This window comes from Mauremys reevesii, linkage group 15, assembly GCF_016161935.1.
Source record: "Mauremys reevesii isolate NIE-2019 linkage group 15, ASM1616193v1, whole genome shotgun sequence".
Taxonomy (NCBI): Eukaryota; Metazoa; Chordata; order Testudines; family Geoemydidae; genus Mauremys; species Mauremys reevesii.
This window is the reverse complement of record NC_052637.1, coordinates 1279527-1420293: the sequence shown is the minus strand read 5'-3', so window position 1 is coordinate 1420293 and position 140767 is coordinate 1279527. Positions and strand designations below refer to the sequence as shown.

The following is a 140767-nucleotide window of genomic DNA, read 5'->3' as shown; positions in this document are numbered from 1 at the left end:
GAGGTAATATCTTTTCCTCCAGTGGCCCTCGACCTTTTCAGATGACCGTACCCCTTACAGGGGGCTGATTTGTCTGGCCTACCCCCAAGTTTCACCTCACTTAAAAACGACTTGCTCACAAAATCAGACCTAAAAATACAAAAGCGTCAGAGCCACTACTATAGCACCGGCTTCTGCGGCTGGGATTAAAAGGGCTCAGGGCTCCCCGCAGCTCCGGCGGCAGGGCTGGGGCCGGGATTTAAAGGGCTCGGAGCTCCCCGCCACTGCGGACAGTCTAGAGCCCTTTAAATCCCACCCGCAGCTTCGGCAGCTGGGCTGGGGCCGGGATTTAAAGGGCTCAGAGCTCTCCGCAGCCACGGGAGCTCCAGGCCCTTTAAATCCCAGCCCCAGCCTGGCAAGGCTCGGGGCTCCCAGCAGCTGCGGGAGCCCTGAGCCCTTTAAATCCCAGCTGGAGTTGCAGTCGGGATTTAAAGAGCCTGGAGCTCCACGGCGGCTGGAGCCCTGAGCCCTTTAATTTGCCCATGAGCCCCTGGGGCTCCCAGCCACCTCTGCAGCTGGGAGGCCCTGGTTGATTTAAAGGCCCTGGAGCTCCCAGCCACAGCTGGTGCCCCAGGGCCTTTAAATCTTGAGAGGCCCCGCCTCTTCCAGATGAGGCCACACCCCCCTCAGGACTCCGGCAGTACCGGTAAGTCCTGTAAGTTACTTTCACCCCTGATCCTGACTTCACTAGTGCTTTTTATGGAGCCTGTTGTAAAACTAGGCAAATCTCTAGATGAGTTGCTGTACCCCCGGAAGACCTCTGCGTACCCCTGCTTGAGAACCACTGGTTTATTGGACCAAATGCTGTTGGCCAGAGAGAGAAGCTTTCGAGCTTCTGGAGAAAAGCTCTGCGTGAGCTCAGAAGCTTGTCTTTCTTGCCAGCAGAAGTTGGTCCAATAAAAGATATCACCTCACCCCTTTGGCCCTGTAGTATCCTAGGACCACCACGACTACACCACCGCTGCATACAGCTATAATCACATAAGAACGGCCACACTGGCTCAGGCCAAAGGTCTGTCCAGCCCAGTGTCCTGTCTTCCAACAGTGGCCAGTGCCAGGTGCCCCAGAGGGAACGAACAGAACAGGGAATCATCAAGTGATTCACACTAGACAGACAAATTCCCTCTCACCTTGTACTCCTGGGCAGCCTCTTGAATGGGAACCACCGTGTGAGCTCTGTGCTCCCGGGATCTGTCGCACACCACACAGATGGGGGTTTGATCCTCCTCGCAGAACAGTTTCAGAGCCTCCTGGTGTTTCCCGCACACCCCCTCCCCTCCCAGCTTGGCCGGTTGTTGCTCATCCTTCAGCTGTCGGATGATTAGGTCTACGAGAGTCCCCAGCTGTCTGTTGGCCCGGAAGTTCCCCTGGGGAAAGATCGCCATGCAGCAGGGGCAGAAGACATCTGTATCCGATCCCTCCCAGCACTGGGTGATGCAGGCTCGGCAGAAATTGTGCCCGCAGTCTAGAGTCACCGGATCATTAAAATACTCCAGGCAGATGGGACAAGAAGCTTCGTGCTCAAAAGTTTTTGCTGGATCGGCAGCAGCCATGACTCCGTCTGAGTGCCAGAGAGAATTTGTTTCATTTCCTTCTTCCCAGAAAAGGACTGAGCCTTTGTTAGCGACAGGGCGTTTCCCTGCCTGTAACATGTTGCTCAAGTTTTTTTGGGGGGGGAGGCGAGGGTGCTCCCAACAAAACTGCTTTGTCAGCCCTGCTGCCCTTCCTTGCCCTCAGGAGAAAGCATAGTCCTTTGGCAATCTGCCTTTCTGGCAAAACCCCCCCAAAAGGTGCTGGTGATTTGGGTTAAAATAGCAGTGAAGAGAAGGCAACTCAGCTTTTAACTCCGCTCAGCAGCTGGCGTGAAAGCCTGAAGGGGATCCTGGGGTGGAATTCGAGTGGTTCACCACAGTTAAAAGTGTCTTCGCTGCTGTTTCAACGAAGGCAGCAGTTCTCAAACTGGGGGTCAGGATCCCACAGGGGGTCGCGAGCCCCTTTGATTGGGGGCACCAGGGCTGGCTTAGACTTGCTGGGATCTGGGGCTGAAGCCAGGGCCGAAGCCAAAGTCTGAGGGCTTCAGCCCTGGCCAACGGGGCTCAGGTTTCAGGCTCCCCTGGAACAGAGCCCATGTCGCACCTCTCAGAGCATCGTGTGCTGCAGGGGGAGGTGTAGAGACCCTTCCCCATAGGTGCTGACTCCGTGGGTGCTCCAGGGCTGGAGCACCTTGGAAAAAAAATAGTGGGTGCTCAGCACCCACCAGCTGCCCTGCCAATCACCCTCACCCCACCCCCAAGCGCTTCTGGCCTGCTAGTGATCGGAGGCACTGGGGTGGAGGGGGCAGGAAGAGGTGGGGGAGGGGCTTGGAGGGAGAGGTGGAGTGGGGGCAGGACCTGGGGCAAAGCGGGGATCGAGCCCCCCCTGGAAACTCAGGAAGTCGGCACCTCTGCCCTTCCCCACATATTAAACCCGGCTTTTCAATAGGGATCTTGGATCTCCACACTCCTACCATGTTCTGCCTCCAACCCACCCTGGAGGGAATGGTGGAGGGGTTGGAGCAATGTCACATAATGAAATGACAGCCGGGTGGGGCAGAATTACCCCTGTAGACAAAGTTTTTGCCCCCACACAGACTCACAGAAAGGTCTGCAACCCCACAGAGCTGGCAGCTCTGGAATCTGCAGTCCTCAAAGCAGGGGAAATACCCCCTCAATGAGATTTCCCAGATGGCTTTCAAGGCTTTTTTTATTCAGTTATTCAAGACAAGGGGCTCTGGGAGTTTGAGAAACTAAATTCTACTTTATTATTTCAAAGCAAGAAATCAGGTAGAACATCTCTCCGAACCCAGCGCCCAGCCCAGCAAATTGCATCTTCTGGTCCCTGCAGCAGCAGCGCAACATTTCCGAGTTGGTAGAAAAGTGCAGAGAATCTGTGGGAGATGCCAGGATCCTGTCACCCCAACAAATGCTCCCAGCGCAGGAAATCCAGGCGCTCAGGTTGAACGGGAGCCAGAGGACAGGGAGTGTTTCCCTCCTTCCCATTCAAGCTGATGCTGTAGATGGGGAAGGGGTCACCAGATGGGTTTTCAGGATCCTCAGCTCAGTGATGGGGTTGGCCCCATCAGGGCTGGCCAAGCCGGTTGATGCCCCAAGATTCCTCCTCTACTCTGCACTGCCTTGTCCTCTTACAAATAGGGGATGACCCCTACCCCTCCGGCCTATCACTACGCTTGGAGTGTCGTTCATATCCCTTTAGAATTCAGGGATGGCTTCACCCAATGTTCATAGGACATTTCCTGTCTCTTTCTGCCCTCAGGGCAGTGAGTTAACAGTTCTCATCTCCCTATGCGCTCTCTCCCCCTCCTGACTGAATTTCCCATCACCGCAGGGATCAGGCAGTAACTTCCTTCCCCAGTTCAGTCATGCTTCTCACCCTGTGACTCTCACACTGGTCCAGCCGGGTTTGAGCAGAATCGTAGAATATCAGGGTTAGAAGGGACCTCAGGAGGTATCTAGTCCAACCCCCTGCTCAAAGCAGGACCAATCACCAACTAAATCATCCCAGCCAGGGCTTTGTCAAGCCTGACCTTAAAAACCTCTAAGGAAGGAGATTCCACCACCTCCCTAGGTAACCCATTCCAGTGCTTCACCACTGCTATCCCTCCCCCTATAATTCATAATTTTCCCACCACTCAAACACTAAAATCTGACGGCAAAGGGTGAGGGAAAGGCAAAGATAAAGTAAGACAGGATTATTCTGGCAAATGGTCATTCGTCTTGTGACATCTTCAAGATACCTGCTCTACGCCTTGTCCAACAAAATTAAAATCCAAGGATGTGACCAAACAACCTTCAGTTCCTGCCCTCCCCGTGCCAGAATATTGCCCGTCTGGTGTGCTGACTCCTACAATTTTCCTCCCGAACAAGAGAAATTACTGTAATTAAAAAAGGGTGAGTGTGGAGAAACATCTAGAATCGGAGGAAATTGTTATGCCAATATTCAATCATTGGCAGTAAAATGGCAAAGTTTGAAGAGATTTAATCTCCAGGTTCAAGAATGAAAGAGCAAGGAGTGATTTTAGATCAATATGTGATAATGTGAGAGGAAGTTGGAAAAATCAGAGGAGAGACGTCAACATCGGATAATGAGAGAAAAGGGGCAAACATCTGAGGGGATATTTAATCAATTATAGGTAATTAGGCACCAGTCCTGCAAAGATTTAGGGCAGGTCTACACTACAGCCAGGATCAAGACTCTGAGATCGATCCACCGGTGGTCGATTTAGCGGGTCTAGTAAAGACCTGTCAAATCAGCTGCAGATCGCTCTCCAGTCGACCCCTGTACTCTACCCCTGACCAGAAGCGTAAGGTAAGTCGATGGGAGATTTTCTCTCATTGACCCCCAGCAGGTTAGACCCTGCGATAACTCGACCTAAGGTACATTGGCTCCAGCTACGTTTTCACATTGCTGGAGTTGCGTAGCACAGGTCGACTTACCGCAGTAGTGTAGACGTATCCTTAGTCTTGTGCTTCATTTTATGCATAGTGAATAGTCCCCCTTGGGCGCAAGAGATTTCTCACTGTGAATAATTTTAAACCTGTCTTCCCATGATCGGGGGGCAATATGGTGGGAAATTAAGCAACGTTTTTAGGGGACTTTATTATCAGTCTTTGATAAATAGGGTTCAAACAAAGAATACGCTGAATATTTCATAACATAATAGAAAAGTGGGAAGATCTATATTCCACATCTATATTCCATATCTATATTCAATCAATGAACAGACAGTATTGATCTGCCCCGGCCTGCCTGTCACGCAATCAGCAGGAAGCCAGCAGTGATGTTGCTTTGAGAGGGGAAGGGGAAAGGGAGACAGAAAAGGACAGATGCATGGGCTGGACATTTTGTTGGCCGCTGGTGGGTGGGTTGGAGAGGGCTGGATTGGGCTGTGTAATTTCCATCTGGGATACATGTTGTGCCATTCCTCTCCTCCAGTCCATCCGCGCCCTCATGCTGGAAGAGAACAGCCCCTGTGTTCCCGCCGCATCGGCACTTCAGGGCTCTCTCCCCAACCCTACCCACTTGCTCTGCACTGCCCTATCTTATCTGGCATCCGAGACATTTTATCTCCATCCAAACAAAGAAACCGGTGCCGTGACGCAGGCTGGGGAGCCCCTCCAATCAGAGAGTGGGAGGTGCTAAAGCAAAATTTGAAAATTACAGGTCGCAATGACAAAACCTGAAGGGATTTGATATTAATATTGAATAATGGGAGAGGAAAAAGGGCACCATGTGAGGGGATTGTAGATCCATCCTTTATAAACAGAAGGGGAGCAGGAATGTGTGGAGATTTTGATACAATTATGTAATCATGAGAGAAAGTGGCAAAAGCTGAGGGGAATTTACATCAATACTCAATAAATAACTAGAAAACTGTACATCCCCTGGCCCTGCCAGGCCCAGGGGACCAGGGTGATGCAGGGGAAGAGGTGGGGAGCTGGAGCCAGATATTTCTGTGGCACTATGGAGGGGGTAGCAGTGGGGAGGGGGCAGCAGCTGGGTTGGGGGGAAATGGGATTGGACAATCTCAAGTCAATCTTTTCTTTTGTGTACCCATCTGTGCCCCTGCCCTGCCCTGTTGTTGGCAGAGCATTTATAGCCACAGTTTCACCCTATTTGTCGTCCTTTGGGGTGAAGGCAGCGGTGGGAAGGCAAGGAGTTAACGCCGTAGGATTGCTACAAAGGACGGAGCTTTTTCGCCACCTTGGATTCTGCTTAGAGAAAGAGCGACCCAGTCGCACATAGAGGATGGGGAATAACCCCAACTCCTTATCCTGCTTTGTCTGGAGCAAAAACCAGTCAGTTAAGAGCTGATTGATTTTCCTATTAACACGTGGGAGCCACTGTTTCATTAAATGGGGGAGTCTCCTTAAATATAGAGGCATCCGTTTGCTTCTCAGATGTCAGGGAGAAAGTTGATCGTGGAGGAGTTTAATTCCCATGGAGGGAGGGGGGTAATTAATTCATCAATCCTTAGCAATTAAGGCCAGAAGGGATCATAAAACTTCTCCAGCATGACCTGCTTTACAGCTCAGGCTGGAGAATTTCACTCACTGATCCCCAGACTGAGATCAATAACTTGGGTTTGACTGAAGTATATCTTGCAAAAAAGTTTATCTTCATAGTTTGAAGATAAACACAAAAATGCAGAGTCCACCACTCCCCTCAGTGGTTTGTTCCAATGCTTAATCACACTCCCTCTTACAAATTAGTGCTTTCTTTTTTCTCATTTGAATTTGTCCGGCTATAACTTCCACGTATGTTTTTTTGTTATGCCTTATTCATCTCCATTAAAGAGCCTTTTACTACCCCATGTTTTCTCCCTACATGCACTGAATCAACAGTCAGGGTCCCCCAAAATCACGAGATTGGGTTTAAAATCACGAGATTATGTAAGAATAAGAGCTTTGGGGATCTTTTTATTTGCCTTCTGCTTTTTGAGCCATTAGGTTGCACCGGGGTCACATTTTGAAGCTTTCTCTACAGCCACGAGGGCTAGAAGCTTATTTTTTCTTTAAGAATGAAGGCTGAAATCATCACTTGACTCCAGGAGCTGGGGCTTTAAGGAAAGCTATCATTATCACAAACCTCCAGGACAAAAGGCTCTACAGGGACGTCATGCAGGAAAATTATGAGACTGTGGTAAGGGATTCCCGCCCCTCGTTAATGCGGGGTCTGTGATGAACCCACTTTGATTTATGCCCAGATTCTTACCTAGTCATTTAGAGTTATGGGGCAATCGAAATGACTAGGTAAGTGCCAAACTGTAGTGTGAGAAAGACTTTTGTCTGCATATCTCAATGCCCATTGTGTCCTTTTGTGGATCTGGGCCAGGTCCCTTAGGCAGGAACCCAGCTCAGGGATTTGAATCACTTTAGAGTGGTGGCTCTCAACGTTTCCAGATGAATGTGCCCCTTTCAGGAGTCTGATGTGTCTTGCGTACCCCCAGGTTTCACCTCACTTAAAAAACTACTGGCTTACAAAATCAGACATAAAAATACCCAAGTGTCACAGCCACACTAGGACTGACAAATTGCTTCCTTTCTACCACATACTTATAAAAGAAATCACTTGGAATATAAAGATGGTACTTACATTTCAGTGTAGAGAGCAGTATAAGCAAGTCATTGTATGAAATTTTCGTTTGTACTGACTTCCCTAGTGCTTGTTATGTATTTGGTTGGAAAACTAGGCAAATCTCTAGCTGAGTTAGGGTGACCAGATGTCCCAATTTTATAGGGACAGTCCTGATTTTTGGTTTTTTTTTTTCTTATATAGGCTCCTATTACCCCCTACCCCTGTCCCAATTTCACACTTGCTGTCTGGTCACCCTAAGCTGAGTTGATGTACCCCCTGAAAGACCTCTGCGTGCCCCCAGGGGTACACGTACCCCTGCTTGAGAACCACCACTCTAGACTATTTGTTTTTTTTTTCTTTTTTAAATTAATGTATTTAAATCTGTAAATCTGTAGTTGGGTGGAGGGGATTCCCTGGGACTTCTAGTTCTCAATGCACGTGTTTCCCAGTCGTTAACCCATTGCATGGCAGCCACCCACCCTGTGTGGGGGAGATCATGGGAGAGGAAAGAAGAGGGGAAGGGGGTCTGCCTCTCCCAGAATTCACTTCCCGCTGCAGAGGACACGTGTCTCAGGGACACTGACTTTACGTGTGATTTGTGTTGCAGATCTCTGGAGTGAAAGGGCAGAGAGAGAGAGAAGCATTAGGACAGGGTTCCTGCCCGGTCACAGTTCTCTGTGTCATTGAGGGGGGTGGAGTATAGGGAGGGGGCGGTTTATTAGCTGTCCTATCCCTAGGGCTCTGGTTCTCGTTCAGACGGGGGAAGGCGGCGCCAATCTGTTTCTGCTTCTCTTCCTGGGTCAGATCCTCCATTGCGAGCTGGGAGCCCGGACTGAGCAGCGGGAGGGGGCAGAGACCGGCATTAACCCCCCCTCTGTGCCCAACCCAGGTGGGGACTTTCTCTGGTGGCTGGAACCGGGCTCTGCTGACCTCAGCTGGAGACTCCAGGTGATGAGAGAGAGAACTGGGGGTGGGGGGGCAGGAAAGTGACTCTGCACAAACAGGATCTGAGTTTGTTTGCAGCAATCAGGGGCGTCATTTTGGAGAAAAAAAATAGGAGGGGCCCCAAAGTCCTGTCAGCTGATGGAGCATTATGTGTGATTACAGAGGGGTAGCCGCGTTAGTCTGTAGCCACCAAAACAAATCGGTTAGTCTTTAAGGTGCCACCAGACTCCTCGTTGTATATGTGATTACAGTAGGACCTCAGAGTTACGAACTGACCTGTCAACCGCACGCCTCATTTGGAAGCGGAAATATGCCATCAAGCAGCAGCAGAGCCGAACAAAAAAAGCAAATACAATACAGTGCTGTGTTTAAACGTAAATTACTTTAAAAAAATGAAAGGAAAGGGTTTTTTTTAAAAAAAAAAGATCTGACAAGGTAAGGAAACTCTTTCTGGGCTTGTTTCGTTTAAATTAAGATGGTGAAAAGCAGCATTTTTCTTCTCCAGACTAACGTTTCAAAGCTGTATTCAGTCAATGTTCGGTTGTAAACTTTTTGAAAGAACAACCAGCGTTACGAACATTTCAGAGTTACGAACAACCTCCGTTCCCAGGGTGTTCGTAACTCTGAGGTTCTGCTGTGTATTACATCATGCAAAGTTGGGATGGGGAGAGGGTTAAATTACACTTCTGACAGCAGTGAGTCGCTTCTGTCCTTCTGCCTAGCATCTGCTCCAGGGTCCCAACTCAGGAGGAGAAATAGGTATGGGGTCAGGGGGGCCATGAACAGGTCCCAGTCTGTCTCTTTGTTCCTCGGAGGATGGGTTGTTAGGGAGAGAATGGATGAAACATAAGAGGTGTAGAGAAAAAGGAGTGAGTGGAGGAAGGGTGACAACAAAGGAGTTTCGTTGGAGGTTGTTATTTCTTTTAAAAATCTAATCCCTTTTGTGCCCATGCGATATTCCCCATTAAGTCCTTGGAGATGTGGAATACTCCTAGACTGATGGAGTTTAAGGGCAGAAAGGATTGCCAGATCATCCAGTCAGACCTGAACTGAAGTGAAGTGAGAGCCCAGCTGCGATATTGTGAACCTTGTTTTATTGTGTCGTTGTGAGCGTGTACTTGTGTTTTAAGACTTGAAGAGTGTGAAATGGGCTAAAAGTGCAATAAAGTAAAGTTTAACAAATGGGGAGTGGGGAGCGCCAAAGACGCACCTCGCCTGGGGCGCCATTGGGTCTAGGGCCGGCCCTGGTCTCAGGATTAGGACGAAGAAGGTCTAGGGTCCCAGGAGATGGAGAGGGTGAGAGCCATGATGGTGAAGCATTGCTCCAGTAGCCTCTCTCTGTTCTTCCATCTTTTCCTCCCAAAGCCTCTTTAAGCACCCCAAAAGGGAGTGATGGGTGGACTAGCCCATCCCCTTATTATTTTTCCACCAATAAGGCCTAATGTATGTTCATTTAGTTAATTAATTTCCAGTTCCACATCTTCTGTTTTCACCAAGCAGGATTTCAACACGGTCCTTAGTTATATCAGGAGGCCTTTTCTGTAGACTAATTCAGTCTGTCCTCCCTTTCGTACCTTTTTGCCGTCACCATTTATTATTATAGGTTATGGCGACATTCTGTGAACTTTCACATACTTTTTACAGTTGAGATCCCAATTTAGCATAAATCTGTGGGCCCAATTATCATAACAGCCCACCTCTCTCTTTTCTCTCTTTAATTATGAAATAATCATATAAAAATCTCTCACCTATTGACCTTTTTCGTTCTTGAATGATCAGATACTCTAGAAAATCCCTGCAGATTTGACCCTTTTTTCTTGGTCCAGTTATCAAATGATGGTATACAATTCCCTTAGATTTTCTCCTTTGTCTCTCCTTTATTGGATATTAATATCAAATCCTCTCCATTTTTGCCATTTGTCCCCCTGTAGTTCTCAAATATTGATAGACGCCCTTGCTCAGATTTGAGCGGGTTTCCCCACCCTTTTCTGACTGTACCAGCTTCGGGTTTAGGAGGGAAATGATTTCTCTGGCTCACTCCCCAGAAGGGATGTGGGAGACGGGGCCTAATTTAGAATCGTAGAATATCAGGGTTAGAAGGGACCTCATGAGGTCATCTAGTCCAACCCCCTGCTCAAAGCAGGACTAATCCCCAGACAGATTTTCACCCCAGATTCCTAAATGGCCCCCTCAAGGATTGAACTTACAACGCTGGGTTTAGCAGTCCAATGCTCAAACCACTGAGCTAATTTACCTCAAATGGATTTAATACCCCTTTTGTGTTTTGCCTCTTTTCGCTCATTCTCTGATATTAATTAAAACACCATCTCCTCAGACATTCTCAACTTCATCTCAATGGCATATTGATGTAAAACCGCTGCTTTCTACCCCTTTCTCCTTAATTTTTCTCCGCTCAGATCAAATCTCCTCACACTTTGCCACGTGCCCTCCAATTCTTGATTATTGATGTAAAAATCTCCTCAGAACTTGGATTCTCCCCACCTCTTTTTTGGCCAAGTTTGCCACTTGGCTGCCCCCGCCCTCCATCTCTGCTCCCCGTGTGTCTGTGAGTCCCAGAGATGCCACTGGTGACACACACACCAGTTAGCACTCGTGGGAGCTGATCTGGCTGTGAGAGCATGAAGGGCAGGCCACAGTGAAGGGGATACTAGCAGGACCTCCCGCCCAGCTAGAGGAGAAAGGAGACGGAAAGGGAGAGAGAGACTGAACAGGGCAGTGGAAACAATAAGTGGGGAGAGAGGTTCCCAGCTCCTAGGCCGGCCCAGATCTATTCCCTGCACCATCCCTGGGCAGATTGAGTTCCTGGGAGCGAGGCGAGGAGCAGAGGGAGGAAAAGCCAATTTCTGGCTCTGCCGAACCAGGACGCGCTTCCCCAGGGGGACATTGTCAGGATGGGAATCCGCCAAAGCAGCCTCTTTGATTTTGCTCTTTTCTAGCGGTTGGCTCAGCGACTCTGCTACTGGGAGCTGCTAAAAATGTCTTGGTGGGTTTAGCCCCAGTGAGAGGAGCCAGGTCTGCACTGGAATAAAGCGACCCAGTGTTTTCCCAGCCTGCCGGCGTATAGAGCCTCTGCCTGCAGGGAAAGAACCGAGAGGGAACTGGGGTGTGAAAAGGGCTCACGCGCCTTCTGAAATGTCCTGTTGCCCTGCTCATCCTGGCAGGCTGCGGAATCATGTCCACGTTTTGCTCGAGATTGTCCCATCCTCCCCGGGGATGAGGAAGGCAAATGACTGGCTCAGGCTGGGAATTTTCAGGAAGCTGCTGGAGGAGAGCAGGGGGAGTCTAGAGGGGCAGAGGCAGGAAATACACAGGGGGAGGAACTGCTGGGATGTGTTCAATCTGGGGCCTGATTTTTGTAACAAGCCGATGGGGGGAGGTAAATTCCCCCATTTGTGGAACAGGGAACAGCCCCACTGGACAAGGCTGGGAAAATGGACCAGACTCCCAAGGCTGGAGCCTGAACTCACTAGGCAGAGGCTGCTCTGAAATATGAAGGGGGCACCCAGCGGTGAGGCCCAGAGGAGAGGTCCCGTCCCCTCACCCCTCAGCTGCTGGGAATGGGGAGGGAGTTGGGATTCCTACCAGCCTCTGGCTAGTAGGTGTGTGATAACTGGGAAGGCCCCTGCCCTCCTCCATCAGCTGGGAAGGACAAAGAGCTCTCTCTTTCTCCCCACCCTGAAGCCTCCTGGCTGCTCTGAGCAGGGTGGGGGTGGGATTCTGCTACTCTGGCCCTCCCAGAGCTTCCATTTTATCAGCCTCCTCTGCTGTGACTAGCGGGATTGTGGCTGGGGCAGCAGGTGCTGAGTGGGGAACTTGTGTTGTTTCAGATCCCGGTGACCTTCGAGGAGGTGGCTGTGTGTTTCACCCAGGAGCAGGGGGCTCTGCTGGACCCCGCTCAGAGAGCCCTCTACAGGGACGTCATGCAGGAGAACTACGAGATGGTGACCTCGCTGGGTAAGGGATTCCTTCTTCCCTTGGTTATTGGAAACTGCCACAAACTGTGATGTGCCCTGTTGAGCATCTGCTCAGGTTCTTCCCTGCTTGCTTCAGTTTTGGGGGAGTGAGCTCCATCTTCCCTAGCTCCAGTGGGAGACAGAGTTGAATCTCCAAACCTGAGCTCGGGGAGACAGAAACATAACGGAGATGCGGCTTCATCCCCACAGCTTTCAAGGGGGGAGCAGCAGTGTATTGTCCTGTCTGTGTTACTTCTCACTCACACACAGAATCTTTGTTCGCATCCCATCCTGGGACTAGGTTCCATCTGTGAGGTGGGCTCTGGAGGTTTAGAAATAGGCAGAGGTTTAACTCCACAGCTGTATCTAAGCCAGGCAGTCCCCCAGAGTACACGGATCCTGGAAACTCCCACTGTGAGTACAAACCTTATTCTCCTCTCCCATACATAGAATCATAGGCCTGGAAGGGACCTCAAGAGGTCATCTAGTCCGGTCCCCTGCACTCATGGCAGAACTAAGTATTATCTAGACCATCCCCTCTCTCCCTCCCAGAGGCCCAGTGACTGCGTTTCCATCCATTCTCATTCCACGTTCTTGCCTGATTTCATGCCCCTGTGCAAGAATTCTCATTCCCAAACCTGACCCGATCTCCCGGCTGGGACAATGGGATGAGCCGTGGGTCCCAGATCTCCAGCCCTGCGAGGAAAGGGAGATCCCGAGAGGTCCCCGCACAGGGACGCAGTCTGGGAAACTGACGCTGAAACCATCTGGCGAATGAAGGAAAAAACTGGTACGCCCACTGATGCATCATGTGCGAGCTGCCCCAGTTCTGCCTCATCCCACACAGGGCAGGGCTGTCGCCAGCAGGTGTCCTATCCTGACTCAACGTTTCCCACCCATCCTGACTGACAGCTGGCAGGAACTCCCTCTCCGACTTTACGTCCCCGAGTGTTTGGAGGCAGAATCCAATTTCTTCCTTTTTTGCACTTTGCGCTCCAGGATCCGTTACAACTGGGTTATTTCTTTTTCCCAAACTCCAAAGAGCGGCTTTTTTATTTTTTTTATTTTTAGAAGAAGAAGGTGGCATGTGAGCCAATAAAATGTTGAGAATCGCTTTGGGCCTCTCCTCTCTCTGTCTCCAGACAGGAGCGTTTTCCATTACATTTTTTATTTTACTCCCTCTCCTCTCTGCCCCCCTTGGTCGGGAGAGGATTTCTGGAGAACAGAAGTCTGTATCAAACCAGTATTTGAGGAGAAAACACAGCAGTACAGCAAGCCCAACTAAGATCAAAACTGGTCCCGCTCATTGTCCAGCTGTGCGATATCAAGCCATCTCTCACTCTCTACAAGTGGCTTTTTAATGTGTCTCTTTGCAGCACATGATATTAAAACACCCTGTGATTTAATTATTAACCATTCTAAATTATTAACGAATCAGGACGCTTTTGCTATGTTATTAACCAATTAAGTTATCAACTTGTACAAAATTATTCATATATTTGCGGTGAAAATAATATCTTTATCTATCTATCTTATCTGTCTACCACACACCCCATCTATCTATCTATCTATCTATCCTGTCTGTCTACCACACACCTCATCTATCTGTCTGTCTGTCTGTCTATCCACCACACACACCCTCTATCTATCTATCCACCACACCTCCTCTATCTATTTGATCTATCCACTACACACCCTATCTATCTGTCTGTCTGTCCACTACACACACTATCTATCTATCTATCTATCTATCTATCTATCTATCTATCTATCTATCTATCTATCTATCTATCCTAAATACTTCCCCTGTCATACTGTTTAAATATGCATATATAGTACTATAGGAAATGAAACAATTGAGTTCACACTGCTTGGCTCTTTTGGGTAATGCTGATCGCTAATTTGGCTCCTGAACCACTGAGGTCCGAGTATCCGTGCTCTACAGCAATGTGGCAGGCAAGACTTAAGCTGTTTAATTCATCAGCAGGAGCTGGCTTTACAGAATCTCCAAGCCAGCTGTCCCTGGCTATTTGAAAAAGCCAACTCCAAAGTAGGGATGTGGCTGGAACATCGTAAGCTGCTTAGGGTAGAGATACAGCGGAAGAACCTGGCTTTTGGGAAGTAACAAACTTAGCTGTAGCAGGGGGATAGGTGTGCTCTGACTGGGGTGAAATATGGTGGCCAGGAGAGGACTTACTGATACCCCACCTATACAAGATAATATTTGTACATCCTGCCTGGACCTTTCAATGGCTTGAGTCCATCTACTTCTTTCTCTATTTCCAGAGGAGACCCTTACTGCTCTCCCAGGATCTTTCCCACCTCTATCAGATATTCCTGGTTCTACCCCAGTTGCTCAAGGAAAGTTTCACAAGTTGTATTTCTTCTAGGAAATCCTCAAATATTTGCTCTCAGGCAACTCCAGTTAATTTGTGTGACAGTGACCAGATGTGGAAAATGTCCCAGGGTGGTGCTACACCTCTGTACCCTACAAACGGTCCTGTTTTTGAATGAAATTCTAGAATCAGGAACTAGATCATCTTCTACACCACAGATGGAGCTCAGAGAAACCCCATGTAGTTCAGGGCAAATGGTTGTCTGAGGAAACTCGTAAGAACTTTCTGGAGATACAAGCAGTGAAGAAGGTGGTTCTCTCTCTCTCTACTTTTAAGTTTCCCTCTGGATTGGTTTGTCATTCATGTAAAAAGCAACACTAGGAACGCCATGGCATGCTGACTCTTCCAGGCATTGATAAGAAATTACATGTTAAAAATTCTGAATGAAGCAAGAAATATTCTCTTGCTCCTGGTACAGGATAGTCTTTGCTCTGAGGAGCTCAGTGAGAACACCAGGTATCTAATGATTAAAACAACCTGCATTTGACCCAAAAAGCCCACCCTACCGGTTAACTAGGGTTGCCAGTTTTGGTGGGGTGTATTCCTGGAGGTTTCATCTGTTGCGAATTATACCTGTAGGCCAAACTACCGTTCGTTTCTAGGCTGAGGCACAAAAACCAAAGATTTACAGAGTGTCCAAATAACAAAGTTTTATTGCATAAGGTTCAAACAACGTTCGAACGTGGTGTCCCCCTGCTAGTCAGGGAGAGACCCAGGCTACAGATTACATAGAAGTTATATACCTTTTAGGAGTGCATGCTACCCTCGTGAATCGGAAGCCTTAACCAATAAACAAGCCATTTTCTTATCTTTAGCCTATTACAGTTAATCACTGTCCTCGTGCTGGCTAGTGCACAGTCCAGCTGTTACCTTGCATGCTAGAATTTTTCCTTAATTATGTTGCTACAGCTGTGTTCCTATCCTCTTTCCTGTTCCTGACTTTATCTTTCTTTAATGCTGCCCTTGGGAGCCGTGTATGTGATGTGCTCGCCTTTAGTTAATGATGGATACAAAATAGGGGAACTTACAAAATGGAGTTGCTCATGCTAACTACCCTTAGCACATCACATGACATAATCTTTAATTAACAATGGAGGGAAGGGATAGCTCAGTGGTTTGAGCATTGGCCTGCTAAACCCAGGGTTGTGAGCCCAATCCTCAAGGGAGCCATTTGAGGATGGGTGGAGAGGAATCTGTCAGGGACAGTACTTGGTCCTGCTAGTGAAGGCAGGGGACTGGACTCGATGACCTTTCAAGGTCCCTTCCAGTTCTATGACATAGGTATATCTCCATATGTAAGAACTGTAACACCCACTGGAGTAAGAAAACCAATCTAAATACTGCCTAATTTAATAAGATTTAAGGTTTAGATCTGTGGTCTCCAACCTTTTTTGTCTGGCGGGCACCAGACAACGAGCCACGGAGGAGCATGGCGACGGATGAGCATCTGCCGAAATTCCGCCAACAAGCAGCAACTTCAATAGGCGTCGCCACCGAAATGCCACCGACAAGTAGCATCATCCAGAGATGTCGCTGCCGAAATGCCGCCGAAAATCAGCAGCATTTTGCCGGCAACGCCTCTGGATGACGCAGCTTGTCGGCGGCATTTTGGTGGATGCTCATCCACCGGCCAGTACACGGGGCACCATGGCGCCCGCGGGCACCGCGTTGGGGACCCCTGCTTTAGATTGTACATTTTTCTTTTATTTTCTTTGGTAACTTTATCCAATTTTTTATACCTACCATTTCTAATCACTTTAAACGCTCTCTCTAGTTAAGAAATCTGTTTTATACTTTTACTTAAAACAGCAGGGTTTGGTTGAGGTGCTTGGGAAATCTCAGCTCAGTTACAAAGGCTGGTAAATGTCCTCTCCACACTGAGGGAGGGGCAGCCTGGGTAATGACCTTACACTGGTCAGGTTTCTGACCAGGGCAGGATGGTGCAGCTCAGGGTACTATGGGAAGTAAGAGAGAAAAACAAGCCCTCTATTACGGTTTTCCTGTGGTTCAGTTTTCTTGATCTTTTAAATTTCCCTCTTGTTTGTGGAGATTGGTTTTAGTATTGGCTACTTACCTGCCGTAATGGATCATTGATCACCAGGTACCTAAGAAGGAGAAAGGTTAAAAATTATCTACCCATCCATCATTTTTCCTTCTCTGAAGTGGGCTCTGGTACTCCATGAGACCCGACACAAATTTTACAGTAAATTCCAGTTGAAGGGGAAATATCTCAATCCTTCTTTATTTCCCCATGGAAACCTCCAACAGAGAGGTGGAGAAAACTTACGATTCCCACCTTTGGGGATCTTGCTTTGCTGTAAACATTTCCATTTTTGTGTACCAAATAAATAAGTAGATGAAGTATCCTGCCTGGAGATGGCAAATTTTCTGTAAAGTTTATTCATCAGAACTTTACTCCTGGCGGAATTCTGCACCAAAAAAATAAAAAATTCTGCACACATTATTTTACAATTCTGCAAAATTCTGCATATTTTATCTGTCCAAATAACACCATATAATCATGCCCGTTTCAATTATTTTGGTAATTTATTTCAAAATGTCTCTCGGCAAGTACGTCTGTAACAGTAAAGACAAAAAAAAAAAGATTCTAGTAATTGTTTCTGACAAGTAGATTCCTTACCAGGCATACAGTAACTTCTCACTTAACGTTGTAGTTATGTTCTTGGAAAATGTGACTTTAAGCAAAACGATGTGAAGCTACTCAAATATACCCATAAGAATTAATGTAAATTGAGGGGGTTAGGTTCCAGGGAATTTTTTTTTGCCAGACAAAAGACATTATTACATATACAGTATAAGTTTTTAACAAGTTCTAATCAGAGGATTGTCCGGGGACCTGCTCATGAACTCCCTGAGCATCTCCTAAAGCAACTGTGTTGATATCAGGTGGGATATTTCCCAGGGAATGCCTTGCCGCTAAATGATGAACTAGCACTCGGCTGAGCCCTCAAGGGTTAACATGTTGTTAATGTAGCCTCACGCAACAAGGCAGCATAGAGGGAGGCAGGAGGGAAGAAACACAATAGACGCAGGGCAGCAGTTGTAAATGCTTCCTTGGGGAATCTGAATGTGATGATGAACCCACGCTATCCCTCTGGAGTGCACCACTCCCTCCTCCGGACAGCACATGCACGGCTGCACAGGCGCCAACTTTCCAAAGTACCGGGGGGGGGGGGGGAAGAGTGCTCAACCCCCAGCTCTGCCTCAGGCTTGCCCCCATTCCACCCCCTCCCCCAATGCGCTCCTCCCCCCTTTTCTCCCCAGAGCTTCCTGAATGGTAAAACAGCTGATTGCTGTGGGCAGGAGGCACAGGGAGGTAGGGGGGAGTTGCTGGTCCGCGGGGCCACCAAGAGGCGGGAGATGTTGTGGGGGTGGAGTGGGGGCTGCCAGTCCACCCTGGTTCCAAGCCCCCACGGCCAAACAACTTTATAAGGAAATATTGCGCAACGTTAAATGAGCATGTTCTCTAATAGGTCAGGGACAAAACAGAGTTAACCGGGACGTCATTAAGTGAGGAGTTACTATATTAATACAGAACTTTTTTCCCCCACAGAAAATACATTCTGCCCCAGAAGTTCTGCAATTCTGCCTTTTGCCCACCAGAGGCTGCTGTAGCACCACAGCAGCCGGAACGTCCATGCTGCTTGCCGGTCTGGCACCACAGCGGCCTCTGGTGGGCGAAAGGCTAAACCGCAGCCGTTCTTGGGCAGAAAAGTATTTTCTGTTGGGGGACAAAAATCTGCAGAAGATCTGAATTCTGCACATCCGCAAAGGTGCAGAATTCCCACAGGAGTAGAACTTATAGCGTGTCTTCTCAACTTTGGCATTTGTCTTGAGAGTTAGAGAGAGAAAATGTTCACAGAACACCTCCATCTTCTGGCACAACATTGTGACGCTAGAAAAAAAATATTTTATCTCCCTGCTCCTAAAATGAAGAGGAGAGACCCAGTGGTAATGGATCACTGAGCACCAGGGGCTCACCTCAGAGAAGGAAAACTTGCGGACAGGTAAGTAACTTTTATCTTTCTCAAAACTGCATCAGTTCTTGTGTTTTCTTTCTCCTCTTTACTGTTCCCCTTTCTTTCCCTTTGACTCTAGCACTGGGAGCGACTCTAGTCTGAATTCTCTCTGTATCCCAGCAGGTGAAGAGATGCTGAGTGAGCATGAAGAGGAGAATCTCCAGTAGGGAACCCTTAAGCAAGTGAAGCTGCATGGGACGTTGTCAGGAAGATCTAAATGGAACGTTTTCTGGAGAATTAACCACGGAAAATCTTGTGAGAGTTATTGCAGGTCAGAGGACAGCAGAGAAACCAATTGTGGAAGGAACTAATTAAATCCATTACTTGTGAGGAAGGGTGCAGAGACCTCAAGGAAACCACAACCCAGCAGACAATCCACACACAAGAGGGAAAAAGCACACGCACAACTCACAGCAAAAACATCAGTTTGAGATTGCACTTTATTAGACACTAGAAAACCCACACAAGAGAGAAACTATAAATGCTTTGAGTGTGGAAAACGATGTAGTGACAACTCGCACCTTATTAGACATCAAAGAATTCACACAGGAGAGACCCTATAACTGCATTGACTGGGAGTTGGTTTAGCGACAGAAGCACACTTTATTACGCATCAGAGAACCCCCACACAGGTCAGAAACCCTACAAATGAATTGATGGTGAGAAACATTTTTTCAGAGCTCACATCTTATTTCACATCACAGAATCCAGACAGGAGAGAAACCATATAAATGCCAGACCTGTGGGATACATTTCAATCGGAGGTCAAACCTTGTTTGATATCAGAGAGTCCATACAGGAGAGGTGCCCTATAAATACCTTGATGGTGGGAAAAATTTTAGTGACAACTCACAACTTATTACACATCAAAGTGCCCACATGGGCGAGAGACCCTATAAATGCTTTGACTGTGGGAAATGTTTCCTTCAGAGCGCACATCTTATTGCTCATCAGCGAACCCACACGGGAGAAATGCCCTATAAATGCCCTGACTGCGGGAAAAGCTTCAATCGAAGTTCAAACCTGGAGAGACACCAGATAGTCCACATACGAGAAAAAGCACATAAATGCCTCGACTCTGGGGAAAAGGTTAGCGATAAGTCACAACTTACTACACATCACAGAAGCCACTCAGAAGCGAAACCCTATGTATGCAAGGACTGTGGGAACAGTTTCATTCAGAGCTCAGATCTGATTGTGCATCAGAGAGTTCATACCGGAGAAACCCCCTATAAATGCCCCGACTGTGGGAAAAACTTCAGTCGAAGTTCAAATCTTACTAGACATCAGAGAACCCACACGGGGGAAAAAACCCATAAATGCCTGGACTGTGGGAAAAGTTTCATTCAGAGCTCAGATGTTATTGTGCATCAGAGAAGCCACACAGGGGAAACGCCCTTTAAATGCTCCGACTGTGGGAGATACTTCAGTCGGAGTTCCAACCTTGCTAGACATCAGAGAATCCACACAGGGGAAAGACCCCATACGTGCCTGGAGTGTGGGAATAGTTTCATTCAGAGCTCAGATCTTCTTGTGCATCAGAGAATCCACATGAAAGGGAAAAAACCATAAAAGCCACTTGTGAGCCAAATTTTAGTAACAAGTCACGTCTTAGCACACGCTGGAGAACCCATGTTGGAGAAAGTCCTTATTAATCCCTGGACTGTGGGAAAAGTTTCCATCAGAGTTCAGGTCTTATGTCACATCAAAGGATCCACATGGCAGAGCGACTGTGTACGTGCTCCGAACGCGTGAACTGTTTCATTCACAGCTCACAGCTTTGTATACAGCAGAGAGTCCATGCAGGAGAGAGACCCTATACATCAGTGGCTCTCAACCTTTCGAGACGACTGTACCCTTTTCCGGAGGCTGATTTGTCTGGCCTAGTCCTACCCCCAAGTTTCGCCTCACTTAAAAACAACTTGCTCACAAAATCAGACATAAAACCACAACAGGGTCAGAGCCACCGGTACTGAAAGGTGGCTGCCTTCCTCATTGTTACCCTGTCATTCTAAAATAGGTTGTCAGCCGTAGTTTGGGAAACACTGATATAGATGCAGGGGCGACTAGTAACTGTTGAGGGTGGGGGCACAATGGCAGCCCCCACCCTCCCTGCCACCACAGCCACGGTCAACTTCCTGGTGACGGCCCAGGCCCCCTTCAGCAACCCCCTCTGACCACAGCACCCTGGGCGGTCACCCATGTCACCCTCCTGGGGCAGCCTTGGGGAAAATGGCACTCTGGGGGAACTGGTATTTTGGTGTTCTGGCCCCCACGGCCTCCCCTGGCTCCCCACCCATCCCCTGTAGGCCCTGCTTCCTCCACCGGCTCCCCACCCATCCCCTCTAGGCCCTGCTTCCTCCTTCGGCCCCCCACCCATCCCCCCGGTCTCTGCTTCCTTCTTCGTCCCCCCATCTATCCCCCCATCACCCCTGGGCCCCACTGCCTCCCTGCCTCCCCACCCCATCCCCAGCACCCCAGGGCCCCACTGCCTCCCCCTATTGCCCCGACTGACTCCCCGAGCGCCCTTCTGCGCACCCCAGACAGGCTAGTTCAGACTCGTACCTGAGCAGGTAACGGCAGCTGCCGGCGAGGAAGGGACAGATTCAGCCAGCTTCCCCGCGCCCCCAATGCTGCCAGCCCCGTCTCGCTTCCCTGCTCTAGGTGACACCTAGTGGCGCTCGGGGGGAGCGCTCGCTGTTGCTGTCTTTCCCAGGCACCTCCCTCTCAGCTGCGCTCAACCCAACTCCCACCCTGGCATAAATCATGGAGTGGGAGGAGCATATGACCCGGTATGACCCCCCACCCAACACGTCACCTATGGATATAGCATATAGAGCAGTGTAAACAAGTAATTGTTTGTATGAAACTTTAGTTTGTCCTGACTTCGCTAGTGCTTCTCATGTAGCCTGTTGTGAAAGCAGACAACTATCTAGATGAGTTCACGTACCCCCTTGAAGACCTCTGCTGTCCCCTCCCACAAACCACTGCAATAAATGCCTCGATGGTGGGAAAAGTTTCAATCGCAGCTCACGCTTTATTAAACACCACACCGGCGAGAGAATGTGAGTGACAGGGAAGCTTCAACTGGGCTCTGACCGTATCAAGCGTGAACAAATGAACACAGGGAAGAGACCTCTTAGATCTTCTGAGCAGGGAGTATGAAGCTAACACCACGCGGGATGGTGTAGACTCCTCCTCCACAGTGGAAGGACATTCTCCCAGTGCCTCGATTAGAGCGGGCCATAGTTAAAAAAAACCCCAAACCATCCATTTTCTACTTCCCAAATCAGAGGCATTCGACTACCTAGCATCCAACTGCATGTCTCAGGGCACAGCGTCTTTCTCAAATTCCCTTCCTTTTTCTGCCAGCTGTAAAATGGAACTCTGTTGCTGGAGCCCCGAGCAGCAGTGTGCTGAGTTGAAACGCACTTTACTGAGCGGGGCGGGAGCTTTCATTTCTGTCTTTGGAATAATTAAAGTGGAATTCAGTTTCTTAAACATCCAGAGTCTTTTCTCTAGTATAATGACTAAAAAATGGGCTTTGGTGGACTCGGAGGCTGTCTAGGAAGCCTCTTTCAGGTGTTAATTCCCCAACCCTGGGCTCCAGATTCCTGAGCTTTTCAGACCCTTCCAGGAGTCTGTGACGGAAAAACCCTTGTGTCCAGGGGAAATCCTTTCTGGCCGGCATTCCTGTTCACCTGTCTCTTGCAGCGGGAGACAGTGAGTCTGTGAGAGCGCTGCTGCTTGTTTTGTTAAAGGCTGGTAGAGCAGTCTTGGAGAGAAACAGTGACCAGTTTTGCAAAATGCTCTGACCTTGGCTGATGTACAGTGCTATTTCAGAGCTAGGTATTATCCATTGCCCAAAAATCAAGCGCGAGGTGCACAGTAAGTGGGGGTCACACAAGCATTACAAACCCACACAAAGTGTTGTTAAAGTTACACACACCGTCCAGGCCGGGTGGGCTGAGGGAATGCAGAGGGGTCACCCAAAGCATCTTAGCTCAGCCTCATCCTACGCTCTCAGGCTTCCCCTAGAGTCGAAACACACTGTGCTCCTCTTACTGAGTCCGGTTTAAATCGGGAGAGATCCCACTGGAGTCACTTGGGCCCCAGTCCCCTCACTCCCGTGTAAATCCGGAGTGACCCCCCCCTTGGCGTCACATGGCGTTGATTCCCATTTCCCCCAGTGTAAATCAGGAGTAGCATTGGTGCCATGTAGGCTAATTGCCCCCTCTCTCCAGGGCTGCCCGGGGGGGGGGCAATTTGTCCCGGGCCCAGCAGGGGCCCCCCCGAGAATATAGTATTCTATAGGATTGCAACTTTTTTTTATGGAAGGGGCCCGTGAAATTGCTTTGCCCCAGGCCCCCTGAATCCTGTGGGCGGCCCTGCCTCTCTCAGCCTGCTACAAATCCAGAGTCAACCCATGGCAGACCCTGGAACAGTCTACAGCAGTGTGAAGCACTCGTAGGGGGAAAATCAGATGCTGATTTCTGAACGTAAGAACGGCCATACTAGGTCAGACCAAAGGTCCCTCAAGCCCAGTGTCCTGTCCTCTGACAGTGGCCAATGGCAGGTGCCCCAAAGGGAATGAACAGAACAGGGAATCATCAAGTGATCCATCCCCTGTCGCCCAATCCCAGCTTCTAGCAAACAGAGGCTAGGGACACCATCCCTGCCCATTCTGCTGCTGCTTGTCTAACCCACGCCCGCTCAGTAGGGCACTTTGCCCCCCGTGATTGGTGGCTGGGCCATACAGAGAGGCTGATGAGCACTGGATGATAGTCTCAGGGTGCATCGACACCGGAAAAAGAAAAACCACAGCAGCAAGTGTCAGCCCAGGTTCACTGATTTGGGATCACGCTCCAGGGCTGAAAATAGCCAGGGATATGTTCCTTCTCAGGCTGGGCCTGAGACTGACTCCTCTTAGAGCGGGAAGGTCTACACTGCTATTTTCAGCCCCGTAGCCTGAGTCAGTAGACCCGGGCTCGGATTCTCACCGCCGTGGGGTTTTCTTTGCAGTGTAGAGAGACCCTGGGGCGGGGTTGTTTACAGGCCAATGTAAGTCTGGGCTCATATTCGTGCCCAACCCCCACCCGCCTTCCATCTAGACACAAATTTGTCTGACTCAGGCCGGTAAGCCCTGGGGACCTGGGACCTAGGACCCGAAAAGGGGAGGGGGTGTCTGAGCCAAGTCCTGTTGGAACTCGGGGTTCACATTGCATCATTTTGCAGCGTGGACTTAGCTGGGGCCCAGGTCTTCAGAGTCCTGCTCGGAGAGTTCACCAGTGCTCTCCCACAATCCCCTGGGCTGCTTGGTGTTTGGCCCTGGTGTCGAGTGTCCCCCTTCCCCCCACCGTGTACCTGGTCTCCACTGAGCTGGGGTGGGGGGTCTGGGGGAACGTGTGTGTGCTGGTGCCTCCGGGTGCGGAGGGGGTGCTGCTGTGTTCAGGCTCCTGAATGCTCTGCTTAAAGAGACAGCGCTGACACACTCACATTCCTCCCAACACACACATATGCATGCACTCTCTGACACACACACACTCCCTCCTACACGCACAAACACATGCACACTGTCACGCGCACACACACTCTCCCAACACACACACAACACACACACTCTGTCACACATGCACACTCTCCCTCACCCACACACTCTCTCCCCCTCACACATACAATCCCTCTCCCTCAAACAAACACACACACACACACACACATACACTCTCTCTCTCAGACACTCTTCCAACACACACATACTCTCCCTCACACAGTCCCCCCAGCACACTCTCTCTTTCTCTCTCTCACACACACACACACACGTTATTGTTGTTATGGTTACTTCTTGGTACTTCCTGTCAAAATGTGCAAGGCACATATATTCTCTGTAATTTTATCCTTTACAGTTCATTAAGGATCACAGCGCTGTTAGTTTAGTTTTTTAACTGGTCTGTGCATTTCATAATTTTATTTCTCTCTTACACTTCAGTTTAATTATTAGAATTCAAGATCAGAAGGGACCATTATGATCATAGTCTCTGACTCTGCAAAGATGCAGGCCACATGGATCCACCCCACTCCTCTGAACCCTGCCTGCCCCATGCTTGCGAGGAAAGAAAAAAAAAAGAGCCAATCCATAGCCAATCTTTCCTGGAGAAAAATTCTTCCCCGACCCCAATATGGCGGTCTGAACAACCCCCCGAGCAAGCCGCAAGACTCCTCTCTGGAAAAATCAAAAAGGTTACATAGCACATATTGACCATAATGACTATTTGACTATATCATATCATCCATCCCCATCATAAATCTATCCATAAACTTATGTCTCTTCTTCGCCCTTCATCCCGGTCCTTCACTCCAGTATGTCCCTTGAGACTGTTCCAGTATTGCACTCCTGATGGTTTCAAACCTGTCTCCTATTTCTGACCTTTGAATTTCCTGACTGACAGTTCCACTCCGTCCCTCGTCACTGAACATTAGCCCAGCTTCTTGGTATTTATCCTGATATATTTAAAGATATATTTCATATATATAATAATCCTTTTTCATTCTCCTCTCATCCTTCTTTTGGTTAAGGAAAACAAAAACAAAAGGAGCTCCTCCATTCCTCTCATTCTGTAGTTCCATTCCTTTCTGTCTGTTCTAGTTTGCTTCTTTGTACCTGTTCTAGTTTGAATTCATCCTTCAACAACAATACCAAACTGCTCACCACAATCTTAATCTAATCTCACTAGCAGCTCCTTATCCCTACTAGAAATACCTCGCCCCTCCTATAACCCAAGACATGCGCCTTTAACTTAACGCATTATATTATTATTTTTTAATCACATTGCCACATCACATCAAGGTCCCCTCTCCTTCCTCTTCTCTCCTCCTCCTCCTCCTCCTCCTCCTCCCCTTTTAACTGTTAGAAACCAAGCTTATATTTACTAAAGTTGTTATACATAAACTTTATGCATGTTATTACACTTTACTTCATTCCATCCATCCTGTTCCAGTTAATAGGTCCCTCAAATCTCCCATCCATCTCTATCCGAATCCCCTCCGAACTTCTTCATCTCATCCCCCCCCCTCCTCACTCCTACAGCCCCCTCCCTCTAGCTGACCAAAGGTCAGCAAAAAATAGAATAAATAAAAATAGACCCAAAACTCTCGACCCAACCCTCCTCTTGACCTCCCTCCACCCAACCTACCTCCCCTTCTCAGCTCCCTTTAACTACTCCCTCTCAGCTCTTTCTCCCCCTCTTATCCACTTTTTTCTTTTCCACAGTAATTTTTCATGCATTATTTGTATCAAACTCAGTATCCTTACAGACATCGCCTTACTGATCAAAAAAATCCATCTGAGATCCAAACCCTTGTTCCAAAATCTAAAGAGACTAACTCTCTTGATCAAAGAAAAGTTGGTTTGTCTACCTTTCATCTCCACATGCCATCATGCTCGGCTCCATCTTCATTTTCTCTTCTCATTTTTTTTCTTTTAGGAGTGAGTTCTAAAAGACCTAACTTGTCCTGGCTGGAGTAATTCACCATATTGGGCTTCATCTCATATTCTCTTGCTCCTGATAAAAGATAGTCTTTGCTCAGACTCCCAGGCCCACGGTACCTCGGGCGTTTCCCCTGGAACCAGGGAGATTTTCCCTTCTGGAGCATGAATGTTCAGGAGAACGCATGGACTTCCTGCTCAAATCTAGACACTGCCCACAAACCTGGGCTTTTCTAGGGATCCAGATATCTGGATCTTCATGGTGCTCTTGACAGGACAAGAATCCTATTTTGTCTCACAATTAGGGAGATATAGGATCTCTCTTTCTAGACAGGTTCTTGATTGGGGCTGAGTGCTAGCTTAGGTCATTTCCTTTGCAGAATAGCACAATCCTTCATTCAGGTAATTTTGCCATATATCCCCTGTCTTCAGTGTATTCTCTTTCCTGACACTGGAAAGAGATGTGGTGATGCTTGTCTGAAATGTATTTGGACAAAGTGTTCTGCGGTCTCTCTCTTGGTTTTTCGTCATATCTTGAGGGAAGGAAGAAAGAAAAAGAAGCCCTCAAATAAGAGCTGTTTTTCCTGTTGGCTCAATTTTATTCACGTTTTAAGTTTCCCACTTCTTTGTGGAGATTGGTTTTAGTATTGGCTACTTCCCTGCTGTAATGGATCATAGATCACCAGGTACCTAAGAAGAAGGTAAAAATTATCTACCCATCCATCATTTTCCCTTCTCTGAAGTGGGCTCTGGTGCTCGATGGGAGGCCTCACGTAAATTTTGCATTAAATCCAGTTGAAGGGGAATTATCTCAAACCTTCTTTATTTGCCCTAAGAAGCCATCACAGAGAGATGGAGAAAACTTAGGATTCCCACCTATTGGGAATCTTGCTTTCCGTTAACCTTTATTTCCATTTTTTTTTGTATACCAAATGAATAAGTAGGAAAAGTGTCCTGCCTGGAGATGGCTAATCTTCTGTAAAGTTTATTCATCAGCACTTATAGCTTGTCTTCTCAGCTTGGGCAGTTGTCATGAGTGTTAGAAAGGCAAAATGTTCACAGAACATCTCGATCTTCTGGCACGACATTGGGATGCTAGAATCATTTATTTTAGTTGATCTCCATGTTCCTAAGATGAAGAGGAGTGACCCAGTGGTAATGGATCACTGAGAACCAGGGGCTCACTTCAGAGAAGGAAAACTTACAGATAGGTAACTAAACTTTCTCTTTCTCAAAACCCCTAGAGTTCTTGTGTTTTCTTTCTCCTCTTTGCTATTCCCCTTTCTTTCCGTTGACACTAGCATTGGGAATGACTCTAGTCTGAATTCTCTCTGTGTCTCAGCAGGTGAAGAGATGCTGAGTAAGAATGAAGAGGAGAATCTCCAGTAGGGAACCCCTAAGCAAGTGGAGCTGCATGGGACGTTATCAGGAAGATCTAAATGGAATGGTTCCTGGAGCGTTGACCAGGGAACATCCCATATGAGTCATTACAAGTCAGAGAGACATCAGAGAAACCAACTGTGAAAGGAAGTAATTAAATCCCTTATTTGTGGGGAAAAGTGCAAAGACCTCAAGGAAACCACAGCCCAGCAGAGAATCCGCACACACGAGTGGAAAAAAACACATGCACAACGCACAGCAGTGTGGGAAAAGATTTAGTGACAGCTCGCACCATATGGGACATCAAGGAATTCACAGAGGAGAGACCCTATAAATTCATTAACTCTGGGAGTTAGTTTAGCAACAGAAGCAAACCTTATTATGCATCGGAGAACCCCCACACAGGAGAGAAGCCATACAAATAACTTTACTGTGAGCCACTTTTTTCTTCAGCGCTCACATCTTATTTCACATCACAGAATCCACACAGGAGATAAACCATATAGGCCTGTGGGGAAAATTTCAATCGGAGGTCAAACCTAGTTTGATATCAGCAAGTCCATACAGGAGAGACACCCTATAAATGCACTGAGTGTGGGAAGGAATTTAGTGATAAGTCACGCCATATGGGACATCAGAGAACCCACACAGGACATAAACCCTATAAATACCTTGACGGTGGGAAAAGCTTTAGTGACAACTCACAACTTATTACACATCAAAGTGCACACATGGGGGAGAGTCCCTATAAGTGCCTCGACTGTGGGAAAATATTCCTTCAAAGCTACAATCTTCTCGTGCACCAGCGAATCCATACAGGGGAAACACCCTATAAATGTCCTGATTGTGGGAAAGGCTTCAATCGAAGTGCAAACCTTACTAGACACCAAAGAGTCCACGTAGGAGAAAAAGTGCCTACCAGCCTCGACTCTGGGGAAAAGGTTAGTGATAAGTCACAACTTACTACACATCACAGAAGCCACTCAGAAGCAAAACCCTATGTATGCAAGGACTGTGGGAACAGTTTCATTCAGAGCTCAGATCTGATTGTGCATCAGAGAGTTCATACCGGAGAAACACCCTATAAATGCCCCGACTGTGGGAAAAACTTCACTCGAAGTTCAACCCTCACTAGACATCAGAGAATCCACAGGGGGGTAAAAACTCATAAATGCCTGGACTGTGGGAAAAGTTTCATTCAGAACTCAGATCTGATTGTGCATCAGAGAAGCCATACAGGAGAAACACCCTATAAATGCCCCGACTGTGGGAAATATTTCACTCGAAGTTCCAACCTTACTAGACATCAGAGGATCCACACAGGGGAAAAACCCCATATGTGCCTGGAGTGTGGGAAAAGTTTCATTCAGAGCTCAGATCTTCTTGTGCATCAGAGAATCCACATGAGAGGGGGAAAAACGTAAAAGCCTCCACTTGTGAGCCAAATTTTAGTAACAAGTCACGTCTTACCACACACTGGAGAACCCATGTTGGAGAAAGTCCTTATTAATCCCCGGACTGTGGGAAAAGTTTCCATCAGAGGTCAGTTCATATTTCACATCAAAGGATCCACATGGCAGAGCAACTGTGTACGTACTCCGAATGTGTGAACTGTTTCATTCACAGCTCACAGCTTTGTATACATCAGATAGTCCATGCAGGAGAGAGACCCTATAAATCAGTGGTTCTTAACCTTTCCAGATTACTATACCCCTTTCAGGAGCCTGATTTGTCTAGTTTCACCTCACTTAAAAATGACTTGCTTACAACATCACACATAAAAACACATCCTCTCCCAAGGCCCCCTCCCCCCCGCCTGTGGGGTATGATTACACAGCAGTGTAGGTCTGAGCTCATATTCGTGCCAGCCCCCCCTTCCATCTATTCACAAATTTGCCTGACTTAGGCCAATAAACCCTTGGAACCTGGGCCCTAGGACCCGAAAAGGGGGGTGAGTGGATCGGAGCCCCAGTCCTGTTGGAACTCGGGGTTCATTTTGTAGCATGGACTTAGCTGGGGCCCGGGTCTTCAGGCTCGTGTTCTGAGAGTCCACTAGTGCTACCCCACAATCCCCTGGGCCGCTTGGTGTTTGGCCCTGCCGTTGTGTTCTGACCCCTGAGCTGCAAACAGAGAGATCCGTCCCCTGCGTTAGCTACGGCCGCCGGTAAGAGGACGGCCTTTGCCCAGTGCGCTGGTCATGGGACCAGCGTCAGCTTCTGATCAATCTGCGGTGTGAGGCGAGCCAGACATTGGAGTCAGTGAGAGCACTGGAAATGACCAGGTGTACCAGAAAATAGCGGGCAGCCTGGCAGAGTTGGGGATTAAACAGACCCATGACCAGCGCAGGGAGCCAGGGCTGGGCCGCTGTGTTCGGGCGGGGGGTGCCGTGCTGGTCCCTCCCTCCCACCCACCTGCCCTGCGGACAGCCAGCAGGCTTGGAAGCAGCCAGACAGGTGCAGCGGTGCCTGGAGAGAGCTGACAGACCAAGCTGCAGTGGGGGTGGCTGGTAACTCCTCCGAAGCGGGGGTGCCCCTCCTCCCCTGCTCCACTGGGTCTGCAGCTGCTGCTGCTCCTGCCACCCCCACTCCCACCCCCACGGAGCCACCTCAGCTCAGGACCTGGAGCCTGCCTCCTGTCTGCTGTACAGAGTGGGGGCAGGAGGCTTGGATCTCAGGGTGTTCCCCTCCCCACACCTGCGTACCCGGTATCCACTGAGCTGGCGGTCAGGGGGAGCATGTGTGTGCTGGTAACTCTGGGTGCACAGTGGGTGCTGCCAGTGCTGCTGTTCCGGCTCCTGAATGCTCTGCTTAAAGAGACAGCGTGCTGACACACTCACTTCAGCACACTCACACTTCCCCGATACACACACACACACACACAGTCTCACAGACACACAGTCTCTCAGACACTCTCCCAACACACACACACACACACTCTCTCATTCCCCCAACACTCTCTCACGCGCACACGCGCATATTATTATTGTTACTTCTTGGTACTTCAAGGCACATATATTCTTTGTAATTTTTTTCTTCCCAAGTTTGTTAAGGATCACAGTGCTGTTATTTTCAATTTTTAACTGGTCTGTGCATTTCATCATTTTATTTCTCTCTTATGCTTAAATTTAATTCTTTGAGTAGTGAGTTCTAAAACGCCTAACCTGTCCTGGCTGGAGTAATTCTCATTATTACTTTTATTACCATGTTGTGCTTTGTCATTCATTATTTAAAGTGGTCCGATCAAATAATAGTATCCTTCTGGAATGTAAATTTAGCTTGTAGTCACCTGAGCAGTGCCGGTTCAAAAAAAATTAGCTAAACCCATAATTGTAGATACTGTGCAGATGAAGGTCGCTTATTTTCAAATGGCATTTTTAGTTAGATCTGTAAAATAACTTCAAATTAATAGGAAAATAAATGCGGTTCCAAGTCTGATACTAATAGTAATGATGGAGTCAAATGTTAGTGAGTCATGTACGTGATTGTGATCGGTAAACATAAACGCCAAAATAATTAGAAAACTAAATTCCCGTTCTTAATAAAAGAGGGGGAAAGCCCTTACTCGCATATGTTAAAATGAAGTAAATAAGTTTTTAATGGAGTATAAAACAATTGACTAAAATAGAGTTGATAATGACAGTAACACAGTGTGTCTGTTAGAGAAAGCAAGCAGATTTTAAGCAGATTTTATTTATTTTTATTTCTCTCTCCTAAAGATAGTCTGGAAAGTATCACACTTGTGTTTCTGATACCTGTATTAAAGCTCCAGAACTGATCCCTCAAGGCTTGGGATTGGAAATATCTTGCAGTATTGTCTCCTGATTTTTCTAAACTTTCATATAAACTGAAAATGTGGCTTTAATTGGTGTTTGTATAATTTTCTTTCTTTCTTTATATAGAAATTAGATACAGTGCTCCTGTCAGATAATTCCTGAGGTGTTATCTGCAAAAAAAATCTAGTTTTCAGGTTAAAGTTGCACCTCCCACCAACATCTGAAATGGTACCCCGGGGAAGCCAGGAGTGGCCAGAGAGCTGCAGGATGGCAGTCAACCTGTGGAACTCTTTGCCAGAGGATGTTTTGAAGGCCAAGACTATAACAGGGTTAAAAAAAAGAACTAGATAAATTCATGGAGGATAGCTCCATCGATGGTTTTGAGCCAGGATGGGCAGGGATGGTGTCCCTGGCCTCTGTTTGACAGAAGCTGGGAATGGGCAACGGGATGGATCACTTGATGATCCCCTGTTCTGTTCATTCCCTCTGGGGCACCTGGCATTGGCCACTGTCGGAAGACAGGACACTGGGCTAGATGGACCTTTGGTCTTTCCCAGTATGGCCGCTCTTATGTTCTTATGAATAGTAAAGAGCTACAAAAGGATCAGGCTGAAAGGACCAGGCTGAGTATTATTATGAATCGTGTTCATTACAGCTTAAGGGCCCACTGAGAAAGGGTCTTGCTTGTGCTAGGCACTGTGCAAACAGAGGAGCAGATCACAGCCAAGAAGGAAGCCAGGGAACTAGTCCACGGACCTGTTCAGCCCTGAAGCCAGGCCGATCCCCATCACCATGGCCAATGTAAGAGCTAGTCTGCACTAGAAGTGCTACAGCAGTGCAGATGCACCAATGCAGCTGCGCCACCACAGCGCGTGTGGTGAAGACGCTCTATGCCGCCAGGAGACAGCTCTCCTCTCGGCATAATAAATCCACCCCCGCAAGCAGCATAAGCTGGAATGCATTTTGTCCAGACTTCAGATCAGGTTTGTGTCTCTTTTCTGCGCTGTTTCCAATTTTTCAACATCCTTTTTAACGTGCAGATACCAGAACTGTATCTGCTGTCTCAGTATTGGTCTCCCCAGTGCCAGTGACAGAGGTAAAATGACCTCCCCGCTCCTGGGTTTGTACATCCAAGGGTCACGTTAGCCCTTTTTGCCCCAGCATCACCCTGGGAGCTCCTGTTGAGTTGCTTGTCCATCATGATCCCTAAACCTTTTGCAGAGTTGCTGCTTTTCCAAGGGTATTTAGGGGCCTTGAAATGCAATGGCTAGAAACCCCAGTCTCCCCCTAAAATCCTACCATAAACAAACCTTAAGTAGTATTTTTTTTTTATTTTAGGCTGATATAATCCACCGCAGCCTTTGCCTTTGGCCTGAAGAAAGGGTGAAAAGCGGTGGAGAGAAGACATGGGGTTTTAGCTGGAATGCTCTGGGTCTCATGCAGGGCTAGGGTCTGAGACAGTACAAAGTGATTCATTTGGGGTCTGGCTACCCTTGAAATGCTACAGCTGCAGCCTCCCTGCCAAATACCCGCTCCAGCTTCCCCTGCTGCACCCTCCCTTCAGTTCCAGCTTCCCCCCCACCCCATCCCTCTCCTCCAGCAGTGTCCTGTTTTTCAGAACCTGAAATATAGTAACCCTGTGTAACCCCCTGACAAGCAGGCGTCCGTACAGCCCAGTAGCCAGGTGGCAGGACAGGGACAGTGCAGTGAACCTGGAATTCACCTGTAGGGAATGTAATTCACTCCCCTTCCCAGCTCCCTCTCTGGGTCCTACACAACCCCCTGGGGCAGCCTGACCCAGCACTGGGGGGGGGGGGGTCTTGCACAGAAGCCTGTCAGCGGGGGCGGAAAGGAGGAGCCCGCAGGATCCCTGGGAGGGGGAGAAGGGGGATTTCTATGGGGACCGGGGATTGTCCCCAAATCCGAAGGGGGCGCGGGGGTGGCGGGGTCCTGGCCCCCAAGGGAGCCTGTCTCAGTGCCCCGGGCGGTGGGGGGGATTCGCTAGAGGGCAGAGAGGAGGGATTTCGGGCGGGGCCCCCCGGCTGAGCGGGGTGTGGGGCGGGGGGGGTCCGTAGCTGCTGCTGCCCCCACAGGGCCCTGGATCGCGCTGGGAGGGGGCGGGCTGCGCTCGCTCTGCCTCTGTTTATCTTCCCGGGTCAGATCCTCCATTGTGCGCCGGGAGCCCGGGCTGAGCCGCTGCCGCTCCCCGGCGGGGTCCGTGCGGGGCGAGCCCGGCACTAACCCCCCTCCCCGCCCCGGGCTCTGCCCGCCCCCGCCCCGAGCCGGAGCCTGCAGGTGAGGGGGGAGCCCGGGGGAAGGGCCGGGCTCGGGCGGGAAAGTGACTCTGCACAAGCGGCCCCAGATCTCGCCGCCCCGGGCAGCTGCTCCCTGGCTGGGAAGCGCCCGGCGGAGGGACCGGAGCTGCGGCCCCAGCAGCGAGTCGCCGCCCGGGCTCTGCCCAGGATCTGCCCCCGGGGCCGGCGGGGGGTTCAGGCGCGGGGAGAGGTTGGGGGCATGGGCGGGCCCAGGGGGCGAGCGGCTTGGCGGGGGCATGGACGGGCCCGGGGGGGTTCCCCGTTGTGCCCCTGGGGCTGGGTTGTCAGTTAGGGGAGGGGTGAGAAAGGAGACTGAAATGGAGGGGAGAGGAGGAGTGGGGGGGGGGGTTACTGTTGATCTGCAAATGTAACCCCGCTACAAACCTCTGAGCCCCTCCCTCCCCTGAGACAGGCCCCTTCGTGCCCCAGCGATGGGTGAATCTCCCCAGCCCTGAACTGCTGCTGGGCCCTGTTTGCTCCATCAGAGACACCTGCTCTGAAACGGGGCAGGATCCTGGTCTGCTGAACAGCCCAGAGTGTGACCTGCTCACAGACTGTATCCTAATGCACATGTGCCAGGCAGCCTGAAGAACCTGCTGGTGGTGTAGTGTGGGGGGGTTATAGTGAGATCAGTCTGCTCAAATTTTGTTTCTCTTCTACATACATAGGCTTGGAAGGATGAGATTTTTGTTATAAATATTGGTAAATGTCAGTTTCTCCATAGACACACAAAGGGTGGGTGAAAAAATATTGCCATCAGAAATAATTGAAATGTACAGATAGGCAAAGGAATAAAAGGCTGCGCGAGAATTTCGTAGAGTTCGATTTAGAGATATTTACTTGGTATATTTTGACAGGTGATAACGATTGTGTGTTCAACATTTGTAAAGCTTGAACTTTTTCAATTCTCAATATCTACAGTCATTAAGTAATTGTTGTCTGATCCGCCCCACAATTTCGAAAATGTAAATCAATGAAAATTGAAACTAAGTCCCTAAAACGAAACATTCATGTTACCATTGAAATCATAAAAATAATCAAATTCTGCCAATCCTGTACATAAATATAGCAATACAGTCGCCACTAGTCTAATCCCTTTTGTCTCCATTAATAAAATATTCCTGTGTAACCCCTCTGATTTTTTCCTTTTTCTGACTTCCCAAATTTTTATGTAAAATCCTTTCAAATTTTGTCCTCTTTCTATTTAATAATTAACATATTATCAGCATAAATTATTTTCCTTATTTTTCTCTAAATACACACTATAAAGAAAAAAATAGATTTTGCCTCCTCCGTCTCTAATTAGCTGAAATCAAACTCCCCCCCTCCCCAAGCTTCCATTTTATCGGCCCCCTCCCCTGGGACTAGTGGGATTGCAGCTGGGGCAGCAGGTGCTGAGCGGGGGACTCTTGTTGTTTCAGATGCCGGTGACCTTCGAGGAGGTGGCTGTGTATTTCACCCAGGGGCAGTGGGCCCTGCTGGACCCCGCTCAGAGAGCCCTCTACAGGGACGTCATGCAGGAGAACTACGACACGGTGACCTCGCTGGGTAAGGGATTCCCATCCCCTCGGTTACTGGAAGCAGGGGAGGGGTTCTGATGTAGCCAGTTTGGCTTCTACTCAGGTTCTTCCCAATTCCCTTAGGTTATGTCTACACAGCATCTGGGAGGTGTGATTCCCCGCTCGGGTAGATGTACATGCACTAATTCTGCTAGAGCTAGTAGCTAAAAAGAGTGGCAGAAGCATTGTATTGTCCTGTCTGTATTCACTCATGTCTATTCCCTTCCCTTCCTGGGACTAGCTCCATCCACGGGACAGATCTCACCCACCCACGCTGACGGAGATCTGGCAGGAGATCCCCACCCGCCAGATTTTACTTCCCCCTGGGTGTTTGGAAGGGATCTGGAGGCAGAATCCAATTTCTCTTGGTGCCCCGTATTGTCTGTTACAAATAGGTTGTTTCTTCCAAGCATGGAGGCTCCATTTTTTCTTTAATTTATTTTTAAAACCTCTGTTCCTGGATTCACCCTGTGGTGCCGTTGTTGTACCTGATGCAGTACAGTGTAAAGGTAGAACGAGTGAGAGGGCTTCAGAAATAGAGGTGTTTCCATGCTTGGAAGATGAGGATGAATATCCGAGTTCTAATGGATCCAGGTGCACCAGGGACCCACTTCAGAGATGGAAAAATTAGAGAGGGGTTAGTAAATGTTCCCTTTCTCAGTCTCCCCAGGAGTTGTGTTGTTTTTCCCCTCTTTGCTGTTCCCCTTTCGGTCCTTTCTCCCCGGCACAGGGATGACTCCTGTCTGGATTCTCTCGCTGTATTCCAGGGGGTGCTGGGATGGTGAGTGAGAATGAGGAGAAGAATCCACAGCAGGAAGGTGGTGAGGACGTGGGTCTGCAGGGAACGGTATTGGGAAGATCCAAGCGGAATTTTTATAAGAATCATAAACCAGGAAAAGCCTGGGGAAATCAGCGCAGGTCAGAGAGGCTGCTGGGATATGACCCAGGGAAGAAAATGTGTGAACCCATAAATGATGGTGGAGATTGCGAGGACCTCAAGGAAACCACAGCCCAGCAGAGAATCCCCACAGAAGAGAGAAAAAACACATGCACCGAGTGTGGGAAAAGCTTTATTCGGCGGTCACATCTTATTTCCCATCAGAGGATCCACACTGGAGAGAAACCCTACAAGTGCCTTGTCTGTGGGAGAGGTTTCAGCCAGACCGCACACCTTATTTCACATCAGAGGATTCACACGGGAGAGAAACCCTATAAGTGCCTTGACTGTGGGAAAGGTTTCATTCAGGGTTCACATCTTCTTAGGCATGAGAGAACCCACACGGGTGAGAAACCCTATAAATGCCTGGAATGCGGGAAAAGCTTCATTCAGAGTTCAGATCTTATTTCACACCAGAGAACCCACACGGGAGAAAGAGCCTATAAGTGCCTGGAATGTGGGGAAAGTTTTGATTGGAACATGCAGCTTGTTAGACATCAGATGCACCATACAGGAGAGAAACCCTACAAATGCCTGGATTGCGGGAAAGCATTTAGTGATAGTTCAGCCCTTATTATTCATCAGAGACTCCACACGGGAGAGAAACCCTATAAGTGCCTCGACTGTGGGAGAAGATTCAATCAAAACTCACTCCTTACTAGACACAAGAGAACCCACACCGGAGACAAACCCTACAAGTGCCTGGACTGTGGGAAAAGTTTCAATCAGAGCTCATACCTAATTGCACATCAGAGAACGCACACAGGAGAGAGACCCTATACATGCCTCAAGTGTGGGAAAAGTTTCAGTTGGAGCTCAGATCTGACGGCACATCAGAGAACCCACACAGGAGAGAGACCTTATAAGTGCCTGGAATGTGGGAAAAGATTCCTTCAAAGCTCAAATCTTAGTGTGCATCTGAGAATCCATACTGGAAAAACACCCTATAAATGCCCCGACTGCGGGAAAAACTTCAGTCAGAGTTCAAACCTGACTAGACACCAGAACACCCACATGGCAGGAAAAACCTCATAAATGCCTTGACAGTGGGAAAATGTTTAATGGTAAAGCACAATTAATACTCATCAGAGAACCCACCCTGGAAAGAGACCCTATAGAAGTATTGACAGTGGGCGAAAGTTTAATGACAAAGCACACCTTAGTATACATCAGAGAACCCACACAGGAGAGAAGCCCTATAAATACCTTTACTCTGGGAAAACATTTTTTTCAGAGCTCAGATCTTATTTCACAGTACAGCATCCTTATGGGAGAGAAACCATATAAATGCCAGGACTGTGGGATAAATTTCAATCATAGGTCAAACCTAATTTGACATCAGAGGATCCATACAGGAGGGACACCTTATAAAGTGTGGGAAAGAATTTAGTGACAAGTCACGCCTTATGGGACATCAGAGAATCCACATGGGAGATAAGTTGCAGGAGTGGGTGGGTGAGATTCTGTGGCCTGCATTGTGTAGGAGGTCGGACTAGATGGTCATGATGGTCCCTTCTGACCTTAAAGTCTATGAGTCTATAAACCCTATAAAAGCTTTATCCATCCCTCACATCTTATTGTGCATCACCAAATCCATTCAGGAGAAACATCCTATTGGGAAAAAGTTCCCTCGAAGTTCAAACCTGACTAGGCACCAGAGAATCCACATGGGAAAAATCGCCATAAGTGCCTTGACTGTGGGGAAAAGTTGAAAGACAATTCACCACTGAATACACATCAGAGAACCCACACCGGAGATCGCTTCTATAAACGGCTGGATTGTGAGAAGAGTTTCACTCAGAGTTCAGTTCTTATTTCACAGCAAAGGATCCACAGCGAAGGCAGAGATGTTTTGAATGTGGGAAATGTTTCATTCAGAACTTTTTACACGTCACAGCCCCTCCTCCCTGCTGTAGCCCTGGCTGCTGAGCCGAGGGGCCTTTCTGCCTCCCAGAGTTGTCTAGTGCAGGAAAACTGGTCAGGTAGCTGGCATGTTTAGCCCTGGCCTGGACCAAACCTCCACCACTTCTAGTCTAGACCAACCCTGAGCATCTCATTTATACAGTGGTCCCAATCTAAGTTCCCTGTAAGCTACGTGGCCGCGAGGCCACCCAGCAAGTTATCAAGTGCTGTGCAGCTCAGGTGCCCCTCCCACCACTGCCACGCTGCTCCTGCCCTCTGCCTTGGAGCTGCTCCCAGGAGCCTCCTGCTTGCTGTGCAGAGCAGGCGGGGAGCAGGGGCACTGATGTCAGGGCGTCCCATACCCCTGTACCCCATCTCTGCGGGGGTGTGTGAAACGCAACAGGGCTCAGGAGTGGGATGGAGGGAGCTTGCTGGTGGCTGCTGCTGTGTCTGTTTTGAGTGCCAGTGTAGCTAAAAGGGCAACATACTTAAAGGGGCAAGGTGTGTCTCTCTCACACGCACACACACAATGTGTGTGTCTCTCACACACACAGTGTCTCATGCACATGCACTGTGTCTCTGTCTCACACGCACACACACTGTGTCTCTGTCACACGCGCACACTCACACTCTGTTTTTCACACTCACCTCCCAGCACATATTTGTATTATTGTTGTTATTGTTACTTCCTGATACTTCCTGCAATGCACATATATTCTCTGTAATTTTATTCTTTCACAGTGCTGTTGTTTGAGGTTTTTGACTGGTCTATGCATGCCATCATTTTTATTGCTCTCTTACGCTTAAATTTAATTCTTTGAGTAGTGAGTTCTAAAATGCTTAATATGCTGGCTGGAGTAATTATCTCTATAGTAACTTTTTAAAACTATATATATTATCTCTAGGTTTTTTGTTTCTACTGGTGGTGCACAGCCACACATTACCTCGGTAATTTGGTGCACAACACAAAATTCATTCTGCACATGGATGGAAAAAATTAGGGGGAACATTGGTCGCAACCTCCACCAAATCAGACTCCTGAGGGCTGGAAATGAAAGTGTCGCAGACCTGGAGGGGGAATTTGACTCAATCCCAAACACAGTGTGATTGTTCTGACCCTAAATCCCAGTTTCCATCTGTGGGTAAAGCAGCTTCTGGCCTTTTTATTGCCCAGCTGTTTGTTTTCCGATAGGAGTTTGGGTTTCCTCCTTTCATTAGGATGACGTTAGAATTTTTGTAAGTAACACTAACATATAAGGAGGCGCTGAATGGGACAGATGTAGACAGTTCAGTCTGTTCTCCTGATTTTGAATCATCTGGAACATGCTCTGGGATACTGATTTATCTGAACCTGGAGTGTCCTATAGCCCACCCTGTATTATGGATTGTTCTCTATTTGCTGAAGGCCATTTGATCCCATAGTAGGATATTAGTTTTGTTTTACAGGACATAGCGCAGATTTATCAGAGACTTCATAAGACAAAGGACCATTTGCCAGGACACCCTCATGTTATTTGTAACATTTTCCGACCCTTTGCCATGAGATTTGAGTGTTGTTTGGACAATGATTATTATAAATCACCACCAGCACAACCGCTGATGGGGCTGGTCGCAGTCCAAGAGGCAGAGACTGAGACATGGTCTACAACTACATATATGTCAACCCAGCTACATTGCTATGGGGGGCAGGGCAGGTGCAAAGAGGTTTCCCACCCTAGGCGAAACTTCCACCTTGCACCCCCGCCAAGCTAACCCTGCCCCCTCACCAGAGGAGCCCCCCCCCGTGGCAGCTAACCCAGCCCCCCACCTGGGGAGCCCCCCTCCCACAGAAGCTAACCCTGCCTGGGGACACTCCCCCACTCCCCCGCGGCAGCTAACCCCACCTGAGGAGCCCGCCCCAGCTCACCTCGGCTCTGCCTCCTCCTCTGAACACGCCGGAGTCGCTCTAATTCTCCCCACCCAGGCTTGTGGCGCCGATTGGAGGAGACTTAGAGCGGGGGCTGCGTGCTCAGCGGAGGAGGCAGAGTGGAGGTGATCGAGGCGGGGAGCGGTTCCCCTGTGCGCCCCGTTACTGTGGGCAGCCCTCCCCCAGCTCACCTCCGCTCCACCCCCTCTCCTGAGCGGGCTTTTAGGCGCCCTAAACCACTAGGCACCCTAGGCGGCCGCCTCGTTTGCCTAAGTGGTTGCACCAGCCCTGATGGGGGGTGAGAAAGCTGTAGAGTTAAGCCGACCTAACCCCCTGTGTAGACAGCGCTAGGTTGAGGGAAGACGTTTTCCATTGACCTAACTACCGCCTCTCAGGGGGGTGCGTTATACTTAAATTCATAACTTTACTAGACACTACAAATCATGGATTGAACAGAGACACTCACACTGGATTTATGGCTTATTACCGGGGCAGCCAAACATACCCTCCGAGCCGCATATAATAATCTTCAGAAGTTCGCAAGCTGGGCACGCCTGCTGGGTCCTGGGGCGTCTCCTCTGCAGCAGGGCGGTGGGAGTAGGGGCTTCTGCCCTGTGGGGAGGGGGGTCTTGGGCCTTCAGCCCCACGGGAGGCACCTGCTGGGGCTCAGGGCTTCAGCCCCACTCCTGCTGAAGCCCCGAGACTCCCCTCGCTGCTGGGCAGAAGCCCCTAACCCCACCGCCCTGCCTCAGGGCAGAAGCCCTGAGCTCCCCCTCCCCACCCCCAGTTTGGTAGGTGGAGAACAGGCGGGGAGGGCACCGTGCTAAGCTACGTGGCTGCATGTGACTCACAAGCCAGGATTTGGCCACCGCGGCTTATCACAACAATCTATAACCCACATCCCATTTCCCCTCACTTCTTGTTTTTCCCCTTCTTTCCCCCATACAAGCAGAGAGGTGTTAACTGGCCTCTTCGCCGTGAAGGATCCTTTGAAATACATGTTAACTTATGCTTCTGATCCCCCTTGTAGTTACCTGTGACCCTCTCAGTATGATGACGCAGAGCCCTGTGTAAGCTCAAAAGCTTGTCTCTCTCCCCACCAGAAGTCGGTCCAGTAAAGAGATCCCCTTCCCCACCGTGTCTCTCTCACATCCTGGGACCAACCTAGCGACCACGCCGCTGCATACGCGGATTTGCTTTGTAAAAGGCTTTGAGCTCCATGGGTGAAAAGTGCTAGTTAGAAGTGAGGTGTTACTATCCTTGATTTTATGAGGGTGCCACAAACGTCGTTGCTTCTTTAGGCTGAGTTCATCACTCATCCCAAGGGCACATCGCTTCCCCAAATGGCAGGGTGAGGCTAGCCTGAGGAGGGGCAAAGGGGCTGAGTTGGAGGGGAGGAAATAGGTGGAGCCAGGGGCACAAATGAGAGGAATTGTTTGGAGCACGGTGGTACAGGGCCTGGCTCAGCGTACAACTTGGGCTACATAAGCCAGGAGTCCCGGAGCAGGAGGTGGGGTAGTCCGGCCTAGTGATCAGAGCCGGAGTCAGGAACAGAGCAGGGCTGGACTGGCAGGCAGAGGAACAAGCCCAGCTGCAGACATAAGCATCGAGCAGCCGCTGGCCAAGTCCTTCCGGGTTGAAGAGCCGTCCTGGCAATGCTACTCAGCCAGTTCAGCCAAACCGGAGTTTCAGCTGCCGTTAGCCGGCTGATCCCAGGCCCAGCTGCAGGCTCCTATTCCTGGCACAAAGCAATTGGCCCCCTGTTAAGCCGCTGCCTGTGATATGGGTGCACCACTGCAGGGGTCTGCCCCGCCCCCAGCAACATGAGGTGAGGATATGCAGGCAAATTTCTACTGTTGGGGGGGTCGCAAAGAAAGAGAAATAAAAAATCCCCTGCAAAGAAGTACTAAATTGTCTCTATGTTGCTGGACTTTGCAAGGGCAAAATTTCTAAGCAAAAGCATGGGATCCCCAGCTATACAGCCTGGGATAGCCCTAAAGGACTTGTAAAGGTTACTTATGATAGAAACTCTTCTTACTTTTTGGAACTAAAGACTGTAACTCATTCATTTGTATATGTTTAACTGCTTTAACCTGGTAAATAACTCCCATTTCTTTCCCTTAGTTAATAAATCTTGCTAGTTTATTACAGGATTGGCCAGAACTGTTGTCTTTGGTGTAAGATCTACAGTGCCATTGACCTGGGGTCCATTTACTAAGGATAAACATGTTTCCATCAGCGAGGCCTGGATAACTTCCACCTCAGAGCTTTAAAAGAGCTTTTTGAAGAGAACTCTGCCCCCCAAAATAATAATTTTTAATAAATCATGGACTAACAGGGGCATTCCTGAAGAATTGCAAAAAGGCAAGTGGGATGACCTGGATAACTATAGGCCAATTAACCTGCCGCTGAAGTGCCACTGATCGCGGCTTTTTTTTTTTTCCCCATCACTTGGGGAAGCAAAAATGCTGGAGCCGGCCCTGGCTACTAGCAACTATTAATACTTTCTATGATTATTTGCTATTAAAAATATCAACTAAGTAGCACAGTGACATCCATCGGCAGGGTGCTAATGTAGGGGAATGATGAGGGGCTACAAGGAATAAAAAATAGCATTAAAAAATTGAAAGGAGTGAAACTACAGTGGATTACAGGAAAAGAGAAGAGATTATTTTCAACATTAAAAATGTATCTTGGAATTATAATTTTTGAGCGTGTGGGGGGTGAATGTCAAATATTTATCTGACTCAAGTCTCCTTTAGCAGCTCAATGGATCCTATCGCAGGGGTGGGCAAACTATGGCCCACGTGCCGGATCCGGATCTGACCCCTCATGGCTTTGGATCCAGTCATCCGACCCGCGGCACCGGAGGGGCAGAGGGTTCTGTGGGTTACCTCCAGGCACCGCCCCCCGCAGCTCCCATTGGCCGGGAATGGGGAACCGCGGCCAATGGGAGCTTCGGGGGAGGTACCTGGAGGCGGGGCAAGGTTAGCACATGCGGAACCCTCCATCGTGCCCCCTCCCCCAGGGGCCGGAGCACTTCCTGGAGTGGGGGCGGGGCAGGCTGCCTGCCCTGGTCCCCGTGTGCGCCGCTGCCATCCTGGAGCCGCTCGAGGTAAGTGGTGCCGGGCCGGAGCTTGAACCCCTCCTGCACCCCGCCCCCCAACTCCCTGCCCTAAGCCCCCTGGTACACCGTGCCCCGAGCTCCCTGCACCCCAACTCCCTGGCCAGAACCCCCCAGCACCCCAACCCCCGTCCTGAGTTCCCTGCTGCAACCTCTCCAGCACCCCAACCCCCTGCACCCTTCCTGTCCCCCAACTCCCTGCCCGAAGCCCCCTGCCTGAATCTCGCACCCTCCTGCCCCCCAACTTCCTGCCCTAAGCCCCTCCTACATCCTGCCCCCCAACTCCCTGCCCTGAGCCCCTGCTGCATCCTGCACCCCAAGCCTCTGCCCTGAGCCCCCTCTTACACCCTGCACCCCTCCTCTGCCCCAATCCCTTACCCTGAGCCCCTTCCTGCACACCGCACCCCCTCCCACACCCCGCACTCCAGCCCCCTGTCCCGACCCTGCATACAATTTCCCCACTCAGATGTGGCCCTCTGCCCAAAAAGTTTGCCCACCCCTGTCCTATCGGCTAGGGGCAATGGGATGCCCTGGGCCTTCAAGCACACAGCCCTGGGAAGCGGGGGCTGAGACGTGCCCTTCTGCAAGGGAGGGGAAAAGCCCCTCTGAACCACAACACCTATTTTTGCAACCACTGCTGCTGGCTCACGCTATCCGGGGTGACTCTCATCCCTTCTGCCCCTCTCTATCTCCGGTGTCTCCCCTCTGCCAACATCTGGCAGAGCATCTGCCCCGTTCCTAACCCGCCCGGCTCCTGGCCCCCGCCCCCCATCCCTGATTTTGCCCCTGAGCCCCTCTCCTTCCCCTGCTGCCAGCTGTCCGACCCCCCTGGGCATTCAGCCCCCTTGCAGAGATTCTGCCCCCTTCATCCCCCTCGGATTTGCCCCCTTAGCCCCTGGCACCAGCGGGGAGACTCATTGTCAGGCCAAGGGCGGGCGGAGTCCGGGCAGCAGCTTCAGCAGATGTTACTGAGCATCCTCCGCTCCTGGGCGCCTGCCCCGGCCTCGGCGCTGTTTCCCTTCCCGGGCCAGGCGCTGCCGCCGCCTCCATTGTGCGCCGGGAGCCCGGGCTGAGCCGCTGCCGCTCCCCGGCGGGGTCCGTGCGGGGCGAGCCCGGCACTAACCCCCCTCCCCGCCCCGGGCTCCGCCCGCCCCAGCCCCGAGCCGGAGCCTGCAGGTGAGGCGGGGGGGCCGGGCAGGAAAGTGACTCTGCACAAGCGGCCCCAGATCTCGCCGCCCCGGGCAGCTGCTCCTGGCTGGGAAGCGCCCGGCGGAGGGACCGGAGCTGCGGCCCCAGCAGCGAGTCGCCGCCCGGGATCTGCCCAGGATCTGCCCCCGGGGCCGGCGGGGGGTTCAGGCGCGGGGGCGAGCGGCTGGGGGGGGCATGGGTGGGCCCCGGGGGGGGGCGAGCTGCTGGGTGGGGCATGGGTGGGCCCCGGGGGGGGGAGAGCGGCTGGGGGGGGGAGAGCGGCTGGGGGGGGCATGGGTGGGCCCCGGGGGGGGAGAGCGGCTGGGGGGGCATGGGCGGGCCCAGAGGGGTTCCCTGGTGTGTCCCTGGGGCTGGGTTGTCAGGGAGGGGAGGGGTGAGAAATGAGACTGAAAGGGAGGGGTGAGGGGGGGAGGTTATTGCTCATCTGCAAATGTAACCCCGCTACAAACCTCTGAGCGCCCCCCCCCCGTGAGACCGGCCCCTTCGTGCCCCAGCGATGGGTGAATCTCCCCTGCTCTGAACTGCTGCTGGGCCCTGTTTGCTCCATCAGAGACACCTGCTCTGAAACGGGGCAGGATCCTGTTCTGCTGAACAGCCCAGAGTGTGACCTGCTCACAGACTGTCCTAATACAGAGTTTTCAACCTTTTTCTTTCTGAAGCCCCCACAACATGCTATAAAAGCCCCATGACCCAGCTGTGCCACAACAACTGTTTTTCGGTGCATAAAAGCTGGGGCTGGTGTTAGGGGATAGGAAGCAGGGCAATTGTCCAGAGCCCCACACTGCAGGGGACGGGGTCCCTGCAAATCTAAGTTGCTCAGGCTTCAGCTTCAGCCCCAGGGGTGGCTCTAGACATTTTGCCGCCCCAAGCACGGAGGGTCCGCTGGTCCCACGGCTTCGGTGGATCCTCCACAGGCAAGTCACCGAAGGCACACTGCCTGCCGCCCTACCTGCGACCGGCAGAGTGCCCCCTGCGGCTTGCCGCCCCAGGCACGCGCTTGGAGAGCTGGTGCCTGGAGCCGCCCCTGTTCAGCCTCAGAAGGCAGGGCTTTGGCTTTCTGCCCTGGGCTCCAGCGACCTAACACTGGCCCTGCCTGGCGGACCCCCTGAAACCTGCTTGTGGCCACCCATGGGGCCTCGGACCCCTGCTTGAGAACCTTCGTCCTAATGTATGAGTGCAAGGCAGCCTTAATAACATGCTTTTAGTGTAGTTTGTGTGGGTTATATTGATATAAATCTGTTCATTTTTTTTCTCTTCTATATAAATAGGCCTGGAAGGATGAGATTTTTGGGGGTAAACGTCAGTTTCACCCTACACATGCAAATAGATGAAAAAGCATTTCCATGAATAATAATCAAAATATACAGCTAGGCAAAGTAAGAAAAAAGCTGCTTGAGAACTTCTTGCAATGTGATTTAATAGAGAGAGAGAGGGGGGCATATTTTGACATGTGATGCTGACCATTTGTGTTTTAATGGTTATAAAGCTTTAACTTTTTGAGTCCCAATGTCTACAGTCATGAAATAATTATTGTCTGACTCACCCCATAGTTTTCCGGAACTGTGAAAATTCAAATAAAAAAAAATTCAAAGAGAGATCCTTACAAACATTGATATTATCCATTGAAATTCTTTAAAAAAAAAAATCAAATTCTGTCACGCCTATATATAAATATAGCAATATGATCACCACTGATCTAGTCCGTTTTCTCTCCATTAGAAAACTATTGCTTTGGAACCCCTCTGCTGTTTTTTCTCTTTTCTCACTTGCCAAATTTTGATATAAAATCCCCTCAAAATGTGTTCAGTTTCTCTGTTTATAGACTAATATGTTATCTGTATAAATGTGCTTACTTATTTCTCAAAATAACCACTATTAAGAAAAAAAGAAAAGATTTTGCCTTCTCCCTTCTAATTAGCTGGCATGTGAAACCTCTCATATTTCCCTAATTTTCTGTCTCAGTTGTCAAATAGTAATATAAAATCTCAAAATTCACTGATATTTGCATTCTAATTTTTAAATTAGATGAGATTTCCTCAGTTTTGAAGAAGAAATATTGAGCTGAGTAATTGATTTGGTTATGAAAAGAAAATATCAGGTTCGAAAAGCTTCTTGAATCTAGCAGAGAGAGACATAAGGAGAAAGAATGTCTGAAAGCCAGAGAAATTCAAATGGAAATTTAGGGTGATTAACCACTGGGAAAAAAACTACTATGGGAAGTGGTGGATTCTCCAATTCTTGAGTTCAGGAGGTCAAACTAGATTTTCTAAATTCAATGGTCTCTTCCCCTTCTGGCTTTAAAAATCTGTGACACCAAATGGAGATTGGGTGGGTGATTAAATTCCCAATGATCAAAGGAAAATCACTGAGCGCTAGATATACAGAGACTTAAGCATCACTTTTAGGTGTGAAGCCACAACCCTGGTTTAGGTTCCCAGGCTCCCTATATTATACCGGGGCAGAGCCAAGCACCTAAAAACGGAATCCACAAAACAGCCCGCTGACTGGGGAGCTAGCCCGTGGGAAACGCTGCGGAGAGGGGTGGGTCATATGTCCCTGCCCCTCAAAGGGACTTAGTTGGCTATCGCTGCTGAGTGATTCCTAGCCCTGAACCCTATCCTGGAGTTTGGTGCATAGGGCCATGGGGTACCCCTCAGTCTCACCCGTTGAAGCTGTTCCACCATGTATAAATGGTTGCATAAGTGTTGGGTGAGAGAGAGGGAGACTGACTCCAGCCCTGGGGCGGGGCGCTCTGTTGGGTTTTAGGAGACCCAGGTTTCAGGCCCACTCCTCCCATGTCTATTTAGACCTTTCTTGTTTGGGCTGACCCAGCCTATCTCCTTTGTGTATCTTTTCCTAGGGCAGGTCTACACTATGGGGGAAAATCGATATAAGATACGCAACTTCAGCTACGTGAATAACGTAGCTGAAGTCGAAGTATCTGATATCGAATTACTTACCGTCCTCACGGCGCGGGATCGACGTCCGCGGCTCCCCATGTCGACTCCACTACTGCCGTTCGCGTTGGTGGAGTTACGGAGTCGACATGAGCGCGTTCGGGGATCGATATATCGCGTCTAGATGAGACGCGATATATCGATCCCCGAGAAATCGATTGCTACCCGCCGATACAGCGGGTAGTGAAGACGTACCCCTAGCAACATTTGTTATTATCGGTGGTTGTAACTTTGTATGAATTTTCACTCTCTGTCTGAAAATGGAGCTCCCCACAGGGGTAGGGCTGCCCGATCCCAGTGACTACAACACATCCTGCAGGGGGACGGGAAACCCGTTCAGAGAGGGGAGTTTCAGAGGGCTGCTGGTGGGTTTGTGTTGGAGCAGGAAATACGCAGGGCGAGGGAGGTGGTGACAGAGTCGGGAAAACCTGCTGGGACATGTTCAGTCTGTGGCATAATGTTCAGAACAGGCCCTTTGCGGGGATGGAAATTCCCCCATTTGTGGAACAGGAAAGAAATGTACTGGGCAGGGCTGGGAAAACGAACCAGACTCCCAGTGCTGGCGCCTGAACCCACTAGCCAGAGGCTGCTGTGAAATTTGAAGGGGGCACCCAGCGGAGTTGCCCCGTCCCCTCACACCCAGCTGTCTGGAGGAACTGTCACCGGTTCTGGAACAGCTCTGAATCAAACCCAGGCAGGACCCTCTGCTGTGTGACCCCCCTCCGGGCACACTCTCACTTCCTGCTTGGCGTCAGCGCCCCTGTTCCACACCGGGAGCTCCCGCAGCGAGCCCACCTGGGGGAAGACCTTACACCTCCCCTGAAAGGGGAGTCCTGCACCCTCAACTTCCGCAGTGACTCCCAGCCCAGCGCTGTAAAACAGAAGGGTTTATTTTAGTTCTCTGGAATGCAGCTTGGAAAAGTTCTTTGTTACTTCGGATCACAAGAAGTTACAGCAAAGCCAGAGCCCAAAGTCCTGATTCTTCCCCCCCCCCCCCCGCCCCCGACCCAAAAAAGGAGAGTGACAGCCCACCCTCAGTCAGGCCCCTCCTCCATCCTTTGGTCACCCAGCCTCCACCTCTCTCTCTGTTCTCAAACTTGACACAACTGGCTGGCTTCTTGCAGTGGGTGCCTCCCCATTACCTTCCAGCCATCCATTTCTAATTTACAAAATGTCCATCCATTGCCTGGGACCGAGCAGCTAGATGACAGTCACGCCTGGCCCCCTAGGGTTCGCTGAGAAGATCAAACACCCTTGCAACAGGCAGGGGAAACTGAGGCGCGCACACAGTGTTCATACAAAACATTTACGAAAATGCCCTGCTTTGTCACAGCCTCAAAGCCTGCAACCTGTATAAGCCTCTGGCTAAGAGGTGTGAGATAAATGGGAAGGCCCCTGCCATCCTCCATCTGCTGGGAGGGGCAAGGAGCTCTCTCTTTCTCCCCTCCTGAAGCCTCCTGGCTGGTCTGAGCAGGGTTCAGCCCTCCTCCCCCATGAATAATGGGCTTGTAGCTGGAGCAGCAGGTGCTGAGTGGGGGACTCTTGTTGTTTCAGGGGCCGGTGAGCTTCGAGGAGGTGGCTGTGTATTTCACCCAGGGGCAGGGGGCTCTGCTGGACCCCGCTCAGAGAACCCTCTACAGGGACGTCATGCAGGAGAACTACGAGATGGTGACCTCGCTGGGTAAGGGATTCCCGTCTCCGTGGTTATTAGAAGCTTATTGGGTGGGGAGGTCTATGATGTGGCCAGTTCGGCTTCTGCTCAGGTTCTTCCCAAGTCCCCTAGGTTACGTCCACACAGCATCTGGGAGGTGGGATTCCCAGCTCAGGGGGCTTTACATGCACTAATTCTGCTAGAGCTAGTGCCTAAAAATAGCAGCGCAGATAGCGGCTAGCGCTAGCCACTTGAGGACATGCCCAGGGGCAGGGCAGGATTGTACTCAGGTGGCTAATCCGAGCCACAGCCATGCTGCCATGGCTACATTGCTGTTGTCAGACACTAGTGCTTGTCTGTCTACCAAGCTGGGGATCACACCTCCCAGCAGCTGTGCAGACAGACCCTGCGATTTCAGGGCAATGACCCCAAAGTCCCCACAGCCCATTCGACAGACTTTGAGCCCCACTCCCTCAGCCATGGGATAGGAGACTCGGAAAAACAAGGGAGGCCTAATTCATCTCTATCCTGCATCCTCTGAGGTGGCAGAAGCATCGTCTTGTCCTGTCTGTATTCATTCCTGTCTCTTCCCCTCCCTTCCTTGGACTATTTCCATTTTTGGGGCAGACGTCACCCACCCACACGCTGACTGAAATGTGGCAGCAGCTCCCCGCCCCCAGACTCTATGATCCCCTGGGTGTTTGGAAGGGATCTGGAGGCAGAATCCAGTTTCTCTCTTGTGTGTCCCTGGTGCTCTGTGTTGTCTGTTAGAACTGGGTTATTTCTTCCAAGCATGGAGGCTCCATTTTTTATTTAATTTATTTTTGAAACCTCTGTTCCCGGCTTCACCCTGTGGTGCCGTTGTTGTACCTGGTGCAGCACAATGTGAAGCTAGAGTGAGAGAGAGTGTAAAAGAAAGAAGTTCCTTTATGCTCGGACAATGAGAAGGAATATCCCAGTTTTAATGGATTATGGAGCACCAGGGACCCACTTCAGAGAAGGAAAAATTACAGAGGGATTAGTAAATGTTCCCTTTCTCGGTCTCCCCAACGGTTGTTGTGTTGTGTTTTCCCCTCTTTGCTGTTCCCCTTTCGTTCCTTCCTCCCCAGCACGGGAGATGACTCCTGTCTGGATTCTCTCTCTCTATTCCAGGGGGTGCTGGGATGGTGAATGAGAAGGAGAATCCACAGCGGGAAAATTGTGAGGATGTGGATCTGCAGGGAACAGTATTGGGAAGAACCAAGGGGAATTTTTACCAGGATCGTAAAGGAGGAAAACCTTGTGGAACTCAGCGCAGGTCAGAGAGATTGCTGGGATGCAAGCCAGGGAAGAAAACACGTGAACCCATAAATGATGGTGGAGGTTGCAAGGACCTCAAGGAAACCACAGCCCAGCAGCGAATGCCCAGAGAAGAGAAAAAAAACACATGCAGCGAGTGTGGGAAAATCTTTATTCGGCGGTCACATCTTATTTCACATCAGAAGGTCCACACTGGAGAGAAGCCTTACAAGTGCCTTGTCTGTGGGAAAGTTTTCAGTCAGAGCTCAAATCTTATTTCCCATCAGAGGATCCACACAGGGGAGAAACCCTATAAGTGCCTTGTCTGTGGGAAAGGTTTCAGTCATACTGCAAACCTTATTTCCCATCAGAGGATCCACACAGGGGAGAAACCCTATAAATGCCTTGACTGTGGGAAAGGTTTCAATCAGGGTTCAAACCTTATTAGGCATCAGAGAACCCACACAGGCGAACAACCTTATAAATGCCTAGAATGTGGGAAAAGCTTCATTCAGAGCTCAGATCTTATTAGGCACGAGAGAACCCACACAGGTGAGAAACCCTATAAATGTCTGGACTGTGGGAAAAGCTTTGTTCTGAGCTCAGATCTTATTTCACATCAGAATGCTCACACGGGAGATAAACCCTATAAGTGCCTGGAGTGTGGGAAAAGTTTCAATCAGAGCTCATACCTGATTTCACATCAGCGAACGCATACAGGAGAGAAGCCCTATAAATGCCTCGAGTGTGGGAAAACATTCAGCTGGAACTCAAATCTAATTTCCCATCAAAGGACTCACACAGGAGAGAGACCGTATAAGTGCTTGGACTGTGGGAAAAGGTTCATTGACAACACAGCCCTTATTAAACATCAGAGAATGCATACAGGAGAGAGACCCTATAAATGCCTCGAGTGTGGGAAAAGTTTCAGTCGGAAATCAACCCATATTGGACATCAGAGAATCCACAAAGGAAAGAAACCTTGAATGTGGGGGAAGCTTCAGCTGGGGTCAGCTTGTATCACGCATCAGGAAAGTCATACAGGGAATAAACCTCTTAAATATCTTTAACATGGAAAATGCTTAGAGTGGAATTGACATTAAGAATTCCTCTCCTGTGAGGAGTTTCTAATCAATTCCATCACTGGGGCTGGCCACAGTTTATTTAAAAAAATCCAATTCCCCTGCATATATCTTTGATTTCTTTCATGCTAAGTCAGACTCGGGGAGGCTGCAGGTGAAAATGTTGCAAAACTGGAGGGAGAATTCAAATGAATCCCCCACAGTCTGTGATCGTTCTGAGCTTAAATTCCAGTTTCCATCAGATGGGAATTTGGGTTTTCTCTTTTCATTAGGACAATGTTAAAACTTTTGTAACCATCATGACAATATAAGAAGGCGCCGAATGAAGCAGGTGTTGATAGTTCAGAGCGTGTAGGTAAGTCTGTTCTCTTGATTTTGAATCATCTGGAATGTGCTCTGGGATGTCACTATATATGAACCGGAAAGTTTCTTATAGTCCACCCTGTATTGTGGCTTGTTCTCTATTTGCTGAAGGCCATTTGGTCACCTAGTAGGATATTAGTTTTGCAGGACATCGTGTAGATTTAGTGGGGACTCCAAAAGACAAATGACCATTTGCCAGAACGCTCTTCCTTTATTTGTACCATTTTCCGAACCTTTGCCATGAGATGTTAGTGTTATTTGAACAATGATTATTATACATCACCATGAGCACAAACACCGATGGGACCAGTGTGAGGGTCGCAGGCCAAGAGGCAGAAACTGAAACGGGAGGAAGTTCCTGCTGGATCCCTGCAGTGATGGGAGATAGGGTCAGGAGAGAGATAAGGGGCTGGGAAACTGCAGGGTTTTCTCTGGAGAGCCAGACAGCTGAGGCTGAGAATTGTTAACTTGCTGCACTAGAGCCGGAGAGAGACGGGAACTAGCCTGGGATCACAGGGTGAAACTGTCCCTGAATCCCAAAGGGCTACAAATGACGCTGCTTGTGGAGTTGCTGGGTCTACCAGTGATTCCTGGGAGGACAAGACTGAGCAGAGACAGGAAGGAAACTAGGGAAGTCAACAGGCCTGGCCGGCCCTGAGGCCAGCTGACATCCATCACTGCGACTGGAAGGCAATGGGGAGTCTGTGAACCAAGATTCTCACCCGGAACCCCCTCCACAGCTTCCTTTATTGGGACGACGGAGACTCTCTCTGTCATGCTCACCACATGCACGCCAAGGACGTCCCTGGGGGATAAACCCCTCAGCCAGGATTGGAGATGCCGCACCCTTCTCCGGCTCCCATTAACCCGAGCTCCCTGGTTTTCCTGCTCTCACAGCATTTGCTTCCCTGTGACTGAATCCCGGTGTCTCTAATGGATCCTCTGCATTTTTTCTGCCCACTGTACAACGTTGCTGATGCCTGCGGGAGGTGGGAGCAGCGCCTTGCTGGGCTGGGGCCGAAATGCTCTGAGCTGAGCAGGGTACTGGGTGTGGGGAGGAGATTTTAGCTTTTATTTCTGGCTTGGAAAGAATAAAGTGGAATTTAGTTTCTCAAACTCCCAGAGTCCTTTGTCTTGAATCATGAGTAAAAATGGCCTTTAACGGACGCGGAGTCCACCTGGGAATCTTCTTTTAGGTTCTTTCCCCAACCCTGAGCGCCACAGGCAGCACATCCCGGAACTGCCAAATCTGTGTGTCTGTGGCAAAAATCCCTTTTCTACAAGGGAAAATCCTCTCTGTCTGTCATTTCCTGTTCACCTGCCTCCTATCTACCACCATCTTCTGAGAATTGTAACCACACAGTCCAACTGCCCAGCTCCTGGACTCAGTGGCGACCCCCTAAAATCTGCCGTAGCTTAAACACACCACCTCCTAGAACTCCTTCCAGTGGCACAAACCTTCTGGTTCACCGCTTCAAGGGGGCCTATGCTAGGTGTAAGGCATGACAGTCATAGAGGAGCTGTTGGCCAGAAGGGACCATTAGATCATTTAGTCTGAGCTCCTACATAACACAGCTCAGAGAATTTCACCCAGATACTTCTATGTTGAGGCCAATAACGTGTGTTTGGCTAACGCAGATCGTCCTGAAAGGCCTCAGGTCTTGATGTGAAGAGATGGGGACTCCACCACTTCCTTGGTCATTTGTCCCAATGATTAATTATCCTCCCTGATAAAAATGTGTCCCTTACATCCAGTTTGGGTTTGTCTGGCTTCAACTTCCAGGCATTGGTTCTTGCTGTACTTTCCCCTTAGATTAACGAGCCCTTTAGCATCCACTATTTTCTCTACCCAAAAACAGCAAAGAATCCTGTGGCACCTTATAGACTAACAGACGTTTTGGAGCATGAGCTTTTGTGGGTGAATACCCACTTCGTCGGATGCAAGTAGTGGAAATTCTACCCAAAGGTACCCAAATCAGCTCACCTGCCCATTTTAAGATAAGTGGGTTGAGTTTGTAACATCTTTCATTGCAAGGCACCTTTTTCAACCCTCAAAGTATTTTTATGGCTCTGATCCCATTTTTCAACATCCTTTTAAAAATGTGGATACCCGAACTGGACCCGATATTCGAGTATTGGCCTCCCCAATGCCGTATGCAGAGGTAAATTCATCTCCCTGCTGATGCTCAGGGGCAGCAGGTTTGTATAATTTTTGGTGGTGCCCAGAAAGTGTCCAAGTCCCTCCCCCCGCACCACATACACACACGTGCCTAAGGCTTTGGGAGGGAGTTTGGGTGTGGGAGCGGGTTTGGGGTGCAGGCTCTGGGAGGGAGTTTGGGTGCGGAGTGTGGGCTCCAGGCTGGGGCAGGGGGTTGAGGAGGGGGAGGGGGGAGGGCTTTGGGCTGAGGCAGGGGGTTGGGGTGCGGGAGAGGGGTGTGGTGCTTACCTCAGGCGGCTCCCTAAAGTGACCCGCATACCCCTCGGGCAGCAGCTCCTAGGCGGGGGGATCAGGGGTCTCTGTGCGCCGCTGCCCACAGGCACCGCCCCCCGCAGCTCCAATTGGCCGCAGTTCCCATGGCAGAGTCAGCGCTTGGGGCGGGGGCAGAGTGCGGAGACACCCCCACCTGCCAAGGGGCTGCAGGGACGTGCCAGCCGCTTCCAGGAGTGGTGTATCATGTGGGGTAGGGAGGGGAGGAAGCTGCTTTAGCCCTGCTGCGGGGGCGGCAGGCGGGGCAGGGAGATGCTCTGGCGGAGGTGCGTGGGGGCAGCAGGTGGGGCCAGAGGAGAGACCCGGCCCCGAACATTGATGGAGCCGGGCCCCCGTGCTCTGAATATTCCTGGAGCATGGGCACCAGGGGCCCATACAACTCGCCCATGAAGGATCCCATTCGCTTTTTTTGCCACAGCAGCGCACTGGGAGCTCATGTTGAGTTGTTTCTCCACTCTGACCCCTGAAGCCTTTTCAGAATCACTGCCGCCTTTTCCTTAGTTACGCCCTGCATCCCTTAGTCCTTGATGTGCAGCTTGGTATGTGGCCTTATTAAAACACAGTGTGTTCGAATGGGCCCGACGACCCTGTCCTCCTCATTCTTTACCACTCTGTCAATGTCTGTGTCGTCTTCAAATTGGATCAGCAGTGATTTTATGCAGGGGTGGCAGGTTTGTAGAAATTTTAGTGGTGCCCAGAACCCGCCCCTGCCCAAACTCCCCCCCCCCAAACTCCATCCCCAACCTGCCCAAGGCTCTGGGAGGGAGTTTGGGTGGGGGAGAAGGTCTGGGGTGCAGGCCCTAGTCTGGGGTAGAGGATTGGGGTGCAGGCTCTGGGAGGGAGTTTGGGGATGGGAGGGGGTGCAGAGGGAGGGGGTGCAGGTTCTGGGAGGGATTTTGGGGATGGGAGGGGGTGCAGGGGTGTGGGGTGAGAGGTGTGGCTGCAGATGAGGGGTTTGGGGTGTGGGAGGGGCTCAGGGTGAGAGTAGGGGTGTAGGGGGTGAGCTGGGCTCCTGAGCTCTGAATATTGCTGGTGCCCAATATGCGGTAATATAACTCGCCGCCTATGATTTTATACTGACTTCCAGATCCCTGAGGAAAATGTTGAGCGGTGTGAGGGCTCTAGAACCAATCCCTGAGGAATGCCACTAGAAACACCTCCATTTGATGATGATTTCCTGACTGACAGCTACTTCCTGAGATCTGTCATTTAGCCAGTTCTTAATTTAGTTAATGTGTGCTTTATTGATACTGTATAGGGGTAATTTTTTTACCAGACTGTCATGCAGTTAAAAAGTGTTAAGCATATTACATTTACCCCATTATATTTATTAACCAAATATTTAATCTCTTCAAAGAATGAAATCAGGGTTGTTTTTTTCTACAAGACCTATTTTCCATAAAGCCATGTTGACTGGCATTAATTATATTCCTATTCTTTAATTATTTATTAATTATATTGACTATTTTTTCTGTAATTTTTGCCCAGGATTGATGTCAGGTTAAGTGGCCTATAGTTACCCAGGTCATCCCACTTGCCTTCTGGAATTCTTCAGGAAATTCCCATGTTATTCCATGATTTATTAAAAGTTATTATTTGGAGCAGAGATCTCCTCAGGAAGCTCTTTAAGAGCCTGGGGGTGGAAGTTATTCAGGCCTGCTGATGGGGGGGGGAAAAAAGTTTATCCTTAGCAAATGGTGTTGAAGAGCCTCCTTAGTTACTAATGGACTGGAAAGTACTTCATCATCCTCATGTGATTAAACACATCATCCTGCTTTTTTCCAAATACAGAACAGGACTCTTTATTAAACACTTCTGCCTTTTTTGCATCCCTAATAACAATTTTACTATCTCCAGCTAATAATGGGCCTATACCATTGGTAAGATTTATTTTGCTCCTAATATACTTTACCAACTCCTTGCTGTCATTAGCCCTGCCAGCACTAGGGTATTCCCTGATGTCCTTAGCTTCCCTTATCAATTTTCTACACTTCACAACTTCTAATGCTAGCTATTTCCTCTTTTTTCCATTTGTTATATGTTGTTTTAGTATTTCTAATTGCTGCTTCACTTCACCACTGAACCAGGATGGGATTTCAGGCAAAGTTGTTCTCTTTCTTGACTGTAGAATCATGACAGGGTTTGTTTTTTTTTTCATTTGTTTGTTTATGTTGTTGCCATCTAATAACTCTTCATAAACAAATCCCCATTTTCAATCACATTTTTTCTGTTGAATTTTTTCTTCCCGGTCAATTTTGCTCATAATTTTCCTTAGCTTTTGGAAATGTCCCCTTTTGAAGCACCAAACATATATATGTTACTGGTTGGGACTAATCTTTGTTTACGCATATTGAATGTAATCCTGTCATGATCACTGATCCCTAGGCAATCACCCACTTCCAGTCCAGTGATTATCCATCCTGAGATCCAAAATAATCACCTCATTTGAGGGCCACCATCTTTTGCTTTAGAAAACTGTGATAATTTTTAGACAATCCAATTATGTTTTACCCCTGGCTACATGAAATGTCCAGCATATGTCTTCCAAATTGAAATCACCAATAACAATGCAATTTTTCTTTCCAGACATTACAGACTGGTGCTTATGGAGTAACTCCTCTTGTTCTCTAATTTGATTGAATGGTCTATAATAGACCCACACCAGTGTCTTCTCCTGGACTTTATAAGTTAGCACATGGAGCCATGTACCAATGTTCTGATCCATACAGCAGTACTGGCAGAAGCGTTCTCTCATATATGCTGATTTTTATTAAAATGTCTTTGGCCCTGCATCTTGTGCAATGTTGGAATATGAGGAAAGCCAATGAATGAAAGATAGTGACTGCAGAACTGAGCTGGGGATATTGAGAGTTTCAGGACTGCAGAAAGTAAATGACAATGTGATAAGAAAATGATGGGCAAGAAATACTGCTGTTACATAAGATTCATGAAAATGTGAATGATGGTTTGGATAGATCAGAAGTCACATGTGGTGATTTTAATATATGGAGATATACCTAGCTCATAGAGCTGGAAGGGACCCTGAAAGGTCATTGAGTCCAGCCCCCTGCCTTCACTAGCAGGAACAAGTACTGATTTTGCCCTAGATTCTTAGGTGGCCCCCTCAAGGATTGAACTTGCAACCCTGGATTTAGTAGGCCAATGCTCAAACCACTGAGCTATCCCTCTTCCCCCACTGCTTAGTAGCTAAGGAGGCTGTTCAACACCATTTGCTAAGGATAAACTTTTTTTCCATCAGCAGGCCTGAATAACTTCCACCCCAGGGCTCTTAAAGAGCTTCCTGATGCATACCAGAGTACCAAGCAACTAGAAATAGAGGAAGCCCGAGGCTACATTAGCTAGTCGTGGTGAAGAACAGAGAATAAAAAGATTTTAAAGATGACGGAAGCCAAGAATCTGATACAAGACAGAAAGTGGTGGGAAGACTTCATCCAAACCCATCATTGCTGCTGAGCTGATGGGCAGGAAATAAAGGAGAAGATGACACTGAACATATGCATGTAAGATCCTGCAGTTCCAAGTTATCATTCACTCTAAAACAGGTAATGGCGTCTTTCATAAAGAACACCACCCCTGCCCCCCCCAACACCTCTTTTGCCTGCAGAGATTTTAATGTTGTGATCATAAGGATCATCCCACCAATTTTCAGTAAAGCCAGCTCTATCAAATGTCTTCTCATCCGGGAGAACCTCCAGCTAGTCCTACCTCTCACCCAGATTCCCAGCGTTTGGTACAAAGCAACTGATTTTTCCGCCCCCCACCCTCCGCTTTTTCACATCCTTTGCCACATGGGTTCAATTTGTTTGTGGCATGCAGAGTTGCATTTGTACTGCACATGCCTTCTTAGCGCCTTCCCCGTCATTGCTAATTTAACATGGGCCAGCTGCTCCCGCTCGTCTCCAGAGAAGATGAGCCCCCCTATCTGGGAGATGCAGGCTGTCCCATTCAGACAGCCCTCCTCTCTCATGGAAACGTGGCCCCATAGTCAACAAAACCAACCCCCCAGGTTCACACCTGTTGCACAGCCAATGATTCACTTCCAGTATTTTCCACCTTTTCTCACTCATGGGACCAGAAGGACCCTTTGCGTAGGATTCTTATGCATGGTTCTACCGGAGCACCAGCTGGCCATTAAGGCCGGCTTACTGTTGCAATGTAGACTTTGGGTCAGTGAACAAAATTTTGGGTAATTTGAGCTCTGGGTTCCAGAGATACCGCGTCCCTCAAAGAAAGAGCTTTTCGTAAAGTAGAGGGATTCTACCAACTTTTTTTGTGCCGACCTAGGAGTCAAACCATGTCTCTGAGCCTGACTGCAATGGTAACAGTCATTTGACACTTATCTTACTTAGTGTACAGCAACTGCTGCCTCTTGGGAAGAGCAAAGCAGAGCACAATGTTCGCCAGAGAGTTTAGCTCTCACGATTAGTGTGTCTGACACTCATCTGCCGAACGGTTTACTTGGCGCAGGTGAAGACAGAGGGTCAAAGGGACTTGCTAGCCAGAAAAGATAAACAAGACCTCTGGCGGTTCAAAGCAACAGGTTACAGCCACTGAACCCAAGTGAAAGCCAGGCCCTGGAAATTTGAGTGTGGCCCTTGGGAGAAACAGACTTGTTGCTAAAATCTGCCTCTGTCAAAGGGGTCTTTTTTTTCCAATTTTGGGGGAATGGAATTGAAGCTGGGCAGAAATGCAGCAGGCCCTGAAACAGCTTTAGGAAAGACGGAGAGAGGCCAAAGGAAAGCAACACAAATGAAAGGTTTAGAAACTCTGGCTTATGAGGAAAGGGTTAAAAAAGACTGGGCAGGTCTGGTCTGGAGAAAAGAAGATTGAGTTGGGGACCTGATCACCGTCTTCCAATACATTACAAGCTGCTATAGCAGATGGGAATCAATGGTTATCCATGGCCCCTGAAGGTAGGACAAGAACTAAAGGTTCAATCGGCAGCAAGGGAGATTTTGCTTAGTGTCAAGCTGTCCTTCAGCGGCTCAAGAGCATGAATGCCAACCTCAGGGCAGACTCCCACAGACAGGGCCCAACCCCCAGCTGAGTTCTATACTTAGATTTCACCAGCCAGATATTAAGTGTAAACTCTTCAGGCCCCAGTAGCCTAACCCTGGAGTCACAGACAGCCTCCTTGGACAGTCTCGTCTTTCTTGCCTCTAGGTGAGCTTCCTTTTGTGATAGATGGTCCCTTAAACCCCAAATCACAACAATACTCCCAGTCCCATAGGACCGGTCACTTACCCCAGGCCAGTTGCATCATATCTCTTATACCAAAGACAACACTTGTAGTCAATCCAGTAAAACTAGCTACAGATGTATTAACTAAGGAAACAAAATGGGAATTATTTACAAGGTTAAAGCAGTTAAATGTACACACACAAATGACTCTGTCTTTAGTTTCAAAAGGTAGAGTTTATATTGTAATCAAACTTTACATGTTTTTCAGGGCTATCCCAGGCTGTATAGCTGGGGATCCCATGCTTTTGCTTAGAAATCTTGCCCTCGCAAAGTCCAGCAACGTAGAGATAACTTAGTCCTTCTTGTTGTGTGTGTCTGTCTGTGTGTGTGTGTGTGGGGGGGTATTCCTTTTTCTTTGCAACCCCCCTGACAGGAGGAATATGCCTGCATATCCCCAACTCATGGAGGAAGTGGGGATGGAGGGTAGGAAGAGCAATGAACACAGTCTTTTGTTCTAGGGTGTCCGATGGATCATCTGCTGCTGATGTGCCTTCACGAGATCAGTACTTTACAAAAGTTGATGTCCGGTAATTTGCCTGGCGCCGGAGAAAATGACATTCCTGTAGGAAGTGAGGATTTTACACGAGCTAGTGCTGCGGTTTAGGAAGAATGGGAGTGGAACAGAGTTAGGCCTGATCTACACTACAAAATTACTTCGGTATAACTTACGCCTGCAAAAGGTTTAGGGGTCATGATGGACAAGCAACTCAACGTGAGCTCCCACTGTGATGCTGGGGCAAACAGGGCTAATGTGATCCTTCGATGCGGCAACACAGGAGTGGGGAGGTAATTTTACCTCTAGCTATGGCATTGGGTAGATCAGTACTGAGGACTTGTCTATTCTGCGTGCTAAATCAGCACCGCTGCAGTCGATGCTGAGGCATCGATATAGCGGTTCTGGCGAAGACGTGATGAGTCGATGGGAGAGCGTCTCCCGCCGCCATAGCTCGCTATAGACACCGCATTAGGTCGATGTGAGCTATGGCACTCTGGGGGGTGATTTTTTTTCACACTCCTGAGTGACGTAACTTACATTGGCTTAAGTGGCAGTGAGATAGCAAATACAGTTCTGGTATTTGCACATTAAAAAGGATGTTGAAAAACTGGAAACAGCGCAGAAAAGAGCTGCAGACCTGATCTGAAGTCTGGACAAAATGCATTTTGGTGACAGACTTAAAGTTCAATCTGCTTCAGCGGTTCTCAAAGTGTGGGCGGGACCCCACAGTGGGTCTCGACTCTGTTTTAATGGGGTCGCCAGGTCTGGCATTAGACTTGCTGGGACCCCGGGCTGAAGCCGAAGCTTGAGGGCTTCAGCCCTGGGTGGCGGGGTTTGGGCTCCCTCCCCCTCTCCTCCACCCACGCGCCCAGGGTGGTGGGGCTCAGGTGGACTCAGGCTTCGGTCCCCCCTCCTGGAGTCGTGTAGTAATTTTTGTTGTCAGAAGGGGGTCACGGTGCACTGAAGTTTGAGGACCCCTTTATCAAATGGACGACTGAGAGGAGACGTGATTGTGATGTACAAGTACTGGGTCCTGAAGGGATTTTAAATCTAGCTGTGAAAGGAATAACAAGAACTGTCTGGAAGCTCCAGCCAGAGAGATTCAGTTGAGAAATAAGGCGGAAACTTGCAACAGTGAGAAATGTAATCAGTGGAGCAAGCTGCCTTCAGATCACGGCTGGCCATTATTCTGAAAGAGACACTTTAGACAAATACAAGAGACTGGGCTCGATAAAGAAGTAAAACTGGGTGACACTCTTTGGGCTCTGTTATAGCTCAGACTAGATGAGCTAATGGTCCCTTCTGGCTTTGAAGTCTATTAATATTGTGGAAATGTGCTCATGGAAACATAACTGACAACTGGGCCATGAAAGTAAGATAGCCAGTCCAGAAATATATGCAAGTCAGTAGTAAAATTAACATCCAGATGACTAATGAAGTAATTGATGAGAAGCATATGCTCTCGTGTTTGCCGAACGGGGGAATTTGTTAAAGAAATCAGAGCAGAGAGGAGGAGGGGTATATAAATAGATATGCTTGGAGGAATTTGATTTTTTTTAAATAATTTTGCTGGATAACATTTATTTTAAATAATTTTTTATTATTTTTTACCAATATCAATGTTCCCAGTTGCGCTAAATTATGGGTTTTAAGCACTATTTTAGTTTAATTTATTTAAATTGTCACTGTTGTGGGAAATTATAGGGGGCATCAGACAATAATCCTTTAATGACAGTAGATGTTGAGATTTAAAATGTTAAAGCTTTATAACCGTTACACACACATTCTCAACATCACGTGTCAAAATATACCACATAAATCTCCTTAAATCAAACTCTAAGAAGTTCTCAAGTGGCAGGTTTCTTTCTTTGCCTGGCTGTAAATTTCAATGATCAGGTATGGAAGAGAGAGAGAGAGAGAGAATGTGTGTGTGCCCTGAAATCGATGTTTACCAACATTTACTGATAAAAATCTAACCCTTCTAAGCTCCCCCCCCCAAATATATTACAAGGGAAAAACCGAAGTACGTATTACTGCAAATCCAAACCAGTATCAAATATTCTAGGACTGCACTAATCATTTAGGCACATCGATTCTTTGAACACCTGTGTACTACAGATAGAGAAATGTTAACCATTTATTCCTTTACTGTGTTTGGCTAAATCAAATCTTCAAGAGAAGGCAGCCAGGCAATCTGAGGACATGACGTAATGGAGAACCCACCGTGTCCCTTGGTAGTTTGTCCCAAAGGTTGATCACCCTCATTGTGACGGGGGGAGGGATAGCTTAGTGGTTCAAGCATTAGCCTGCTAGACCCAGGGTTGTGAGTTCAATCCTTGAAGGGGCTATCTAAGGCAAAAATCTGTCTGGGGATTGGTCCTGCTTTGAGCAGTGGGTTGGACTAGATGACCTCCTGAGGTCCCTTCTGACCCTGATATTCTATGATTGTTTAAAAAATGGTGCCTTGTTACTAATTAGAATTTGTCAGGCTTTAATCTCCAGCTATTGGTTCTTGTCAAGCCTCATCCAACCTTCTCACCCTAGTTCACAGCTCTTGTTATCAATCCAGCACCTCTGCTCTCAACTCCCCCAGGCACCAGCAAAAGAGCAACATTTGACAATGGGTAGAAAAGTGCAGTGAATCCATGAGAGGGGCCAGGATCCAGCCAGGGAAGCAAATGCTCTGAGAGCAGGAAGCTCAGATTAACATGAGCCAGAGATGAGCAGGAGCAGCAGCTCCAATCTCAACAGAGGGTTTTATCCTCCCCCCACCTCCAGGGATGTCCCTGGCACGTGAAGAGTGAGTGGGGCAGAGAGAGTCTGTGCCATCCCCACACAAGAGATAGTGATAGCTGGGTGAGGGGCAACAGCTAGGCTGTCAGGCTCTTTGATTCACTTTGGCCTTGGTGATGGGGGTCAGCCTGGCTTCAGGGCTGAACAGGTCTATGGATTAGTTCCCTGGCTTCCTTCTTGGCTGTGATCTGCTCCTCTGTTTGCACAGTGCCTAGCACAAGGAAGACCCTTTCTTAGTGGGCCCTTAAGTCCTACCGTAATGAACATGGTTCATAATAATCAGCCTGATCCTTTATGTAGCCCCTTCCTATTCCAGGATGGCTTCACCCAACATTCGTAGGACAGCCCCTGTCTCTCTCAGGCCCCAGTGCAGCAAGTTCACAGTTCTCAGCTTCAGCTGGCTGGCTCTCAAAAGAAAACCCTGCAGTTTTCCAGGTCTGCATCTCCCACTTCCTACACTCTCCCTGCTCCTGATGGGATCTCACCACATTGCAGGGATCAGGCAGTAACCTCCGTCCCCATTTCAGTCTCTGCCTCTCAGACTGCAACTCTCACACTCGCCCATTGGTGTTTGTTTATTGTGGTTATTTAGAATTATAATTGTTCAAACACCACAGATATCTCATGGCATTGGGTGGGGGAAAAGGCCAAATAAAATTTAAAAAGGCCTCTTCTGGCAAAGGGTCATTTGTCTTGTGAAGTCCCCGGTAAATTGGCTTTTCATCACATCAAACTAAATTAACATCCAAAGATGGGAAGTATTTCATTTCCATTGTAGGGCTTAGTGTGTGGATGCTGGGTGGCCTGTGATCCCTTCTGGCCTTACATTCTACGATTCCATGTGACCAAAAGGCCTTCAGCAAAGAGGGAACCACCCACAATACAGACCGGGTTGTACAATACAGTTAGGTTCATGGAAAGTGATGTCCCAGAGCATGTCTCTTCTGACTCAAACTCAGGAGAACAGATTTACTCCTGGTTTCCCCTAAACCTGCCTCCGTTGGAGCCTTCTTATATGATCATGTTATTTACAAAAGTTTTATCATCATCCTAATGTAAGGAGAAAACCCAAATTCCCTTCTGCAATCTGAGCTGGGTAGGAAACAGCCCAGAAGCAGCTTTACCCATAGATGGAACCAGGAAACGAAGCTCAGAAGTATCAGGCTGTGTTTGGGATTTATACAAATCCCCCTCCAGGTGTGAGACGCTCATCTGCAGCCCTCATGAGTCTGACTTAGTGTGAAAGACGTCAAAGACGTGTGCAGGGGAATTGGATTTTTTTTTAATAAACTGTGGCCATTCCTAGTGCTGGAATTGATAAAATTTCTCTTGTGTGTGGCGCCTCCAGTGTCCGTTCCACTTGAAACATTTTCCATGGACAAGATATTTAAGAGATCTTTTCCCTGTATGGATTTGCGAATGCCCCATACACGCTGACCCCAACTGAAGCTTCTCCCACATTCAAGGTTTTTCTCCTGTGTGGATTCTCTGATGTCGAATATGGGTGGAGCTCTGATTGAAAGTTTTCCCACAGTCGAGGCATTTATAGGGTCTCTCTCCTGTATGGATTCTCTGATGTTTAATAAGGGCTGAGTTGTCACTAAAACTTTTCCCACAGTCCAGGCACTTATAGGGTCTCTCTCCTGTGTGAGTTCTTCGATGTGAAATCAGATCTGAGCTCCAACTGAATCTTTTCCCACACTCGAGGCATTCATAGGGTTTCTCTCCTGTATGTGTTCGCTGATGTGAAATAAGGTATGAGCTCTGACTGAAACTTTTCCCACACTCCAGGCATTTATAGGGTTTGTCTCCAGAATGGGTTCTCTTGTGTCGAGTCAGGTGTGAGCTCCGATTGAATCTTCTGCCACAATCGAGGCATTTATAGGGTCTCTCTCCTGTGTGCAGTCGCTGGTGAGTAATAAGGGCTGAACTGTCACTAAACCCCTTCCCACAATCCAAGCATTTGTAGGGTTTCTCTCCCGTGTGGTGCATCTGATGTCTAACAAGCTGCATGTTCCAATCAAAACTTTCCCCACAGTCCAGGCATTTAAAGGGTCTTTCTCCCGTGTGGGTTCTCTGATGTGAAATAAGATCTGAACTCTGAATGAAGGTTTTCCCACACTCCAGGCATTTATAGGGTTTCTCACCTGTGTGGGTTCTCTCATGCCTAATAAGATGGCAACTTTGATTGAAACCTTTCCCACAATTAAGGCACTTATAGGGTTTCTCTCCCGTGTGGATCCTCTGATGGGAAATAAGGTTTGAGCTCTGATTGAAACCTTTCCCACAGACTAGACACTTGTAGGGTTTCTCTCCCGTGTGGATCCTCTGATGGGAAATAAGATGTGAACTTCGACTGAAGCTTTTCCCACACTCGGTACATGTGTTTTTTCTCTCTTCGGTGGGCATACTCTGCTGGGCTGTGGTTTCCTTGAGGTCCTTGCAATCTCCGCCATCATTTATGGGTTCACATGTTTTCTTCCCTGGGTCATATCCCAGCAACATCTCTGACCTGCGCTGATTTCCCCAGGCTTTTCCTGGTTTATGATTCTCATAAAAATCCCCTTTGGATCTTCCCAATACCGTTCCCTGCAGATCCACATCCTCAACACCTTCCCGCTGTGGATTCTCCTCCTCATTCACCATCCCAGCACCCTCTGGAATACAGAGAGAGAATCCGGACAGGAGTCATCCCACGTGCGGGGAGAAAGGAATGAAAGGGGAACAGCAAAGAGAGGAAAAATAACACAACCGCTGTGGAGACGAGAAAGGGAACACTTACTAACCCCTCTCTAATTTTTCCTTCTCTGAAGTGTGTCCCTGGTGCTCCATGATCCACTAGAACTGGGATATTCCTGCTCATCGTCCAAGCATGGAGGCTCCTTTTTCTTTTAAACCCTCTTTCTCACTCTAATTTCACAATGTATTGCACCAGATAGAACAACGGCACCACAGGGTGAAGCCACAAACAGCTTTCAAAATATTTTTTTTTTTTAAATAGAGCCTCAGTTTGGAAGAAATAATCTGGACAACACAGCACCGGGGACCAACAATGGAGAAATTTCATTCTGCCTCCAGATCCCTTCGAAAGACCTCGGGGGAAGTAAAGTCTGGGGGCGGGGAGCTCATCCCAGATCTCAGTCAGCGTGAGTGGGTGACATCTGCCCCATGGATGGAGCTAGTCCCAGGAAGGGAAGGGAAGAGACATGAATGAATACAGACAGGACAATACAATGCTTCTGCCACCTCAATGGATATAGGGATGGAGATGATTTAACATCTCCCTTGTGTTTCTGACTCCTCAGTCCCATGGCTGGGGGAGTGGAGATCAAAGTGTGTCTTAAATGAGTTGTGGGGACTATGTGGTCATTCCCCTGAAATCGCAGGGTCTGTCTGCACAGCTGCTGGGAGGTGTAATTTCCAGCTTGGTAGATGAACAAGCAGTAGCATCTAAAAATAGCAGTATGGCCATAGCAGCATGGGCTGTGGCTCGGACTACCCCCTGACTACAATCCTGCCCTGCCCCTGGGCATGTAGTCAGGTGGCTAGCGCTAGCCACTATCTGTGCTGCTATTTTTAGGCATTGTTTTTGGAAAACTGTTGCATGTACATCTACCTGAGCTGGGAATCCCACCTCCCAACTGTGGTGTAGATGTAACCTACATGACAAAGAAAGAATGTGAGAAACCCAACTGAAAACATCACAGCCGCCCCCTTCCCCCAACTCCCCCCCGCCAGGTTTCCAATAACCGAGGGCACAGGAATCCCTTACCCAGCAAGATCACCGCCTCGTAGTTCTCCTGCATGACGTCCCTATAGAGGGCTCTCTGAGTGGGGTCCAGCAGAGCCCCCTGCCCCTGGGTGAAACACACACCCACCTCCTCAAAGGTCACAGCTCCTAAAACAACAAGAGTCCCCCACTCAGCACCTGCTGCCCCAGCCACAAGCCCACTAGTCACAGGGAGGAGGCAGATAAAATGAAAGGTCTAGTAGAGACAGAGGAGCAGAATCGCACCCCCACCTTGTTCGGAGCAGCCAGGAGGCTTCAGGGTGGGGAGAAGGTGGGAGCTCCTGGTCCCTCCCAGCCGGTGGAGGAAAGAAGGGGCCTTCCCGTATATCACACACCCACTAGCCAGGAGATGGAGCCCCTCAGCAGAGTCCAGGGACAGGAATCCCGGCCCCCTCCCCATTCCCAGCAGCTGGGAGTGAGGGGACCGGGCCTCTCCCCTGGGTGCCCCCTTTGTATTCCACAGCAGCCTCTGCCTGGTGGGGTCAGCCTCCAGCACTGGGAGTCCAGTCAGTTTTCCCAGCCCTGCCCAGGGGGGTTGTTTCCAGTTCCAGAAATGGAGGAATTTCCACCCCGGATCCCAATAAGCGTCTTCTGAACATACTCAGCTGATTAGGCCAGGCCGCTACCAAGGCCCTGCATTTCTCACCCCTCCCCTCCCCTCCCCGACAACCCAGTCCCAGGGACACAACAGGGAACCCCCTGGGCCCGCCCATGCCCCCCCCCGAACCCCTCGCCGGCCCCGGGGGCAGATCCTGGGCAGAGCCCGGGCGGCGACTCGCTGCTGGGGCCGCAGCTCCGGTCCCTCCGCCGGGCGCTTCCCAGCCAGGGAGCAGCTGCCCGGGGCGGCGAGATCTGGGGCCGCTTGTGCAGAGTCACTTTCCTGCCCGGCCCGGCCCTTCCCCCGGGCCCTCCCCCCCTCACCTGCAGGCTCCGGCTCGGGGCGGGGGCGGGCAGAGCCCGGGGCGGGGAGGGGGGTTAGTACCGGGCTCGCCCCGCACGGACCCCGCCGGGGAGCGGCAGCGGCTCAGCCCGGGCTCCCGGCGCACAATGGAGGATCTGACCCGGGAAGATAAACAGAGGCAGAGCGAGCGCAGCCCGCCCCCTCCCAGCGCGACCCAGGGCCCTGTGGGGGCAGCAGCAGCTACGGACCCCCCCGCCCCACACCCCGCTCAGCCGGGGGGCCCCGCCCGAAATCCCTCCTCTCTGCCCTCTAGCGAATCCCCCCCCACCGCCCGGGGCACTGAGACAGGCTCCCTTGGGGGCCAGGACCCCGCCACCACCGCACCCCCTTCGGATTTGGGGACAATCCCCGGTCCCCATAGAAATCCCCCTTCTCCCCCTCCCAGAGATCCTGCGGGCTCCTTCTTTCCACCCCCACTGACAGGCTTCTGTGCAAGACCCCCAACCCCCAGTGCTGGGCCAGGCTGCCCCAGGGGGTTGTGTAGGACCCAGAGAGGGAGCTGGGAAGGGGAGTGAATTACATTCCCTACAGTAACGCTTTGTTGCTGGGTGAATTCCAGGTTCCCTGCACTGTCCCTATCCTGCCACCTGGCTACTGGGCTGTACGGACACCTGCTTGTCAGGGGTTTACAACATACAATCGCCCTAAAGTTGAACTCTGTGTAACCCCTTCTAAAGTGCAGAAAAGACCGACTCTGATCTATGCTTCAGCAGAGAGGCTAGCTGCTGCTCAGGAAGAAGGGGGGTGAAATAGAATCAGGCCTGGTCTACACTCAAAAGTTAGGTCGACCCAGCTACCTCCCTCAGGGCAGGGTGTGAAAAATCCAACCCCTGAGCAATGTAGTTCAACCAAGCAAAGACTCCATGTCGCAGGCATTCCCCGTTTTGTATCTTCGCGTTTGATTTTTCCTTCCTAAGGTCAGGTCCACTCTACAAACTGACAGCGGCACAACTCTCGCTCAAGGGCGTGAAAAATCCACCCTCCGGAGGGATGCAGGTATATTGATCTAACCCCCGGTGAAGACAGTGCTACGTCGGCAGGAGAGTTTAGACCTGAGCATGTGGGAAGACCCATCGGCCCGACACCTGGGAAATAATTCTCTGTAGTGACTCAGAGCCCTCCCCAGCCAGTGTCCCATCACCAGCCATTGGGGGCATTTGCTGCTATAATCCTGTGACCTTTTAAATAGATAATAAAATGCTTTTTGGACAAAGAGTGGGAATTGGGGGGCAAAGGAGTGGGCGGAAATGGAGAGAGGGGTTTGGGGCTGCAGAGGGGGCGGGGAAAATGGGGAATGGTGGTAGGGGAAGGGACAGAGGTTGGGGGGCTAAGGATGGGGGATGGGGTTGAGGGAAGTGGGAGGAGGGAGGCAGGGCTCTGGGAAGTTGCAAGAGAGGGGGACCTCTCAGCCCCACATAATCTCCTATGTATATGCTGAGATCTGGGTGTCCTTGCCCCTCCGGTGCATATCCGAGCCCCCTCTCTGACCTGCATGTGATCCGGCATCTGGGGAAGGCCCTACCCACTGGAGGAGGAGCTGAGAACAGGGATGCTGGGAGCCTGGCTGTTCAACATCCTTTTTAATACGCAGGCACCAGAACTGCATTTCCTCATGGGTGCTGGGTGAATCACAGGTTCGGGAAGGCTAGCCCCTGTCCCGGCCCACCCCTTCTGCCTGAGGCCCTTCCCCTCCGGTCCCCCTTCCCCCGCCGAAGCCCACGCCCCCCACCCCCAGCTGCAGAGTGCTGGGCGGCCCCAGCCACCCCAAGTCCCAGCCTCAACAGGCTTCTGGGAAGAGGAGCAGCCTGCCTAGGCTAGGGCCAACTAGCAGCAAGCCAGCGGGAGGGAGAGCGGCTTGGGGCTGTTTGGGGAGGCACAGCCTTCCCCAGCCTATTATATGTACCGCCCATGCCAGTCCGGTCACCATCCCAGAGCTGAATCAATCAGGAGGCCGGGGCAATGGTTTAAATAAAGGGGTGAAACAGCCCTGCTGCGGGGTGGAGTCCCAGCGCCTGTGCAGAGTGCTATTCCAGCTTCGCTTCCTAGCAAAGCCCTCCAGTATGTTAATAGCCACTTCATAGGGGGAGAAGACAGTGTTCTAAAGCAGAGGTGGGCAAAAATTTTGGCCTGAGGGCCTCACCTGGGTATGGAATGGTGGGCCATGAATGCTCACAAAATTGGGGGTTCGGGTGCAGGAGTGGGTGAGGGTTCCGGCTGGGGATGAGGGTTTGGGGTTCAGGAGGGTGCTCTGGGCTAGGACCAAGGGGTTTGGAGGGCAGGAGGGGGATCAGGGCTGGGGCAGGGAGTTGGGGCATGGGAGGGGGTCAGGGCTGCAGGCTCCAAGCAGCGCTTACCTCAAGTAGCTCCCAGAAGCAGCGGCATGTCCCCACTCCGGCTCTTACGCAGAGGCGCAGCCAGGCAGTTCTGCATGCTGCCCTGTCCAAAGGCGCTGTCCCTGCAGCTCCCGTTGGCCGTGGTTCCCGGCCAATGGGAGCTGCAGGGGCAGTGCTTGAGTTGGGGGCAGCATACCGTGCCCCTTAACTGGCCATATATGTAGGAGCCGGAGGGGGGACATGCCACTGCTTCTGGGAGCCGTGTGGAGCCACAGTACGCACAGACCAGGGCAAGCCCCCGACCCTGCTCCCCAGCAGGAGCTTGAGGGCCAGATTAAAATGTCTGAAGGGCCGGATGCGGCCCCCAGGCCATAGTTTGCCGACCCCTGTTCTAGAGTGAAAGTCTTACAGAGATCCAGGGAACAGATGCTTCATCTGCTGAACCTAATACCTGTACCACTTTAGATACAGTTTGACCAGCCAGTGAGAACCAGTCTGTTATCAACCCACGGGCTGGAATGCTGCTTTCTGGGGAGATCCCCAGACTGTCAAGGGGTTCAGAAGCATTTTGAAAGGGCTGAGACGCTGCCATTCTTCTCAAGCTGGGAAGGGTCCAGGGGACTTGAGTCCAGAGAGCTAATGTGTGGGAGGTCAGACTAGATGATCACGATGGTCCCTTCTGACCTTAAAGTCTGTGAATCAATGAGACACACACAGCACATACAATGGCCACACTACAATGACCAAGAAATCATCTCTGCAAGACGATCAGAGGGGACGGTGTTTTGATGTGCGTGCTCAAGATCAGGAAGGTAGATATCGTGTGGGAACCTTATATTTGAACATAGACTCATAGACTTTAAGGTCAGAAGGGACCATTATGATCATCTAGTCTGACCTCCTGCACAATGCAGGCCACAGAATCTCACCCACCCACTCCTGTAACAACCCCCTAACCTATGTCTGAGCTATTGAAGTCCTCAAATTGTGGTTTGAAGACCTCAAGCTGCAGAGAATCCTCCAGCAAGTGACCTGTGCCCCATGCTGCAGAGGAAGGTGAAAAACCTCCAGGGCCTCTGCCAATCTGCCCTGGAGGAAAATTCCTTCCCAACCCCAAATATGGCACTCAGCTAAACCCTGAGCATGTGGGCAGGACTCACCAGCCAGCACCCAGGAAATAATTCTCTGTAGTAACTCAGATCCCACCCCATCTAACATCCCATCTGTAATAGCAACAAAATGGGGACGTCTGTATACGGAACGCCTGTAGATTTACTGGCCAATAGCTTTTCTTTAAATGATATTCACAGTATTCCAAATCCTATCTACAATGGGTTGTCCTATTTATAATAATTTCTGTGTGCCTGAGATGTCTGTTTTCCCAGGGCACTCTGTGGGACTCTCTCTTCCAAGCCAACTGGGCAATATTACCACCTACTTAAAAAGGTTTTACATACATACTGTTGTAGGAGCAGCAGTGATCTGTATGCTCTGTATAACCTGTATGCTCAAAAGGTCTGTTACACTCCCCCCAGCTTGTCTCCTCTCCCTCTTTGAATACCTGTGAAGTGGTTTTCCCCCACCTCCCCTTCCTGGAATGCTTGTGGGATGAATGGGCTGCTTAACAGCTGGAAGATCAGAAGAGCTCCTAGATAGACAAGATGTCTGGGACTCTAATTAGGCAGCGATCACACACCCAATGCATGGACACTGCCTGAGGTGGAGTGTGACCAGCCAAGTCATCCCTAGTCCCAGGCCATGAGGAGCAGGTCCTTAAAAGGGGAAGGGGCCATGTGCTCAGGAGTGCACTCACAAGCTTGTACCTCTCATGAAGGCCCTTCATCCGGACCGCCTGGCCAGCGGTTTGCTGTGTTGCATTGCATCGTGCCTCAGAAAAACGTACCTTCATTGCACCATCCATCGCTGCACTGTGGGACACTTACCTTGAAGGATCCTGACATCTCCAGTGCTGTGCCTGTCCTGGGAGCATGAGTATGTGAGTGTAAATGTAGCCCCCCTCCCCCTTCTTTTGAGCTTAGCTATCAGTATAATAAACCTGCTGCTTTCTGCCAAACTCTGGTGGGTCATTAGTCCTCCCTAAGGTTACTAGCTGGCCCAATTTCGGGTAACACATACAACAGCCCTGAACTTTAACTGTGTGTCCTGCCTTGTGAAAAGAGCTCTGGCCTGGCTTTCACCAGCGAGTGATGCTCAGGTGCGGGAAGAAAGGGAGCGTAACAGAGTTAGACGTAATATTGTGTGAGTGACCCCAGGCCTCATTACGCCAGCGGGGCCGTTTACCTTTCTGGGTTGGTTTTTATTCCACTTTGCGTGGCCCTGGCTGACAATGAAGTCGCCCCCAACCAGGTAGGACAAACTCTTTAGGGTGACCAGACAGCAAGTGTGAAACATCTGGACAGGGGGTGGGGGGTAATAGGTGCCCCAAAATATTGAGACTGTCCCTATAAAATCGAGACATCTGGTCACCCTAAAACTCTTGCTCAGAAACATACTGTATGTTTGTACAAACGATAGGATACATCCACACTGCAATGAAAGACCCCTGACATGGCCGGGCCTGGCTCAGCTGGCTGGGCTGCACAGGGCTCAGGTTGTGGGTCTGTAAAATTGCAGTGCAGACATTCGGGATGGGGGCTGGAGCCCCATGGGGGAGGGTCTCAGACCTCAGGCTCCAGCCCAAGACCAGATGTCTACACAGTTCATTTTAGCCCCGTAGCCCAGGCCGAAGTGAGCTCACCCAGACTCACACTCAAGGCCGCGGGGTTTTTTTATCTCACCATAGACGTAACCCAAGCCACAGCCACAGCTGGTGTGAATTGGCCATAGCTCCATTGGAACCCGTGGGGCCAGATCGCCGGCTGGTGGGAATCAGAGGGGAGGATCTGGCCCATGGGACTTGCAACACACACACATATTGCAGGCAATCCCCAGCTGGGAGGGGGGATGTGAAAATTCACTCCTGACACAGCCCCGCCAGGGGCAGGGATGAATCAGCCAGGCTGAGCTGATCGTTCCCACTCAAATCCCCCAGCCAGCTGCTCAGGGGGTGGGGCAGTTTAACCTGAGTGAGGGGGCCTGGATCTCAGTGTCATGGACTGGGGGTGGGACTCGCTCTGCAGGTTTCTACAGTTAAAGGGCAGAGAGGAGGCACTGCTGACTCTGTCCCTGTGGGGTCCTGCTTGATGGGGTGGAGCAAAGTGAGTGTGCGGGGAAGGGGCTCCTTAGCTGTTGTCTCCAGGGAGCTGTGGCTCAGATGGAGGACAGCGAAACTTTACAAACAGCCACCATCGCAATTCGTTACCGGTCAGTTACTGTCATCTACTGGGTGTTCCTTTCTGCTGCTCTGTGACAATGTGCTGCCCCCCGTTCCCCTGTGTCCAGATGTAGCAAACTGTGACGGGTGGGGGGTTGCCTGTCACAATTTGCTACCCTCACTTCTTCTGGTCCTGGATAGAAAATTGTGACAGGTGAGGGTTCACACGTCACAGTTTGCTACCTCTCGCCTTTCCCTATCCTTGATCCGGAGGTAGCAAATTGTGATGAAGCCTGTTTGCCTGTCACAGTTGCTATTCTACCTTTCTCCGGCCTATGGTCCAGGAGTAGCAATTTGTGACGGATGGAGGTACGCCTGTCACAGCTTGCTAGCTCTCACCTTTCTCCATCTCCCCATCCAGGGGGTAGCACATTGTCATTGCACATCACAGCTGGCTACCACTGAGAAAGCTCTGTTGGAAATTTGGACACAAAGAAAGAGAGGGAGCGTTGTCATTTGGAAAAGCACGGCTACAGAGTTAAAATGCAGGGTCATTGTATGTAAACCCCATAATGACGCTATTGTTTTTTTCTTTATTAGTCTCATTGCCAGGGGATGCTGCTGCGAAGGCCAAAACTATAACTGGGTTCAAAAAGGAATTAGATCAGTTCATGGAGGACAGGTCCATCAGTGGCTTTTAGCCATGAAGAGCCCGCAGAGCTGGCTGCTCCGGGATCAGGGCCGGCTCCAGGCACCAGTGGAGGAAGCACGTGCCTGGGGTGGCACATGCTAAGGGGTGGCATTCCATCCGTTCTTGGGGTGGCACAGTCCGGGCGGCTTTTTTTTTTTTTTTTTTTTTTGCCTGGGGTGGCAAAAATGGTAGAGCCGGTCCTGGCCGGGATGTGCCGTCTGTGGTGCTCAGAGTTGGGAAAATAAAGCCTTAAAGACAGGGCTGCCCAGAGGATTCAGGGGGCCTGGGGCAAAGCAATTTTGGGGGTCGCTTCCATAAAAAAAAAAGTTGTAATACTATAGAATACTATATTCTTGTGAGGGCCCCTGTGGGACCCGGGGCCTGGGGCAAATTGCCCCCATCTCTGGGCGGCCCTGCTCAAAGAAGATTCCCAGACAGCCTCTGAATCCATTAAAGGCCATTTTTCCTCATGACTCAAGACAAAGGACTCTGGGAGTTTGAGAAACTAAATTTGACTTTATTCTTTCCAAGCAGGAAATAAAAGCTGAAATCTCCTCCTCACACCCAGAGCCCAGCTCAGCACACGGCGTTTCAGCCCCGGCTCAGCACAGTGCTGCTCCTGGCTCCCACAGGCATCAGCAACGGAGCAACGTTGTACAGTGGGCAGAAAAATGCAGAGGATCCATTAGAGACGCTGGGATTCAGTCACAGAGGCAAACACTGTGAGAGCAGGAAAGCCAAGGAGCTCGGGTTAATGGGAGCCGGAGAACGGTGCAGCATCTCCAATCCCGGCTGAGGGGTTTATCCCCCAGGGACGTCCTTGGCGTGCATGTGGCGAGCGTGACAGAGAGAGTCTCCGTCAAGGACGCTGTGGAGGGGTTAGCGGTGACCATCTTGGTTCACAGACTCTCCATTGCCCTCCAGTCGCAGTGATGGACGTCAGCTGGCTTCCCTAGTTTCCTTCCTACCTCTGCTCAGCCTCGTTCACCCAGGAATCACTGATAGACCCAGCAACTCCACAAGCAGCGTCATTTGTAGCCCTTTGGGATTCAGGGACAGTTTCACCCAGTGATCCCAGGCTAGTTCCTGTCTCTCTCTGGCCCCAGCAAGTTAACAATTCTCAGCCTCGGCTGTCTGGCTCTCCAGAGAAAACCCTGCAGTTTCCCAGCCCCTTATCTCTCTCCCGACCCTATCTCCCATCACTGCAGGGATCCAGCAGGAACTTCCTTCCCCATTTCAGTCTCTGCCTCTTGGCCCCATCGGTGTTTGTGCTGATGGTGCCATATGATAATCATTGTTCCAACAACACTAAGATCTCATGGAAAGGGTCATAAAATGGTACCAGTAAAATAAGACTGTTCTAGCAAGTGGTCATTTGTCTTATGGCGTCCCCACTAAATCTGCAAGATGTCCTGTAAAACAAAACTAATATCTTACTAGGTGACCAAATGGCCTTTAGCAAATAGAGAACAATCCACAATACAGGGTGGACTCTAAGACACTCTCGGTTTCATAATAATCAACATCCCGGAGCTTGTTTCAGATTATTCAAAATCAGGAGAACAGACTTACCCATGTTCTCCACCTGCCCTGTTTGGAGCCTCCTTACACGGCCACCTTAGTTACAAAACTTTTATCATCATCCTAATGAAAGGAGAAAACCAAAACTACTGTCTGCAAATAATCGGAGATTGGTAGGAAAGATACCAGAAGCTGCTTCACCAGTATGTGTACACTGGGATTTAAGCTCAGAACCATCACATAGCATGGGGGATTCATTTGAATTTCTCCTCCAGGTCTGTGACACTTAAATCTCCAGCCCTCATGAGTCTGACTTAGCATGAATGAAATCAAAGACATCTGCAGGGGAATTGGATTTTCAAAAAAAAAAAAAAACTAAAGCCAGTCCTAGTGATGGAACTGATAAAATTTCTCTCCTGTGTGGCGTCTCCAATGTCAATCCCACTTGAAATATTTTCCAAGTTAAAGATATTTAAGAGGTCTGTTCCCTGTATGGATTTCCTGATGCCTGATACAAGCTGACCCCAGCTGAAGCGTCTCCAACATTCAAGGTTTCTCTCCCATGTGGATTCTCTGATGTCGAACATGGGTTGATCTCCGACTGAAACTCTTCCCACAGTCGAGGCATTTGTAGGGCTTCTCTCCTGTATGGATTTTGTGATGTTTAATACGGGCAGAGTTGTCAATAAACCTTTTCCCACAGTCCAGGCACTTATACGGTCTCTCTCCTGTGTGAGTCCTTTGATGTGAAATTAGATTGGAGCTCCAGCTGAATCTTTTCCCACACTCGAGGCATTTATAGGGTTTCTCTCCTGTGTGAGTTCTCTGATGTGAAATGAGGTACGCACTCTGATTGAAGCTTTTCCCACAGTCTGGACACTTATAGGGCTTATCTCCCGTGTGGGTTCTCTTGTGTCTAGTAAGGTGCGCGCTCCGATTGAATCTTCTCCCACAGTCGAGGCATTTATAAGGTTTCTCTCCTGTGTGGACTCTCTGATGAATAATAAGGGCAGAACTGTCACTAAATGCTTTCCCGCAATCCAGGCATTTGTAGGGTTTCTCACCCGTGTGGTGCTTCTGATGTCTAACAAGCTGCATGTTCCAATCAAAACTCTCCCCACAGTGCAGGCATTTATAGGGTTTTTCTCCCGTGTGGCTACTCTGATGTGAAATAAGATCTGAGCTCAGAACAAAGCTTTTCCCACAGTCCAGGCATTTATAGGGTTTCTCACCTGTGTGGGTTCTCTCATGCCTAATAAGATGTGAGCTCTGAATGAAACCTTTCCCACAGTCAAGACATTTATAAGGTTGCTCGCCTGTGTGGGTTCTCTCATGCCTAATAAGATGTGAACCCTGATTGAAACCTTTCCCACAATCGAGACATTTATAGGGTTTTTCCCCTGTGTGGATCCTCTGATGTGAAATAAGGTTTGCGGTCTGATTGAAACCTTTCGCACAGACAAGGCACTTATACGGTTTCTCTCCAGTGTGGATCCTCTGATGGGAAATAAGATGTGATCTGCGCATAAAGCTTTTCCCACACTCAGTGCATGTGTTTTTTCTCTCTTCTGTGGGGATTCTCTGCTGGGCTGTGGTTTCCTCGAGATCCTCGCAATTTCCACCATGATTTATGGGTTCACACGTTTTCTTCCCTGGGTCGTATCCCAGCAGCCTCTCTGACTTGCGCTGGTTTTTGCAGGTTTTTCCTGGTTTATGATTCTGGTAAAAATTCCCCTCGGCTCTTCCCAATACCGTTCCCTGCAGACCCACGTCCTCACCACCTTCCCGCTGTGGATTCTCCTTCTTCTTCACCATCCCAGCACCCCCTGGAATACAGAGAGCGAATCCAGACAGGAGTCATCCCCCGTGCCGGGGAGAAAGTAATGAGGGGGGAACAGCAAAGAGGGGGAAAACACACAACTGCTGGGGAGACTGAGAAAGGGAACATTTACTAAACCCCTCTGTAATTTTTCCTGGTCAGAGGTGCACCGTGATTCATTAAACTGGGATATTTTTCCTCATCTTCCAAGCATGGAAACGCCTCTGTTTTTAAGCCCTCTCTCTCTGTGTCATTTCACAGTGTACTGGCACCACAGGGTGAAGCCAGAAACAGAGGTTTTAAAAATAAATTTTAAAAAATAATAAAGCCTCCATGCTTGGAAGAAATAACCCAGTTCTAACAGACAACACAGAGCACCAGGGACCCACAAGAGAGAAACTGGATTCTGCCTCTAGATCCTTCCAAACACCCAGGGGATCATAAAGTCCGGGGGCGGGGAGCTGATGCCGGAGCTCAGTCAGCGTGTGGGCGGGTGACGTCTGCCCCCAAAATGGAGCTAGTCCCAGGAAGGGAGGGGAAGAGACAGGAATGAATACAGACAGGACAAGACGATGCTTCTGCCACCTCAGAGGATGCAGGATAGAGATGAATTAGGCCTCCCTTGTGTTTCTGAGTCTCTTATCCCATGGCTGAGGGAGTGGGGCTCAAAGTCTGTCGAATGGGCTGTGGAGACTTTGGGGTCATTCCCCTGAAATCGCAGGGTCTGTCTGCACAGCTGCTGGGAGGTGTGATCCCCAGCTTGGTAGACGGACAAGCACGAGCGTTAAATAATAGCAGTGTGGCCATGGCAGCATGGCCTTGGCTCAGACTAATCACCTGAGTACAACCCTGCTGTACCTCTGGGCATGTCCTCAGGTGGCTAGCCCAAGCCGCTACCTGCGTGGCTATTTTTAGGCGCTAGCTCTAGCAGAACTAGTGCATGTAAATCTACCTGAGCTGGGAATCCCACCTCCCCGATGCTTTGTAGATGTAACCTAAGTGACCAGAGGAGAACCTGAGTAGGAATCAAACCGGCCACATCGCAGACCCACCCCCGGCTTCCAATAACCAAGGCAACACAACTCCCTTACCCAGTGAGGTCACCGTCTCGTAGTTCTCCTGCATGACGTCCCTGTAGAGGGCTCTCTGAGCGGGGTCCAGCAGAGCCCCCTGTCCCTGGGTGAAATACACAGCCACCTCCTTGAAAGTCACCGGCATCTGAAACAATAAGCACCAGAGATATAGAATCCCACCTTCACCCTGCTCAGAGCAGCCCGGAAGCTTCAGGAGGGGAGAAAGAGAGAGCTCCTTGTCCCTCCCAGCCGGTGGAGGAGGGCAGCGGCCTTCCCATTTATCACACACCTGCTAGCCAGAGGCTGATACAGGAGATGGAGCCCCTCAGCAGGGTCCAGGGACATGAATCCCAACCCCCTCCCCATTCCCAGCAACTGGGTGTGAGGGAACCGGGCCTCTCCCCTGGGTGCCCCCTTTGTATTTCAGAGCAGCCTCTGTCTAGTGGGTTCAGGCTCCAGCACTGAAAGTCCAGTCCATTTTCCCAGCCCTGTTGGTTTCTTTCCCATTCCAGAAATGGGGGAATTTTTATTCCAGCCCCCAAAGGGTCCTGTTCTGAACATTATGCCACAAACTGAAGACATCCCAACAGGCTTGTCCCATCCTGTCACCAACTCCCTCGCCCTGTGTATTTCCTGCTCCAGCCCTTCTAACACAAACCCACCAGCAGCCCCCTGAAACTCCCCTCTCTGAACGGGTTTCCCATCCCCCTGCAGGATGTGTTGTAGTCACTGGGATCGGGCAGCCCTACCCCTGTGGGGAGCTCCATTTTCAGAGAGTGAAAATTCATACACGGTTACAACAACCGATAACAACAAATGTTGCTAGGAAAAGGCACACAAAGGTGATAGGCTGGGTCAGCCTCAACAGAAAGATCTAAATAGACATGGGAGGAGTGGGCCTGAAACCTGGTCTCCTAATACCCAGGCGAGTGCCCTGCTCCAGGGCTGGAGTCAGTCTCACTCCTTCTTACGCAACACATATGTAACCATTTCTACATGGAACAGCTTCAGTGGGAGAGACTGAGACATACCCTGGCAAACCCCAAAGCCTTTTGCACCAAACTCCAGGAGAGGGTTCACAGCTGAGAGTGACCAAGCAGAGATAGCTGCCTGTGTCCCTTGAGGGGCAGGGGCATATGACCCACCCCTGTCCTCAGCATTTCCTATTGGCTAGCTCAGGCAGCTCCCCACTCAGCATGCTGTGTTTTGTGGATCCAATTTTTAGCTCTGCCCAGGTATAACATAGGGAGACTAACTCAGGGCTGCGGATTCCACTCAGAGGCAGGGCATCTGAACGTTAGGGGCTGCTATGCTGATCTTGTAATGCCTAAATCCCTTGGTACATCCAGCCCGCGGCAATTTTCCCATCAGTATCTGGGAGACACTGGCCCCTTAGCCGAGGGAGGCTCATTAAATATGGAGGAAACAACTTGATTTGCAGATATCAGGGGGAAAGTTTATCATCGTGGAGTTTAATCTCCCACCCACCCAGTCCCCATGTGGTGTTATGGATTTTTAAGGCAAAAAGAGGAAGAGACCATTGAATTTAGAAAACCTAGTCTGACCTCCTGTATGATACAAGCTAGTGCACTTCATCCAGTCACTCCTACATTGAGCCCAGTCACTTGTGTTGGGCTAAAATGCATGTACCAAGGCATCCAGTGCTGAATTTAAGAGATGCAAAATCCACCGCTTCCCTTGTTAGTTTTTTCAGTAGTTAATCGCCCTAATTTTCCATTTGTATTTCTCTGGCTTTCACTTTCAGCCATTCTTTCTCCTTTCACTTTTCTCTGTTAGAATTCAAGAGGTCTTTAGAGCACCTGATCATTTCTTCTTGTAATCAAATCAATGTCTCAGGGCAATATTTCTCCTCCCCTATATAATTAAAAAATTAAGAGTGCAAACATCAGTGGATTTTGAGGAGATTTTCTATTCCTATTTGATAACTGAGAGAGGAAATATGGAAATGATTCAGGTGTAAGTTAATTAGAAAGGAGAAGTCAATTAATTTTTCTTAGTAGTGGGTATTTAGAGAAATAAATTCGCAGATAATATATGAATCTATAAATAGAGAAATTGAACAACATTTGAGAGGATTTTATATTAAAATCTGGCAAGTGGAAAAAAGGGAAAAAATCTGAAAGGTTATAGAGTGGTATTTTATTAATGGAGAGTAAAAGGACTAGACTAGTGGTGATTCTGTTGCTATATTTATATATAGGCCTGGCAGAATTTTTTTTTAACTATGTCAATGGATAATATCAATGTTTATTTTAAGAGTTTCCATTCTGTTTTTATTGATTTAAATTTTCACAGTAGCAGGAAATTACAGGGTGAGTCAGGCAATAATTATTTCATGACTGTAGATATTGGGATTAAAAAGTGAAAGCGTTATAACCATTAAAACACACACTGTCAGCATCACATGTCAAAACATACCAAGTAACTATCCTTAAATCAAACTTTAAGAAGTTTGAGAACATGACCTGTGAAGGAAGGCTGAAAGAACTGGGTTTGTTTAGTTTGGAAAAGAGAAGACTGAGAGGGGACATGATAGCAGTTTTCAGGTATCTAAAAGGGTGTCATAAGGAGGAGGGAGAAAACTTGTTCATCTTAGCCTCTAAGGATAGAACAAGAAGCAATGGGCTTAAACTGCAGCAAGAGAGGTTTAGGTTGGACATTAGGAAAAAGTTCCTAACTGTCAGGGTGGTTAAACACTGGAATAAACTGCCTAGGGAGGTTGTGGAATCTCCATCTCTGGAGATATTTAAGAGTAGGTTAGATAGATGTCTATCTGGGATGGTCTAGACAGTATTTGGTCCTGCCATGAGGGCAGGGGACTGGACTCGATGACCTCTCGAGGTCCCTTCCAGTCCTAGAGTCTATGAATCTAAGTTCTCAAACATTATTTCTCTTACTTTCCTCTCTGTTCATTTTGATTATTATCCATGGAAATACTTGTTCATCTGTTTGAGTGTGTAGGGTGAAAGTGACGTTTACCCTACAAAAAAAATCTAATTTGTCCAAGCCTATTTATACAGAAGATAAATTAAATTTGAGCAGATTGATCTCACTATAACCCCCCTGCACGCACGCGCACACACACACACACACACACACACACACACACACACACACACACACACACACACACACACACACACACACACACACACACACACACCACCACCACCACCACCACCACCACCACCACCACCAGGTTATTCAGGCTGCCTGGCACATGTGCATTAGGATACAGTCTGTGAGCAGGTCACACTCTGGGCTGTTCAGCAGAGCAGGATCCTGCCCCGTTTCAGAGCAGGTGTCTCTGATGGAACAAACAGGGCCCAGCAGCAGTTCAGGGCTGGGGAGATTCACCCATCGCTGGGGCGGGAAGGGGCCTGTCTCAGGGGACGGAGTGGCCCAGAGGTTTGTAGCGGGGTTACATTTGCAGATGAGCAATAACCCCCCCCCTCCTCCTCTCCCCTCCATTTCAGTCTCATTTCTCACCCCTCCCCTCCCTGACAACCCAGCCCCAGGGACACACCAGGGAACCCCCCTGGGCCCGTCCATGCCCCCCCAACACGCTGCCCATGCACCCCCCTATCCGGCCCCGGGGGCAGATCCTGGGCAGAGCTCGGGCGGCAACTCGCTGCTGGGGGCGCAGCTCCGATCCCTCCGCCGGGCGCTTCCCAGCCAGGGAGCAGCAGCCCGGGGCGGCGAGATCTGGGGCCGCTTGTGCAGAGTCACTTTCCGCCCGGCCCCGGCCCCGGCCCCGGCCCTGGCCCTTCCCCCGGCCCCCCCTCACCTCACCTGCAGGCTCCGGCTCGGGGCGGGGGCGGGGAGGGGGGTTAGTGCCGGGCTCGCCCCGCACGGACCCCGCCGGGGAGCGGCAGCGGCTCAGCCCGGGCTCCCGGCGCACAATGGAGGATCTGACCCGGGAAGATAAACAGAGCCGGGGCCGGGGCAGGCTCTGCCTGTCACACAGACCCGGCCCCGCGCAAATCGCGGCTGGGCTCCTAGGGACGGAGGCTGCTCAGTCGAGGTCCCTTCCAGCCCTACACGTGTGTGATTGTCTGACACCCCCACCCCCGGGTGCTGGGCCGGGCTGCCCCAGGGGCAGGGGCTGCAGGTCTAGCGCTAGGACCCAGAAGGGAGCTCAGGACGGAAGTGAATTCGCTATAGTAACGCGTGGGTGCTGGTGGATTCCCGGTTCCCTACAAGATCCCCGAGCCCCGGGGGGCGGCTGGTGCTGGGAGCCCGGAGCCCTGGCTGCAGCCGGGAGAGGGGAATCTCCAGCAGGGCCCTTCCCGCTGCTCCCCCCCCAGGAGCCTCTCCCAGGGCAGAGCCCCCAGCCTGGCCAGCACCTCGGTATAGGGAAGCCAGATCCCCCCACAGCAGAGCTGGGATCCCAGCCCCGAGCGGGAGACGCTCCCCACTGATCAGCCCCTGCTCTCAGGCACAGCACACCCTGGAGGGAAGGTAAGAGGGACCTTTATTGCACTCCCCGCACCGAGGGAACGGTGCCTCCCGGTTTCACTCTGGCTGTAGGCAGTGGGGGTGACCCCACTGATTTCCCTACACCCGCTCTAGGCACCAGCAAACCAAGCACCTACTTGGAGCGGCACATTTTCAGGGGCATTCCAGCCATTTTGTGTGTGTTTTTGTGTTGTTTTTTGCTTCAGGCGGCAAAAGCCTAGAGTAGGTGTAGTGAAGGATATTGCTCCATGTAGGGAACGTGCTACCTGTAGCATTTTCCGATCCGTATAGCTTGTTAGAAGCCGCTATTGTATTAAACTGCTACCCGATGTAGCAAATGCCTACATGGAGCAGTTTCTTGCACGATAATATACGTGAAATTGCAACGGTAGAGATGTGCTAGCTGTAGCAGTTAGTGATACGTATAGATTGTAAGAAACGGCTTCTGTAAAAAGATGCTACTTTATTTGTACATGCTAGAAAACTGTTATCATATTTCTATGCCATTATCACAGTCATTAAGATTTTGAATAGAAACATATCCAGAACTGATCCCTGGAGAACCCCACTGGTTATGTTAATCATATTTATCGTTATGTCCATCTAGGTTTCATTTCCACAGTTTGTTTATGAGGAGGTCATGGAAGACCGTATCAAAAGCCTTACTAAAGGCAAGATCGACCACATATACTGCTTGTAGGCTTGTTACACTGTTAAAGGTATCCAGTTGGTTTTACACGTGAGATTGCTTGAAATACCCTTTTTAGCAAAGTTGGACCTTTTGCTGCTGCGGGTAGCACAGTACTACAGGTAGCAGTTTCACACACACGTGTATGAAATTGCAAACTGCAGGGATGTGCTTACCTGTAACACTGCAATGTGATGAAGCTACTGTAATTCCTACAGGCAGCAGTTTCTCACACCACTTGCATGTGAGACTATCTGTAGGAATCGGCTACAATGGCAGCAGGTCCTAACCCCTTGCCAATGGTGTGGGTGGGGGAGGGCACTGGTGGGGGGGTGAGAGCCCAGGACTGGGGTAGGGGGCAACCAAAATTTTTTTTGCTTGGGGTGGCAAAAAACCTAGAGCTGGCCCTGCCTACACCATCCCTGAATCTCCCCCCACCCAGTTTTGTGAACTAGTTATATGCCAATTTAGTGACTGTTTGGAAATTTGAACTGAAAATGAAACATTAATATACACTTTAAAAGCATATACAATACAGTGTATGATAAAATACGTGTATCTGAAAAAGTAGAATAGATTTGAAAAGTATGAACATAGACTAGCTTCCTTATACAGCTGTTTTTTATGACAATGTCAGTGCATTCATGTCGGTGATGTTGGGCAACCTAATAATTTCAAATGATGATTTGTAAGCAAAGTCTAAATGATCTCTCCCTGACAGCTAGTGATGAGCTAGGAGCTGTGGGGAAAGGCGTCAGGACCAGATTGTATTTACATTCACACCTAATCTACCTAGGGATCCAGCAAACAGAGCTGTGTTGCCCGAGTGATAGATTTTGGCTGGGGTTGGGTTACAAATCACTTGAATGCAGGAGGTGGCAGGGGGAATGAAATGTTGTTCTTATTGTATGAGTAAAGGGCAGTAGAACTGTACTTAGCCTGTGCTGATTTGAGGGCATCCAGAGAGAGGGAGGGGACAGGTGTTGTGCTTGATGGTCGGCCTGAGTCACAAGTGCTATTTGACCTGCCCCTCTCCACTGTTTAAAGACGGAGCTGATTAGGCTCCATAGAGAGTCGTTTGTTCTGTTAAGTGACCACTGCAGCTGAAATGACTGATAATCAGGTCTAAGTGCTTAGACCTGCTGTGGGACAGTGTTTCTGTGGAAGAGATGGCCCAGTCTGCACTAGCAGTGAGGTTCCCCCACTGAGAGCTCAGCTGAAATCACTGCGAGCTGGGGGGAACCTCAAGAGACCAACTCACATAGGTCACCATGGCAGGTGGCAGCAGAAGGTGACAGCGCAGGGCCATTGGCAACAGTGGAGTGAATGGTGGCACAACGAACAACAGTGGCCAGAATGAACAGTGAGCAGTTGGAGGAACGAGCAAGGTGCCTTCTCGCCCCCCACCTGGGAGGTGAACTCGCGTGAAAGCACCTCTGAACTCTGAGTCTCCACTGACCAAGGACAACACGGCTGAGTGGGGTGTGGTGGAGGGAAAAGTGAGGGGCACGTTAAATAAACATTTGTTTGTTGGACTATATTTTAGTGACTTTGCTCCAGAATGCTAGTTTTGTGACTGGGAACGGAAACTTACATAAATATGTTTCCTAGTAGGCCAAGATTTTTAAGATGCAGTATTTGCCAAGATTATCTCACATCATTGCTATCTTGAGAGGTCATTATGTTGGGGAGTTTCTGTACTAAACATTTTTTATTATTATAATTAATTTTTACATAAGAATGGTCATATTGGGTCAGACCAATGGTCCATATAGCCCAGTGTCCTGTCTTCCGACAGTGGTCAAGGCCAGGTGCTTCAGAGGGAATGAACAGAACAGGGAATCATCAAATGATCCATCCTCTGTTGCCCATTCCCAGCTTCTGGCAAACAGGCTAGGGACACTCAGAGCATGGGGTTGCAGCCCTCCCCATCCTGACTAATAGCCACAGATGGACCTATTCTCCAGGAATTTATCTAGTTCTTTTTTTAATCCTGTTATAGTTTTGGTCTTCATGGCATCCCCTGGCAAAGAGTTCCACGGGTTGACTTTATGTTGAGTGAAGAAGTTCTTCCTTTTTTTTTTTTTTAACCTGCTGCCTATTAATTTCATTGGGTGACTGCTAGTTCTTGTGTTATGTGAAGGATTAAATAACATTTCTTCGCACCAGTCAAGATTTTATAGATGTCTAAAGTAATAAAGGTAATAATTGGAGATATACCAATCTCCTAGAACTGGAAGGGACCTTGAAAGGTCATCGAGTCCAGCCCCCTGCCTTCACTAGCAGGACCAATTCTTGCCCCAGATCCCTAAGTGGCCACCTCAAAGATTTAACTCACAACCCTGGGTTTAAGCAGCCCAATGCTCAAACCACTGAGCTATCCCTCCCCCGTCTATCATATCCCCTCTTAGTCGTCTCTTTTCTAAGCTGAAAGTTCCCAGGCATTTAAATCTCTCCTCCTGTTTCATACCCCTAATCATTTTAGTTGCTCATCTCTGTACTTCTTCCAATTCCAATATATCTTTTTTGGGATGGGGTGACCAGATCTGCATACTGTATTCAAGGTGTGCGTACCATGGATTTATATAGAGGCAATATGATATTTTCTGTTTTATTATCTATCCCTTTCTTAATGATTCCCAACATTCTGTTTACTTTGTTGACTGCCGTGGCACATTGAGTGGATATTTTCAGGGAGCCATCCACAATGACTCCAACATCTTTGTTGAGTGGAAAACATAATCTCAATTATACACACAAAATGATGGGGGTCTAAATGAGCTGTTACCAATGTGCATTACTTTGCATTTCTCAACATTCTGCCATTTTGTTGCCCAGTCACCCAGTTTTGTGAGATCCCTTTGTAACTCTTCATAGTCTGCTTTGGACTTAACTATCTTGAATAGTTTTGTATCATCTGCAAATTTTGCCACCTCACTGTTTACCCATTTTTCCAGATCATTTATGAATATGTTGAACAGTAATGGTCCCAGTACCGACCCCTCAGGGATACCACTATTTCTCTCTCTCCATTCTGAAAACTGATAATTTATTCCTACCCTTTGTTTTCCAACTTTTAATCAGTTACTGATCCATCAGAGGACTTCCCTCTTATCCCATGAGGGCTTACTTTTCAATAGTCAATTTAAATTAAATACATTTAAAAAAAAATTATATATATATTTTTTAGAAATCTAGACCTGTTATGTGTTTTGGTGTATTTTGCATTATCCTTATGTTAAATTTGCATTATCTGAACAAAACATTTACTTTATTCATATCTCTTTTATGTGTTGCAGGTCAAAGTGAAAATGAAAAGACAAAAAACAATACAACAATTTTTCCACTCAAAGGCCTCAAAAACTAACCAAGGTGAAGAACACGTCAAGAACCAAGAATATACCAACATGTCATCTGAAGGTTTAAGTGGTGTATCTACATCTGACCAGCCTGAAGCACAAATACAGCTACCTACTGAAGAAACAGTGTCTCCAAAACCTAAAGGCAGTTCCCGATGTTTGTCTGTCAAAGTGTTCCCATTTATTGGGGTTACAAAAGATGGCTACTGGCGCACCTCTTGCAAAAAAGCTTACGAAGAAGGAAAGCTTCCCAACGCTATAATTGGTAAAAGTGGAGGAGCTTGGTTTGTCAGACCGATCAGCAAAGCCAATGCTGACAAACTACATGAAAAGGCAGCAAAACACCAGGCCTCTGGACTGCATCGATATGCAGAAAGCCTTATAAGCCCACTTTCAAAGCCAATTTTAGAAATACGTAATGATGCTGTTAAGAGTGTTGGAGACACAACACAGTTCATGCAAACAAACATGGCTGTGGCATCATACTTTCTATTTAAGCAAGAGATACCACACACTACAAACTGGAGGCCAATGTTAAGTGCATTGTCATTTGTTCACCCTGAAGTTGAACACTGGTTCCAAACAAGACCAGCAAATGCTCACTGTCTTTCTGCAATAAACTCAGTTGACTGGTTAGAAGCATGTGGTGCAACAGTGAAAGACTCAACAGTGGAAAAAGTGAAGACTTCTCTTGCCACATTCAAAAAATTTGCATACATGGCTGATGAATGCACCGATGCAAACGGGCATCAAGTATTAAATCATTGTATACGTTATCTTGATGTCAGGGGTAGGCCAGTAGATGCATTTCTAGATGTTCAAATTATAGAAGACACGTCGGCTGCATCTGTGACAACCCACATTGTAGAAGAGTTAAATGCTTGTCAGTTGGACCCCAAACAGATGGCTGCTTGTGCATTTGATGGCGCTGCAAACTTCTCTGGAAGACGTGGTGGAGTACAAGCCTTGCTCAGAGAAAAGTGTAACCCTAATCTCTCCTATACACACTGCAGAGGCCATCTACTCCAACTAGCACTAGTACGAGCTGCAGAATCTTCAAAAGACATTAAAAAAGCTATACATTTAATGTCTTCATTATATTCTTTTTTCAGCAAGAGTCCAAAAAGACTGAATATCTTGGAAAATATAGAAGATACACTGGGACTGAAGTTCAAATTAGTCCAACCTGGGAAAACCCACTGGCTTTCTCATGAGCGATCCTTGGCTGTTGTCTTAAAATTACTGCAGCCGTTATTACTGGCTTTGGAAAGTATCTACCAAGATGGGATGGATCTAAGTAGTGAGGCTGGTGGATTACTTTTGCTACTACGTTCAGAGAAGACTATCGCCATTCTCTCTCTTATAAGTCTACTGTTGAAACCACTTGGGTCATTAAACAATGCCATCCAGGCATCTGCTACAACAGTGGTAGATCTTTGTCCAGCAATAGAAGCTATATATGGATCAATCAGAGAGCTATCCATTGAAAAAGTACTGGAAGAAGCAAAGACTTCAGTCCAGAAGTTGACTAATGAAGGCATTTATATTGAATCCTTAAGTGAAGAGGACAAGAAGTGTTTGTTAAGACAACTGAAAAAGTACACAGACTTGATTCTTAAAGATCTACAACAGCGACTTCTAGATTCTACTCAACCTCTACGTAGCCTTTACAGATCCCTGTCCTATAAAACACCGACAGTTGAGTGGAGTGAGGCACTACCAGCAATGGGGCTGCCATGTGATCAGGACAGAATAAAGAATTTGAACACAGAGTGGAATATCATACGAGGAATGAATGAAGATTTAACTTCAACTTCTTTTTTATCATTGCTAGTGGCTCAACCCAATCTTTGTGCTAGGTTTCCTGGAATGAAAGAAGTAGGAATTCATCTCTTGCTACTCCCAGTCACAACAGCTACAGTTGAGCGTTCTTTTTCATCATTGAATAGAATTTTGTGTTCTGAAAGAAGTCGCCTTCTGCCTGATCACGTGAATGAACTAATGAGCATATCAATTGAAGGAATGGACATACCGGACTCACAAGAAGCCACTGAAGATGAACACATTGCATTCAAGAAGTTCATTAACAGAGTTGTGCAAAATTATAACAAGAAACCAAGAAGGATGTAGATGTAGTGCTTCATAGAAGCTTGAGTAGCCAACTTTTAATTTGTGTGATAGATTTAACTCATGTTTTAAAATTAATAAAATGGTCATGAAACATTTTTCAGTTTTTACTATGGTGCCATACTGCCCACCTTCACCCTCATGGTTTCACCCCGTATCGGCACTGATACTCCCCCCATAAATTTGAACACTCCCACGAATTTCAATTCCTGGGGAAACCACTGGGTGACCTCATCCTGCTGGCTCTGTCCTGAGCAGCTGGCTGGGCATTTGAGTGTGAATGATCAGCTCAGCCTGGCTGATTCATCCCTGCCCCTGGCGGGGCTGTGTCAGGAGTGAATTTTCACATTCCCCCCTCCCAGCTGGGGACTGTCTGCAATATGTGTGTTGCAAGTCCCATGGGCCAGATCCTCCCCTCTGATTCCCACCAGCCAGGAATCTGGCCCCACGGGTTCCAATGGAGTTATGGCCAATTCACACCAGCTGGGGATGTGGCTTGGGTTATGTCTACGCTGAGATTAAAAAAAAAAACCCCTGCCGCCTTGGAGTGTGAGCCTGGGTTAGCTCAGTCCGGCCTGGGCTGCAGGGCTAAAATTAATTGTGTAGATATTTGGTCTTGGGCTAGAGCCTGAGATCTCAGACCCTCCCCCATGGGGCTCCAGCCCCAGCCCAAACATCTGCACTGCGATTTTATAGCCCCACAACCTGAGCCCTGTGCGGCCCCGCCATCTGAGGCAGGCCTGGCCATGTCTGGGGTCTTTCATTGCAGTGTGGACATACCCTTGAATCATTTCTATAGACATACAGTGCGTCCCTGAAGAAGAGTTCTTCATCATTCAATTTCCTGGACTAGGGGAAATGTCTGTGTCACGTTCCTCTCCTACTCAAGTTCCTGCAGTACCTAAGGCACTTGTCCTAGAAGCTGAGTGAGATGTTTCACCTTCTGGAGTGTGAACCTCCAGGAGAGCTCATGGACTTTCTGCTCAACCCTAGAAACTGCCTGCAAATTCTAGGGAATCAGAGAATTGCATCTTCTTTAATCCTATTTTGTCTCACGACTGGGGGTATATTGGAGCGCCTTCTAGATGGGTTCCTGATTGGGTATGAGTGCTAGTTTCTTATGCAGAACAGCACAGTGCTTCCTTCAAGTAATTTTGCCATATGACTATGGGTTCTGCAGTGTATTCTTTTACCCGCCACTAATGGATCATGGACGCATAAATGAGGGAACAAGAAGGGATGGGCCAGAGATAGGAAGACCGTGGACCAGCCAAGGAAAGAGAGGACCCCATGAGAGAGAAGCAAATCAGCATGCAGTTAAGCCCGGAGGCAGCAGGGGAGCCAGTCTTCCTTCCTGAACGCAGATGGTCCCCAAGGGAAAGGATGGGCTTGTACGGAGCATTGCGGTCCTGTTGTTTGTTGTGTTCTATAGGGTCTCTGCTCTCTTGTGCCGTAGCTGTTAAGTAAACAAACGACGGGGCTGGAGTCTGTGCAAAGCATCTGTGTGGGCTGGGTGCTTCATAACTGCCGTCTCTCTCCTGAGAGAGCTGAGCCGGTAAAGGAGAAGGTTCATGCCTTCGGGTGGAGTTCTGGTGAAGGTGTGTTTAAGCAACAGAGGTGGGAGGGAAAAGCAGCGGCACAGAGCCCAGGGGCTAGGCAGCTGGATAGCGGGTTCCAGCTCTCAGGCACGGGGTGCCAAACAGATGGGGACCCCAAAAGCGGGGCACTGGCTGGGCTCCATCCAGGCTCCAGAGACTTAACCCACACCAGTCTAGCGTGTGGCCGAGAGGCATAACTGGCGTGTAATGGAGATCAGGGGAGACTAAGCTTCTCTAAACCTCACGCTTGCAGGCCGGGGGCAGTGGCAGATTTGGGGGCTCCTGAAAAATCTCCCCCCACCACAGCCCCAGGGCTGGAGGAGCTCTCACTCCCTGCTGCAGCTCTGGAGGCGTAGTGGGGGCACAGAGCTTTTCTGGTCTCAGGTCAGTGGGGGGAGGGGTGGGAAGAGTGAGCAGGGGGCAGGGCCTCGGGGAAGAGGTGCCTCCTTGTGGCTCATCTGGGGAATTCACTCTGCCACCTGGTCGGACGCCCGTTCCCGCGGCTACTCTGTCTGTCGTTCCCCTCACTCGCTCCGCTGCTTCTTGTGTTCCTGGGCCTGTAGCACTTCCCTCTTTGTAGCTTAGCCCTCCGGCCAAGTCACGTTAAAGATCTCCCCCCTTCTGGGGTACTGCAAGCCCTTTGAGACAAACTATCCCAGGCGGGCCGCTCCCCACCACCTGGTCTGTGCCACCCCCCGGGGCAGGTAGGGGAACCCGGGCCCACCCTCTACACCGGATTCCAATCCAGGGACCCTCAGCCCAGCCACTCTGGGATTTTACTTTCCCGACCCTCACTGCTCCTTCCCTGGACTGCTTCCTACTCTGTCTTGTACATTTAAGAATCAGAAATCCCAGCCGCAATCTCCATGACCCACCTATAGACATGTCCTTATATTTACCGGTTTTGTTTTTAAGATAAATAGGCGGAAGTGATTCTAATCTCTGAGCTGAGTTCCTGCCTAAGGGGCCGGACCCACACCCACAAAAGGATGAAGGCGCTTGATGAAGTCTCACACTGGATCTGGGACAATAGGGCCCATTCCCCTGCAAGGTAAACCTAAAAATACGTATGAACCTGAGTATAAGCTCAACTGGGCTCATCACAGACCTCACAGTAACTGAGGGGACGGGAATCCCTTACCCAGAGAGATCACCATCTCGTAGTTCTCCTGCATGACGTCCCTATAGAGGGCTCTCTGAGCGGGGTCCAGCAGAGCCCCCTGCCCCTGGGTGAAATACACAGCCACCTCCTCGAAGGTCACCGGCATCTGAAACATCAGTTCCCCCACTCAGCACCTGCTGCCCCAGCCACAATCCCAGTAGTCACTGGGGAGGAGGGCTAATAAAATGGAAGCTCTGGGGGAGGGAGGGGGACAGAGTAGCAAAATCCCAACCCCCACCCTGCTCAGAGCAGCCAGGAGGCTTCAGAGTGGGGAGAAGGTGGGAGCTCCTTGTCCCTCCCAGCCGATGAAGGAGGGCAGGGGCCTTCCTGGTTATCACACACCTACTAGCCAGAGGCTGATACAGGAGATAGACTCGAGCCTTGGAACAAGGTCCAGGGAAGAGGAATCTCAACCCCCTCCCCATTCCCAGCAGCTGGGAGTGAGAGGACCGGGCCTCTCCCCTGGGCCTCACTGCTGGGTGCCCCCTTCATATTCCAGAGCAGCCTCTGGGGAGTAGGTTCAGCGCTGGGAGTCTGGTCTAGTCAACCCTGGCCAAGGGGCTTGTTATCTGTTCCAGGGGAATTTCTACCCCTATTCAATGGGCTTGTTCTGACAAACAAGCCCCAAACTGCGCACGTCCCCTGCAGGTTTGACACATCCTGTTCCCCTCCCCCCCCTGTGTATTTCCTGCCCCTTTCCCTCTCGGACAAACCCACCAGGAGCTCCATCAAAATCCCTGACCTGAGCAAGTGCCACACCACAGCCCTTTCCCCCAAGTCTCTCCATCAGCTGCAGGCTCTGGCTTAGGAGTTGGTATCAGCAGAGCCCCAGGCTTCCCGAAGGGACTGGTTCCAGCTGCCGGAGAAAGTCCCCACCTGGCCTAGGCACAGAGGGGGCTTGGATGAAGGTTTCTCCCCGGCACAGACCCTGCTCGGGGGGCAGCAGCTGCCCAGTCTGGGATCCCAGATCACAACTGATCGGGAACATCTGACCGGCCCAGCTTCTGGCCAGGCCAGGAGGTGAGGTATTGGGAGGAAGGGGAGGAGCAGGGGGGCGGGGCCCCACGGCAGGAGATGGGGGGAGGGGAAATGTTCTTTGTGCCCAGGGCCCCAGTAAATCTTAACCCACCTCTGCCCCTATCACTGTACACTCACAGAAAAGAGAGGACGTTCGCTGCTCCTTTAAAGAAAGAGAAACAACAGCTGGTTATCTTGCCTGGAGTTAACAATCGCTTCAACGCAATCACAACACTGGGTTGGTTTAGATAAAAAAGTAAAACCAGTTTATTTAATTAAAGAGAGAGAGATTTTCAGTGAATCCAAGGATAAAGGGTTACAAACGACCAAAAGTAAAAGATACGCTTTCAAATAGCAAAGATCTAACTTAACAAGTTACCGGCTTTGTTCAAGGTAGTTTCCCCACCAGTCATCCTGTTCCAGCAATGGCTGACTAGCTTTTCATTGGGATCCCCACAAAGTCCGAGGCTTGCTTCCTCGGGTGAATGATAACTTCGGGGTCCTCTGCCCCTCTCTTTATAGTGCAGTAAACCTTTGAAACGTCTTCTCTCAAAGTTCATTGCCCCGGCTTCAAGAGGCAGGACCCTGCTGGAGCTCAAAGCAAGGGATGGAAGTAATGAGTAACCTGGCAACACACCCTTGGACAGCATGGGACTCGGAAAGAGAATAGCAATGGATCTCTGCTAATCAGTGAGTGCGTCAAACGACAACTAGCGCTCACAGATACCTTTCTCCACCTACCCGACATAAAGATAACATCATGGATTCACCCAAGATCCAAACAATGGCATCTTATCAACTACTTCATCACCCAGCAATAAGATCTACAGGACAGACCATGGCCTGATAGGCTCCAAATTTTTGTTGGTAATATGACCAGTGCATTGCAAGTCATCAAGTAAATCGGGGGCCAGGAGTGATTGGGGAGGGTGAGCTCGGGGCCAGAGCCCATCACCCCACAGCCAGGGAATGGAGCCCAAAGCCCCATGGGTGGAGCCTGCCACCCACCACCCCAGGGCTGAATCCCACCACCACTGGGAACGTGGGGAACACACATCGGCTGTCTGCTCCTCCACCTTTTCCGTCTCCTGGGGCGGCCAGGGCCCAACCGCTGCTGGCAGCCCCAGGGGAGGGGCTGCTGCTTTACACATATACCCCATCACCACCCAGAAGTCTGTGGCTGCAAGAAAAGCCCCTGGTGGCCACGTGCGGCCACAGTGGCCGCATTTGAGAAACACTGAACTATACCAGTCAGATAGCTCAGTGTAAAGTGATGACAAGGTGAAGCTACCCGAGTGTCACTCTGCAACAACATCAGAGCAGCTCTGTCTGACTGTTAGTGCCCCATGAGGGCAGGGGACTGGACTCAATGACCTCTCGAGGTCCCTTCCAGTCCTAGAATCTATTAATCTAATGTACATAGCGAATGGGCCACTCTTTTTGAGACACTGTATATCAAGCCACTCTTGCCAAAACGATGTCACCAAGATGGGTTCAGCAAGAATGACCCAGACATCTAACAGCTACTCATTAACAGGGGCGGCTCTAGACATTTCGCCGCCCCAAGCATGGAGGGTCTGCTGAAGCTGCGGGACCAGCGGACCCTCCGCAGGCACGCCTGCGGGAGGTCCACCGAAGCCGCCGGGACCAGTGGACTCTCCACAGGCATGCCGCCCCCGGTAGACCAGCAGAGCACCCCCTGCGGCATGCCGCCCCCGGTATGCGCTTGGACCGTTGGTGCCTGGAGCCGCCCCTGCTCATTAAACAACATGAGATGCACTGTCGAATTCTTGCATCCCATGTCCCTCTAGGCACAGTAATAACATACAGGAGTCTGCATCAGGACCCCCGATCTAAGTTTAGAGACATGCAGGATCAGTGGTGGACTGCCAAGGCAGATGAAATCCAGGGCTATGCCACCTGTTAAAAGACTAAAGACTTTTATGCTGCTTTGAAAGTTGTATATGGTCCTACACACACGACCCACAGTGCCTTAGAAGAGTGTGGACGGCCTAACACCGATCACTGACAAAGGAGAAATCCTTCAGAGGTGGAAACAGCGTTTCGGTGACCTTTTGAACCCACCATCTAACGTTACAGGTGAGGCACTAATTAGAGTAGTGGGTCAGTCAACATGTAATTACAACATGCACGCAGCCCTGTCCCTTGACGAAGTCAGCACTGCAATCAGTGCCATGAAGAACTTCAGGGATCCCGCGCATCTGATGGCATTCCTGCAGAAATATATTTAAATATGGACGCCAGACCTTGCTAAGGCAACTGCCTGGATTCTCTCTCAATATATGAAATACTGAAGATATACCACAAGATTTTAAAGACACCACCATTGTCACCATATACAAGAGGCAAGGTGAAAAGTCCGACTGTGGCAGCTATCATGTTATCTCATTATTTTCCACCGCTGGCCAAAGTACTCTTTGATTGTCAACCACGTGCTCTCAGAGTCACCACGTGGTTTCAGGCCAACGAGAGATGTGGTATTTGTAGCTCATCAGATGCAAGAGAAATGCAGAGAACAGCACCAGGACGTTCACACTATCTTCATCAACCTGGCTAAAGCACTTGACACAATCAGGAGACCTGGACTTGGACAACTAGTATGTAAGTTTGGTTGTCCAGAAAAATTCACCGCCATTCTGAGACTAGTTCATGATGGAATGCTCGGATCAGCCTGCATGGAAAGTGTTCTGTCTGACCCTGTTTCCTACCACTAATGGTATTAAACAGGGCTGTGTAAATGGTCCGACCCGTCTAACCTCTTCTAGGCAGCAGGGCTCGATGATGCTACAAGGCAAAAAGATGGGCACTGAGGGAAACTGAACTGCAAAAACTTAGATGCCAAGTGACACTAGGAACCCACTGGGCTAGAGCAGGAGTTTTGTGCATCGTAGTGGTCCCGAAACTGGGATTTGGCACCTAACCAGGGACCAAGGAGCCTAACTCCTTTGGGGAATTCAGGCCCTTTTCCTTCTCCGAGCCACTCTCAACAGTTTCTCCTGCTTTCTGCTGGCTTTTCTTCTCTAGCACACGCATCTCTGCAAACAACCCCAGTCCACACGGCTTACCTCTGCTCAGGCGTTGCCATGTGCCCTTCTGCGCTGAGCGGCGGCCTCCTATTACAGAACGGGGCTTAATTCTTCCTTCCATTTAGCCAGAAAGAGGGGTAGTTAGCACAGCCGCCAGCCTTAAGGAGATCTGTGATTCATGTCAGCCATTAACACTTTCCAGCATAACAACAGCCCCCATTCAGCTCCACTCATCGTCCTGATGGAATTTGAGGGTATGTCTACACTACAGAGACCATACTGGCACCAGTATAAGCCCATTGTGTAGATGCAACCTACACTGATGGAAGGGGTTAGTTGCTATGTCAACAGAAGTGTTCTTCCATCGACAGTGTTGCATCTACACAGGGGGCTTGGTTGGTCTAGCTATATTGTGCAGGGGGGGTGAATTTTTCACTCCCCTGACGGATGTAGCTACGTTGACATAACTTTTAAGGGTACACCAGGCCTAAGATGTTGACACAGTGAATGACTGATCTCCCATCTAGCAAGAACTCATGTCACAAATTACAAATTATACACACTGAACAATTTACATAGTGTTTTGTTTTTTTGTTTCCCGTCAGGATGTTTTCACATCATCATCCCTATCAGCTACACTCCAACCAAATCTTTCTGAGTTTAAAAGGGTGCTACCTGGAGTGACTTTATCGCCCAGAGAGAAAGGAAAGAAATAACGTAACAACTTACAAAAGCGTAACTATTTACACAGTCAGGACATCTGCACATCACCACCCAAATCAACTATATGCCATCCAAGGGTATGTCTATACTACACGCCAGATCGGCAGGTAGTGTTTGATGTATCGGGGATCAATTTATCATGTCTCGTCTGGACGCAATAAATCGATCTGCGAATCGACACTTGTACTCCACCTCGGCAGGAGGAGAAAGTGGAGTTGACGGGGGAGCTGCGGCAGTCGACTCACCGCCGTGAGGACGGCCAGGTAAGTGGAACTAAGATGCTTTGACTACGCAAATAGTGTAGCTGAAGTTGTGTATCTTAGTTCGAACCCTCCCGCTAGTGTAGCCCAGCCCCAAATCTCCTGTGAGCCTTGCTCTCCCTGCATTCTTTCCTTTCAGCCGCCTGGGAGACACTGCTTTTAATGGCTCTTGAGGATTGTCTGTTGTTTCTACAGCGTTTACTTCACCCCTTCTGTTCTAATGGGGAATTAATCCCTGTTACAACTGACCCAGCCTCAGTTTCCACACCTGCCTTTCCAGTTTCTAAAGGTGGCCAAAATGAGATTCTACTCCCTGGATATGTTCTCAGATGGACAGGAAACCTGAAAAGCCATTTGGCTCTTAAAAAGTTGGATAGCGCACAGAGCACGACCTACAGGACCAACCAATTCAATTGTGAGAATGTGAAATTGACAAGAGCCTAGCAGGTGGACAGTCAAGAAGCTGAATAATTCCATTTTAGTCCTCCCAAAAGTAAATTTTCTTTCTTTCTTTCTTTCTTTCTTAAGATCCCTTTTGGTGAAAAATTTTGAGTTTTTTGGCCTTTTGTTGTGATTGATCATAAAAATATTCTTAAAAAAACATTTTCACAGGAAAGATGTTCATGTTCCGGGCAAATATCCCTAAGAGCCAAAGGCCACTAGTGTGTGTAGGAACTAGGAAATGGATACTTTAAAAAAAAAAAAAAAGGCCACAGGGAGAATTTCTCTCCTGTGTGGAATCTCTGAGATCCAATATGCTCTTTGCTTCACTGGAATCATTTCCACTCTGAGGACATGTAAGAGGTTTCTTCCCTGTGTGGATTTGCTGATGCACTGTATGCTCAAAGCCCCAATGGAAAGTTCCACCATAGTCAAGGGTTTTTTCCTTTGTGCAGTCTTTGATGTATAAGAAGATTTGAGTTCTGACTGAAGCTTTTCCCACAGTCCAGACACTTATACGGTCTCTCTCCAGTGTGGGTTCTGTGATGTCTAATAAGATCTGAGCTGTGACTGAAGCTTTTCCCACAGACCAGGCATTTGTAGGGTCTCTCTCCGGTGTGGCTAATCTGATGCATGATAAGGTTTGAGTTGTCACTAAACTTTTTCCCACACTCGAGGCATTTATAGGGGTTCTCGCACATGTGGATTCTCTGATGTGCAAGGAGCCGTGAGATCAGAATGAAACTTTTCCCACAGTCAGAGCATTTAAAGGGTTTATCCCCAGTGTGGAGTCTCTGATGCACAATGAGGGCTGAACTGTCACTAAACTTTTTCCCGCACTCCAGGCATATAAAGGGTCTCTCTCCCGTGTGGGTTCTCTGGTGTCTAACCAGGGTTGATCTCCGATTGAAGCTTTTCCCACAGTCGAGGCATTTGTGGGGTTTAACTCCTGTGTGGATTCTCCGATGGTTAATAAGAACTGAGCCGTCACCAAACATTTTCCCACATTCCGGGCACTTGTAGGGTCGCTCGCCCGTGTGGACTCTTTGGTGTGTAATAAGCTGGGAGCTCTGAATGAAGCTTTTCCCGCAGTCGAGGCATTTGTGGGGTTTAACTCCCGTGTGGATTCGCTGATGGTTAATAAAGGCTGAGCCGTCACGAAACATTTTCCCACATTCCGGGCACATATAGGGTCGCTCGCCCGTGTGGACTCTTTGGTGTCTAATCAGATGTGAGCTCTGAATGAAGCTTTTCCCGCACTCCAGGCATTTATAGGGCTTTTCTCCCGTGTGGAGCCTCTGATGCCTAAGGAGGTGCTCTCGCTGATTAAAACTTCTCCCACACTCAAGGCATTTAAAAGGCCTGTCTCCAGCATGGAGTTTCTGATGTGAAATAAGGTTTGAGCTCCGATTGAAGCTTTTCCCACACTCGGAGCATGTGTTGTCTCTCACTCCTGATGGGATTCTCTGCTGGGCTGTGGTTTCCTTGGGGTCTTTGCAAACTCCCCCATGATCAGTGGATTTACCCACTTCCTGCCCTGGATGGGTTCCCAGCTGCCTCTCTGGCTTGTGCCCATTTCCCCAGGCTTTTCGCCGCTCATGGGTAAAATCCTCTTCAGATCTTTCCAATATTGTCTCACGTGGTTCCACTTGCTCAGGAGCTTCCTGCTGCAGATTCTCCTCCACGTTTTCAGTCACCATCCCATCACCTGCTGGGACAGAGAGAGAGGATCCAGACAGGAGTCATTCCCAGTGCCAGAGAGAAACAACAGGAGAATAGAGAAGAGGTTTAACAACACAATAACTAGAAGGAAGACTGAGAAATTCAATGCTGTCCCCACATCCCAGCCAAACAGCCAGGGGGAAGTAAAGTCAGGGAGGGAACTCCTGCCAGCTGGAACCCAGGGTGGGTGTGAAGCTGTGAATGACACCTGCTAGGGGGACATGGCACCTGCTGGCTATAGCCCTGACCTGGGTGAGAGGAGGCAGAACTGAGGGCTCTCGCTCACAGGACATTTATGGGAGTCCTGGCTTTTTCCTTCACTCCCCGGGTGCTTTGTGCTCGTTTCATCGATTCCTCACCTGTGCAGGCACCTCTCGGGCTCTCCCTTCCCTCGCAGGCCTGGAGATCCGGGACCCACGGCTCTTCCCCGCGCTCCAGCCGGGCGATCAGCTCAGGTTTGGGAAGGGGGAATCCTGCTATGGGGCGGGGAGAGGGGAAATCAGGCGAGATCAGGGCGTGCCAGGCATTGGGAGAGTATTTGTCACAAAGAACAATCCCTGATTTTAACCTGGCCCCGCGCTGCACTGGAATCTGAACAACTGGGAACGCAGTCACTGAGGCCTGATGTGTGAGGCAGACGTCTGTTGGGGGGATGGGCTGTTCTGTGGGAGTTTCCAGGATCTGTGCACTCGGGGTGGGGGGACTTCATGATGCAGACACAGCTCTGGTGTCAAGCCTCTTCAGCCACGGCTGGTGCACCAGGGAGCTGGAGCTGGGCTTTTGCCTTTGATTTGTGAAGGAAATAGCGACCTCAGTCTCCTCCACTCCCAATGTTTTGATACCAACGGCAGAGACAGGAGCCTGTCCAGTTAGAACAGGAAGCTCTAGTCATCCCCTTCCAGCACTGCAATGTGAGCAAACAGGCCTATGTCTAAACCTACAGAGGCCAGAGCCCTGCCCAGGGGTGGAGCTAGGCCCAGGAAGGGAGTGGGACAGGCAGGGGGGCTGGAACAATTTTTATAGTGGGCGGGGGGCTGAGAGCCATGGAACCAAACTGTAAACCCTGGATATAATGGAAACCACTTCAAGCCAGGGGGTGCGACAGCACCACCAGCACCCCTAGTTCCAGCACCTATGGAGACAGGGAGAAATAACACAGGCAGGCAAATACAAGCTTCTGCCCCCTTCTTGAAAGCTGTGGGGATAGGGACGACTTAGCATCTCTGTTGTGTTTCTGCCTCCCCCATCACGTGGGAGGGGTGTGGAGTTGAAAGTCTCTGTCTCACTGGATCTGGGGACTTGTGCAGCCCATTCTCCTAAAATCTAAGTGCCCTGGAAAGAACCTGAGCAGAAGCTGAACTAGGCACCTTACGGATCGTGTGGCTTTAATAACCGAGGGGACGGGAATCCCTTACCCAGCGAGGTCACCGTCTCGTAGTTCTCCTGCATGACGTCCCTGTAGAGGGCTCTCTGAGCGGGGTCCAGCAGAGCCCCCTGCCCCTGGGTGAAATACACAGCCACCTCCTCGAAGGTCACCGGCATCTGAAACAACAAGAGTCCCCCACTCAGCACCTGCTGCCCCAGCCATAATCCTGCTAGTCACAGGGGAGGAGGGCCGATAAAATGGAAGCTCGGGGGTGGGGTGGGTGGGCAGAGTAGGAGAATCCCACCCCCACCCTGCTCAGAGCAGCCAGGAGGTGTCAGGGTGGGGAGAAGGTGAGAGCGCCTTGTCCCTCCCATCCCAGCAGATGGAGGAGAGCAGGGACCTTCATGTTCGTCACATTCCTACCAGCCAGAGGGCGATACGGGAAATGCCACCCCCAAACTGGGTCCAGGGAGAGAAATCCCAACCCCTTACCTTCCTAGGAGCTGGGTCTCTAGGATGGGACATCTCGCCTGTACCTCACCACTGTCTGCTTCTGGCTAGAAGTTTCTGGCTCCGGCACTGGGAGTCGGTAAACGTCTCCAGCCTTGGGTAGGGGGGTTGTTCCCTGTCGTAGAGATGCAGGAGCTTCTACTCTCTTCCAATGGCCCTGATCTAAACCTCCAGCCCCAGGCTGAGGAGTCCCAGTATGTCAGTGACATACTGTGCCTGTCCTCTCTCCACAGGTGGTATTTTCTGCCCTCCTCCTTTGGGAGCGACCTCCCTTCAAATCCCTTTCCCGAGCAGGTTCCGCTCCCGCCGTTTCCCGTCCCTGTTTCATGGTCTGATGGGACAATCTGGAGTGAGACATGGTAGTTATTCTGCAGCCTGTTGAGGCGAGAGGAGCGACTGGGGAGCTTTCAGAAGGAGCTTTTGTCTATTTCACACCCCCACCCCCACCACAAGGCTCTTTCCCTACATTGTAGACTCTGTCGTGCTGGGAAAACGCTGGGTCACTTTATCCCAGTGCAGACCCGGCCCCTTCTACCAGGACTAAACCCACCCAGCCAGTTTTAAACCCTCCCTGTTACAGAGTCACTGTAACCAACGCTAGAAAAGAGCAGAATCAACAGGCCCACTGCGGGGGATTCCCCCCCACAAGAGCAGAGTCCCCACAGCAGCACAGGGACTCGGAAGAGGCAGGAACTGACTTGTCCTCTCTCTGCTCCTCACTGTGGCAATTTGGGGGTTCAGCCCAGACCATTAAGGGGTTTTGTCACCCCTGCTCTGCAACTCTGGGTGCCTTAAATGTTATGTCGCTGTGGCTCGCAGCCAGGAAACAAGTCTTGCAGTCACATCCCGGCTTTCGCAGTGTTGCCAACTCTCAGGCTTTTGTCATGAGTCTCATGAGCATTATTGTTTTCCTTAAATCCCCAGCTCCTGGAGTCAAGTGAATAGGTGATCATTTCTGCCTTCATTCTTAAAGAAAAAGGCAAGTTTCTAGCCCTCGTGGCTGTAGAGAAAGCTTCAGCGTGTGACCCCAGTGCACCCGAAAGGCCCCAAATGCAGAAGGCAAATAAAAATCTCTTATTTTTACACGATCTCATGATTTTACAGACAATCACATGATTCTGGGAAAGCCTGACTCATGGTTTTTGAACATTTGGGGTTGACCATTCTGCTTTCCTCACCCGATTGAACCCCTGATTATTTCTAAACCTACAGAGGCCACAGCCCGTTCTGCTGGCAGAATGACCCCCCAAAATCCCTGCCACTCCCGAATTTCCCCAACACTGACTCCCTGCAGTGTCCTGCTCTCTCCCGGAAGAAAGTTCCTTAACCCCACTTCAAGAGGCAGGAAGGTGCCGCCTCCATCTCCTGTTGAGATTAAGAGTAGTTTTCAACCAGGTGTGGGGGGTACGCAGAGGTCTTCCGGGGGGACATCAACTCATCTAGATAGTTGCCTAGTTTTACAGCAGGCTGCATAAAAAGCACTAGTGAACTCAGCACAAACTAAAATTTCAGACAGACACTGACGTGTTTACACTGCTCCATAGACTATACACTGAAACGTAAGGACAATATTTATATTCCAGCTGATTTATTTTATAATTACATGGTAAAAATGAGACAGGATGCAATTTTTCAGTACTAGTAGCTGTGACACTTTTGTATTTTTAGGTCTAATTTTGTAAGCAAGTCGTTTGTAAGTGAGGTGAAGCAAGACAAAGCAGCCTCCTGAAAGGGGGACAGTAACCAGCAAAGGCTGAGAACCACTGTGTTAAGTGATCTCTCTCTCTCTCTCTCTCACACACACACACACACACACACACACACACTCTCTCTCTCTCTCTCTCTCTCTCTCTCTCTCTCTCTGCTCTCCTCATGCCTTTATCAGCCTGGCATGCACATGTGCTTTTCTTTGTCTGTAGACACACCTTGCTCCATGTACATGGGAGACACATTTAAGCAGGCAGATCCGCATTCCTTTGTCGCTGGAAAAAAAAAGTTTATCAGCTCCCCCTGGCATGCCTTTTAAACACATTTCCCCGTCATGATTTCAGCGGATCTATATAATCCATTGCGGGTTGACCATACACACATCTTGCAAGATGAATGATCAGTGACTTCTTGGCTTCTCAGAGACATATTACCTGGCATCTTTTAGCTGCGCTGAACTGGTCAGCCAGTCAGGGCCGGCTCCAGGCACCAGCATTCCAAGCTGGTGCTTGGGGCGGCATTCTGCAAGGGGCCTGTTGTTTTGCCCCCAAGCAGCGCGCCGAATTGCCGCTGTGGACGGCGGGGGCAGTCCCTGTGCCCTTAGGGCGGCACGTGCGTTTCCGCGGCGGCGGCAACTCGGTGGCAGCTTCTATGTTTAGCTGAAGCTGCCGCGGACAGCTAAACATAGAAACTGCTGCTGAATTGCTGCCACTGCGGAAACGCGCCTGCTGGAACTCCTCGCCGGGGGATGTTGTAAAGGCCCAAAGTAGAACTGGGTTCAAAAAAAGAACCGGATAAGTTCATGGAGGATAGGTCCACCGGTGACTATTAGCCAAGATGGTCACGGATGCAACCTCGTGCTCTGGGTGACCCTAAATCTCTGACTGCTAGAAGCTGGGAGGAGAAGATAAGAGTGGATCTGTTCTGCCCTGTTCTGTACACTGCAGCCCCCAGCCTCAGCCGATGGCCACGGCTCCGTTCCCGGGCCAAGGCCGGGGGTGAGGCCGGGAGTGGAATGGCACCTGGCCATGGGCCTGGCTGCTGGCCCCCACCGCAGCCCGGCTGCGGCTCCACTCCCACCTCCAGCCTCGGCCCGTAGCTGCAGACCCGCTCCTAGTCCCAGACCCACCCCCAGCTGTGGCCCCAGCCTGGGCTCCCTTACCCCTGTCTGTGTCCCCCCCTCCCCGGAGCCACAGCCCCACTCCTGGCCCCAGCTCTGGAGGGAGGCAGGAGGGGGCGGGGGGTGGGGCACAGACAGGGGTAAGGGGGCCGTGACACTCAAAAGTTTGGGGTCCGCTGATCTGAACTATAGATGCTGTAAATACACCAGGTCCATGTTCCTTTTTCCTTTTAATGCCAGCAAGGGTAATGAGAGAAATCCCGAGCCGTCTGCACGCCGAGAAATGCTGCCAGATCTCTGAAACCGAACGGTTTTAGTAAAACTACCCTTGCAAAAAAAAAACAACCAGTGGACAGTCAAATGTGGGGTTCCAACAGGGCCAACACGATTTTGTATCAAACTGAACAAGCTGACAGGAGTCAGGTGGAGTTAAAGATTTACAAAGCGCTTGATTTACTAAGAGCAGGGCAAACGGGCGGTGCACCCCGAACTGTGTCCTGGCCCACAGTATTGGACTGGCCGTTCTGCCCACACGTATGTGAGCATGTGGCAGGGATCGTACCCTGCTCCTGCCCTGACAGGATTAAAAACAGCCCTGGGATGGGGCTGTGGCTGGAGAAAGCAGCTTTTAGGCTGGGCTGATTGGGGGAAGTGGCTGCAGCTGGGGCCACGCCCCAGACAGACTCAGCTGGCCCTGTAAAGGCGGAGAAGCCAGGGGCAGACAAGAGTCTCTCTCTGTTTGCAAAGGGAGAAGGGCCTGGCTGCAGGGAGCTAGAGACAGGGTACCTGGGTGGAGCAGGGCTGGGGAAAGGCAGAGGAGCTGGGGAGCTCCAGCCTGGAAAGCCCCAGGCTGCGGCCTAGCATTGGGCTAACAGATACTGGGGGTTGCAGAGGGCAGCCCAGGGGTAGGCCAAGGCAACAGGTCCAAACCCTCCTTGCCAGTGATGAGTGGCTGTTGCTGCAGTCTGCCCCAGGGCGTGGGGCTAGACAATGACTGGCAGTAGCCTTATACTGAGATGAGGTGGGAATAGTGGGTGGGGTTCCCTGGGGAGGGAAGACCCTAAAACTGAGGGGATTACTGCTAGGGAGCAGCACCCCAAGTAAAAGGGCACTGGGTCCAGGGAGGGACATGGGGGGCCAGAGGACAGGTGGATCACTGGCCTGCAGAGGTCTTGCATCCGAAGAAGTGGGTATTCACCCACGAAAGCTCATGCTGCAAAACGTCTGTTAGTCTATAAGGTGCCACAGGATTCTTTGCTGCTTGGCCTGCAGAGGGCGCTCCAGAGCTGAATTGAGCTAATTCCCAGAAGTCACCAGCAGGAGGCGCCACGGGGGTGAGTCTGCTCGTCTACAGAGCAGAATTGACATGGTCGTGAGTCCTTCCTTGATTCTGGCACTGCCTAACTGTGAGTGCTGGACTTAGCTACCTTGGTAGCATTCTTCTAATGGCGCTCTTACAGGCAATAGCGATATAAGCCGTGTCTGTGTGTGTATAAGCCGTGTCTGTGTGTGTCATTTGCTGACTCTGAAGAAACCCAAAGACAGCACTCAAATAGGCGTGTTAATACACACTTTTCAAGCCAGATCCCTAGCTGGTGTGAAGCCGCCGTAGCTCCATTGATTTTGTTTGCACCCATTGGGGATCTCACCTGCAGGGGTTGTGCAACACGCTCCGGGCTTGCCAACCCCAAATGTTCAAAAATCACGAGTCGGGCTCCCGAGAAATCATGCGATCGGCTTTAAAATCATGAGATCGTGGCAAAAGTAGGGATTTTTATTTGCTTTCTGCTTGTCGAGCCGCTGGGGTGCAGTGGGGTCCCCGGCCACGCAGGGTAGCTACTTACTTTTTCTTCAAGAATGAAGGCTGCAATCATCACATCTCCACTCGACTCCAGGGGCAGGGGCTTGATCACCCAAGACTCGGAGCACAATCCGGAGAGTTGGCAAGGCTGCCACGCACACGGATTGCCCCGGTTGCGAGCGAGGGTGGGAAAATTCCAGGGTGCCAAAGGACACCCCCCAGCAGCACACTCCAAAGGAGCTGCGATTAATAAAACAGCTGGAGCTGAGCATCCCACTCAACTAACTAAAAACCCCAACACTCTCCAGGCCTGAGAGCAGCCAGCCAGCAAGAGCCTCCTGCCCCTGAACCTGCAGACAGGGCTTGAGGGAAGCATTGGTCCCTGTTACGGTGCAATGGGAAGGTCTCTCTTACCTTCACTCCCAGCGGTGCCCTCTCTGGGAGCTGGGGCCTGGGAAGGGGGGTCCTGGCCAGGCTGGGGGCTCTGCCCTGGGAGAGGCTCCTGGGGTGGGAGCAGCGGGAAGGGCCCTGCTGGAGATTCCCCTCTCCCGGCTGCAGCCAGGGCTCCGGGCTCTCAGCACCAGCCGCCAGGGCTCGGGGATCTTGCAAAGGGACAATGGAACCTGGAATTCACCCAGCTACAAAGCCCTATTGTAGCCAGTGCAATTCACTTCCTGCTGCTGGGACAGCATGACTCCAGCGATGGCTCCCTCCCCAGCTCCTCCTGGGTCCTAGCGATCATAGGCGCTAGAACTAGGGGGGGCCACTCTCCCCCCCCCGCAGCTTGAAGTGGTTTCCATCATATCCAGGGTTACAGTCTGGTTCAATGGCTCTCAGCCCCCCCACTGTACAGATTGTTCCATCACCCCTGATAGCCCAGGGTGACCAGACAGCAAATGTGAAAAATCAGGATGGGTGGGGGGTAATAGACACCTATATAAGAAAAAGACCCAGAAATCAGGACTGTCCCTATAAAATCGGGACATCTGGTCACCCTATGATAACCATACACCCATTGTGCCGTTGCTTGGGAGGAGCAGCCTCTCCCAGCTTTAAGGAGGATTCATGCACAGAAGCCTCCATGTCCAGGTAGCGTGGAAAGGAGGAGGGGGGGTAGAGGGATGATTTCACACACTGACCCACACACCTGTCTCTCAGTCTCCAGTCTCCTGTAGGGGGGAGGGATAGCTCAGTGGCTTGAGCATTGGCCTACTAAATCCAGGCTTGTGAGTTCAATCCTTCAGGGGGGGCCAGCCACCTAGGGAACTGGGATAAAAATCTGTCAGGGGGGATTGGTCCTGCTCTGAGCAGGGGGTTGGACTAGATGATCTCCTGAGGTCCCTTCCAACCCTGATATTCTATGATTCATCCAAACCTCCTTTGACTAAAAAAAAGAAGAATTCAATCAAATAATGTGTTTGATCACAACATAAACCAGAGTCCAAGCAGCAGGTGTTATGCCCAATTTGCCAGCTGAAGCATTCATTCATAACCCCCCAGCAGTCTGGTGTGCTGAAAACACAAGCCCTGTTTCACTGCTCTTTTCTACCCTCTCTCCTTTGCCTTGTCTGTATTTTTGTTAAACATAAAGTAAATGGCCTTCACCCATCAAAACAAAAAGTAAAATGAACCTTTCCTTTCCAGCAAAGAAAGGGTATTAATAAAAAGTTATTAAACCCCCATTTAACTAAAAAAAAAACTTGAATAAAGTCTAATTGTTTGGTTTGCATGATCACTCAACCAGAGTTTTGCTATAAACGCTTGATTTAATTCCGAGATTTTCTGTGCTTCAATAAACGTTCAATGTAAATAGTAGATATTATAGGAGGAAAATAATATTCATGCAAATAATTCATACATCAACAGCAATCAATCAAAACCTGATGGGATTTTATATTTAAATTCAATAAGTGAGAAAAGGAGAAAAAAACCTGAGGAGTCCTACAGCAATACTTGACTATTGGAAAGAAAACAGGTGACATCAGAGCCGTTTCTATTATATCTGTTAATTAATTAATTATATTATATATTGGTCTACTAGATAATTACCTAGAAGACAGAAGTGAAGGAAGATGAGAGGGGATTTATATTGATCGCGCACAGAGAAATACTAAATTTGAAGGTGAGTAGCAGCCGTGTTCGTCTGTAGCTGCAAAAAGAGCAGGAGTACTAAATTTGTTAGTCTCTAAGGCCTGGTCTACACTAGGACTTTAATTCGAATTTAGCAGCGTTAATTCGAACTAACCGCTCAACCGTCCACACCAGGAAGCCATTTAATTCGAACTAGAGGGCTCTTTAGTTCGAATTTGGTACTCCACCCCGGCAGGTGGAGTAACGCTAAATTCGACATGGCTAGCTCGAATTAGGCTAGGTGTGGATGCAAATCGAACTTAGTAGCTCCGGGAGCTATCCCACAGTGCACCACTCTGTTGACGCTCTGGACAGCAGTCCGAGCTTGGATTCTCTGACCAGCCACAGAGGAAATGACCCGGGAAAATTTGAATTCATTTTCCTGTCTGGGCACTTTGAATCTGACGTCCTGGCTGGACATCGGGGCGAGCTCCGCAGCACCTGCAACGCTGCAGAGCTCTCCAGCAGAGGAGTTCATGTTATCTGTGAATAGAAAGAGGGACCCAGCATAGACTGACTGGGAACTCTGATCGGTGTGTGGGGCGAGGAGTCTGTGCTTTCGGAGCTGCGCTCCAAAACAGGGAATGCGAAGACCTATGAGAAGGTCTCCAAAGCCATGAGAGACAGAGGATACAGGCGGGATGCAACGCAGCACCGTGTGAAAATCAAGGACCCCAGACAAGGCTACCAAAAAATCAAAGTGGCAAACGGACGCTACGGAGCCTGCCACCACTGCCCCACCAGTGACCGTGGACTCTGACGATGGGACAGTGTCGACGGCCAGTTCCTCGGTGATGTTCGCGGACGGGGAAGATGAGGAAGGGTTTGTGGAGGACGAGGCAGGCGAGAGCGCTTACAACGCTGGTTTCCCTGACAGCCAGGATCTATTCATCACCGTCACGGAGATCCCCCAACAACCCTCCCTGGCCATTAACCCGGACCCTGAATCAGGGGAAGGAGCAGTCGGTAAGTGCTGTAACCATGTTAACTTTTATTCTTAATATAACAGGAATCTTAACTGTGTGAAAAGGAGGTCTCTCTAGATATGGGGATAGAACAGAAATCATCCTTGGAGATCTCCACGAAGCTCTCCTTGCGTTAATCGAAAAGCATCAGCAGGAGGTTCCTGGGGAGAGCTGCCTTATTGGGTGCTCCGTGGTAGCACAGTTTTCCGCGCCAGGCTTTCATGAGGTACTCAGGGAGCATTGCCTCCCCGAGCACGGCTGCATAGGGCCCTGGTTTGTGCTGGCTTTCACGCAGCATGCGCTCTCTATCTCCTTCAGTGACCCTCCTCAGGGTGATCTCGCTCGGAGACTCCTGCATCTAATTAGGGTAATTACTGTAATTTTACGCCTGGTCCAAAGTATTTTTAAAAAATCTACGGACAGACAGCGTAGCAGAGACTCAGCACGCAGCTGCGTGACGAGCGTAACGGAAAGCCAAAGAATATAATGGACGCTCATGGAGGGAAGGGGGAATGAGGACGCAAGGTATCCCACAGTTCCTGCTGTCTCCGAAAAGTATTTGCATTCTTGGATGAGCTCCAAATGCTTCTAGGGCCAAACACAGTGTCTGCGGTGGGTCAGGGCATAGTTCGGCAATTTGCGCACACACCCCACCCACCACCAGAAGTGAAAACAATCCTCTGTTGAGTCTTTTACATGTCACCCTATCTTTACTGAATGCTGCAGATAGACGCGATGGTGCAGCACTCAACACCAACATCCTTGCTCCCCCCACGCTATGGATGGCTGATGGTACAAAAAGATGGAAATCCGTCCTCATCATCAGCCTCTTGGCACATGGGGCAGTGAAAAAGGGCTGGTAACCATGCCGACTAGTATCAGTAAGGTCGATCAAGGGCGCCTGTCCCTAATTTTTGATGGCTGATGGTACAATATGGCTGGTAACTGTCCTCATCATTGCAACAGGGGGCTGAGCTCCATCAGCCCCCACCCTTCATTGTAAATAAAAGATTCAATTGCCCCTGGACTAGCAGAGGGATGATGGGCTCCTTCATCCACACTCCTTAATGTCCTGCCTGGACTATCATTGCAGCTGGAGGCTTCCTTCCAGTCATTTCTCACAAACAAGTCACTGTGTCTTATTCCTGCATTCTTTATTACTTCATGACACAAGTGGGGGGACACTGCTATGGTAGCCCAGGAAGGCTGGGGTAAGAACGGAATGAACAGGTGGTGTTGTTGCAGGAGCACCCCCTGTGAATAGCATACAGCTCATAATTTATGCAGGATCGGACACAGAGCAGCTGTGCTCTCTGGTTCTATGATACAGTGGTTCTCTAGTACACTTGCCCATAATCTAGGCAGGACTGATTCTATTTTTAGATACCAAAAAGGAGGGATTGACTCAGGGAGTCATTCCCAGTTTTTGCTTTTGCGCCCCTGGCTGCTCGGCCAGGGGCACTTATGACAGCAGCAAATGGTGCAGTGCAAAAGGACAGGTAACCATGCCCATCTTATTACCATCTTATTACCAATTTATGGTATGGTTGATGGTACAATATGGCTGGTAACCATCTCTGCTGTCATGCAAAAGCAAAAGCATGCTGCTGTGTAGCGCTGCTGGCCCGCCTCTGTCAGCGGCATCTAGTACACATACGGTGACATACACAAGAGGCAAAACAGTGTCCATGGTTGCCACGCTATGGCGTATGCCAGGGCAATTCTTGGAAAACGGGCTTGAAATGATTGTCTGCCGTTGCTTTCCCGGAGGAAGGAATGACTGGCGACATTTACCCAGAATCCACCGCGAAAATGATTTGTGCCTCAGCAGGCACAGGGATCTCAACCCAGAATTCACAGAGACAGCCTAGACTCAGTTAATTGTTCGCCAAAATGTATCTTTGCAAGGAATTCACTCCCTGTTTCCCATCTCACAGCTTCCACTGTCTCCAGACCTGCCACAGCATCCCCCTCGCAGAGGCTGGCAAAGATTAGGCGGCGAAAGAAAAAGACAAGGGACAAGATGTTCGAGGAACGTATGGGCTGCTACCTAGCAGAGGCGGACCAGCAGAGCCAGTGGAGGGAGAGCGTCTCTCTGTGCCAGCGCTCACACAGCGAACGGGAGGAGAGGTGGCGTGAGGAAGACAAGCAGGCGACTGAAACGCTGCTTGGACTAGTGAGGGAGCAAACGGACACGCTCAGGCGCCTTGTGGATGTTCTGCAGGACCGCAGGAGGACAGACACCCTGCAGTGTATCTGCAACCGCACTCCCCTGCCACAGAGTCCCATACCCCCCTCATCGAAAATAATCAGGAGGAGGGGCGGCCGGGGACGTGAATACTGTCACTGCACCACAGCACAGTGCTCAAGTACCCAAAAGCTCTCATACCCTACATTTGCCGAAGTCCTTCACTTCCAGACTCACAGTAGTCCCAATCCCAGTCCCATCCCCTACATGTCTATTTAATTAATAAAAATGCTTTGCTGTTAATTACTGTTTCCGTTATGTTTTTTCAAAGAAGACTGTGTTTGAATGGGGGGCGTGGGGAAGGGGGTGGTTAATTGCATAGGACAGTCACCTTTCCCAGGGTACAGACACGGGGGCAGGATCAGCAGCGGGTCACACACACGGTGCAGTCAGTAGGCACCCTGGTCGGTTTTTGGAGGTGGTTTCCAGGATCTGTGTGGGCGGGGGAGATGTGACTTTGCAGCGGGGGTGGGCGGTTACAGATCTTATACAGCGGTCCTTGTCCTGGACCACTGAGTCACGCAGCTGAGGAATCTGTATCCGTCCTCCTCCACCACAAGGTCACATATCCGCCCGCACACAGAATTCCATAAAGAGGGATGGCAGGCTCCGTTGAAAGAAGCATTCCGGCACTGCGGACCGCTCTAGGAGCAGGAGCCTGTCATTCCTTGAGTTTAGAGGCGGTCTTTACATCACCGCACACCCTACCCAGCACAGCCTGCGTCCCAGTTTCAACCCTTTCACGAAAAGTCATGAATAAAGAAACCTTTGTTAAGTAATAATGGGACATGTATTTTATTTTTACACGTGTGCTGGAAGTGGGGGTAAGGGGTGAACGGGGTATGTAACCGAAGAGGAGAGTCAACAGTAACTGGGTAAAGAAACAGGGGCAGGTTCAGCTTCTCTGTAAAGAAACTGAACAGTCACAGGTCACGCTGCTCGCTGGTATTTGAAGAGTTCCTTGTCGCTGTCCCAGGCGCCTGTATAGGGCTTCATGAGCAAGTGCATTAGCGGGCAGGCTGGGTCCCCGAGGATGACTATAGGCATCTGCACATCCACAACAGTTATTTCATGGTCCGGGAAGAAACTACCTTCCTGCAGGCGTCTGAGCAGCCCACAGTTCCTGAAAACACACGCATCATGAACCTTGCCCGGCCACCCGACGTTGATGTTTGTAAAACGTCCCCTATGGTCCCCCAGTGCTTGCAGCACCATTGAAAAGTAGCCCAATTTCTCAGCAGCTGACTGTGGAAGAGGTGGACGATAAAGTGCGAGGAGGAGAAAACGGCGATGATCGCAGCGGGCTCCATGCTTGCAGTGCTGTGGCGTCCGCGCTGTCACTGACCAGAAAAGTGCACGAACAGATTGCCCGCAGGCGCTTTCAAGGAGGGAGGGAGGGAGGTTGTGATTGACGGTTCAATGACGACACTTACCCAAAACCACCCTCGACACATTTCTCCCCCCAGCAGGCATTGGGGGCTCTACCCAGCATTCCAATGGGCAGCGGGGACTGCGGGAACTGTGGGATAGCTTCCCACAGTGCACCGCTTCCAAAGTCGACGCTGGCCCCGTGAATGTGGACTCAGAAATTCGAATTAGTGTATTTAGTATGGATACACAAATTCGACTTCATAAGGTCGAATCCACAAATTCGAACTAAGTTGATTCGAAATAGTCTTGTAGTGTAGACAAGGCCTAAGGTGCCACAAGTACTCCTGTTCTTTTTACTCAATTTGAAGACCATTATCAAAGTGACGCGTTTGAGCACACCCAGCTAGGCCGTGCCAGAATCAAGGTGCCCAGCTCAGTGGTAAGTACACTAAGATCACTGCACATCACTGCTGGGGAGATTCCCCCATCTCGGTGGAATTCGGTGGGACCTGCTGGTGTGTCTCTGGGGCAGCAATAGGGTTAGATTTTTTTAAATGAATTACCACCTCCACCCCACTACTCCCTTCTTCCCTTTTCCTTCCATCTCTGATATCACTTGTTGCCTTTCCAATAGTCAGACATTTCTGTAGGAGCCCCTGGGACTTTTCCCCCCGATTCACCACTCACAGGAGCTTCGCTCTGCGGCTGACTGTTCCAGGGACTCCTGATTGAAATGAGGTAAGAGAGGCAATTCCACCATGGTGACTTTGGTAGGATTACACTGATTTGCTACAGGGTGCACGAGAGGAGATTGTAGCCCAGCGACCCCAATGGGGTTGCCCTGGTTTAATGAGTGAGGGGTGCAAACGAGGAGTCTTTTGGTGAAGGGGTTCCAGAGATACAGTTCTCCCTAGAATAGCGGCTTTGAATTTTCAGAATGCACTGAAATTGACATGCCTATGTAAACTGCTTCAAAAATTGCAGCTGATACTGGTGTAATATGTCCAGGTGATCACAGCAGGAGATTCATGCTCCATGGTACAGAGGAAGATGAACCCCTCCCCCTCTTCCCCAGGTCACAGCTAATTTAATCTGGGGAAAAATTCCCTTCCAATGCCAAATCTGGCAATCAGCATAACCCTGAGCAAGAGAATCTAGAAAGGTTTTGTACCACCTGAGAGCACTGATCCATCCTGTCCAGTGTCCCGTCTCCAGTCATGATTGATCTCTGATGCCTCAGAGGAAGGTGGTAGTGGTCGGGAACACAGAAAATATCAAGCCAATTGTGCATCAAGGGGAATAAATTCCCTCCTGACCCCTGCCAGGTGACCCGCTGAAGCCCTGAAGCATGAGAATTGATTATAATCATTATGATGTAGAGCTACAGATCTTTGCAAAATAGCAGAAGTCCTGTGATCCCTTGGTCACAGGTCCAAGTCAAGGGCTCGGTCTCTAAAGTGCTGTGAGGGAACCCAGCTGGGTCCTCAGATGTTTTAAGCCTCTCTGAAGCCGAAACAGAATCCAGCCACTGCCCCACTCCTGGGTTCCTGAGGCACACTGTCAGGTCACAGACCCTGTGTCTAGCACCCCCTCCTGAGAACTGGAACCCACGGTCCAGCTGCTAGCCCCTTGGCTCAGTGCTGATCTTTCAGACCCCCCCCCCCACCCCGCACCTCTTCGGTTAAACGCAACCTGACCCAGAAATCCACCCCAAGGTGTGATACTTCTCGGCTACCTCTTCAAGGGGCCATGTAGTAGTTGTGAGGCATATAACTACTCTAGGCAGAATCTGATTTTTACTTTTTCATAATTTCACCAGTTAATAGCAATGTTTATTTTGACGCTTTTTTTTTTTTTAGATTTTTATCTTTTAAAATTTTCAACAGTTGCAGGAAAACTGCAATTTCACAGTAGCAGGAATAACTGGCACAGATGAAAGGTCCGACAATTATTTAATGACCATATGCGTCAAGAGTCAAAACATTCAAACTTTTATAAACCATTAAACCACAAATTGTCAGCATTCCACACCAGAATACACAGAATACGTATCCTTACATCGACCAATCGTACCTGTTTTTACTAGTCGTTCCCTAGCGCTTTTGAAATAAGCCTCATTGAAAAGGTCTAAATACCAGGATTTGGACTCTATAAGTTTCTCAAGCAGCGTTTTTCTTACTTTGCCTATTCGTAAATTTCAGGTTGTTTTCTATGGAACTATTTTACATCTATTTGTGTGTGTCCAGTGAAATCAACATTTACGATAAAAATGTAACACACACACACGCTTACATGTAACACACACACACACACACGCTTTGCACGGGGAACACCATTGCTCTTTTACTTAACAGCTAAAGCACACGTGACCATACAGAACACAAGCAGCATTCTCAGAGCAGTGCCCCTCAGTAGTTCATCCTGTCCTTGGGGGGCCTTTGAGGGGACCACCTGTGTGCAAGTATGGAAGCAGATTCCCTGCCTCATCAGGCTCCTACACGCTGGACTTCCCCCTCCTCTTGAGCTAAACGGCCCTGAAGAAGAAGCAACTCCTGCTCTTTTATAATGTTTACCCCTCCCCAAATCAAATGACACGCTCCCCAGGCCACCGCAGATGCTCGCCAGGTGACTTTGTTGCCAAGCGATCCTCCCTGATCGGCCTATAAAAACAGCTTGGCCTTGCTTAGCTGCTCTCTCTTGACCTGCGTGGATGGCGAGTGGTGAAAGGTTAACGGCTCTCCATTGTTAGCCCCATGCCAGCAACCCGTATGGAATTCTAGGTCAGGATGGAGGTCGGAAGATGGTGGGACGGTAGAGATCAGCCTGGCGATTGAAAATGGGGTTTGCAGTTTGACACAGATGCACATGGAAAGATCAGAACCTCACAGAGCATTTGTAAATTGTTCATGGATTTCCCGGCTCGTCACCCACTCTCTCCTCAAGGTTTTGTCTGTGATTCAGGCTAGGGATCACAGCCTTCTCCTGCCTCACAAGGGGGGAGGGCGTAGATGACCTCTTGAAACTTAGCTGCCCAGAGGACTTTACAGGCAGGAGTTTAGGCCCCTAGGGAATGCAGGCACCTGCAGGGTTAGGCAGTAGCCAAGCCGGGCTTTTGAGGCGCTCAGTGGTGCCTAGGTGTTGGGATTTAGGAACTTAACATGCCAAAGTCCCTTTGAGGATCTAGCCTTTTACCAACAGCTTGGCACCTGGATTTAAGCTCAGAACAGCCACGCTGGCTTGGGAATTCCTTCAAATTCTCCCTGCAGGTCTCTGACACGTGCCTCTCCAGCCTTCATCGGTCTGATCGGGGCTCAAACAAGTCAAGGTGTGACTCCTGAGCATGGAGAGCTGACAGCACTGTGGCACGAGACACTGGGGGAAGTGGAGCGGGAGAACGGGGAAGGATAAACTCTTCATGTCTGCTGCGTCAAGGGGGACTGTGACAATGGAGGGGGGAAGGAGGGAATCCCCCGCTCACCCTGTCCACTTGAGTAACACGGAGGCTGTGAGGACACATTTTTCTCTCTCTGCTCCAGCTCTCTACTCACTTACGTTTTATAAAAGGAAAAAGGTACCAAGAAATGGCAGCTCTTCAGAACGGCATTGGGCATCCTCAGAACGACCGGGAAGAAGCCAATCTGTCTCTGAAGGGGGAACTCAGGGACTCACAATCACTTGGCTAATAGGGGGGGAGGGGAGGAACCATACAAATGAGACACTCCGAGTCGGCCGACACTAGGAACCATGGGGGAGGTTTGGTCGGAGTTGGGGTCATGCTAGCTAACGCTAACCCGCTTCCCAAGTCCAGACGAGCCCTGGGAGGCTGCTGCTGCTCAGGCTGCGGTGGGATTCTTAGGCTTCTAGGCTTTTCGAGGCTGCCCACGATGGAGCGCCATAGAAATCAGTCCCCGGCAGTGGTGCGTTCTGAATGCAGAGCGGACACGTTCAAGGCTTCTCTCCCGTGTGGAGTCTCTGATGTCGGATGAGGTGCGAGTTCCGATTGAAGCTTTTCCCGCACTCTGGGCATTTATAGGGTTTCTCTCCCGTGTGAATTCTCCGATGCACAATGAGGTTCGAGCTCCAATCAAAACTTTTCCCACAGTCGAGGCATTTATGGGGTTTCTCCCCTGTGTGGGTTCGGCGATGTCTATTAAGGGCCGATCTATCACTTAACCTTTCCCCGCAGTCGAGGCATTCATAGGATTTCTCACTCGTATGGCTTCTCTGATGTGAAATAAGATCTGAGATCTGACTGAAGCTTTCCCCACAGTTGGGGCATTTATAAGATTCCTCCCCCGTGTGCAGTCTCTGGTGTCTAAACAGGTGAGCGCTCCGATTAAAGCTTTTCCCGCAGTCCTGGCATTTGTAGGGTTTTTCTCCCGTGTGGTTTCTCTGGTGGGAAAGAAGATCGGAGCTGTGATTGAAGCTTTTCCCGCACTGGGGGCATTTATAGGGTCTGTCTCCTGTGTGGATTCTCTGATGGGAAAGAAGATCTGAGCTGTGAATGAAACATTTCCCACACTCCGGGCACTTATATGGTCTCTCTCCTGTGTGAATTCTCTGATGCGCAATAAGCCGTGAGCGCCAATCGAAACTTCTCCCACACTCCAGGCATTCGAAGGGCGTCTGCCCGGTGTGGATTCTCTGATGTGAGGTAAGACTCGAACTCTGATGGAAGCTTTTCCCGCACTCGGGGCATTTATACAATTTCTCTCCCCGGTGCACCCTCTCGTGTCTAATGAGGTGTGAATTCTGATTGAAACTTTTCCCGCACTGGAGGCATTTATAGGGCTTCTCTCCTGTGTGCACTCTCTGATGCCTGATCAGCTGTGTGCTTTGAATGAAACTTTTCCCACACTCCAAGCACGTATAGGGTCTCTCTCCGGTGTGAATTCGCTGATGGGAAATAAAGTTTGAGCGCCGGCTGAAGCTTTTCCCACAGGCCGTGCAACTGTTTTTTCTCTCTCCCAGGCGGATTCTCTGCTGGGCTGCGGTTTCCTTAAGATCCTTGAATCCTCCCCCACAAAAAATGGATCTGTCTGCTTTCTCCCCTGGCTGGATTCCCAGCTGCCTTTCTGACATGCACTGACTCTCCCAGGTTTTTTCCTGCTCCCTGTTCTGAGAAATGTTCCCTTTGGATCTCTCTGAGAACATCTCATGCGGTTCCACCTGCTCAGGACCTTCCAGCTGTGGATTCTCCTCATTCTGACTCACCGTCTCATCACCTGCTGAGACAGAGAGAATCGAGGCAGAAGTCATTCCCAATGGTGGAGTGAAAGGAAAGACAGGGGAACAGCGGAGAGAGGAAACATGGCACAGTAACAGTTGGAGACATTGAAAAATACAATTCTGCTTTCACTTCCCATCCAAACACACAGGGAGAAATAAAGAACATAAAAACATAAGCACGGCCACACTGGGTCAGACCAAAGGCCCATCTAGCCCCGTGTCCTGTCTTCTGACAGTGGCCAGTGCCAGGTGCCCTAGATGGAATGAACAGAACAAATCATCGTCAAGTGATCCATCCCCTGTCCCCCATTCCCAGCTTCTGGCAAACAGAGGTAGGGACACCATCCCTGCCCATCCTGGCTAATAGTCATTGATGGACCTGTCCTCCATGAATTTATCTAGTTCCTTTTTGAACCCTGTGATAGTCTTGGCCCTCACAACATCCTCTGGCAGAGAGTTTCACAGGTTGACTGTGTATTGAGTGAAGAAATACTTCCTTTTGTCTGTTTTCAACCAGCTGCCTAGTCATTTCATTGGGTGACCCCTAGTTCCTGGGCTATGAGAAGGAGTAAATAACACGTCCTTATTTACTTTCTCCACACCCGTCGTGATTTTATAGACCTCTATCACATCCCCCCTTAGATGTCTCGTTTCCAAGCTGAAAAGTCGCAGTCTTATTAATCGCTGCTCATACGGAGGCAGTTCCATACCCCTCATCATTTTTGTTGCCCTTTTCTGATCCTTTTCCAATTCCAATATATCTTTTTTGAGACGGGGCGACCACATCTGCATGCAGTATGAAAGCCAGGCAGGGACCTCTGCTGGCTGTCAGTCAGGAAGGGTGGCAAGTCTTGAGAATTGCCCAAGACACCTGCTACTCCCACCTTGAACTGGGTGAGATGAGACAGAACTGGGGGAGTCGCTCACAGCACAGTCTTGGGAGTCTTGGCTTTTATCCTTCGCTCACGAGACGGTTCCCGTGTCAGTTTCACTGATAACTCACCTGCACGGGCACCTCTTGGGATCTCGCTTTCCGCAGAGCTGTTGAGATCGGGCACCCACGGCTCTTCCCCTCGTTGCAGCTGGGCGATCAGTTCAGGTTTGGGAAGGGGAAATCCTGCTGGGGCAGGGGGTGAAATCAGGCGAGATCAGGGCGTGTCAGGCACTGGGAGAGGATTTGTTATAAAGAACATTCCCTGATCTTAATCTGGCCCCGCGCTGTGCTGCGTGGATGTGGAACGTGAAGGGACCGGGACGTGGTGACCAAGCCCCCTTGGGACAGGCAGACCGGGATGTGTTGCGCCCTCCGTTGGGAGTTTTCAGGAGCTGTGCACTCGGTGGGACCTGCTGACTCAGATCTAAATCCCCTGCCTCTTTCTAAAGCTTCCCCATGGAGGGAGCTAGCCCCAGGAATGGAGTGGAACGGGGACTGTGTGTAAGAGACTTAATACTGACTGGTAAATACAAGACTTTGCCCCTTTGCAAGGGGATGAATTAGCATCTCCATTGGGCTACTGAGCCTTCTGTTCTGTGGAAGAAGATCCGGAGATGAATTTCTACCTAGCGCTGGATCTCGGGAATAAGGGATCCAATCCTCTGAAATCATAGGACTGGAAGGGAACCTCGAGAGGTCATCTAGTCCAGTCCCCTGCACTCCTGGCAGGACTAAGTATTATCTAGACCATCCCTGACAGGGGTTTGTCTAACTTGCTCTTAAAAATCCCAAATAATGGAGATTCCACAACCTCCCTAGGCAATTTATTCCAGTGCTTAACCATCCTAACAGTTAGGAATTTTTTCCTAATGTCCAACCTAAACCTCCCTTGCTGCAATTTAAGCCCATTGCTTCTTGTCCTGTCCTCAGAGGTTAAGGAGAACAATGTTTCTCCCTCCTCCTTGTAACAACCTTTTATGTACCTGAAAACTGAGATCATGTCCCCTCTCAGTCTTCTCTTCTCCAGACTAAAAAAAACCCAATTTTTTCAGTCTTCCCTCATAGGTCATGTTTTCTAGAGCTTTCAGCATTTTTCTTGCTCTAAATCTAGGCCACCAGCGAAGAGCATGAGCAAAAGCCAAAAAACAGTCCCTACGGATTTTCATAACCGAGGCGAAGGGAATCCCTTACCCAGCGAGGTCACCGTCTCGTAGTTCTCCTGCATGACGTCCCTGTAGAGGGCTCTCTGAGCGGGGTCCAGCAGAGCCCCCTGCCCCTGGGTGAAATACACAGCCACCTCCTCGAAGGTCACCGGCCCCTGGAACAAGAAAGCCCAGTCAGTACCTGCTGCCCGACTATTCCTGGCAGAAGATGGCCAATAAAATGGAAGCTCCTGGGTGGGGAGAGAGTAGCAGAATCCCACCCCTGCCTTAGTCCCACCCTCTCCCCATCCCTCCTGTGTATTTCCTGCCCCTCTCCCTCTAATACAAACCCACCTGCAGCTCCCTGAAAATCCCCTACCTGAGTTTGCTCTGCCGCAGTCATGGTCCTTTCTTGTCACCTGGGAGGACGGGACAATCGCGACGGCCACGGGGTCGTTATTCCACAACCTGCCAGGGTGAGAAGAGCAATCAGGGATTGTTCAGAAGAGGCTTCTGTGCATTTCACACCCCAGTCCGCTCCCGGGTCCTTGCCTGCAAAACAGACGTTCTAGGTTCCAGGCAAACGCTGGGTCACTTTATTTCAGCGCGGAGCCAGCGCCGACCACCAGGACGAAACCCACGGAGATAGTTTTAAGCCCTCCCGGTAGCAGAGTCTCTGATCTACACACTAGGAAGGAGCAGAATCAAAGCAGCCCTGACGTCGTCCCCAAGGGCAGCGCTTCACCCCAGCACCCCGGGGACCCAGCGGGGGCAGGACCTGGCTTCTCCTCTCTCAGCTCCTCACCTGGTTCCCAGGGAAGTCAGTCTGCCCAGGGACGATGCAGGGGATGGCTCTTGGGTGGTTACAGGAGCTGGGAACATCTCTCGCCTTTATTTCCCCAACTGCAGTATCCTACTGCTCATATTTTCCCTCTCTGCCAGCCCTTTCCCCTACACCCCTCAGTCAGCATCCTGCCCCACTTCCCCTGCACCCCCTCCTTCTGCATCCCCGCTTCCCACCCCCTCACTCCCCTTCTAATGCACCCTGCACATCCCTATCCAGCCCCCTCCATACCGTCTGGCTCCCCCATCTACTGCAATTCTCCAGCCTCCTGGTTCCCCCCATCTCCCCCAGATTTCACCGTCTCATCCCAAACACAGACCAGCCTGGCTTTAGCCTCATTGAAAAGAAGGGGATTTGACAGCCATCCGTGCAGAACATAGGGCAGGGGTGGGCAACCTTTCAGAAGTGCTGTGCCAAGTCTTCATTTATTCACTCTAATTTAAGGTTTCGCGGGCTGGTGATACATTTTAATGTTTTTAGAAGGTCTCTTTCTATAAGTCTATAATACATAACTAAACTATTGTTGTATGTAAAGTAAATAAGGTTTTAAAAAAGTTTAAGAAGCTTCAATTAAAATTAAATTAAAATGCAGAGCCCCCCGGACCGGTGGCCAGGACCCGAGCAGTGTGAGTGCCACTGAAAATCAGCTCACGTGCCACCTTCGGCACACGTACCATAGGTTGCCTACCCCTGACATAGGGAATCTCAGCCAGTCTTGGCTTGCAGCAGCCTGTTGCTGCAGTCCCATTGGCAGCGATGGGAAAGACTCACTTATTCCCTCCAACAAACAGAAGTTTCAAAGGGGGGGAGTGACTCAAAATCTGGGTATTTAGGGAAACAAATATGAACGGCCATAACAGATCAGACCAAAGGTCCATCTAGCCCAGTAGCCTGTCTTCCCACAGCAGCCAATCCCAGGTGCTTCAGAGGGAATGAACAGAGCAGGCAACCATTGCCCCATCTCAAAAAAGATATATTAGAATTGGAAAAGGCTCAGAAAAGGACAACAAACATGATTAGGGGTGTGGAACAGCTTCCGTATGAGGAGAGATTAATAAGACTGGGAATTTTTAAGCTGGAAAAGAGACGACTAAGGGGGGATATGATTGAGGTCTATAAAATCATGACTGGTGTGGAGAAAGTAAATAAGGAAGCGTTATTTACTCCTCATAACCCAAGAACTAGGGGTCGCCAAATGAAATTAACAGGCAGCAGGTTTAAAATAAACAAAAGCAGTATTTCTTCACACAACACACAGTCAATCTGTGGAACTCCTTGCCAGAGGATGTTGTGAAGACTATAAGAGGGCTCAAAAAAGAACTAGATAAGTTCGTGGAGGACAGGTCCCTCAATGGGGGGGGGTGTGGAGGGAAGGGAGCATTGTGGGGAATATGGGATGTGCTGGCTAGGCTGGGCTCTCTGCAGGGAGAGAGACTAGGGTTACCAGATGTCCTGATTTTATAAGGACAGTCCCGATTTTGGGGGCTTTTTCTTATATAGGCACCTATTATCCCTCACTCCCTGTCCTGATTTTTCACACTTGCTGTCTGGTCACCCTAAGAGAGTCTCACGTGGAGCAGCGGGAATGTAATGCCCTCAGTATGCAGTGTAGTCTGCATTGCACTTAGCCATCCTTATCCTCAAGGGAAACCTGCCCCACGCTTTCAAAAGAGGCGCCGGGATGCTGTCCCTTGTCTCTGTTTGCCAGAAGCTGGGAATGGGCGACAGGGGATGGATCACTGGATGATTGCCTGGTCTGTTCATTCCCTCTGGGGCACCTGGCACTGGCCACTGTTGGAAACCAGGACACTGAGCTAGATGGACCTTGGGTCTGACCCAGTGTGGCCGTTTTTATGTAGCCCGGGAGCTTAAATTCACTCTGCTAGACACTAAAAATCATGGATGAAACAGAGGCACTGGATTTATGACCTACTCAGACAAGCTATAACCCACTAACCCTTTTTGTCCTGTGCCTGCAGAGCTGTTAATGGGCCAGTCTACCTTGAATCCAGTCCGAGCTATTTATGCTAGCCAAGCCCTTCCCCCTTGCATTGGGATCCTTTCCCAACCCTGCAGAAGAGCTCTGTGTGGCTGTGCCAGGGTGACCAGATGTCCCCATTTTATAGGGACAGTCCTGATTTCTGGGTTTTTCTTACATAGGCGCCTATTACGCCCCCACCCCCCGTCCGGATTTATCACATTTGCTGTCTGGGTCTCTCGCCCCAACAGAAGTTGCTCCAGTGAAAGCTGCCACCTCCCCCGCCACCGCAATAGAGTCACCTCTGCTGCAGCCAGGAGCCGGGTCCCCGCCCGCAGCCGCTGGGGTCTCGCAAGGGGCAATGCCGGGAGTTCACACGGCCACAAAGGGTTACCGGAGCCACTGCGATTCACTTCCTGCTGCCAGGAGCCAGCGATCGCCCCCGCCCCAGCTCCCTTCTGGGTCCTAGCGAGAAACCCACCGCCGCCTGGCCCCATGCGCTGGCTCTCCGCGTCCCCGAGACAGGGGCAGCCTGTGTCCATGGGGATCCCTTTGAGAAGGGGATTTCCATGGGGATTTGGGAGGTCCCCAGCATAGGCGCTGATATAGGGTGCTGTGGGAGGGGGGCGCTGCACCCCCTGGCTTGAAGCGGTTTCCATCATATCCAGGGTTTGCAGTTTGATTCAATGGCTCTCAACCCCCCCCCCTGCACATTGTCCCAGCCCCCCAGAACTGAAGAGAACACTGGGGTGACGGGGTCCTGGCCCCAGGGAGCCTCCCCTGAGCCGCAGGGGAGGGGACACGTTTCTGGGTGACAGCGTGTGGTTTGCTCTGCAGGTTTCTGCAGTTCAAGGAAGGAGCTTGGAGAAGGAAATTGGCCACATCCCTCCAGGGTCCTGATGGTGGGGAGGGGGGAGGGATGGAGAGGGGACAGGGCCACCGGTCATCAGCTGCTGTACCCAGAGGACTCTGGTTCTTGCTAAGAGGTGGAGCTGCCCTGGCTTTGGCTCTGTTTATCTTCCTGGGTCAGGAGCCACTGCCTCCTCCATTGCGGCCCGGACTGAGCAGCTGCAGGGCGAGGAGAGAGATTCATCCAAGCCCCCTCTGTGCCCAGCCCAGGTGTTGGAGAGAGAACTCCTGTAAACTCTGGTAAAGTGCCCCTGCACCAATCACCCCAGGAGCCTCAGAGCTCAGCCCCTGGGGTCGGAAAGCGGCACACGAGGGAAGGGGAAACAGAGCAGGATCTCATGTGTAACAGGCCGGGGTCGCACTGGTGCAGGGGTGATGGGCAGGCGTTCTCCCCGGCCTGTTGTTCTGGGTGTCCCACTGATCATCGTTCTAGGGAGATACAGATCTTTCTTGGTCCAGGGAGTCTCCCAGGAATCTGTTCCACCCTTTTATTCCTCGAGGTCCCTCTCTTTAAGGGCTCCAAAGAGTGATCAGTCGAATAGACCCTCCCTTGGTTGTTTTCTTCACTTGTCAATCCTAAATTCCGACACGCCAGTTTTGATCCATTAATTTCCAGTTCTGTTTTCCTCTTGTTTGCCAGTCAGAGCTTAACACAGCCCTTGGGTGGTATCCGTAAACTTTCTGTTTGGATTAGTCCCGTTTTTTCTGTCTCTCTTTCCAATCTTTGTCTATCACAATCCATTTGGGTCAACTTCACAATCATAGGATTTTTAAATGGTAAATTTCATGATTTCAGCTATTTAAATCTGAAATTTCACGGTGGTGTAATTGTAGGGGTCCTGACCCAAAAAGGAGTTCTGTGGGGGAGGGCAGGGGGGGAGGCCACAAAGTTATTGTAGGAGGGGTTGTGGTACTGCTACCCTTACTTCTGCGCTGCTGCTGGCGGCGCTGCTGCCTTCGGAGCTGGGCAGCTGAAGAGTGGTGGCTGCTGGCCGGGAGCCCTTGCTCTGTCTCCTCCTGGCCCTGTTCCGCTCACTCCGCTTCTCCACCTCAAGAGCCAGGAAGTCTCCCTTGGGTGCAGATTCCATCCCCCGGCCTGATCATTAAATGATCTTCTCCCCCCTTGGTAGCCTGATGGCCATAGACAACTCACGCCTCCCCACACGTGTCTCCTCGGCCCAGCACCCCCACCGCCCTGTGCCTAGCCCAGGGCTGCCATGCGCTCCCTGCCCCATGTTACCTGTGGGGTGGTGGTGGTGGAGTGGGCTTTGTCCTTCTCCTGCTGTTCCTCCTCCCAGCACAGTCAGCCACTGTCCCTGGTAGCCAGAGGTGGGTTTGAGCATCACGGTCTCGCGTACCGATTTTCCCACTCTTTCCCCACTCTTTCCCCTGGCTTTCCCTCCAGGAGTCAGCAGAGCAGTGTGGTCTGCACTGCCAGTCTGCTGGAGCCTGTCCAATGAGGGGACAACCCAGTCATAAGGGATCACGGAGCACCAGGGACCCACTTCGGAGAAGGAAAAATTAAAGATGGTTCAGTAAAATTTTCCCTTTCTCAGTCTCCCCACCAGTTACTGTGTCGTGTTTCCCCTTTTTGCCGTTCCCTGTCTCTGTCTTCTCCCCAGCACACGGGACGACGCCTGTCTGGATTCTCTCTCTTTATTCCAGCAGCCGATGGGATGATGAGTGAAAACAAGGAGGTGAATTCACTGCTGGAAGGTCCTGAGCCAGGGGACACGCATGGGACGTTACTGGGAAGATCCAGAGGGAACTTTAGCCAGAGCTGTGAGCGTGAGAAAGCCTGTGGAAATCAGGGCCGGTCAGACAGACAGCTGGGAAACCAGCCAGAGAAAGAAGTGGGTCGGTTTAATGTGGCGGAGGATGCAAGGAACTCAACGAAACAACAGCCCAGCGGAGAAGCAACGTGGGAAAGAGAAAAAAACACGTGCGCCGAGTGTGGGAAAAGCTTCAGTCGGCGCTCTCACCTTATTTCCCATAGAAGAATCCACACGGGCGAGAAACCCTATAAATGCCTCAGCTGTGGGAAAAGCTTCAATCAGAGCTCAAACCTTATTTCCCACAGAAGAATCCACACAGGAGAGAAGCCCTATAAATGCCTCGTCTGTGAGAAAAGCTTCATTCAGAGCTCACAACTCAACAGACATGAGAGAACGCACACAGGCAAGAAACCCTACACATGCGTTGAGTGCGGGAAAAGCTTCATTCAGAGCTCGGATCTTCTTTCCCATCAGAGAAGCCACACAGGAGACAGACCCTACAAATGCCCTGTCTGTGGGGAAAGTTTTGATCGGAGAACACAGCTTATTATCCATCAGAGAATCCATTCCGGAGAGAAACCTTACCAATGCCTCATCTGTTGGAAAAGCTTCAATCAGCGCTCCAACCTCATTTCGCACCAGAGAATCCATACGGGAGAGAGACCGTATAAATGCTCTGACTGTGGGAAAAGATTCAATCGGAGTTCGCACCTTATGCGACACAAGAGAACCCACGCAGGAGATAAATGCCCCGCGTGGGGGAAAAGTTTCGACCAGAACTCAGATCTTATTACGCATCAGAAAATCCACACAGGAGAGAGACCCTATAAATGCCTGGACTGTGGGAAAAGTTTTGATTGGCGTTCACACCTGGTTATACACCAGAGAAGTCACACGGGAGAGAATCCTTACAAATGTGTGGACTGCGGGAAAAGTTTCAGTCGGTGCTCAAACCTTATTACACACCAGAGAATCCACACTGGCGAACGCCCTTTTAAATGCCTTGATTGTGGGAAAAGATTCTGTCAGAGCTCAGATCTTTTTTCACATCAGAGAACCCACACGGGAGAGAGACCCTATAAGTGCTCAGACTGTGGGAAAAGGTTTAGCGACAGCTCGACCCTCATTAAACATAGGAGAATCCACACAGGAGAAAAACCCTATACGTGCCAGGTCTGCGGGAAAAGCTTCAGTCAGAGCTCCACCCATACTCGACATCAGAGACTCCACAGGGGAGAAAAACCTTGAATGTGGGGGAAGGATCTTTCGGGGCACAGGTTGTCAGAGGCATCAGCAAATCCACAAAGGAAAGAGACCTCTTAGATCTCATTAGCATATAAAATACTACAAGGGGAGCTCACACCATACTGGACATCAGAGACTCCTGCATGCAGGAGAGAAATTCTCTCAGGGCCCAGTAAAGAGACCAGATATTTCCTATTTCCCACACACATCAGGGGCGTTTGGCCCCCAAGTATCCAGCTGCCCGTGTCTGGGGTGAGGACCCAGGAGCAGCCAATCGTGAGCATATCACTTACACTGCTCCGTTCATGAGCAAACTGAGTTTTACGCTCATCTACTCCCCCCCTCTGGGGACAGATTGTCTCATCCCCTGTTATTCTCCTGTTGCTGTGGGTTGTGCTGAAGGGGAGAACTCTTTTGCTGTTGTTTTGTTGTGGGGGCGGGGGGTTAGCACCTTTCCTAAAACACGAATGGATAGAGTGGGAGGGAATGACTCCATAACCTGTTGGTCAGGGCATAGGCACCGACTTCCTCTCTACCTGGTGGGGGGGTGCTTGTGTTGCTGGAGCACCCATGGATTTGGCGCCTATGGGTCAGGGACCTGTGAGACCAAGTCCCCCTGCTCCAAAGCCTCTTTCATTACTCATATGCAGCAGAGCAGCTTCAACAGGAGAGACTAAAGAAGCCCCATATCCGGATATCCCATAGGTTGGAGATCGCTCTCCCGTGGGAGAACCCTGTTCAAATCCTCTCTCTCTCCCTCAGCCAGAGGGTGGAATCCAACCGGGGTCTCCCACATCCCAGGTAAGTGCTCTTACCACTGAGCTAATAGGTGGGTTGCACCACCGCCGCCTCCTCAGGCCATTATGTGTGGAGAGAGACGGGTGTCTAACACACTCTCACAAGAATGGATATAGGCGCCTAAGCCACATGTCTGCAAGAGAGGGGTTAAAGCCAGACTGCGGATCGTGAGCAGAGATAGGCCCTTGTCTCTGGCAGAGGGGAGGGACTGAGGACACACCCCTCTCATCAGCACCTCCCATTGGCTAGCTTAGGTGGCTCCCCTTGGAGCATGGATCGCATTCTTGGGCACCTCTCTCTCCCCGTTCATCATGCTTAAGTCAGGTTCTACGAATGCCATGGTTGTTCCAGGAATTTGCCTGGTGCCTAGAAGTCAGGGTGTTGTGATGCTGAGCAGGGTCGAGCTGGGTCTAGAATGTGGTCTGGACGGGATCGGTTCATGGGCCCACGCTATTTAATGTTTTTATTAAAGACCTGGAAGAAAACATAAACTCATCACAGATAAAGTTTGCCGATGACACAACTATTAGGGGAGTGGGAAACAATGAAAAGGACAAGTCGCTGACACAGAGCGATCTAGATCACAGGGATGACTGGATGCAAACCACCTGCATTTTAATATGGCTCAAAGTCAATGTAGTACCGTCTCGGAAAAAAGAACATGGGCCATACTCACAGGGTGGGGCACTCTGTCCTGGAAACCGTGACTCTGAAAACGATTTTGGGGTTTGTGATGGATAATCATCTGAACATGATGACCCAGGGACGGTCTAGGTAACGCTTGGTCCTGCCATGAGTGCAGAGGACTGGACTAGATGACCTCTCGAGGTCCCTTCCAGTCAGTGATTCTATGAACTCACTGTGCTATGTAGTAGCGAAAAAGGCTCATGAGATCCTTGGATAAATAAACAAGTATAGCAAGTATGAGTATGTGGATTATATTTCCGCTGTGTTTGGCACTGGTGTGACCACTGCTGGAATACACTATCCAGTTCTGGGGTCCATGTTTCAAGAAGGATGTTGAGAAATTGGAGAGGGGTCAGAGTAGAGACATGAGAATAATTAAAGGACTGGAAAACATGCCGTATATCAAAAGACTCCTAGAGTTCTCATTCTAGTTATCTTATCAAAGATGAAATTAAGTTGGTCAGACCCTAGAAGTGTCTCTCTGAGTAGCAGAAAGTTGATAATACGGGACTCTTCAATCTAGCAGACAAAGATCTAACAAGATCCAGTGGGTGGAAATTGAAGTTAGACAAATTTAGAATAGAAAAATTGCCCCATATTTTAACAGCGAGGGAAGTGAATACACTGGAACAATTTACCAAGGACTGTGGTGGATTCCCCATCATTGGCAATTTTCATAATCAAGATTGGATTCTCCCTCCCAACCCCAAAAAGAAATGCTCTGGTTTACACAGGAATTAATGTAGGAAGTCCTATGGGCTGTGTATGAGGGATATCTCACTAGACAGCCATATAATTTGTAAATCTAGACTCGGATATTGGTTTTGTTTGACATGAGCTCAGATTTATACTGGAGACTTTGTAAGACAAACGATCATTTGCCTTAATAGTGCTTGATTTTTGTTTTATTTTTACCGTGTCCACACTTTTGGCCATGAAATGTTGGTGTCATTTGAACAATGCTGATTATAAATAATACTGGGCACGGACGCGGATGGCTGGGTGTGAGAGTCGCAGTCTGAAAGGCAGAGACTGATCTGGGGAAGGAAGTTGCTGCCTGACCCCCGCAGTGACATGAGATACAGACAAGAGGGGAGAATTTGGGAGATGGAGGGGAACAGAACTGGGGAAACTGCTGGGTTTGCTCTTGAGAGTCGGACAGCTGAGAACTGTGAACTCACTGCACCAGCGCCAGAGAGAGACAGGAAATAGCTGGTGAGTGCTGGGAGAAGCTGTCTCTGAATTCTTAAGGATTGCGAACGATGCCACCAGGGGAGCGATAAGGAGGGAGCTATCCTCCGAAGAAGTTGAAGCAGGGCAGATCTGAGACAGAAGCCAGGGAAGTCCACAGACCTGGCCAGCCTTAAGTTGAAGCCAAGCTGATCCCCATCACCGAGGCCAGAAGGAGCCCAGCGGCTCACCCCTCCCCATTTACCACAGTGTCTTGTATGAGGATGGCAGAGTCTTTCCTTCCCGACTCACCAGGGACATCCCCAGGGGTATAAACGCCTCAGCTTGGCTCGGAGATGCAGACGCTGCCGTAAATTCACCCCGTCCTCTGCGTCCCATTAACCTGAGCTCCCTGGGGTCCCGCTCTCACAGCATTTGCTTTTACGGCAGGATCTCAGCATCTTTCATGGGATCGCTGCCCTTTTCTCCCAGGCTCTGTCACTGGGGCCTGCAGGAGCCTGGAGCAGCCATGTGTGAGGCTGGGGCTGGAACGCGGCCTGCTGAACTGGACTGCGGGCGGACTGGGGGCGGGGGGGGGTGTTACCCTTTATGTCTTGCTTTGAAACGACAAAGTGGAATTTAGTTTCTCAAACTCCCCGTGTCCTTTGGCTTGACTAATGAGTCCAAATGGCCTTTAACAGAGTCCACGGCTATCTGGAGGCCTCTTTGAGATGCTATTTTTCCCCCACGCCGAGCACCATGGAGAGCTGATGCCGGGAATCTCAGCCTTCAGACTCTTCTGCAGGGAAAATCCCTTGTCTATAGGGAAATCCCCTCTGGGTTTCATTTCCCAGTCACCTGCCTTCTGCGGAAGGAGAGTCAATCAGTTTCTGAAGCCTGCTGGGGTAGCCACGGGGAGGAATGGCAAGGGGACAGGGGACCTATTTGTAGGAGGCATGTTGCCACTTCTCCTTGCAGGATCCTATCACCTGTCACTGGAGGGGAAGGTCCCCAACTTTCTTCCCTTATGGTTCTGCTCTGTCAGTTCTTCTGAGCTCCCAAAGAGCAAAGGTCCCTGCGAGAACGATCCCAGTGCTGCACAGGAAACTTACATTTTTGTAAAAGCAGGTCTTTCTCGAAGCTGTCGCCAGCGAACTGAGCTTTCTAAAACAGTGGTTTTCAAACTAGTCCCTACCTGTTCTGACACCGCGCTGCGCCCTGGAAGTGGCCAGCAGCAGGTCAGGCTCCTAGGCAGGGGGGCCACAGGGGTCTGCGCGCTGCCCCCGACCCGATCACCGGCTCCGCACTCCCACTGGCCAGTTCCAAGCCAATGGGAGCTGTGGGGGGCAGTGCCTGCAGGAAAGCGCTGCACAGAGCCACTTGTGTGCCTCCACCTAGGAGCCAGACCTGCTGCTGGTTGCTTGCGGGGCGCAGCGCGGTCCGTGGTGCCAACTGCCTTAGCACCCCCACTGTGCTGCTGACCGGGAGCTGCCCGAGCTAAGCCTGTGCCCCAACCCTATGCCCCAGCCCTGAGCCCCTCCCATGCCCCAAACCCCTCATCCCCAGTTCTGCTGGGTCGCGGGAATCAGCAATTTTCTTCAACTGGGTCACCAGAAAAAAAGTTTGGAAACCACTGTTCTAAAACACTGGGTCCGGATGACCCTTGGCGCCAGTAAGGCTCAGCGTCAAGGGGGGAATTGGGGAGAGCTCAGGAGCAGTGCCGGAGCCCAGCCCAGAAGGGCGAAGCTTGACAAAGGGGTCACGCGGCGCCCCCTGCTACTCTGATCCCAATAGGCCACTGCTTCAGTTTGTGTAACCAGCACCCGCTCCATATAGCACTTACTCCCCTCGCACAGTGACTGTGCCATCAACAGAGATCGAGGCTCCTGCGGTGGCGTTGGCCGTATGGCTTACCAGTGGGGGCTCGTTCCCTTGGACAGAAAGGCCCCAGATTCGGTTGGGACAGCCCAGGCTAAGGACACGGCTTCTATTATAAAACTAACACAAAGAGGCTAAAAGGGACTCAAATCTCAGAGTTGAGCTCCTGGCCCTACACATTTACTCACCCACGTGCCTCTGCCATCATGAACATTTTCCTTTGAAATCCGCGGGGTCCCTGGCAGCAGCCAGCGAAGCAGGTCAGCGTCAGTGTCCGCAGGATCGACGCCTTCGGTTTCTATGGGTTTGGGTCTCTCTGGATGTTAATATTAGACCTGGTCCTCATTCCGCATGAACTCCCCATGCTCCTTCTTAGCCTAGGCACAACCTGCCTCAGGCAGCACAGGACCAGGATTCATCCCCGAATTTGGTCCCCTGGTTGGCTCATGAGCTTCCCCGGCTCGGGTACGGCGACATGAACGCTGATCCACGCCCCCCAGCTCCCCATTAAATCTAGACTCTGACTATTCATTGAAATGGGATCAGGATGAGTCTTGGGGTTGATTTTATTACTGGAGCATGACAAGACGCCGCCCACCCAAGGCCCGTTGCGGGAGGCACGGTGGATACACATCACAGCTCGCACCTGTCTACTTAGACAAATCAGCCACCGGGTGGGAAACAGGGAAACAGCTGGGAGGGAGCGGTTGTGATTCCAGAGATCAGGCTGCGCTGAGTTTTGCTTTTAAAGAATCCCGCTGGGGCTCAGGCAGGAGAACGGTGTCCACCGGCCCATACGCAGAAACCTGGGGCGCCCCAAGAACTTTTACCCTGGAACAATTTGTACAGTTGGGGTGCTGGAATTAATCCACTTCAAGCCGGGAGCAGGGAGAGGCGGCGGCACCCTGAGTTCCAGCCCCTACGTGTCACAGTGACAATGTAGACACCCAGTGATTGTAGGTGCCTATAGGGTTTTTGGATCACACTAATGTCTAAATCTGGGATTTAGGCACCTAGGCCCATGGGAGTTAGGTGCCTAAATACCTTTGTGGATTTGGCTCTGAACGGGAGTTAAATCTCAGCAGCACCCAGGGCTGCCCCAGGGGGGCTAGTTCCAGCCACCAGAGAAAATCCCATCTGGGCTGGGCACAGAGGGAGATTTCAGGAGAGTTTTCTTCACAGCTTGGGGGAGCAGCAGCTGCTGAGTCCAGGCTCCAGGTTCCCCACTTCTGGGCAAGAACAGAGCCCTCTGCAGACAACAGCTGATGAAATCCCCTCCAGGCCACAGCCACAAAGTCCACGTCCCTGGAAAATGCATCCCCTGCAGCTCATGGCTCCAAGCAGCCCGACTCCCAGCACCCCCCTGTCCCCTTTGATTTGGGGGAGCCTCTGGGACAATCACAAGTTCCTATAGAAATCCCCCTTTTCACTGGGGATCTTGCAGTCTCCCCTTCCATCCCCCCTGGACATGAAGGCTTCGGGGCTTGAATCTCCCTGAATACTGGGAGAGGCTGCCCATGTCTAGGGGACCTGCAACCCCACCCCCAGAGGTAGGGGCGTGGAGCCAGGTGGCTGCAACGTGGTGGGTTTATCGCTAGGACCCAGGAGGAGCTGGGGATGGAGCCATGGCTGGGGTCATGCAGCCTTGGCAGCAGGAAGTGAATTGCACTGGCTGTGTGAATGAATTTCAGGTTCCCGGCACTGTCCCTAGTGCAAGATCCCCGAGCTTTGGGGGGGCTGCAGCTGGGGACCCCAGAGCCCTGGCTGCACCTGGGAGAGGTGGAGTAACATTCCTGCTGCTCCCCCAGGAAACTCTCCTCGTGCAGAGACCCCAGCCTGGCCAGGCCACCCCATAAAGGGAAGACAGACCTTCCACCTCAAAACAAAGAGCTGGCGACCCCAAACCTGGGCGGGAAGCCCACCCCCAGTGAGCAGCCCCTGCTCTCGGTGAGGGCACCGCTTGGAGGGCAGGTAAGGGGGTGAGAGGTTACATTGATCCTGCTGGCAGGCTCCAGTTACACTATCTCAGCCCCTTGTTGCGTTCCCTGAGGAGTTTAGTGGAAGTGATCAGCCCAGCCTGTTGCGGTGTTGTTGTAGCTCTGGTTTTTTGTACTTTTCTGCTGGTGGTGTCAGTTTGGAGAAATGAATTTTCCCATCTGTACTAACAACTGGGGAATCTGGGTGCAATGCGTGTGACTGACACACACACACACACACACACTCTCTCTGTCTCTCTCTCTCTCACTCAGCTGGTGTAAACAAAGTCAATGGAGCTATGGCCGGATTCCCGTCAGCTGGGGATCTGGCCGCGTCGACTCCAGTGTGGAGCGATGGCGTATGTCTGCCAGCGGAGGATCTGGCGTGACAAATTTGTATTTACAGCCCGCGATGATTCGAGCACCAATCTGCACTCCTTCAGAGTCAGCAAACGCCAGACAAAGTGGCATACAAACAAACCGCCCAGGGGAAAGTCGCACCGGCTCAAATAAAAAAAGGCAGGTAAGGGTTAGCTCAGCATTACTTGTGAAAGGTTGTAAAATCTACCACTCACAGTCAGGCCGCGTTAATTCCATCCCCTTACGTGTGGGTGTCAGGATCCAATCTCTAAGGACAGACTCACACGCTGCACCCTTCATGAACACGGGACCGCATGTCATTCGGGCCTCGTTCTGTGCTTTTCACCCTCTCGTCTATAACATGTCCCCGTCAGCACGTTGATACTAAGGAAATCTCCCCATCTCGGTGGAATTCCAGGGGACCCACGGTTTGTCTCAGGGACACTAAAGGGGTGAGGTTTTTCTAAATGATTAACTATTCCCTACCAAACTAGGGTGACCAGACAGCAAATGTGAAAAATCGGGACAGGGGGTGGGGGGTAATAAGAGCCTATACAAGAGAAAGACCCAAAAATCAGGACTATCCCTATAAAATCCGGACATCTGGTCACCCTACACCAAACCCACTCTTCCCTGCCCTCCCTGTTACTCTCTCCTCCCGCTTCCCTCTAACTACCCACTGGTGATGTAAAACCACCTCAGCTTTTGCCTTTTCCTAGCTAACTAGCCAGGTGATACTAGTCTTTTCAGAGTTTCCTGTCTCATGTATTGAACACTGATATAAAATCTTCTCAAAAGTCACCAATTTTTCTTCTCTAACGATTGGGTAAAAACAGAAGAGCTGCCAAACTGGGGCAGAGCAATGGTCCATTTAGCCCAATATCCTGTCTCTGGCAGTAGCCAGTACCAGAGCTTCAGAGGGCATGAGAACCCACCCCGTCCTCCCCTCCCGGCTTCTGGCAGCCACAGGTTTAGTGTTTTGATTTTTAGAACAGGGGCCATTGGGAGAGGGGAGAAATCCCCCCGTTTCTAAAACAGGGAACAACCTCACCTGCATGAGGCTGGAGAAATTTACGAGACTCCCAGTGCTGCAGCCTGAACCTACTAGCCAGAAGCAGCCAACAATGAGGTACAGGGAGAGATGCCTTGTCCCTCATATCTAGCTCCTAGGAAAGGGGAGGGGTTGTTGGGGTTTCTCTTCCCGGACCCTTTTTTGGGGGGGTCTGTCTCCCATATCAGCCGCTGGCTAGTAGGTGTGTGATGTACATGAAGCTCCTACCTTCTTTCATTGGTCCTTCCCCTCTCTCTTTCTCCCCACTCTGAAGCCTCCTGGCTGCTCTGAGCAGGGTAGGGGTGGGATCCTGCTACTCTGTCTCCATCCCCCCCACCTCCCCGAGTGTCTGTTTTATCAGCCCTCCTCCCCCGTGACTAGTGGGATTGTGGCTGGGGCAGCAGGTGCTCAGTGGGGGACTCTTGTTGTTCCAGGGGCCGGTGACCTTCGAGGAGGTGGCTGTGTATTTCACCCAGGGGCAGGGGGCTCTGCTGGACCCCGCTCAGAGAGCCCTCTACAGGGACGTCATGCAGGAGAACTACGAGACGGTGACCTCGCTGGGTAAGGGATTCCTGTCCCCTCGGCTATTAGAAGCCGTGGGATCTGTGATGTTCCCATTTCTGGTCTTTCTCAATCAATTAGATTTCAGGGCTATGAGCCCCTTGGTCACCAGAACCCCTGGGAGAGAGATGTCCCTCTCCATCCCGCTCCCATGGAACAGGAGACTCAGCAAGATAAAGGAGATGATAATTCGTTCCCATCCCCACAGCTTTCAAAGAGGTGGAAGCAGCACGGTGACCTGCCCGTATTAATTCTCACTCACACACAGAATCCCTCTCCCCCTCCCTTTCTGGGACTAGGCCTATCCCTGGGCAGGGTGCCAGGCTCTGCAGGTTGAGAAATAGGCAGGGCCTGACAAGCAGAGCTGTGTGTGCACCAGCAAATCCCCCAGGGTGCACAGATCCTGGAAGCTTGTACTGAGAGAGGAGCACATCCCCTGCCATTGACTTGGGGGCTCAGTGACCATGTTCTCATCCACTCAGATTCCGCATCCCCCCAGCCCAGCGCGGGGTCAGATTAAGATCAGGGAATGTTCTTTGTGACAAATCCTCTCCCAGTGCCTGACATGCCCTGATCTCACCTGATTTCACCCTCCGAGCAGGATTCCCCCTTCCCAAACCTGAGCTGATCGCCCGGCTGGAGCGCAGGGAAGAGCCGTGGCTCCCGGATCTCCAGGCCTGCGAGGAAAGGGAGAGCCCGAGAGGTGCCCGCTCAGGTGAGGAATCAATTAAACGAGCACAAACCACCCGGGGAGTGAAGGAAAAAGCCAGGACTCCCATAAATGTCCTGTGAGCGAGAGCCCTCAGTTCTGCCTCATCTCACGCAGGTCAGGGCAGTAGCCAGCAGGGGCCACATTCTCCTGGCAGGTGTCACTCACAGCTTCACACCCACCCTGGCTGCCAGCTGGCAGGAGTTCCCTCCCTGACTTTACTTCCCCCTGGCTGTTTGGCAGGGATGTGGGGACAGCATTGAATTTCTCAGTCTTTCTTCTAGTTATTGTGTTGTTAAACCTCTTCTCTATTCTCCTGTTGTTTCTCTCTGGCACTGGGAATGACTCCTGTCTGGATCCTCTCTCTCTCTGTCCCAGCAGGTGATGGGATGGTGTGTGAAAACACGGAGGAGAATCTGCAGCAGGAAGGTCTTGAGCAAGTGGAACCACGTGGGATGTTATTGGAAAGATCTGAAGGGAGTTTTTCCCAGAGGCATGAGCGGCAAAAAGCCTGGGGAAATGGGCACAAGCCAGAGAGGCAGCTGGGAACCCATCCAGGGCAGAAAGTGGGTAAATCCACAGCCCAGGAGAGAATCCCATCAGGAGTGAGAGACAACACATGCGCTGAGTGCGGGAAAAGCTTCAATCGGAGCTCAAACCTTATTTCACATCAGAGACTCCACGCCGGAGACAGGCCTTTTAAATGCCTTGAGTGTGGGAGACGTTTTAATCAGCGAGAGCACCTCCTTAGGCATCAGAGACTCCACACAGGAGAGAAGCCCTATAAATGCCTGGAGTGCGGGAAAAGTTTCATTCAGAGCTCCCAGCTTATTACACACCAAAGAGTCCACACGGGCGAGCGACCCTACGAGTGCCCGGAATGTGGGAAAATGTTTAGTGATGGCTCAGCCTTTATTAACCATCGGAGAATCCACACGGGAGTTAAACCCCACAAATGCCTCGACTGTGGGAAAAGCTTCAATCGGAGATCAACCCTGGTTAGACACCAGAGAACCCACACGGGAGAGAGACCCTTTATATGCCTGGAGTGCGGGAAAAAGTTTAGTGACAGTTCAGCCCTCATTGTGCATCAGAGACTCCACACTGGGGATAAACCCTTTAAATGCTCTGACTGTGGGAAAAGTTTCTTTCAACTCTCACGGCTCCTTGCACATCAGAGAATCCACACCGGCGAGAACCCCTATAAATGCCCCGAGTGTGGGAAAAGGTTTAATGACAACTCAAACCTTATTACACACCAGGTTATCCACACCGGAGAGAGACCCTACAAATGCCTGGACTGTGGGAAAAGCTTTGGTCGCAGCTCACATCTTATTACGCATCACAGAACCCACACTGGAGAGAGACCCTATAAATGCCTGGACTGTGGGAAAAGCTTCAATCAGAGCTCAAACCTAATTACACATCAGAGACTCCATACAAGAAAGAAACCTTGACTGTAGTAGAACTTTCAGTTGGGGCTCTGGTCACATGAGACATCAGCAGATCCATATAGGGGAGACACCTTTGAAATGTCCTTGGAGTGGAAAATGCTTCAAGCAGACTTGCACCATAGTGGACCCACAGAGACTCCATGAAGGATCCGTTTCCTAGTTCCCACACACATTAGCAGCTTTTGGTTCTCAGGGATAGCTGCCTGAAACAGGAACATCTTTTCCTATGGAAAAATTTGTGGGTTTGAAAATATTTTCATTCTGAATCTGGACAAAAAGTAAAAAAACCTACAATTTTTTCCACCAAAGGAGTCTCCAAAAAAGAAACCAACGAAAAAAAATACAGTTTCAGGAGCAAAATGGAAGTTTTCAGCTTCCTGGCTGCCCATCTCGTAGGCGCTTGTCAGTGTCCCTTTCTCCTTGCAGTCAGGAAGTTAAATTGAGTCGGTTGCTCAGGTAGGGAATGCCCTGCACGCTAGCCAACTTTTTAAATGCCAAATGGCTTTTCAGGTTTAATGACCATCTGAGAACGTATCCAGGGAGTAGGATCTCATGCTTGGTCTACACTACATACTTACTTCGGCATAACTACATCACCCAGGGGTATGAAAAATCCACACCCCAGAAAAAAAATAGTGGGTGCCACCTGCAGATCAGCTCCCTCCTCCCCCCCGCCCCCCACTGCCGGTGAGCAGCTGGGGGGTGGAGGGAGAGGAGCAGGGACAGGAAAAGGCAAAGCGAGGGGGGGGCATGCTCAGAGGCAGAGGCAGGAAGCGGTGGAGTGGGGGTGGGAAGAGGTGGGTGGGGCGGGGTCTTAGGGGAAGGGGTGGAGTGGGGCCAGGGTCCGGGCCGGAGTGGGGCTCGAGCACCCCCGGGGAACATAAGAAGATAAGAACGGCCCTGCCGAGTGTCAAGAAACTTTATCTCTGCATCCCGTCCTGAGGTGACACGTACTCAGTCAATATGGGGATAATTGAAATCCCCCATTATTATTATTGGGAAATTAGAAAGTCGGCACCTCTGTACAGCTTCACTCACCAGACGGACGTTGAAGCACACTCTTCAGGCTTCAGGCTTCGGCCTGGGCTCTCTGCTGGCTCGTCGCAGTGGCTGCACCAACCTTGACCCGGCTTCTCCAAAGGGAGCGGTTGTGGGCAGGACTGTCCCAGTCGTCAGTGGAAATGCTTGAATTTTCTGAGGCCTTGCTTGACTTTGTTGCTGTATCGGAGCTTTGGCCTTCCTCTGCGTTGCGGGTGGTTCTGAAGTTGGCCATAGAGCGTACCACTGATTTTGTCGCTTCTCCTGTCATCAGTCAAGATGCTGGGTGGCCACCACATTGGGTCATGTGCCTGGACTAATTTAGCTAAGTGATTGTCTTCCAGACCTTGAGGCTTATAGGCTCATTGCATTTCTATCTTAACATGTATCGAGAGGCTACACTAGTCATTCATTCCATACTTGCTTAGGTGTCTAATTCGGGCTTTGGGTGTGACAGTGATTTTACCAGACGCTTCAAAGTGAGGCGTTGTGATAGTGTGCAGCACAATGCCTCGCTCTTTTTTTGTGTATTCTGCTTGGGGCACAGGACTGGCCCAAGAGGCAGGCTTGGAGATTGGGAGCCAGGAAACCGCCTGCTGCTGTTTGTTCCTGTTGTGTCCTGGGAAACGCTCCCGTGTGTGCACTCTTTGTAAATAAACAGGACTAAATAATCCGTTTATCCTGCTAATGGAAACAGCCCATGAACACCCACAATACTGGCTAGCAAAAGGGGCAGCTCTGGTGTCAGAATACCAAGGGTTGTGCATACCCCATTGCCCCATTCCCCCCCATACCAGGCTCTCCTGTTCTCCCCCTCTGGCCAGGGGCTTTGTGTGCCCCCCATTTCTCCATCTCCCATACCAGGGTTCCCCATTCTGCCCTTTAGGCCAGGGACTCTGTCTGTCTCCACTGTCGCTTGCTGCTCCCATGCCAGGGGGTCTGTGTGTTATTCCTCCCACACACCTGTGTTTCTTTTTTTTTTCTCCTCACCCTCCACAGTGCCTTTATTTTCCAACATCGACACTGCTGTGCTCAGCCCTGTAGCAGTGAGCCGTGCCAGTCTGGGCCAGTCGTTCTGGGCTCGGAGACTGGCTGCGGTGGGGTTTTTGATTGCAGTGAAGACATACCCTAAATCCTCTTTGTGGATCTAGCCCCATGTCCCACCCCAGAGGCAGCCGCATCTCCGTGCTCGCTCCTCAGTCGCACCCGTGTCCCCTGCACTATCCTTTCCTCCATCCCATCCGGGGAATGACTCAGGGCAATAATTTCCCTCCAAAACAAGACATTGGGTGCAGTTAAAAAAGTGGGGAGGGGGAATCCCCTCAGATCCAAGGTGGGTTTTATATCAATATTTCAGAAATACAGGGGGAAATGACGAAATCTGAGAGAATTCAATCATGAAGGAAAGGGCAAAATCTGAGGGGATTTTGTGTCCTCCCTGATAATCAGAGAGGAGAATGGGGGTGGGGATGGTACCTGTGGGCTGTGTGCAGGTCTGAGATTGGGGGAAGGGGTCCCAGACCCATGGGCTGTGTGCGCACTTTTGAGGCCCCAACTTTTCCTGTCATGCCCACCCTTACCAGTAATGGAATCTGTCTGCATCTCCACTCCCGCCTCCATTCCTGCACTGTTGGCTCCGCAGGGGAGCTTGGGCTGAAGTGGAGCTGGGAGGAGAACTGGGGACAAGAGTGGACAAGGAATGAGGGCAGGTGGAGCTGGGGCTGGAGCTGGGCTGAGGCCAGGGGCCAGAGGTGGGGCCTGGATCAGGACCGGGGCAGGAGTGGCGTCATGGCCAGGGCCAGGAGTGGATCCGGGGTGGGAGCCAAGCCGGAGCTGGGGCGGGGAGTGGAGCTGGGCTGGAGCCGGGGGCCGAGGGCAGGAGACAAGCCGGAGCAGAGCTGAGGGCAGAGCAGGGCTGGGTGGCGCTCCCTCCCTGCTCCCCTTGGGGGCGGCCCAGGCCCCACCGCGCCCCCTTCTAATGTTCCTCCAGGCCCCTTTAGGACCACTGGGGAGCACTGCTCTAGCCAGTACCTTGAGGCTCCAGCACCGGGAGTGTGGTCAGCATACCCAGCCCTGCCCAGGAGGCTTGTTTTCCATTACAGAAATGGGGAAGTCCTGCCCCAGAACGGATTGACCACCTCCCAGGAAGTCTGTCGGCTCCTATCCTCCCTCCCTTCCTTCCTCACCCCGCATGTTTCCTGCCCCTCTCTTTCTCTCTTGTACAAAACCACCAGCAGCTCCCTGGAAATCCCCTACCTGAGCCAACTTCACTACAGCCACTTCTGTCCCTCGGTCAGCAGGAGGCACTAATCGGGTGTGAGAAGCGGTGGTTATTCTTCAGCCTGTTAGGGTGACCGAGAATGGTGATGGGGAAAGTTTCAGAAGGGGTGAGAGTCCGTTTCACACCCCGATGCCCCCTGCGGTGTTTTTTTGTTTGTTTTGTTTTTGCTGCAGACAGATGTCCTACACTTTGCATGAGGGAACATTTTAGGTCACTTTATTACATGGCAGATGCAGCCCCTCCTACCAGGGATCAATCCACAGAGATGCTTTTAAAGCCTCCCACTGACAGAGCGTCCATTGGTCAGGAGCCACGGCCAATCAGAGCTGCGGGGCAGTGCCTGCGGACAGGGCAGCGCTCAGAGCCGCCTGGCCGCGCAGGAGTCAGAGGGGGGCATGCCGCTGCTTCTGGAAACTGCTTGAGGTAAGCGCCGTCCGGAGCCTGCACCATTCCCATGCCCCAAGCCCCTGCCCCAGCCCTGATCCCCCTTGATCCCAGCCCGGAGCACGCCCCTGTAGCCCAAATCCCTCATCCCCAGCCCTACCCCAGAGCCTGCACCCCCAGCTGGAGCCCTCACCCCCTCCCGCACCCCAACCCCCCAATTTCGTGAGCATTCATGGCTCGCCATACAATTTCCATACCCAGCTGTGCCCCTCGGGCCAAAAAGTTTGCCCGCCCCTGCTGTTGTTCAAGGGGACCCACCGCTTGTCTCAGGAGGCAGAAACGGGGTTAGATTTTTCTAACAACACCCCCAACCGCAAACATACCCCCCTCTGGGGTGACCAGACAGCAAGTGTGAAAAATCGGGCCAGGGTGGGGGGTAATAGGAGCCTATATAAGAAAAAGACCCACAAATCAGGCCTGTCCCTATAAAATCGGGACATCTGGTCGCCCTATTCCCCTCTCACCAACCCCCCCCCCCAATCCACCCCAGGCCCCGCAGTGCAAAGCTGGGAGCTG

At 50.3% G+C, this 140767-nt stretch overlaps 6 protein-coding genes and 1 long non-coding RNA gene across 10 annotated transcripts in view; 2 read left to right on the top strand and 5 right to left on the bottom strand.

Moving 5' to 3' along the window:
* Positions 1-1643, bottom strand: part of LOC120382890 (zinc finger protein RFP-like) — a 7988-nt gene extending 6345 nt beyond the window's left edge. For both annotated transcript variants that reach the window (XM_039500349.1, XM_039500350.1), the window contains exon 1: positions 1170-1643. In XM_039500349.1, the coding sequence (XP_039356283.1) occupies positions 1170-1592 (423 nt within the window). In that variant the 5' untranslated portion in view covers positions 1593-1643. The remainder of the gene's footprint in view (positions 1-1169) is intronic.
* A 33328-nt stretch (positions 1644-34971) lies between these two features.
* Positions 34972-37402, top strand: LOC120382909 (zinc finger protein 501-like). Its single transcript, XM_039500388.1, has 2 exons — positions 34972-35026; positions 35805-37402. Exons 1-2 carry the CDS (start codon positions 34993-34995, stop codon positions 37007-37009), a joined length of 1239 nt encoding a protein of 412 aa, XP_039356322.1. The 5' UTR covers positions 34972-34992; the 3' UTR covers positions 37010-37402.
* An 11296-nt stretch (positions 37403-48698) lies between these two features.
* On the top strand, positions 48699-137158 carry LOC120383476 (zinc finger protein 271-like). The gene is made up of 5 exons (XM_039501634.1): positions 48699-48753; positions 49876-50986; positions 124764-125842; positions 134927-135040; positions 135416-137158. The coding sequence occupies exons 1-5, from the start codon at positions 48720-48722 to the stop codon at positions 136489-136491; spliced, it is 3414 nt and encodes a 1137-aa protein (XP_039357568.1). The 5' UTR covers positions 48699-48719; the 3' UTR covers positions 136492-137158.
* LOC120382886 (zinc finger and SCAN domain-containing protein 2-like) lies at positions 61379-67331 on the bottom strand. Of its 2 annotated transcripts, none has more exons than XM_039500342.1 (3): positions 67197-67331; positions 66258-66383; positions 61379-65142 (listed from the first exon to the last, which is right to left on the bottom strand). In XM_039500342.1, the coding sequence occupies exons 2-3, from the start codon at positions 66289-66291 to the stop codon at positions 63947-63949; spliced, it is 1230 nt and encodes a 409-aa protein (XP_039356276.1). In that variant the 5' UTR covers positions 66292-66383; positions 67197-67331; the 3' UTR covers positions 61379-63946. The 2 variants fall into 2 exon arrangements, with proteins under 2 accessions (XP_039356276.1, XP_039356275.1); XM_039500341.1 differs by lacking the exon at positions 67197-67331 and adding an exon at positions 66507-66925.
* On the bottom strand, positions 74091-78018 carry LOC120382904 (zinc finger protein 852-like). The gene is made up of 2 exons (XM_039500378.1): positions 77966-78018; positions 74091-76881 (listed from the first exon to the last, which is right to left on the bottom strand). Exons 1-2 carry the CDS (start codon positions 77997-77999, stop codon positions 75602-75604), a joined length of 1314 nt encoding a protein of 437 aa, XP_039356312.1. The 5' UTR covers positions 78000-78018; the 3' UTR covers positions 74091-75601.
* LOC120382892 (zinc finger protein 501-like) lies at positions 96368-119194 on the bottom strand. 2 transcript variants are annotated; one of them, XM_039500353.1, is made up of 4 exons: positions 119143-119194; positions 118021-118134; positions 115736-117016; positions 96368-98289 (listed from the first exon to the last, which is right to left on the bottom strand). In XM_039500353.1, the coding sequence occupies exons 1-4, from the start codon at positions 119174-119176 to the stop codon at positions 97280-97282; spliced, it is 2439 nt and encodes an 812-aa protein (XP_039356287.1). In that variant the 5' UTR covers positions 119177-119194; the 3' UTR covers positions 96368-97279. The 2 variants fall into 2 exon arrangements, with proteins under 2 accessions (XP_039356287.1, XP_039356286.1); XM_039500352.1 differs by lacking the exon at positions 96368-98289 and having other exon boundaries at positions 113737-117013.
* On the bottom strand, positions 119224-122354 carry LOC120382936. The gene is made up of 3 exons (XR_005588275.1): positions 122218-122354; positions 119473-119561; positions 119224-119269 (listed from the first exon to the last, which is right to left on the bottom strand). It is a non-coding gene; the product is annotated as an uncharacterized LOC120382936 (long non-coding RNA).
* Positions 137159-140767: the final 3609 nt, after the last annotated feature.

What these genes read in the sequence shown, in the direction of transcription:
- LOC120382892 (XM_039500353.1), bottom strand. Translation starts at nt 119,176, where the DNA reads ATGCAGGAGAACTACGAGACGGTGACCTCGCTGG. An exon ending in CGAGACGGTGACCTCGCTGG is followed by an intron (nt 118,135 to 119,142) that starts GTAAGGGATTCC and finishes CTGCCCCAGCAG; the next exon opens with GATTTCCCCTTCCCAAACCT. An exon ending in CCCAAGAGGTGCCCGTGCAG is followed by an intron (nt 117,017 to 118,020) that starts GTGAGTTATCAG and finishes TCTCTGTCTCAG; the next exon opens with CAGGTGATGAGACGGTGAGT.
- LOC120382909 (XM_039500388.1), top strand. Translation starts at nt 34,993, where the DNA reads ATGCAGGAGAACTACGACACGGTGACCTCGCTGG. An exon ending in CGACACGGTGACCTCGCTGG is followed by an intron (nt 35,027 to 35,804) that starts GTAAGGGATTCC and finishes GCTGTATTCCAG; the next exon opens with GGGGTGCTGGGATGGTGAGT.
- LOC120382904 (XM_039500378.1), bottom strand. Translation starts at nt 77,999, where the DNA reads ATGCAGGAGAACTACGAGACGGTGACCTCACTGG. An exon ending in CGAGACGGTGACCTCACTGG is followed by an intron (nt 76,882 to 77,965) that starts GTAAGGGAGTTG and finishes TCTGTATTCCAG; the next exon opens with GGGGTGCTGGGATGGTGAAG.
- LOC120383476 (XM_039501634.1), top strand. Translation starts at nt 48,720, where the DNA reads ATGCAGGAGAACTACGAGATGGTGACCTCGCTGG. An exon ending in CGAGATGGTGACCTCGCTGG is followed by an intron (nt 48,754 to 49,875) that starts GTAAGGGATTCC and finishes TCTCTATTCCAG; the next exon opens with GGGGTGCTGGGATGGTGAAT. An exon ending in CCCGAGAGGTGCCCGCTCAG is followed by an intron (nt 135,041 to 135,415) that starts GTGAGGAATCAA and finishes CTGTCCCAGCAG; the next exon opens with GTGATGGGATGGTGTGTGAA.
- LOC120382886 (XM_039500341.1), bottom strand. Translation starts at nt 66,675, where the DNA reads ATGGGGAGGGGGCCGGGATTCCTGTCCCTGGACTCTGCTGAGGGGCTC. An exon ending in TCCTGGCTGCTCCGAACAAG is followed by an intron (nt 66,384 to 66,506) that starts GTGGGGGTGCGA and finishes TTGTTGTTTTAG; the next exon opens with GAGCTGTGACCTTTGAGGAG. An exon ending in CGAGGCGGTGATCTTGCTGG is followed by an intron (nt 65,143 to 66,257) that starts GTAAGGGATTCC and finishes TCTGTATTCCAG; the next exon opens with AGGGTGCTGGGATGGTGAAT.